This window comes from Ipomoea nil, unplaced genomic scaffold (assembly GCF_001879475.1).
Source record: "Ipomoea nil cultivar Tokyo-kokei standard unplaced genomic scaffold, Asagao_1.1 scaffold0465, whole genome shotgun sequence".
In the NCBI taxonomy this organism is placed as follows: domain Eukaryota; kingdom Viridiplantae; phylum Streptophyta; class Magnoliopsida; order Solanales; family Convolvulaceae; genus Ipomoea; species Ipomoea nil.
In genome coordinates this window covers 2795895-2919344 of record NW_017616893.1, presented here as the reverse complement: position 1 = coordinate 2919344, position 123450 = coordinate 2795895, and the positions used below count along the sequence as shown (strand labels likewise).

The 123450-nt window shown below is 37.6% G+C and overlaps 5 protein-coding genes and 2 long non-coding RNA genes across 8 annotated transcripts; 4 read left to right on the top strand and 3 right to left on the bottom strand.

Moving 5' to 3' along the window:
* The first annotated feature begins 13324 nt into the window (after positions 1 to 13324).
* Positions 13325 to 14840, top strand: LOC109173083. The gene is made up of 3 exons (XM_019322342.1): positions 13325 to 14431; positions 14489 to 14628; positions 14837 to 14840. Exons 1-3 carry the CDS (start codon positions 13325 to 13327, stop codon positions 14838 to 14840), a joined length of 1251 nt encoding a protein of 416 aa, XP_019177887.1.
* Positions 14841 to 27809: 12969 nt separating this feature from the next.
* Positions 27810 to 28738, bottom strand: LOC109173082 (zinc finger BED domain-containing protein RICESLEEPER 2-like). Its single transcript, XM_019322341.1, has 2 exons — positions 28213 to 28738; positions 27810 to 28165 (listed from the first exon to the last, which is right to left on the bottom strand). The coding sequence occupies exons 1-2, from the start codon at positions 28736 to 28738 to the stop codon at positions 27810 to 27812; spliced, it is 882 nt and encodes a 293-aa protein (XP_019177886.1).
* Positions 28739 to 28865: 127 nt separating this feature from the next.
* LOC109173104 lies at positions 28866 to 40445 on the bottom strand. Its single transcript, XR_002052844.1, has 3 exons — positions 40346 to 40445; positions 31749 to 31753; positions 28866 to 28877 (listed from the first exon to the last, which is right to left on the bottom strand). It is a non-coding gene; the product is annotated as an uncharacterized LOC109173104 (long non-coding RNA).
* Positions 40446 to 57723: 17278 nt separating this feature from the next.
* LOC109173092 (probable membrane-associated kinase regulator 6) lies at positions 57724 to 58633 on the top strand. Of its 2 annotated transcripts, XM_019322350.1 has the most exons (3): positions 57724 to 57879; positions 57958 to 58385; positions 58488 to 58633. In XM_019322350.1, the coding sequence occupies exons 1-3, from the start codon at positions 57773 to 57775 to the stop codon at positions 58496 to 58498; spliced, it is 546 nt and encodes a 181-aa protein (XP_019177895.1). In that variant the 5' UTR covers positions 57724 to 57772; the 3' UTR covers positions 58499 to 58633. The 2 variants fall into 2 exon arrangements, with proteins under 2 accessions (XP_019177895.1, XP_019177893.1); XM_019322348.1 differs by having other exon boundaries at positions 57724 to 58385.
* A 4831-nt stretch (positions 58634 to 63464) lies between these two features.
* Positions 63465 to 67629, bottom strand: LOC109173021 (S-type anion channel SLAH3-like). Its single transcript, XM_019322278.1, has 4 exons — positions 67487 to 67629; positions 66827 to 67141; positions 64631 to 65401; positions 63465 to 63992 (listed from the first exon to the last, which is right to left on the bottom strand). Exons 1-4 carry the CDS (start codon positions 67571 to 67573, stop codon positions 63606 to 63608), a joined length of 1560 nt encoding a protein of 519 aa, XP_019177823.1. The 5' UTR covers positions 67574 to 67629; the 3' UTR covers positions 63465 to 63605.
* A 24487-nt stretch (positions 67630 to 92116) lies between these two features.
* LOC109173022 lies at positions 92117 to 105411 on the top strand. Its single transcript, XR_002052836.1, has 3 exons — positions 92117 to 92128; positions 94178 to 94184; positions 105334 to 105411. It is a non-coding gene; the product is annotated as an uncharacterized LOC109173022 (long non-coding RNA).
* Positions 105412 to 117528: 12117 nt separating this feature from the next.
* Positions 117529 to 117975, top strand: LOC109173081 (uncharacterized mitochondrial protein AtMg00810-like). Its single transcript, XM_019322340.1, has one exon. It carries the CDS (start codon positions 117529 to 117531, stop codon positions 117973 to 117975), a length of 447 nt encoding a protein of 148 aa, XP_019177885.1.
* Positions 117976 to 123450: the final 5475 nt, after the last annotated feature.

Genomic DNA, 123450 nt, shown 5'->3' with positions numbered 1-123450 from the left:
ATTGGCACCGTCTGTGGGGAACGCTATGAAAAGCCTACGTTCTTAGTTTCTATCTATTCTATCCTTTCCCTTTAAACCATCAAACCCTGAGATACACCAGAATAATCGAGTCGCAAAGTCAACGTTCCCTGGATCTGCAAGAACGCCTTAGCATGAAAGCTAGGGCTCAGTCCGATTCGTGAAGGTCGGTTCCCCATTCGAAGCACACGAGAAGACTCTTTGCCGTCGGAAGTGGCTCTGCCATCGTTGTGACCAGTCAAGGTCCCTTGGCGGTCGGACCTAATGTCCAACCTTTAGCCTATGAGATCGCCAATGTCATTGGTAATTGGGTCACCCACCAATTGTTGGCCCAAACACTCAATCAAATCATCCCCTTACCCGACTCAGCACCACACGAGTTGGGATGAAGGCACCACCAAGGAGGGGGGTCCAGTGCAAGGGGCCTGAGGCCGCAACTTGGGCCGAAATGAGGGAACAAGGCATGGAGGGAGTTCGAACCCATTCATGATGAGGCCATCGATGAGAATATTGATCGTATCCCGACCGTTAAGGGCCCGCATGTCGAGTAGTAGTACTAGACCTGGTAGGGAATATCCCGACCGACATGCCTTCGTCTTTTTATTATTGTTTATGCAGGTTACAGGTCGGATTCTCTTAGAAGAACCCGGTCGGTTGTCGACCGAGAATCACCTGACCGATGTCCTTTAAATCCCGATCGATAGCCCTTAGGCGAGAAAGCCGCGGAGAGACACGTGGCGGCGTTACGCACTGACAGGCAAGGGCTCCCGGGAAGAGGACACGTGGTTGCTACATTGGGGACATGCCGAACGGCCGGGCTTGTGTTTCCGGCCCAGCGGCTTTAAATACCCGCGGTGACAACAGTGTGAGGGACTTTTGGATGATCGAAAGGCTATTACTAGAGCATCCCGACCGCAGTCAGTCGGCCCTCAGAGTAGCCAGTGTAGATTGTACTTAGGACCTTCACCTTGATCAATAAAAGAATTTTACTTGCTTTAATTGGTCTCATGTTATCTTATTTACCGCTTACGTGGGAATTAACACTATCATTTTGACGCCGTCTGTGGGGAACCATGCAAGTAAGCTAACGTTTGACGAGCACCCTCCTTTCTTTCATCATGTATCCACTTACATACAACCTCTTCGGCGACGATCAAGCGGATGCGGCGAGTTCATCCGATCATCAGCCGACCCAGTATCAAGGTCAGACCGTTGACCTCAATCTCAACCTCTCACCGCCCCATCAAGCAGCTCAGTACCCGGCCGCCCAACAGCCGGTCAATTATATCCAACCGGGATATCCGACACCCGGTCAGCAGCTCCAATACCCCGGGCAATATCCTTACCCGGTCCCGCCTCCACCATACGGATATTGGCCCGGTCAACCGATGTTCTATACACCACCGGCCGGTTATCCACCCTACACGTCTGCGTACACGGCTCCAGCCGCCGCCCCTCCGATTTACCCTACTGCTCAAGTAGAGCCGGAGCATCAGCCCACTTCCCGGGCTCGACGCTCGGCTCGTTCGCGGTTGGGGTCGCAAGGTGCCGAGGCCATGGAGGTACCACGGCAGGTGATGGTTTTAGGGTTTTCGGGCCCAAGGAGGTCCAACACAACCTTTGGTCGGAGGATACACCTCTCAATAATTTATATGTCTAACTCAGGGACAGTGTTAGTGCTTGGAAATTCTTTGTTATTCTCCCCTCTTCCGGGTGTCCGAAAATGTCTACCTTTTACAAGAATGGAGGAGCCTTTATATAGTGGCTCCTCCTCTGCCGACTTGAAGGCCCTTAATGGCCGACTTCAAGGCTAATCAAGATATGGAGCCGTTGGACGCTATTACTCGGTCGACCAACGGCTCTCCTAGGCTAGTAATAGCCCGACCGGGTCCTGTCTTTAATGCTTCAACGGCTCTCTTTTAAAGGAACCCCTTTAATGCCCTCAACGGCTCCTCGAGCCGGGTCCTTTCCTGGGCTTGGGCCTCGGCCGACTCCTGGACTCGACCTGACTGCTCTTTGGGCTCCTCTCGATGCTGGCCCACTTCTATTTTCTTTGGGCCCCCATCTCTTGGGCCGGGGTCCTTACCCCATCAACTAGTCCCTCACTTTTCCATACTCGGTCCTCCAACCTGGGTTTGGGAAAGTAGCAACCGCTCGTCTCCTTTAATTATCGTATCCGTGCCCTGAATAGCCCCTTGTAACGTCCGGATCATCAGCCATCCTCTCCGGATCTCGCGGAGCCGTTGGGATTCTTTCATCTAGGCTTGGCACCTATAAATGGCCTCCTTCCTTCTCTCTTGTCTTCACAAGTTCATCATGGGTCGCTCTCCCTTGAAAGGGAAGCGAATTGACTTCGGGTCTCCTCGGCGTCCGCTGCCTTCTAAGCGGACTCGACCTGAGAGGGAAAGCAAGAAAAAAGCTTCTCGTCCGGCTCCTCGGAGATCTCCTGCTGGTGCCACCTCCTCAACTTCTCAGCCACCGACCCCTCCTCAGCGAGAAGTCGTGCCGCCTTTGCTTCGTCCGCCGACTCCAGCAACCGCCAGGGTGACTTCTCAAGATGGATCCTTTGTGGAGGTGGCCGTCCCTGAACAATTGACTTTCAAAATGACTTTCTCCATCCCGCTGGACGACCTGGACGGGCCGGTCACGGGCCTTATGGACGACGAGGGTTACGCCCGCTACCTGGAGGCGTATCCGGATGATGAGGAACCCATTGCGCCGCCGCTCATGCCAGCTTTCTGGGACTCGTTCTGCCCCTCTCCCCCTGGACCATCGGGGGGATTCTTTGGGGGCGACTCTTCCTCGCCTGGCGAGTGACCTTATGTACCGGGGTCGGTCATAGCCCGGAGGAATCTTTTTTAGGAGCATTTTCATATTCCTTGTTTGTAATAAGCTCCTTGTTGCTTGTACCCTCTTTTCCATAATAATAATAAAAGCGTTATTTTCGTCTTGCCTTATGTTTTGTCGTGTTTTGTTGCGTACCCACCCGGACGACTGGTCAAGGAGTCGGTCACATCGTCAGGTTCTTTTCAGTCTGACACCTGCAAGATTCCCCATAGCTCGGGTAAATCCAATCTTTTCTATGTTGGCGTGCGAATCTTGCTCTTCCCGGGCGGATCTGATGGAACTAATCTCTGACAAAGATTCTCATCATCCGTCCAATCCGGCTTAGTTATGCCAGTCTCTTCCGTAATTATCGCCTAGATATTCGCCTTCCCTGGGCTATATAAAGACCCTTCACAATTGATGCAAATCGCAACTCTCTTCATTTTTCGAAAGCACGGCGCTATGAGTTACAGGGATGGTGATCGCCGCTGGTCCATTCGCAACAAGGAGCATGCTCGACTGGAGCAGTTGAGGCAGAAAAGGCTGGCTAACGGAGGTCGTCTGGTGGGCGACTCGGCTTCAGACCCCATCGTGGTGCCTCCGGACATGCTGGACCTGATGTGTAGGGAGTCTATCGACGTGGAGATGGAGCCTGTGGCGGAGGATCCCGGCGACTCTTCCTTCAGCGACACCTCCTGAGCTCGCCGAGTCCTCTCTTCAGGCCGAGGACCCTTCTTCTGTTCCCCTGACTGGACCAACGGCAGGGGCCCAAGTCGAAGGGATTGATGTCGACACCCCCTCCCCCGTAGTTTAGGGCTGTTCTGTTTGGGGATAGCCCCCTTTTGTAAAGGCTGGCCTCCTTTTCGGGCCTTTTTTAATGAAATTCCCCTTTTTTCTTCCTTTTCGTATTATCTTGAGCTCGGCGTTTTGTCCTTTAACCTAGTCTCTTTTAACTGCTCACCGAGTCCTTCTGTCGAGGCGACTCTTCAAGGCTTTTCCGCAGGCACGACTAAGGGTCCAGGCCCTTGTTTCCTAACTCTTTCTTGCCGAGTCCCTTGGTCGAGGCGACCCATTAGGCTTTTCTATCTCAGAAACAATTTGGGGTCAGTGCCCCGTCGTTTCTCTCAATACTCGCCGAGTCCCTCAGTCGAGGCGACTCCTGTAGGCTTTTTCTCGGAAACGTCTAAGGGTCTGGGCCCTTGTTTCCTATCTTTTCTCGCCGAGTCCCTCGGTCGAGGCGACCCATTAGGCTTTTTCTATCTCAGAAACAGTTTAGGGTCAGTGCCCCGTTGTTTCTATATATACTCGCCGAGTCCCTCAGTCGAGGCGACTCCTTTTGGCTTTTTCACGGAAACGACTAAGGGTCTGGGCCCTTGTTTCCTAACTCTTTCTCGCCGAGTCCCTTGGTCGAGGCGACCCATTAGGCTTTTCTATCTCAGAAACAATTTGGGGTCAGTGCCCCGTCGTTTCTCTCAATACTCGCCGAGTCCCTCAGTCGAGGCGACTCCTGTAGGCTTTTTCTCGGAAACGTCTAAGGGTCTGGGCCCTTGTTTCCTATCTTTTCTCGCCGAGTCCCTCGGTCGAGGCGACCCATTAGGCTTTTTCTATCTCAGAAACAGTTTAGGGTCAGTGCCCCGTTGTTTCTATATATACTCGCCGAGTCCCTCAGTCGAGGCGACTCCTTTTGGCTTTTTCACGGAAACGACTAAGGGTCTGGGCCCTTGTTTCCTAACTCTTTCTCGCCGAGTCCCTCGGTCGAGGTGACCCATTAGGCTTTTTCTATCTCAGAAATAGTTTAGGGTTAGTGCCCCGTTGTTTCTATATATACTCACCGAGTCCCTCAGTCGAGGCGACTCCTTTTGGCTTTTTCACGGAAACGACTAAGGGTCTGGGCCCTTGTTTCCTAACTCTTTCTCGCCGAGTCCCTCGGTCGAGGTGACCCATTAGGCTTTTTCTATCTCAGAAACAGTTTAGGGTCAGTGCCCCGTCGTTTCTCTATATACTCGCCGAGTCCCTCAGTTGAGGCGACTCCTATTGGCTTTTTCACGGAAACGACTAAGGGTCTGGGCCCTTGTTTCCTAACTCTTTCTCGCCGAGTCCCTCGGTCGAGGTGACCCATTAGGCTTTTTCTATCTCAGAAACAGTTTAGGGTCAGTGCCCCGTCGTTTCTCTCAATACTCGCCGAGTCCCTCAGTCGAGGCGACTCTTGTAGGCTTTTTCTCGGAAACGTCTAAGGGTCAGTGCCCTTGTTTCCTATCTTTTCTTGCCGAGTCCCTGGGACGATTAACTGTAACCCATGTGCTTTATTTAGATTTTTAGAATCCTTGAGCACGTACACGGCCTATCCTTTTCTACTGATAGAACCTTTTCAAATGGGTGACGATTCCATATGCGATCTATGAGCTTGCCTTCCATAGTCTCTAACTTATAGGTTCCAGCTTGGACCACTGCTGCGATACGGTATGGCCCCTCCCACTTAACCGCAAACTTGCCCCCTTCGTTGGGCTGACTGGCCTGTCGATCGCGTAACACGAGGTCGCCAACCTGGAAGGTTCGCGGGCGAGTCCTCCGGTCGCGATATCTTTTCACCGCCTGCTGGTACTCGACCATCCGTGCACTCGCGGCTTCCCTCCTTTCTTCTAGGAAATTTTTCTCGATCCGCAAATTCTCTTCGTTCTCTGCATCCCAGTAGGTGCGAACCCGGTGGGTGGGCTCGACTACTTCGACTGGAACCTTGGCCTCGAAGCCGTATGCGAGCGAGAACGGGCTCTCCCCCGTCGCTCGCCGCTGGGTAGTGCGATAAGCCCATAGGACTCGGTCAAGCTCGTCCGCCCAACTTCCTCGAACGTCTTCGAGCTTCTTCCGGATCCCATCGACCAACGTTCGATTCACATTCTCGACCTGCCCATTGGCTTGTGGGTACGCCACCGAGACCTTGGTATGCTTGATACCGTGTCGGCGGCAGAAATCAGCGAAGGCCTGGCAGTCAAACTGTCGCCCGTTGTCGCTGACGATGTGCTCGGGCAGGCCGAAGCGACATATCACCCTTTTCCACAGAAAACGTCGACATTGGTACTCAGTGATGGTAGCCAATGGTTCTGCCTCGACCCATTTGGTGAAATAGTCGATAGCCACGACACAAAACTTCAGACCTCCCGGGGCGACGGGCAATGGCCCCAACAAGTCTATTCCCCACTTGGCGAAGGGGATAGCAGTGGTGACCGGTGTATAAAAGGTGGCCGGCCGGGTGTTTTTCCTGGCGAATGCTTGACAGACGCCGCACCTGGACACCCATTCGATGCAGTCTCGCATCATGGTCGGCCAATAATACCCCTGGACGACTAACTTCCGGGCGAGCGTGTGGGCGCCCTGGTGCGCGGCACAAATGCCTCTATGAGCTTCGTCTATTATTTTCTCGGCCTCAGGTCTAAGCAGGCACTTTAGTAAGGGTCCTCCGAACGACCGTTTGTATAGCTGTCCGTCGATGATCCGGAAGGAAGGGGCTTTTCGCCGAACTCTCGCGGCGACTCCCGGGTCCTCCGGCAACTCGCCTTTTTCTACGAATCGCCGGATATCCTCTATCCAGAACATTTCGGGATTTTTTCCTCGATCCCATTCCTCGATATCTACTTGCTGGACTTCCGGTGGTGTCTCTCCAACACTCGGCCGATGTAGCTCCTCCTCCTGGCAAATTTGTATCAGGTGGTCCGGTACCCCTTCCAGGGCAATTTTGGACAATAAGTCAGCTTCCATGTTGTCCGCTCGGGGTATGTACTCTATCTCGTAAGCCCCGAACCCTTTTAACATTTCGACCGCATGCTCTTTGTATAGTACCATCCTCGCATTCTTAGTTTCACACGTACCCAAGATCTGTCCGACTACCAATCTGGAGTCAGTCTTGATTCGCAGCCGCTCGACTCCCAGGGCCTTGGCGAGTCGGAGGCCGTTTAATACCGCTTCGTACTCGGCCTCATTATTTGATGTCGAGAACCGGTATCTCAGAGCGTAATATAGCCGGAATCCTTCCGGAGTGATGAGCATGACACCGCCTCCACAGTGCTGTCGACTCGATGCGCCGTCCGCGTGCATTTCCCACCACTCGCCTGGGCAGCTCTCCGAGGCGTGTTCTTTTTATTCCTCACTTGCTGTGCATTCGACCAGGAAGTCGGCCAAAGCTTGACCCTTAATGGAAGGCCGGGGTTGGTACTCAATCCCATACTGAGTCAACTCTACGGCCCACTTTACAAGTCGGCCGGAGGACAAGGGGTTTCTTAGCACGCTTCCGAGCGGCTGGTCTGTCAAAACTCGAACGGTATGGGCTTGGAAATAGGGTGCCAGCTTGCGCACGGTGACTACCAATGCATACACAATCTTTTCCAGAACGGTGTACCGCGTCTCAGCGGCCTTCAGCGAGCGACTTACGTATAAACCGGGTGCTGGACTCGGTCCTCCTCTCGGACCAACACCGAACTCACTGCTTTGGCTGAGGCGGCGAGGTACAAGAATAAAGGCTCGCCCACCTGGGGGGTAGACAGCACTGGGGGCATTGAGAGGTACTGTTTCAACTCCTCGAACGATTGTTGGCATTCGGCAGTCCAAGCGAATCCCTCCTTCTTCTTCATGGCTTCGAAGAAAGGTACGGTCTTATCCGCCGCTTTGCTCAAGAAGCGGCTAAGGGCGGCCAATCGGCCAGTCAGCCGTTGTAGGTCCCTGACGGTTGTAGGAGGCTGCATGTCGATGATGGCCTGTACTTTTTCCGGATTAGGCTCGATGCCTCGTTTGGTGACCATGTAGCCCAAGAATTTGCCACCTTGGACGGCGAACGCGCACTTTTTGGGGTCAGCCGAAGGTTGTATTTCATCATTACCTTGAAGCAGTCGGCCAGTTCCTCCGCATGCTTATCCTCCTCCCGGCTCTTGACGAGCATATCGTCGACGTACGCAGCCATCGATTTCCCAAGCAGATGTTGGAACAACCGGGCGACCATTCGGGTGTACGTAGCCCCGGCATTTTTAAGTCCGAAGGACATGACTCGGTAACAGTAAACTCCGTCCGATGTCAGGAAGGCGGTCTTCTCCTCATCCGCCGGGTGCATAAATATTTGGTGGTACCCTCTGAAGGCGTCCATGAAACTCAGTAGCGCCGACCCGGCCGTTTCGTCGACTAACTGGTCGATCCGAGGTAGGGGAAGCGGGTCTTTCGGACAAGCCTTATTAAGGTCGGTGTAGTCCACGCACATTCGCCACGCCGGGGGCTTGGGTACGAGGACCACATTGGCCAACCACTCCGGGTACTTAACCTCGCCGATGTGCCCGGCCGCTAGTAGCGTGCCAACTTCCTTCTTCACAAATTCCCTCCGGTCGTTGGCTAGGTATCGTTTCTTCTGTACGACCGGTCGGTGCTCCGGATCTACGGCGAGTTTGTGCAATATGATTGATCGGTCGACGCCAGGCATGTCCTCTGGGCCCCAGGCGAAAACCGTCCGGTGCTCCTGGAGCACCTTTACAATTTCTTTTTTCAATGTCTCGGAGAGGCCGACTCCAATTCGGACCCGTCGGTCCGGCCATGCAGAGTCGATCTCGACTTCCTCCAACTCGACAGCAGGCTCTGGGCGAGGTAGTATCGTCTTCTTCGGGGGCCTCTCAGTGATCTTCTGGATCTGCATCTCGCGTTTGCCCATCCCTCTGCATGCCTGCAGATAGCAGTCGCGGGCGACCTTTCGGTCACAACGCACCGTGCCTACTCCATTCGGTGTGCGGAATTTCAGGCAGAGATGCTCAATTGAGATCAAGGCTCCTAAATCCTCAAGACCCGGTCGGCCAAGGATCGCGTTATGCGAGCAGGCCAGGTCTACCACAATAAATTTCATGCTGAGTTTCCCAGTGCCAGGTCGAGAGCTGAACAGCGTTATGCGAGCAGGCCAGGTCGAGAACAGCTGAACCCGATCGGCCAAGGATAGCCGTTGACGTCCATGGCTATAACCAACGCATCTCGATGCGGTATTTCTCTGGCTGGTAAGTCTCTGTCGGTGAACACGGTAGGCTCTCGACACACCTTTTTGGAGTTCTCCTCACGCCCGTACACTGTCCCGACGTACAACTGCCGAGCCCAAGCTTTTCTGGTGTTCGCTGAATCGCCACCTTCCGGCCCGTCGACTATCATGTTGATAACCGGTTTTTGGCGCCACTGAGCCTCCTCCTCTTCGGGAACCGGCTGTTTGCCTCGACTGCTTTCGGCAACGGCGACGGGTTCCTCATCCCCTCGACTGCCCGGCCTCCGCCTCCACTGGTTAGGAGGCGGGGTTCCTTGCTGGATGATGCCCTCCATGATCTTCTTCAGGTAGAAGCACTCCTCCGTACTGTGGGTATAAGATTTATGATAACGACAATACTTAGCGTTCTTACCCATCTCTTCGTTTGTCGCGCGATCGTCGGTCGGCGGAGGCGGAGGCGGGGCAACCGCTTGTACCTCGTGGACCGGACGCTCGGGAATCGGCCGATAGGCGTGGACCACTGGTCGGTCGTACGGCCGTCTAACTTCGGGTTGCCGAGCCACGTCCGGGCGCCTTTCTTTGGCTTTCGCTCGCGTTCTCTTTCCGCTGGCAGATCCGCCGACTTCGCGCTGTCGCTTGTACTTCATAGCCTGCTCCGTATTGGCCCTCTTGTTGGCCATATGAATGGCTTCTGCGTAGGTGGCCGGCCGATTGTCCCTCAGGTCTCGGTACAGCTGGCCGGACCGCAGCGACTCGATGAAGAAGGTGAGCGCCGTCTGGTCCTCGATCTCTTCTATGGACTGGATTTCTTTCTGCCAGCGGGCCAGATAGGTTTTCAAAGATTCGCCTTCGTCTTGACGGATGTCACCCAAGTGAGTTAGGTCCTTTTGTGGCTTAATATTAGCGGCGTAATGGCTCATGAAGCGGTCTGCCAGCTCTTCAAAGTTGTGAATCGACCCTGAGGGCTGCGCCACCAGCCACCTTTGTGCTGACCCCTTCAACGTGGGTAAGAAAGCACGACACATGACCGGGTCTCGTACCCCCAAAACCTGCATCTTGGCCTGATAGCTCAGCAAATGCTCGCGGGGATCGCCGGTTCTATCGAACGTGGCTTGTTCCGGGAACTTGAAGTCACTCGGTATCTTAAAAGCCATAACCTCGTCTGAGAAGGGTAAGGCGGTCAGCAACGTACGTCCTGGGGATTTGGCTTTTCCCTCCATCCGTTCTTTCAGATTTCGCACCTCCTGTACTAGGTTAGCCACTTCGACCCTCTCCCGGGTGCGATTTCCCGTGGATTCCGTGCTTTCGCCGACTTCAGACTCAGCCGGTTGGACGGGGTTGCGGGGAGGTTTCTCCACGCGACGAGTCTCAGTCCTGGCTCTTTTGGTTCGGCTCTTCTCTCGTGCAGCTTGTCGGTCGCGGGCGGCTAACGGGGTACGACTGGGCTCCTTCCGGCCTAATCGTTCCCTTGCCGACCGACGCTCAACGCTGGGACCTAGCCAGGAATGAACGGATTGTACCGGTTGGCTTTCAGCCCGTCGGCTCAATTGCCGGTTGTCGGGCCTCTGAGGCGGTTGCAACTCGCGTTGCGGCTGGCGAGTGATGGACTGTTCACTCACTCCTAGGCTCGCTTCGGCGCAGGCGCGCCCGATTGCGCGTAACTGCTCCGGGGTGAGCAGCACCTGAGGTAATTACGGGTTTATCTGCGGCGTCGGCGGCGGTGTCGTCTCGTTTTCTTGGCTCCGAGCATTTCTCCTATTCAGCTGGCTTCTCAGGTCGGCCTCCCGTCCGTTGTCGTGACGGCTCGACTGTTCCTCGCTTCCCGCCATGTCTGGAGTTTTCCTGATTCGACTGTTTTTCCTCGGACTCGCCTCACTCAAGAGGACACGTGACTCTTCGTTTCGATCCCCACAGACGGCGCCAGTGATGGTTTTAGGGTTTTCGGGCCCAAGGAGGTCCAACACAACCTTTGGTCGGAGGATACACCTCTCAATAATTTATATGTCTAACTCAGGGACAGTGTTAGTGCTTGGAAATTCTTTGTTATTCTCCCCTCTTCCGGGTGTCCGAAAATGTCTACCTTTTACAAGAATGGAGGAGCCTTTATATAGTGGCTCCTCCTCTGCCGACTTGAAGGCCCTTAATGGCCGACTTCAAGGCTAATCAAGATATGGAGCCGTTGGACGCTATTACTCGGTCGACCAACGGCTCTCCTAGGCTAGTAATAGCCCGACCGGGTCCTGTCTTTAATGCTTCAACGGCTCTCTTTTAAAGGAACCCCTTTAATGCCCTCAACGGCTCCTCGAGCCGGGTCCTTTCCTGGGCTTGGGCCTCGGCCGACTCCTGGACTCGACCTGACTGCTCTTTGGGCTCCTCTCGATGCTGGCCCACTTCTATTTTCTTCGGGCCCCCATCTCTTGGGCCGGGGTCCTTACCCCATCAGCAGGCTCAACAAGCACAACCGGAGGCTCAAGCCCAAGCGGGAGACCCCGAGGAAGTCAACCGGGCAGTAGCATTTGAGCGCCTCCGACCAGCAATGCGGCAACGATTGGGACCGCAGGACCCGAGCCGGCGCTCAGTAGATGTGCCGATGCAAGAGGCTAGTCAGGAGGCTTCATCCGGGCACAGTGGGTCGAGATCGCATCGTCGACGACGCGCCCGGGAGACGACCCAGGCCTAGACAACCGAGCTTAACAAGACCCGAGGACTGCTCCATAACCTCCAGGCAAAATTTGCTCGGTTTCGAAATGAGCACGCAGTGAGGCCCCCGGTCGACTGATGTTATCACATCTGTGCTTGTTTTTATGGTTATTTTGAATCATCATAGTAATTAAGTTCTTTAATTTTGCTTATTTAATACAGGTTTTCCTTGCTATTATCATTTAATTATGGTTCGTACTTGTTTTGAATGTTTTACGGTGTTTGTTAGTGTTTTTGAACCATTGTAGGTCAATTCTATGAGCAAGGGAAGTTCAAGGATGAGTTTGGAGCAATTTTGGATGAGTTCGGGGCCCAGTGGACTCGACGCGTCGAAATTTTCCAGTAGCTAACTAATTTGCGCACAGGAAGTCTCGACGCCTGGAGAAAATTCTCGACGCGTCGAGAGAATAGGCGTCTATTTCTGGGATAAAAACAGACGCCTAAAGTGGCGCAGCTGGGCAAAATTCAATACAAGCGAATAGGCGTCTATTTCTGGGATAAAAACAGACGCCTAAAGTGGCGCAGCTGGGCAAAATTCAATTCAAGCGCGAGATTTCTTTTCCTAATATCAATTGCACGGATTTCAAGGCTCATATCTCCATATTAAAAGTTAGCAATTCAAGGAATCTTCCAAATTCTAAATATCATTAAAGACGGCAATTTCTTTATTTAAATATAGGAATTAGAATTTGAGTCCAATTTGGTACAAGATTCCTATTTCATCTCAACTTTGTACCCACTATAAAATCCTCCTTCCTCAACCCTAAGAAGACACCGAGAGATTTTGAGAGTTCTTTGTAGACAAGAAAGAGAGAAATCGAGAGGCTCAAGTCGTCTTTGGAAGCAAGGAGGAAGCTAGGGAGATTTGGGAGAATCGCTTGGTTAATTCTTGTACTCTTCTGATGATTTGTAATCCTTTATTTATATTTGCTATGTATAATTTAGCCATGCTCGGCTAAATTCCTTAGGGATTTTTGGGTGAATTTGTTTATGAACCTATGTGCCTAGTTCGTTAATTTCTTAATATATTTATGTTTGGTTTTATGATTTGTGTTGCAATCTTGTTTTAATCTGTTGTTGTTGGTAGTTAAAGGCCTAAATTACTAGCTTCACAGTCATGTTTGTGTCACCAATGGGAGTTGGGGCATAAATTAGGGCACACACGATTGCACCTAATGGTTGGTCCTTGGGAAAGGGGAACTTATTAGGGGAAGTTTATTCTAGATTATTGCTCATCCGGAGATGGTAGTAATTAGGAATAATTGAATGCTGATCTTTGATCTTATTGGGTGTTTAAGCCATGGGAGTGGAAATTCACTAGGAATAGAGATTACGGGAGTAATTCGATTCCACTTTGCATTCCCATACAAATCTTAATTCCAAACCAAATATTACAAACGTTAATTGGCACTAGGTGATTAAACATTGTGATCCCAAGAATCCTATTTTGCTCTATTGTCTACAAAACCTTGCTACTTATTTTATTCTGCTTATTATTTTATATAATCAATCAACCTTCAAGTTTTGTTCGGATTAGTTTCATATGAGTAACCTAGTAGCTAGTGATTAGTACACCACCTCTCTGTGGTTCGACAACCCGAATACTCCGGGTATTATTTGTTTGCCCCAAATTACAGCAATCATCGACCAGTCAGCCTCCTTATTGAGGACACCCTACACGGCGGAGATTATGGCCCAGCCATACCCACTTGATCTACAAGCCCCGGGAACAAGGGTTACGATGGCCGTACGGACCCTGAGGTCCATGTCAACGATTACTACGGAAACATGATGATGATAGGCGTGTCAGACGCCGTGATGTGTAGGGCTTTCTACTCCACGCTCTCCGGTCGGGAGGCAGAGTGGTTCCGAATGTTGCAGCCGGGTTCTATAGCTGACTTTCCTACCCTGGCAATGAAGTTTGTGCGGAAGTTTATTACTTCCAAGATAGTGAGGAAGCCCTACATGTACTTGGAAAAGGCCAAGCAGCTTGAAGGGGAGAGCTTGTCCGATTTCCTTGTCAAGTGGAAAGCCGCGGTCGGGGAGGTTGAACCGATGGACGATGCAACCGCCACCCATATGCTCCATATTTCTCTCCAGGTGGGTTATCTTTACCAAGATTTCATCCTCCATCCCCCGGCCACTTATGAAGAAGCCCTTCGAAGGGTGACGGATTACGCTAATGCCGGAGAAGCGAATGCCGTCAAAAGATCGCAGGAGGTCAGGACTTCATCCCGTAAGCCAGCCGGCCGGGCGGAACATCGGTCGAGTGATGACCATCCCCGATCCAGCACCAAGCCTGGCGAGTTTACGGCCTTGAACCAATCAGCGGCGGAAGCTATGCAGTACGCCCAATCTTGCAATCTCATCCGACTCCCTCATCCCGGACAAGACGGACCGGACAAATCTAAGCATTGCGCTTACCACCGGTGTGCCGGGCATGACACAGAAGAGTGCACGCACTTACGCCAGCTCTTGGAGGATTTGTTGAGTATCAGAAAGCTAGATAAGTGTGTGGGGAAGAGAGAAGAAGCGAAGAAGAATACCGATAGGAGAGATCAACGACGTTCTCATCACCGCTCTGATCGCTCCGATCGTGCTGAACGTTCAGATTGGTCGGGTCATGACCATAGGGATGACCGCCGGGACCCCGACCCTCCATCTAGCAGTCGACCAGCAGGCAAGCCGACCATCCATGTCATTTTTGGTGGATTGGATGATGCTTCCCGACCGAGGGAGAATTGCCCGGTCGCGATTGTAGACTCCCGTGAAACCGGGAAAAGACAAAAGATGGAGCCCATAACCTTCACCTTGGAGGATCAGCCCAATAGTGGTGACCACGGGTTGGAAGCGCTCGTGGTCACGATCGATGTGAATGGGACCGATGTCCAGAGGGTTATGGTGGACACGGGGAGCAGTGTGAACGTCCTTTATTTGGACGTATTTGAAAAGCTTCATCTGGACAAAAGCGAGCTGATTCCGGTCGGTTTACCATTGTCTGGATTCACCGGGGCCCTCATTCGCCCCGAAGGAAAAATTGTTCTCCCGGTCGAGATAGGCACCCCGCCCAAGTCTGTCAAGACCGAGTTAGAGTTTGTTGTGGTCAATCTGCACTGCGTCCACAACATCATCTTAGGCCGACCAGCAATAATGAAGATCGGTGGGATAATTTCCATGCCCCACATATGCATGAAATTTCCTACCCCCAATGGGGTCGGCGTAGTTCGCGGAGATGTTCAATCCGCGCGAAAGTGTTATACCCGGGCTGTTAATAAGTGTGATGCTGGATCATCTTCCCAGGTGAACACGATCGTTAAGGAAGCAACCAATGACCGGAAGGAGCAACCCGAGCCTTCCGAAGAGGTTGAAGAAGTTCCCCTGTCCAAGGACCGACCGGACAGGAAAATTAAAATTGGTCGGGCCCTTACCCCCGAGCTACGATCAGAAGTGTTAGCAATTCTTCGCGAATTTGCTGATATTTTCGCGTGGGGGCCCGAGGACATGCCCGGGATCGACCGAACGGTTATTTGTCACAAGCTTGCCGTCGATTCCACAGCCAAGCTGGTCGTTCAGAAGACGCGGGATCTATCATCCGATCGCCGCGAGTTCGTCAGAGAAGAGGTCAAGAAAATGGCGGCGATCGAGCACATCTGACCGGTGATTTATCCCGAGTGGGTGGCAAATATTGTTCTTGATCCGAAGCCCCCAGCTTAGAGGATGTGCATAGACTTCACTGACCTCAACAAGGTTTGTCCGCTCGACCCATATCCGCTCCCAAGCATCCATCAAATGGTCAACGAGACGGCCGGGGCCGAGTTAATGAGCTTCATGAACACTTTTAAAGGGTATCACCAGATAATGATGCACCATGAAGACGAAAGCAAAACAGCCTTCGTGACCCCAGACGGGCTGTATTGCTACCGAGTGATGTCGTTCGGCCTCCGCAACGCGGGAGCGACCTATCAGAGGATGGTCAATATGCTTTTCGCTGATCTATTAGGCCGAACAATGGAAGCGTATATTGATGATATGCTGGTCAAGAGTCGGGACCGATCCGACCACACTCGGGACCTCCGGGAATGTTTTCAGATTATGAGGAGATATCAGCTGAGATTGAACCCGACCAAGTGCACATTTGCGGTTCAAACCGGGAAGTTCCTCGGCTATATGATGACCAGGAGGGGGATCGAGCCCAACCCGGCCAAGGTTAAAGCAATTCTGGACATGCAACCACCTACCACCGTTCGGGAGGTCCAGCAATTAACCGGTCGGTTGGCAGCGTTAAGCCGATTTCTCTCCAAGTTAGCCGAGTGTGCTCTACCATTCTTCAAGGTATTGCGCAAGGTGAACGGATTCGTTTGAGATGACGAGTGCCTAGCGGCTTTCGACGAGCTGAAAGAATATCTTATGTCACCAATTGTTTTGTCGAAGCCAGAGCTCGGGGAAGAGCTAGACATGTATCTCGCCGTATCCGATCAAGCAGTAAGCGCAGTATTGTGCCGAACTGATCCAGAAGGGGTCCAGCGACCGGTGTACTATATAAGCCACGCGCTACATGGTCCCGAGCTCCGGTACTCCCGGCTAGAAAAGGTCGTCTAGCCTTGTATATCGCCGCGAAGAAGCTAGCTCCCTACTTTCAAGGTAGAGTAATTCGTGTGCTGACCGATCAGCCGATCGGCCCGGTCCTCCGCACTGCCTCATCATCTGGTCGCCTAGTCAAGTGGGCGTTAATGCTGACCCAATATGCGATCGAATATCGACCAAGACCAGCCATCAAAGGTCAAGCCCTTGCAGATTTCTTGGTCAAGTGCACCGCTCGAGACACCCGACCCCCGGAGGTCAGGACCCCGAGGCGGAGTGGTGGTCGCTGGCAACAAATGGGTCAAGCAGTAAGAAAGGGGCAGGAGAAGGAGTGGTGGTTACGAGCCTGGAGGGATTCAAGGTTTATTTTGCTCTAATGTATCAGTTCCACCCGACCAACAACGAAGCCGAGTACGAAGCTTTTGTCAATGGCTTACAGTGTGCTCGATACTTGGGGGCTGAGTACAGCCGGGCTCAGACAGATTCCGCGCTCGTGGTCGGACAGGTCCTGGGTGACTATGAAGTGAACGGCGAGCGACTACAAGCTTACCGGGACCTCTCAATGGAGAAGCTCGCCTTGTTCCGGGGATACACAGTTCGACATGTACCCCGATTGGATAATGCCGACGCGGACATCTTGTCCAAGTTGGCTCAAGACACCCCGGAACATATGTCAAAGATCGCTCAGATTTTGGTGATCCCGAAGCACAGTATCCACCGATTGTCGGTCGCACCTATCCAACCGGCAGAAGACAACTGGATCACCGATCTGATGGAATTCCTTGAGCACGGTCGGCTCCTAGACGACCCCCAGCGTGCTCGGAAGGCCAAGCTCAGAGCTCCAAGGTTTCAGATCTAAGACGGTCGTCTGTATAGGCGGTTGTACGGAGGACCTCTTATGCGCTATTTGACCGCGTTCGAAGCTGATTTGGTGATGAAGGAATTGCATCCGGGCATCTGTTCATCGCATCAAGGAGGCCGATCATTGGCTCGTCGAATCATGTTGATCGGCTATTATTGGCCGTCTCTCCAGTTAGATTGTGAGAAGCTTGCTCGGGATTGTGAGACGTGTCAGTTGTTCGCTCGGATGCCCGGATGACCGGCTACGTTCTATCAGCCGGTCACGACTGCAATTCCTTTTGCAAGGTGGGGGGTAGATATTCTGGGACCACTCCCGCAATTGGCCGGTCGGAGAAAGTTTGTCATCGTCGCCATTGATTATTTCTCCAAGTGGATCGAGGCCGAGCCGTTAGCCACGATCACCTCTCAACAATGCGCCCGGTTCCTTTGGCGCAATGTCATCTCCCGATTTGGTGTGCACGTGCATCTCATCAGCGACAATGGCCGCCAATTTGTAAGCCAGTATTTTTAGAATTTTTTTGCCACGGTCGGGACAGCTCATTTCCGGTCGTCGGTGGCCTACCCTCAGGGAAATGGACAAGTCGAGAACGCCAATCGGACAATCTTAGAAGGCCTGAAAAAGAAGCTACATTCGGCTGGTCGAAGTTGGGCCGAGGAGTTACCAAATGTTCTATGGACTTATCGGATGACCCCGAGGGAAGCTACATTGGAGACACCGTTTGCCCTTGTCTATGGGGCCGAAGCCCGACTCCCGATCGAGGCATGGATCCCGACCGCGAGAGAACGGGCTTACAATGCAGAAGACAACGAACACTCGATGGTCGTGGATCTCGATGGGATCGAAGAAAAGAGAGAGCTAGCCGCTAGGCGCATGGCCGAGTATCAGAAGCGAGTGAAGAGTTCAAAGGATATCAGGGTCAACCCTCGGTACTTTCAGGTCGGAGACTACGTTCTACGCCGATGGGAAGCCAGTCAACCTTTGGAAGGAGGAAAGCTAGCTCAAAACTAGGAAGGGCCGTATGTCATCACCGCTATAATACGGCCAGGAACCTACCGACTGGAGACGACGACCGGTAGGCAGATCGAGGGCACTTGGAATTCCGAGCACCTCGTTTTATTTAGGCATTAGCCTGTTTGTTGTAATTATTGACGAAGTGGGGGCTCAACCTGCGAGTAGGCCCTGTTCGTCGTTCAAGTGTTTGTAAATTATTTGTTGTAAATATTTTCCAACCGTTTGTGAACGGGAATTCTCAATGTAAATACGATCGGTGATTGCTCGACTGTTTGCATACGGCGGCCCGATCGGTTTTTTAATTATTTTACCATGAAGTAGGTTACTTTGAATCTCCTTCCCCAACCCGTCGCGCTCGGAATCTACCCGACCGAGCCTCGACATCAACAATGAAGACGGGCTTTCGCCCAACACAACACCTCTCCCTCGGTTCCGACCGATAGGGGTGTGCAACAAAGTGGCTCTAATAGCCATATACTTCAATGGCTCTAATAGCCGTCTACCTACATGGCTCTAATAGCCACATATTACATGGCCGGTCGGAATTTTATGACTGTCTGTTGCGCTCATCTTGGGCGGACACTCGGGTCACGCCACCGATTGGGAAAGCCAGAGCTACAGCAAAATTTTCCCGATCCGTCCAACTTCTTTCTATTGTCGCACTCACTCGTGCCTCGTGCGCACAACAATATGGGGGCTAGGATGAAGGAAGTGCAAAAAGCCAAGTGCTCGGGAACACCCCGAGCGAGAGAGGCCAAAATATTTTGCGATAAGGCCGTATGGTCGGGACAATCCCGAACGGACAGGCCAAAGACTTCGACATTATGAACGGCCAAAAGGCCATTTGGTCGAGAAATACACGACCAGGCCATCAGAATCAAAAAACGTATAAAATATAAATAACGAGCGAGACAAGATGAATAAAAAAGGACTTCATTAAGATTGTTTAAAAGGTACCCAGTACAGCTCGGGACTGGGCTCCCGATCAGTTCTACTTGAAGCAAAACAAAAATGAAGATCTAAGCTACTTCTTCGTAGCAGCACCGCTGGGTTCGGCGACTTCATCTTCACGGCCAAAAGGAGCCAAGCCGGGTCGGGAATTTCTGCTGGGAGGGTCGTTAAGACCAATTGGAGATCGTCGCCTTCAAGCGCTTGCTCCATATTCTTTTGTGCCATCTCTCGCATCTTTTGTTGGCCGAATTTAAACGCCCACCGACCAAACCAGTTCCTCCCCGACCTTCGTCTTCCGGACCTCCCGGAGGAACTGGGTACCCGACTCTATATCCCGGAAGAGAAACTGGGCCAGTTCGCCCGTGTTGTTCAACCTGGATTTCAGCTCGGCCGCTTCCCCGACCGCCTGCTGGGCGACCTTCTCAGAAAGGTCCCGGTCTTCTTTGGCCTTCTTCAGCTCCTCCTTAGCTTTCTTGAGCTCCGCCTGGAGGTCTTTGGCTTTTTGTAGTCGCCGATCGGCGACCTTCTTCAAAGCATCAGCCTCATTGGCCAGCAGAGCTCGACGTTGAAGGAGCTTGGTCGCCCGGGAAATCTGCAGAAGACAATTGGGGTTAGCCCGAGCAAAGATACTTGTATGAAAATATGAAGAAAGAAGAAGGGTTTTTATCTCGGTCAGGTCGTGGCCAATCCTCTCGGCCACTTGGGTCGGGGTGAGCTGGCTTAGGTCCTCCTTAACTGGCCCAGAATTCCCGATCCGGGTGAGGATCGACGAGTCGCCCTTAGTAGCCCCGACCGGAGGGCTCGGGCTCCGTTGGTTTCTCCGGCGTTTCAGCGCGCCGGTCTCTTCCACCCCTTTCTCGGACGCCTTTTCTTTGCCCTTGGGGGCAGTCACCCGGGTGATGAGGACGTCTGAAGCGTCGACCACATAGCCTTCGGCTGTGGTGACGGTCGTTGAGGCGCCCATCGGCCGGGCGGTCAGGATTTGCTTCTCCCTGGCCGGTTTGGTTTTGGACTTCTTTTTCCCAAGCGAGATCTTAGCTATGGGGGCTTGGGGTGCTTCGTCTTCATCAAAGCCGCCCATTTCTGCAAACAAATAAGAAAAGGCAGTTAGATCGAGAATATGGGGTGATCGTGAAGTTAGGGTCGGGGATGATTGGTTAATGTTAGACCTTCATCTGCCGTCTCGACCCGAACGGCCTCCCTTGCGATTGTAACCCCCATTGGTTTGGGCAAGTACTTCTCGGGCAGGTCGTACTGCGGCGGGGGCAATCGGGCTTCCTCGTAACGCTCGGCCGTGCAGAAGATTCTATATTCGTAGATCTCACTCGAGATCTTGGCGACGGCGTCCCGGAGAACTTGAGTCTCGACCGGCATCACTTGTTTTTTATAATGGGTGCTCCACACCCTCTCAACCGGGAGGATCTAAGGGTCATACTTGACCGAGAAAATCCTATTCTTCCACCCCCGGTTGTTCCCGGGTAGGTTGTCGATCGAGCATAGATCTGCCCGGGACTGAATCATTAGGAATCCGCCTCCGTATTTGGCCGGGAGAACCTTCACTTGATAAATGAAGTTGAAAAGCTCCATTGTGCAGGCCACTTCATGCCGGGCGCAGATCTGAGGGAAGCAGGTGAGGATCCTGTATGCGTTCGGGCAGATCTGGGCCGGGACGACCTGGTAGTAGCCCAGGAATGCTGTCAGGAGGGCCGGGAAGGGGAAGGCGATCGGGGCCATCAGGGAGTCAAAATGCATCCCGATCCACTTTCCTCGATGGCGATCGATGATGTTCCCGAGCTGCCGGCTTGTGTCGAACTCTACCTGACCATTGAGCCTTGCAGCGATCTTGGCCGCTTCGCCTTTCGTTAGTTTGCTCATCTGCTGTTCCACGCTATCACTGTTCAGGAATGCGAATCCATCGGCAGCCGGTGCGGTCGGGTCCTCCTTGACCGGCTCCGGTGTGTTCTCCCAATCGTCCGCCCGAGGTGCGGCCTGGGGATAATCCCCAATAATCCTTGGGGGCGTTTCCCGAACGCCACCGGTCGGGGAGGCTTCCCCACTTGTGGAGGTCTCGCCGCTGCGGCTACTCGACCCGCTTGAGCTCGTTGACCCTTCCGTGCTTGTAGACCTTCATTGCTCGGGGGATTTTCGTGGTCGTTAAACGACCTCCGGCGAGGATGCTTCGATGTCTATTTCCTCGCTTATTTGCTCGACCGCATCATCGTAATCTGCGACCGAAGCGTTCTGGTTATCCGTATCCGATATGGTGACTACCTAAAGGGTGGTCGAAACGTTGTTAGGGTTGGGTACGACCCGGCTATGGTCGGTTAAAGCCTAGAGTTGGCTATGGAAAGAAAATATGAAAGGAGCAACTAAAAATCTAAAGAAGAAGGACTTACCGAGTGATGGTACTTGACGAAGAGTAGCTGAAAGTTGATTGCTCGATTGGCTTGCTGAGAGTATTCGCTCGAGACGCTCTGGTTGCTCCGATCGACTCAGAAGATTGATAAAAGTTCAAATGAGCTCTATGAAGGCCTATTTATAGGAAGGCATTTGGGCGGGAAACGGTCCACTTATGTGACGCGACCGCTCCAGACTCTGAGGTGACTGTTGGGGTCACAGAGGCTGGCAGAAGTCGACACGTGGCGCGAGGGAATGACAGCTGGCCGGTCGGTTTGGCAGCGGACGGTTGGACTTCCTCATCCCGTCCCATTTTTTCCCGGGAGGTCAAAAAGGCCCGGGCTGGGGGCTCTTGGTAGGGAATATCCCGACCGACATACATTCTTCTTTTATTCTTGTTTATGAAGGTTACATGTCGGATTTTCTTAGAAGAACCCGGTCGGTTGTCGACCGGGAATCACCCGACCGATGTCCTTTAAATCCCGATCGATAGCCCTTAGGCGAGAGAGCCGCGGAGAAACACGTGGCGGCGTTACGCACTCACAGGCAAGGGCTTCCGGGGAGAGGACACGTGGTTGCTACGTGGGAGACATGCCGAACGGCCGGGCTTGTGTCTCCGGCCCAGCGGCTATAAATACCCACGGTGGCAATAGTGTGAGGGACTTTTGGACGATCGAAAGGCTATTGCTAGAGTATCCCGACCGCAGTCAGTCAGCCCTCAGAGTAGCCAGTGTAGATTGTACTTAGGACCTTCACCTTGATCAATAAAAGAATTTTACTTGCTTTAATTGGTCCCGTGTTATCTTATTTACCGCTTATGTGGGAATTAACACTATCAAGACCAAATAGTAGCACCTTGATTGGCTTGCAAGCAACCTGGAACTGTAAGAAAAATATTTCTACATTTTAAAAATATTAACACATTTTTGTTGAGCTTGCAAACTAAGTAAGTTACCAAAATACAAAAATGGATGCAATAATGCTCCCACAAACAGGATAAACAGTCTCGAAATAAGTTGGAAGCTCCGCAGTCTAGACAAAAGATGCTAAAGTAAACAACATCACCCAAATGGGTTCGCAGGCTAGGTAGGTAGCCTAAGGAGGTAATAAAATAATTTTCAGCTTCATTATACCCTCGGCTCGGAAAGCACAACAGGCGGCCCAGTAAGGCATTGTGCCTCAACAAAAAAAAAAAAAAAAAAAAAAAAAAAAAAGAGAAAAAAAAACGAGTCATACGAGTCTGCATATAGGGAAGGCGGCCCAAGGAGCCTACATGTAGGAAAGGCGGCTCATCGATCCGCAAATAGGGAAGGCAGCTGAGCACCATCTCTTCTAGGCCCGCAAGTAGGGAAAGCGGCCCAACGAGGCATCATGCCTCAAAAAAAATATCTTTCCTTTTTGTACAGGAAATGTGCAAGAGCGAAATCTTCTTGACGAACTGCATGCAGAGGAGGTGGCAGGGTGGCAAGGCGTGCGTGAAAGCTTGAGAGTGTCTATACTTTCTTTGCTCGTCAAAGAAAACCAAAGAAAGTGGTCAAAGACAACCAAAGAAAGTGGGAGACTTATGATGATGACATGGAGCAAAATAATATAAGATATTATGCTTTTCTAAGGTTCGAATCCACAACCTCAAACATAACAACATAAGTTTTAAACCACCAAACCACTCAAGATCTTATACATTAATGTGCATGAAGCTTCACTTATGCATGGGAGTGCGCTAGAAGCAAAGTAGTGGGGGGACACGTGTGTGGCCAAGAATGAAGGTTGCTCGATATTGTCCATTTGTCAACTATACGTGAGTCTTTCAACAATATAAATAGGCACCATTCACTCCCATTAAAAACCATCCCTTGGCTCACCAAATCCCTTCTGGTCTATTGGTCTAAGTCTTCACCCTCCTGCTGGCATACCAAGGTTTGATTCCTAGAGGTAATATTGTTATTTCTATTTTAATTATTTTGGTTATAACTATTATTTATTTATTATTTGGACCATCGTTTTGGGCCGGTGTCTCGAGCTTGGTACGTATTCTTTTGGGCCTAGCGCTCTAGGTAATATTATTACTATTTTTCGGCAAATTATTGTATGGACCATGGTCCGCACAATGTTATGTGGACCATAACAAAAAAAGTACATTTTTAATATACTAAATGTACATTATTTTTGTATTGAATGTACATTATACAATATAAAGTACACTCAAAATAAAAATAATGTACATTTAGTATATTAAAAATGTGTAGATCATAAAAAAAGGTACATTTTTAATATACTAAAAATATATCTTTTGTATATTGAATGTATATTATACAAAATAATGTACTTTCCTTAATACAAAGTACATTTTTAATATATTAATATGGAGTTTGGTTGGAGGGAATTTAAATTCCTTTCCACTTAATTCCCACCTAATTCCAAAGGCCACTAAATTCCTTAGTTTAGTTGGAAGGAATTGCGATTCCCTCATTTTCATGGAATTAAAATCCCATGTCCCCCCCCCCCCTCCTTGGGATTTTAATTCCATGGATTTTAAGAAGAAAAAAAGGTAATGATGAGACAAAATTACCCTCTCATTTTTTAACCTAAAATTGATGCGTGACAACAACAATGGCCATTTTGGACTTTATACTACTTATTCTCTGTTAGACATTATATGGTAGGATTATATTTATCATAATCTTAGGGATTCAGGGGATTATATTCAGCGTAATCTTAGGGATTCAGGGTATATTCTTAGAGATGTATTTTCGATACTTACCTTAGTTAGTGTGTATACTCTTGTATAAATAGGTGTACCCTTTGATTGAAATATATACAAAACATGTGGAGTTTAACATGGTATCAAGAGCTCCAGGTGTACCCTCACGCGCCGCCTCCATCTTTCGCCGGAAGTCCACGTGCCGGCGCTTGTGCCCTACTCCGGCGCCGGAATCGAAACCAGTTTCTTCTCCAGAGGTCGCCCGATCTTCTACAACGTTGCTCTAGGCTCGGTTTTGGAATTGGAGGTCCCGGTAATATCCCTCTTGTATTTTGTTTTGCTCGACAGTGAAGTTGTGTGGCTGTTTGTGTGTTTGTTGTGGCATTGGAGTTCTGGTTTTGGCAGTTTGTTTGTGTGGTTTGGGATATCTTCTTGTTGGGTAGCCTAATGTCTGAGACTAAGTCTGTAGTTGTGTCTGATATTCTTCCAGTTAATGCAAGAATCACAGAAGTCAGAACACAAACTAAATGGCTCAAATCATTTGGAATGGAAACGAACCATTAAAATATATCTTCGTAGTATTGACAAAGATGACCATATGACTAAAGACCCACCTGAGGATGAAAAAACTAAACACACTTGGTTGCGTGATAATGCTAAGTTATTTCTTCAAATACGGAACTCAATTGAATCTGAGATCTTTGGCTTTATTAGTCACTATGAAACTGTAAAAGAGTTTTTAAACTATCTCAATTTTTTGTATTCGGGTAAGGGCAAAATTATTCGAATCTATGATGTTTGTAAAGTTTTTTATCGAGCCGATATGCTTGACAAACCTCTACAGACATATTTTATGGAGTTCAAGAAAACTTATGAGGCCCTTAATGAGTTAATGTCATTCATGGAGGATATAAAAGAACATCAGAAACAGCGAGAACAAATGGCCATCTTGAGTTTTTTGGCTGGTCTTCATCCTCGGCTAGAACCAGCAAAATCCCAAATTTTATCAAGTGAGGAGCTCAAATCCCTATCTGATGTGTTCTCTAGAGTACTACGTACAGAGACCTATCAACCTCCTCTGTCAAGTAGTGTCCTTGTCACCCAGAAATCAAAGGGGGAGCCTATGAAGTCATCATATCACAGTAGGTATCCTCATGGACATCAGTATAATCCAATCATTTGCCATTATTGTCAGAAATCGAGGCACATGAAGAAGGATTGCTGGAAGCTTTAGAATAGAAATCAGGGCAATCGGTTCGCTAATATGGTGTCTTCGGATGCTCATGGTGAGAAAATGGTTTTCTTCTCTGCAGATGAGTATGCTAAGTTCCTAAAGTACCAAGAATCCTCATCATCTACCTCAATTGTAGCTGATGCCACCTCAGGTAATCCCAACACTTGCCTCGTCTCTTCAGCTTCCAAATGAGTTATTGATTCGGGAACCACTGATCATATGACAGGTAACTCTAGCCTCCTATCTACCTTTCAATCCTCTCCTTCAACTTCCATGTCACTCTAGCTGATGAATCCACCTCTAGGGTGCTTGGGATTGGCACTGCTAATCCAACTCCTGATCTCCCGTTATCCTCGATCTTGAGTCTTCCTAACTTGTCTTTTAATTTGATCTCTGTTAGTCAAATCACTAATGCTCTAAATTGTTCTATAACTTTTTTTCCTACTCACTGCATGTTCCAGGATCTTATGACAAAGCGGATTATTGGTAAAGGGCATAAGTCTGGTGGCCTCTATATTCTTGATTCCAATATGCCAAGAACTGTTGCATGCTTCAGGATGGGTACTCCGTTTGAAGTCCATTATCGTTTAGGGCACCTCTTTACCATTGTTGAAAAAGATGTGTCCGCAATTTAGTAAGGTGTCCTCTTTAAATTGTGAGTCTTGTCAGTTTGCTAAACATCATCGAGTTAGTTTAAGTCCTAGAGTTAATAAATGAGCACATGCTCCATTTGAGTTAGTTCATTCTGATGTTTGGGGTCCATGTCGTGTTATGTAGGGCTGTGCAGTTGGACGGATCGGACGGTTCGGATGGCGGACTGAGCCCCCCGGTCGGATATCGGATTTCTAATTTGACCACCCTAACCGTTTTTTTTGGTTGACTTATCCGATCGGTTAATTTTGATTTCGGATTGGATCGGATCGGTCGGATATCCGTGTGGTAATTCGGTTTTATCAGAATGTAAAAATCAAATATTCAATTCATAGATGATGGAACACCTAACTAATGAACTACTTAACTAACTTAAGTACTAAAAGCCACTAACTAGTAAGTACTAACTACTTAACAGCAAAAATAACATAAGTAAACTTATAAAAGTGTAAACATATAATCAGCAAAATACAAATTAGTTACATATAATCAGCAGATTAGCTTACAAATTACAAGTTACAAATTAGCAAAAATATAACAATCTTCTCCAAACTCCCAAGGCAAGCAGGCAGTGAGGCAACTAGGCAAGCATGCAAGTGGCAACAGCATCAGTCTCCATTCTCCAATCAGCACATTAGCCTTCAGCTTTCATGTTTCATCCATTGAGCAAAAGAAAGCCAGATATCCAAAACTCCAAAAGTAATATATGAATATATGATTAATATAATATAGAGTACTCTATGTCTCTATTAGTCTATTCTTCTTCCTGATAAGTGAACACATAAAAACACAATAAGTTCAAAACATTTGAAGATAGGATTGACACAATCACACAAACTGAAACTGTAAAAGACTAAAAGAGTGCTCAGATAGCTTTTTTTCCATATCAAGTTAGGATTGGGGGCACACTACTCAATGAGTATGGCATAAACACCACACTTCATAGGCAACATACCAAACCCAATCTATATATTCAGAGAACATGGTGGAAGCATCATCATAGCACAATAATACTTATACTGGAACAACTAATGAATTATATTTAAATAGCAAAGACTTAAAGAGTGCTCAGATACTTTTTTTTCCATATCAATTTAGGATTGGGGGAACACTACTCAATGAGTATGGCATACACCACACTTCATAGGCAATAGACCAAACCCAATTCTATATATTCAAAGAACATGGTGGAAGCATCATCATAGCACAATAATGAACAGTTATACAGTTATAAGAGTAGTGAGTCAGAAGTCAGAAGTCACATTTAGACATTTAGTCAGTACTTATACTGATACCTGAGCTCAATGGCAGCAACATTTAAAATGTTACCTAGCCATGAGCACTTTCCAGTTCCAGTTCCAACTTCCCAGCCTCTGAGGGACATTGATTTGAATCATTGATACACATACATGAATACATGATACACTGATACAGAGGCATAAATTTATCATGAAATCAAATCAAATAAGTAATCACAAATTCAGATTTCAAAATAAATTAATGGAAACTGTAAACATACAACAATTGTAGGCATTCTAGTTCCAGTGCTGGATGTGCTGCACAACTCTGCAGTACAAAAACAAACTGGAAATTAGAACTTAAACAATTAAACATTTAAACAGATCATTGCTGGAAGTTAGAAGTATATACCTTTCTCAATCCTTTCAACATCTTCAATATTTTCTTCAATTGAGATTGGTTGATTGCTTAATCTTAGCCAATCCTGTGCACACACCAATGCCTCAACAATTCTAGGAGTTAGGGAACTCCTAAAGGCATCAAGTACCCTTCCACTTGTACTGAATGCTGATTCTGAAGCAACAGTTGATATTGGAACAGCTAGGATATCCCTTGCCATTTTAGATAAGACAGGGAACCTTTCAGATTATTGCTTCCACCATCTTAGAAGGTCAAATGAATCATCCTCATCCACAATAACCTCAGAGAGATACACTTCCAACTCAGTTTTTTTCCTAGACAAATCCCCACTCACCAATTTTTGCTTCTTAATCTGAGATTTCAGTAATGATTGAGGTCTCCCAACAGAAACAGAATCAGATATTGTTATTGATGGAGAAAATTTTTCAGATTGTTCAACAGACTGGACAGGGAAGCATGCAACATAATCTTCAAACAACTCCTTAAGGCCAACAATCACCTTATCAAACATTGTTTTACCCTTTTCCTCACCATATAACTGGTTAAACTGAATGGGCATATACTCAATTTTGTCCCTGGGGTCTAAGATATTTGCATAGAATATCAAAAATTCATTTTTTCAGGCTCACCCCAATACTTATCAAATTTTGCCCTCATATTTTTACCCATCAGTTTAACACTATCTTCTGTAGCTTCCTCCATATTTTTCAACAAGCAAGACAAATCGGAAATCTCAGAGAAGAAGGTATTAGAAGTCACATACAATGATCCAGAAATCCTAACAGTCATTTCATAAAAAGATTTCAGAATCATAACCAAAGATTGAATGGATTCCCAATCTAAGAAATCAGGTACACTTCCACCCAAATCAGATTTAAATGAACTGTCATGATCATCATAGGCTTCAAATACCTTCTGAAACAATAATGCAGTATTAAGCATCATATATGTGGAATTCCACCTTGTAGGGACATCTAGACACAGAGAATTCTTAGCTTCCATCCCAATTAGATCAGCTAGTGATTTAAACTTCTGCAACCTAGCAGGTGAGCTCCTCACATACCTAACAGCATCCCTGACTTTCTTAACAGAACTGTCACATTCTTTCAACCCATCCTGTACCACCAAGTTAAGAATGTGAGCAATGCACCTCATGTGCAAATACTTACACCTAACAGCAGTACAACCCCAAGAGCCCAACTTCTTCTTCAAGAATCCTAGGGCAGTATCATTGCTGGAAGCATTATCTACTGTCACACTAAACACTGATTTTAGACCCCAGTCCAAAAGGCAACTCTCTAAAGCCTTTGCAATACTTTCCCCCTTGTGGGAATATATAGGAACAAATGAAATAATCTTCTTTTGCAGCTTCCACTCACTATCAATGAAATGTGCAGTTATGCACATCTAGTTTATTCTCTGGACTGAGGTCCAAGTATCAGTTGTGATACTTACCCTCTGACTGCTAGTCCTAAAAAACTTCTTCAAGTTGACCCTCTCATCAGAAAATATCTTGAAAATGTCCCTACTGATAGTCCATCTTGAAGGGATTTTAAACCTAGGACAGCAAACTAAAACAAACTTTCTAAAACCCTGTCCCTCAACAATCCTAAAAGGAAGTTCATCTAAAATAATCATCTCAGCTAAGGCTCTCCTTATCAAGTCTTGATCAAACACCCAAGTACCCAACACCCCTTCAGTTCCTTCACTACTTTGAGTTCCAGCAGAAGAAGGTGCAGGTTGGAATGTGAGTAGGGACTGCCTTGTCTCCTTAGAGTGAGGATTTTTAAGGCAGTTTACCACATGAAGTCTGAGAGAAGAAGTCCCATGTTTCTTGCTCTCACAGCAATACACTTTTGCACAATATATACATTTTCCTTTGATGACAATGCCCTCACTGTCTTTGATCTTTTCAAAGTGATCCCAACATGGAGCCCTGGATTCAACCTCTTTCCTTTTCTTTGGAACAGGTGGAGGCAAAGGCTGCTGAGACTGAGGAGTAACAGTCTCTACAGCAGGTGCTTCCAACTCAGGTTGGGTTCCAGATACACCAGTAACACCACTAACACTTTCCATCTAAAAAGGGGAAAGTATCAGTGACACAGAATGGAAAATCACTCATTGAAAATCATCAACAGAGAATGGGCTTTGTCACATACACACATGTATCAATTAATTAAAGTGTTAAACACTTAATCAGGCAGAATTTAGTGAATTAAACATTTCATCATGTATGCAGAATTGCACATAAATTATTTAAGGGTCACATATCCATAAACTTACAATTTCACATTTTCACAGTTACAACTTACAACTAAGTAACTAACAACTTACAAATTACAATTTACAATGAAATCCATAATCAGGCATTCAAGCTAAGTAGATGTATGCTACTTTATATGCTCATCATTTATATGGATTTCAGTCACACATGAGTACAAGACACACTCCCACATTTATATGGCTTCCACAAGAATACCATCATGCTTAACATTTATAAGGATTTCAGTATTTCACACACAGTTCCTGAGTTCCACACTTCCACAGTGGCAAGGGGCTAGGGCAGTATGGCTTCCACCATAGATTAGGTTACAAATTAGAAACCCTAATCACACAATTCACAAATTCAAACTCAAAGGACTAGTGACATGTAATCCGGAACTTCTCAACGGATTTACAAGTATCATAGTCCAGTGAGTCCACAGATTAGGTTACAAATTAGAAACCCTAATCACACAATTCACAAATTCAAACTCAAAGGACTAGTGACATGCAATCCGGAACTTCTCAACGGATTTACAAGTATCATAGTCCAGTGAGTCCACAGATTAGGTTACAAATTAGAAACCCTAATCACACAATTCACAAATTCAAACTCAAAGGACTAGTGACATGCAATCCGGAACTTCTCAACGGATTTACAAGTATCATAGTCCAGTGAGTCCACAGATTAGGTTACAAATTAGAAACCCTAATCACACAATTCACACAATTCACAAATTCAAACTCAAAGGACTAGTGACATGCAATCTGGAACTTCTCAACGGATTTACAAGTATCACAGTCAACAACTCCACATAATCATAAAAATTAGAAACCCTAAACAAGAAGACAAATACACAATAATCTATAACGAAAATGAAAATAGGGTTTAGTAATTACTTCGTTTCTCAAATTTAATCCCTCGAGAACAAAGGGCTTCGGATCCACTATTCCACCGTTCCACAGTTCCACCGGAGTCCGGTGACCGGACTAGGGTCTAGGGCTTCCACCACTCCACCAGAGTCCAGACTAATCGCTACTCCGAGTCTCCGAATAGGGCTTCCACCAGACTACAACTGAGAGAATTAGACTGAGAGAACTGAGATTTGAGAAGTGAGAACTCAGAGTCTTAGAGAGTAAGACTCAAAGACCAGAGCGAAAGAGAGAACGAGAGATGAGAGATGAGAGATTGAGACTTGAGAGAAGACTGAAATGGGAGCTCGGCTGCGCTGACCGGAATGGATAGTATATATACATATAACACACGACGTCGTATTACATAAGGGTAAAAAAACCCTAGGCTTCATCGGTTTCTCGGACGGGTTCGGGTGGCGTTTAATGCCTCCCACCCGAACCCTCTTCATCCGGCTAAAAACGGCCACTCGGTTCGGGTTTTGTCTTCGGATACGGGCCGCTCAACGGGCTCACCCGTCGGTTGTCGGGTCGGGCGGGTGGGTCGGGTTTCTCGGATTCTGCACACCCCTAGTGTTATGTCTAAATCTGGGTTTCAATACTTTGTTACTTTTGTTGATGACTTCTCTCGCATGACTTGGTTATATTTCATGAGAAGTCATTCTGAATTATTTTCCCATTTTCGTGCTTTTTGTGCTGAGATACAAACACAATTTAATATACATATTCGTGTATTGAGAAGTGACAATGCTCTTATATGCTCGAACATGGTATTTTACATCAATCTTCTTGTGTTGACACTAAAGGCTCCTATTCCTGCGAAGCTATGGTGTGACAATCAAGCGGCTCTCCATATTGAAGCCAATCCTGTCTTCCATGAACGAACCAAACACATTGAAGTTGATTGTCATTTCATTCGGGAAAAGATACAACGAGGCTTAATCTCTACAGGGTTTGTGAAGACAGGAGAACAATTAGGGGATCTTTTTACAAAAGCTATGAATGGACCTCGAATAGATTACTTATGTAACAAGTTGGGCATGATCAACATCTATGCTCCAACTTGAGGGGAAGTGTTAGACATTATATAGTAGGATTATATTTATCATAATTTTAGGGATTCAGGGGATTATATTCAGCGTAATCTTAGGGATTCATGGTATATTCTTAGAGATGTATTTTCGATACTTACCTTAGTTAGCGTGTATACTCTTGTATAAATAGGTGTACCCTTTGATTGAAATATATACAAAACAGATGGAGTTTAACATTCTCTTTCAATTCTCATGTATACCAAACATTGGAATTGAAATTCCCAGTAATTTTATTCCTGTAAACCAGACACTGGAATTTAAATTCCCACTTTATTTCCAGTAATTCATCTCCTATGAAATTTCAATTCCTTTCCCACGTAATTTCCTCTCTCCTACCAAACACCCCGTAAAAGTACATTATTATTTGATAGTATACAAAATAATGTATTTTCGTACTCAAATAATATAATTTCAAATAATGTACTTTTTATTTGTGGTTCACACAGCTATGTAGACTGTGGTCTATGCAATAACATCACCTCTTCAGTCGCGTGTCGTTGGCTGGAAGGAGCGCAAATTATGTTGTGCAACCGTGTGCACCATGCACGCATGGTGCACACGGCTGCAAAACGATACCGTTTTACTATGATGGAGTAACGATGCCATTAGTGGCACCGTTTAACTCCACCGATCAAATATTTTTTTTAAATTTTTTTTAAAATTTTTTTTATTTTACAAAAACTCCAATCGACGTGTAATTATGAATATATAGTTATGCAAGTCTGAATATATAGTTATGAAGTTATGGATATATAGTTATGAAGTTATGGATATATAGTTTTGAAATTATGGATGTGTAGTTATGCAATTATGGATATAGTTCTCTGTGAACAAGCACTTTTAAGAATTCTGAATATGGAGTTATGTAATTATGAATGTCTAGTTGTGAAATTATGAATATATGGATATGAAATTATGAATGTGTAGTTATTATTTCTGAATGTACTATTGTCAAATTATGAATATATAGTTATGTAATTCTGGATATATAGTTATGAAATTATGGATATATCCTACTGTTTGAATACGAAAGAAACCGCCTAACACCGTTAACGATAATCCGAACGAGATTTTTTAAAAAAAATGAAACGGCGTCGTTTTGCAACCGTGTGCACCATGCATAGTGCACACGGTTGCACAGCATAACGATTGCTGGAAGTAGGGGTGGGAATAGGCCAGGCCCCTTGTAGGGGCCTATGTCATGGCCTAATTAAAGCCTAGTTAGGCCTAACTCGTTTAGTAAAAAGGCCAGGCTTGAGCCAATTTCAAAGCCTATTAAACTAAACAGGCCAGGCCTATATATACCAGGCTCGGCCTTCAGGCCTACAGGCCTGGCCTATATATATATATATATATATATATATATATATATATATATATATATATATATATATATATATATATATATATATATATATATAGGCCAGTATATATTATTTAGATATACTAAAGTTTTTAAAAAGTCTTAACATGTAGGCTTTAATAGGCTAGGGTAGGACATATACTTTGAAGCCTTTTTTAATGACCTAAATATTAAACAGGCTTTAAAAAGGCTTCAGGCCAGGCCAGACTAATTGCAGGCTCAGGCTTGAGCCTAACAAAAAGCCTACATACAGGCTCAGGCCCAGGCCTAGGCTTTAGATTTTCGTAACAGGCCCAGGCCTAATTTTCCAAAGCTCGGCTCGGCTCGGCCTATTTCCACCCCTAGCTGGAAGGAGGATGGAAGTGATTTTCTCAATTGGGCTTGGGTTTAAAACATGCGCTGACAAAATAAAAACAATGATAATAATGACCAATTGGGCTTAAGGTAGTGGATTGACACAATTTTAATAACAATACTAACAAAAATTACTAAAGCCCAGTATTAAATTACAAAAATTAATAATAAAAGTATAAACATAAATAATTAAAAATTGCAAATGAATTATTAAAAAAATTATTTAAAGTGATAATAAAAATAATGCTTATTAGATCCCCAAGAATTTGTGAGAGGAGTGAGTAGCATTTGAGAGGAGAGAATATTGAGAGTAAAGGAGATGTTGAGTGTTGATGAACTCCTCAAATCAAAAGGAATTACGTTGAGGATGCCCTAATAAACAATTAATAAATATATGGTATAGGGTACTAATGGTAAAATGTACAAGTTATAATGTAAATAATATGTTCTTCAATTTTTATTAACATTTTAAGATCTTGGCATTGATGATACGGCAAAAGGTGGCAATGACAATATATTTTCAACTATCCCTATTTGAGAAAGAATTGTACTTGGGCTTTGTTTATCATGCAATACTTTCTCAATTTTAAAAGTTACATCTATAATCATATCCGCAATTTATATCATGGACTAGGTTGCACATAACATTATGGACCCTGAATCGAAACCATGTTCGGTCCTGTCATTTCATAGACCCAGGACGTAGCAACAAAAATGGACCTACATGAAATTAATTTACATTTTTATAACTAAAATTTAAATTAAATAAAAAAAATACTAATGTCAAATAACTTAAAATAAGATTTCAAAAGATTTTTACAATTTTACACACATGAAAACAATTCTAGATGCTTTCCTAAATCTAAAATAATCAATAATCGCATCATTGCCTTCATAAATAAATAATTATAATTTATAAAAATGAATTAACAATTTTAAACTAAATAAGCTTATAGACAATCAAAAAAAAAAAAAAAAAAAAAAAAAAAAAAAAAAGCTTATAGACAATCACATTGTTATTATAATAAATAATAAAGTAATTATTAATAAAAATTTATAAAACAAAACTTACAAATAAGAACAGAGCATGAAATATTAATTATTGGGAGCAATAATAAAAAAAAAAAAAACACTTTAAGCCTGATAAAAGATACTCCTCCCGTCCCATTTTATCTGTCGGGTTCGGTTAATGAGGTTTGAGTGAAGTTATTTACAATTTAATTTTTCATAATATTAAGTTTAGAATTAATATGTAAAATTTATATATTTAGAAACTACATTAAAAGTATTATTAAACACAAAAATAAATAAATTTAAAAATTATAAGAAAATGATAATAGAAATAAACAAAGAAGAAAGAGTTTGTTTGACCAATGAATAGTAAGTATGACAGGTAAAATGGGCCGGGACAGAGAGAATATTCATAATAAAGTATGAAACATAATTAATTTGATAAAATAGTTCGAATACAAAACACATTTTAAATCACACATTTTCTATATTGATATCATATTTATAAATACTTTTTCTTTTTCGTTAGATCAAATTCAAATTTTTCTAGATTAATTTGAATACGATGATGCACAATTAAACATTTGAACTTCTTAACTACATTGAGTAGATAATTCATAAAAAATATCTTTTTAAATATTTTTCATAACTGAATCACAAAATATATTACATATACATAACTCATTATAAAGTTCATAAAATAACACATGTTCTAAATATAAGTAGTAAATTACTTGAAAAGAAATATATTCAAAATTTGGTATGAATCACAAATCAATCTATATTATAAATCTCACTATAATTATAGAAATGTTAAAAAAAAAAAAAAAAAACTACAAAGTTACAAATTAAATAAAAAATACAAATTAAAAATAAAAATAAATTTTATAAGTTACAATTTTAATATTACATAATAATATATCTAAATTCACCTTCTAAATAGTAAGGAGGGAGTAATAGAGTCAGTAGCATTAAAAAAAAAAAAAAAATAGTAAGGAGGGAAAAATTAATATAAAAGCACATATGAGGGTTTTACCCTTCAACCTTTAGCATAGTAGCATACAAACAAAAAGTTCTGCCAATTAAGATAACTATTATTTTAGTAATATAAATGTATGTTATATACTTATACAAAAACTCTGTAGTATATATAAAACATAGTACAGTGGGTTGGTGGGCCCTGGGCACTGGCACCAACGTTGCCTAGGGCGGGGTCTGATTGAAACGATGAGGTACGTAATTATATTTATATATGCTCGTAAGGTACATAATTTCATAACATAAGATATAAAAAATCACATTATATATTTACTTATTTTTCAAATATAATTTAGGTACATAATTTGTGTTCATAAGTATAAAATTTCATAACACAAGACACAAAATTCATAACATGACACAATTAATAATTTGTTTCATATATAAAATTTATACTCTTAACGTACAAAATTTCATAATACAAAATCAAAAACTCACCACTTACACATACACATACTCAAATTTGGGGACAAAAGAAAAACTTATTGTACACTGGGGAACTTTTTTACTGGAACAAATTTAAGCAAGTATGGAGTAGGTTTTAATATTTAATTTAGGTTTGTTAGGCTTCATCACTTTTGCAAGATTTGCTCCTTTCACTTATACTTCATTAGTTGTACGTACAAAATCCTTTACCCGAAGCAATTAACGACCCAATAAACTATGCCATTATTTGTTGGGCAGCTAGCTATGTAGCATGTAAATAAAAATGAAAACAAGAAACACAAAATTAGAAAACGGGAAACAAGAAAAATGTTTAATTTCAAAAAATATAGATAACGGAATGTGGACAATAGTCATGCAATGGACCTGACCCGAGTAAAAAATACCCTATTAAATGTTTACAATTTACATATTGAATGTTCACAATTTAATATATAAATTGTGAACATTTAATATATAAATTGTGTATTTTTAGACCTAGGTTCATCTTACAAGGTGGATTCAGGTCCACATAATAATTTGCAGAATACGGAAGAATTTATTTACAATTTTATTCTTAAATACATAAATATTAATTATTTCATAATTAAAAATATTACTCCAATAAATAAAAATTATAACAAGGTACGTAGACGCTGCATGGAATATTAACTTGACTTCAAAATAGTTAAGACTTAAGAGCTTATACAACAGACTAACAGTATGAATAGATATATATTTGAAGATCATAATACCAAAAAAAGAAAACATAAATTACTTAATTAAATTCCCAAACGATCGAACATTGATGTAATTGTGAATACGTGTTATCACAACCTTGTGCAGCCAAGCATGTGAATAATGTTGGCGCAAATTATGCCTTGGAAACGTGTTCACCATGAATGGTGAACACGGGTCCAAACGGGGCCGTTTTTACATAAAAAATAAAAAATAAATAAAATCACGGATGTGGTGTTAACGGCGCGCGTTTGGTCAAATTATGAATTTTATGCTATGAGATTATGAATGTACTGTAAATTCATAATCTCATAACAGAAAATTCATAATCGCATAAAAGAAAAACATTTATTAAATTATGAATTTTCTGTTATGAGATTATGAATTTATTGTAAATTCATAATCTCATAACAGAAAATTCATAATCTCAAAACAGAAAATTCATAATCTCATAACAGAAAATTCATAATTTCATAACAGAAAATTCATAATTTATGAATGTTGAAGAAGCTTGCGCTACAGAGGAGCAGTCATGGTTTCGGACGGGAATGTGTAGGCACGGGTCCAAAGTGAATGTGCAGGCATGGATTCATAATTTATGAATGTTCGAAATCATTGCTCACCTCAAATTAAAGTGAAACCACAAAATGTGAAAATGAAGAAGAAAAGTCACGAGATTAATTAAGAAAAAAAAAAAATAACGGTGCACTAACACCGTTGAGACCGTGTTCACCATGAATGGTGAACACGGTTCCGTGGCATAACGACTGTAATGTTGGTGGGCAGGCTTTATTAGACATAACATCAATGTGGAAAGCCTTTTCACTTTCCTCACAATTGGATTTGTGTGAGTAGTTAGGGCGATGGAGATGAAGTGCTGCTTTCTTCCATGTTATATATGGGTTGAGATTACTTCATCCCATCCCGCCTGGTCCACAGCTTTATAGATGCCATATTTCCCACCCACCATGACTTCTCTTAATACAAGGTTACAAGTTCGACTCTTTGTGAGGGCTACCTATTTATCTTCTTGATTTGAATCGGATAAGGTATGTACAATTTAGGTTAGTTTTTCTTGTGTGGTATGTTGTTAGCTAGAGTCACAAAGCGGGTTTCATCTAAAGCATACTTGCAGGTAAACTGCTATGATCTTTTAATGCCCCCGTTAGGCCGAGGCCGGTAAAGGGCGATGTCCAATAGTTGGTGGTTAGGAGGATTGTTCGGCGGAGGGCCGTGAAGGGCCAAATCCAGTACACTACCTCTCGAAAGTGTAACGTTATAAGAAAATAAAATTGCGCATTCGCTAAGAGCTATAATTTTTAGCGTAGTGATTAGCACTTGACCCTAACAAGTGATATCAGAGCCAAGTCACGTATTTGAGTCCCTGCAAGAGTAAAAAAATGTGTAATTAAGGTTGGCAAGTGCTGGGATGTGGGAATTGTTGGCTATCACTGAAACTATATATCTATTATTTTATTCATCATTTGGCTCTAAGCTTGAACCCTCGATTTTATATATATGTTACATATTCTACGTATTAGTTTTAGTATTCCTTATCTCCCTGGCCATTTCAAATCTATTATATATCTCACAGTAGAAGACATACTACAACTGGATGGTATGAACAAGTTGTACACTAAATTAGATAAAATATGAGAGGAGCGGGGTAGGGGACCATTTGGTTTGAAGCCAATTTGTAGAGTTGAATTGTGGTGTTTTTCTGCCCCGGCCTCTTGATGTCTTTTCTCCGACAGCTGCAGGGACCCTTGTCTGGTATTTTTGTTTCTCCATATATTTATTATATTATTATATTGCTTCAAGGATTTCAAATGAAAATGACCCAACTCTGAACTCCCTCCCTATAGCATAACTATACATTAAAACCTTAGCTTTATGCACATCAATGGAATTGATCCAATTTCCTCCACTCACCTTACTGGTGGATATGTACAATGTCGTAACCCTGAAATTTCCTTACCATCACAAACTCTTTGATATTATTTCCTCTACATTTCAAATGCATAGTCTCTCATTCATATATCTTATATCTAAAAAAAAATAAAAATGTGATTGGGTGAGATAAAATGATATTAAAAAATATTAGGAGTTAATTCCATTTTTTGTCCTAGATTTATAGGTGACAGTCCATTTTTGGTCATTTTTTATCAGAACATCCTCATTTGCTCCTAGTATTATTGTGTCATGACCATTTTTGATCCTCCGTCAACAAAAATCGTTGAAATATTGTTAAATATAATGCCATTTTGATCTTTTTTATACAAAGTAGATTGACCTGTTATATTTTTTATGTTTTTTTTTTTTTTTGAACAAATTTATAATTGAAGACCAAAATGGCATTGAATTTAACGAAATTTAAACTGTTTTGTTGATAGAGGACTAAAATGGTCATGTCATAATAATACTAGGACCAAAAGTGGATGTTCTGGAAAAAAAAATGACTAAATGTGAACTGTCACTTATAAATCTAGGACAAAAAATGGAATTAACTCAAAATATTAGAGATTCATTTAATTTTGTAACCTTTTTTTGACAATCAAGGTTATTTATTTATTTTAATTTTTCTACCACGTAGTCGTTACTCGTTAGAAATTGCCAGCAACCACAGATTGTACATCTTGATTAATAAAATCCAATCTACATCCAAATTTTCTAGCAACCTTTGTTGGTGGTTGAAAATATGAAAAATATATTTTTGAATCCTTCAAATGGTTTAGAAAGTTGGTTAGAAACCTTATATGATTTGTAATTATATTGCAAACCCTGATTTTTTACTAATTTTTTCCTGGCTAAAAATCTCAATTTTTGGGCAATGGTATGACTTGTTTAACCAAATAGTAAAAATAAATAAATCTTATGTTATGTAAGAATTTTTTTTTTTTTTTTGAAAATTTATGTTATGTAAGAATTTAATTCAACACTACAAGAAAATCTAACTATAGAATGCAATATCTAAATAAACTTATAAATGATGATAATGTTTTAACAAGAATAGAAATTACGTGGGTATAATCATTAGTATTGTTAGTTTGTATATTATGTTTATTTAATTTTTTGTTCACTTACAATTTTATTTTCAAATTTACCCATTTCCTATAGCCTAGGCTAGGTCTCTTGTGAGACCGTCTCACAGATCCTTATTCTTAAAGGGGTCGGGTCAATATGAAAATGTAATACTTATGCTAGAAAATGTAATACTTATGCTGGAAAATGTAATAATAATCATAAATAAATTATTTGTTACTTGTAAGGAAAAATGTAATACTTCTGCGAAAAATATAATACTTTTAAATAAAAATAAAAATTTAGAGATCGAACAACAGTTACTTATGAGAAAAAACTGTAATACTAAACAAGAATAAATTGATTGATTGTTACTTATGAGAGAAAGTGTAATACTTATGAGCAAAAATGCGATACTGTTGATTTAAAATGTACTCCATAATATAAAATTTTAAATCAAAATGTAATATTAGGAGTTGAAGAGGATGAGATTAATGATAAAATTGAAGCATGTGCTCCATCTCAACTAAAAGCCTAAGGGGTGACGTAGAGATTCAAACCCATTACCTTTGGTCTGGCTCTGATACCAAATTGAAGCATGTGCTCCATCTTAACTAAAAGCCTAAACTAATAATTGGATTGCACATTAATGATTATATGCTCAACAAAGAGTTACTTATAAAAAAAATTATAATACTTATGCAGAAAAATGTACTATAATACTTATAAAAAATCTGGCCATGGATTATTAGAGATTTTGACTTCCTCTAAGTATTTTTTTCTCCATGATGTTAATAATATCCTTAAATATAATTAATAACATGTAGTTTTGTTTTCTACCGGGGTTGGCCTCTCATTTTGATGTAATATATATATATATATATATATATATATATATATATATATATTCATCAGAAAGTTAGTAATATGTTATTGAAAAGAAGGTAAAAGATGTAATAAATATTGATCCATAATTATGCACTTGAAGACACAAAATTGTGCACTTGAAGGCCAAATTTTTGTACTCAAAGGCACAAAGATGTGCATTCAAAGGAGAAACTATGTACTGAAACAAAACAAATGCAATCGAAGAAGAGAAAAGATGCATTTGAAGAAGGAAACATGTGAAGAAGAAAAAATGTGCACTCGGATATATACAAAGACTATCTGACTTACTTAAAGTTACAATAATGTCACCGCTCGTTTTTTAATTCATCTTCAATCTGGGACGTTGATTTGGACTATATCTGATGGGGAATATACCCCGGGTTCAGGCTCCCCGTACGCTCCATGCTCCTATTTGGGTCGGGTCAAACGGTTCGGGTCGAGGTCAAACCTGACTTGGGTTGACCTATATAAGGGCTTCTAACCCTTCATTTTTAGGGGTCCTTCCCCTCTTTCCACTAGCTCGACTCTCTCTCTCTAGAAACTCATTCCTCTCCCTTCTCTCTAGAGGCATAGAAGAACAACATGAATAAAAGAACTCTTGAGCTATATTCTTCTTGTATATTCTACATTGTTCATACACTTATTACATCAAGAACTCTTTCCGAGCGTCACGATCTTTCCGGGCCCCGTTCGCGTCTATCGCCGAGTGAATAGGCCCCGTTCAACGCATGGGAAACTGCCGAAGTAATATTCCAAGCTTATAAATTATTCATGTAATTTCAAATTATAGAAATTATATATGCTATATTACAATTCGTAGAAGTTATAGCCTATACTTAGAAAACTGTATTAGATTATGATTTGTATAGGTTGCAATTTGTATTTAGGAAAATTTTAATAGTTAGAATTAAATTGTAATACGCCCGGTCAGGTTGGTATTCCACCACCGGCACCTCAAGCCCAGTCGGGTCGGCCACGCCACCACCGGCATAGTAAAGCCCGGGAAATTGTCCCGGCCCCAAGTCCTACTAAGTAGGCAATTCTGGTCTCCCGACCCACAAGGACAAGATCGACCGCAAAGTCGCTTAAACTTGTACCGACCGCAAAGTCGCTTAAACTTGTACCGACCGCAAAGTCGCTTAAACTTGTAACGACCACAATGTCGCTTAAACTTTCGGCCTTTGTTGCCCAAACGACCACAATGTCGCTTAAACTTCCGGCCTTTGTTGCCCAAACGACCACAATGTTGCTTAAACTTCCGGCCTTTGTTGCCCAAACGACCACAATGTCGCTTAAACTTCCGGCCTTTGTTGCCCAAACGACCATAATGTCGCTTAAACTTACGGCCTTGCTGCCCGAACGACCACAATATCGTCTTCTCCTTGTAGTCCGACCGGCAATTGATCGACCGTCATAGCCGCTCGGACTCGGGGGGCTATACGCGCGTCTTTTCGCGTTCCCCTCTTCTTCTTGTAGTCCGATCGGCAATTGACCGACCGTCATAGCCGCTCGGACTCGGGGGGCTATACACCCGTCTTTTCGCGTTCCCCTCTTCTTCTTGTAGTCCGACCGGCAATTGACCGACCTCATAGCCGCTCGGACTCGGGGGGCTATACACGCGTCTTTTCGCGTTTCACTCTTCTTCTTGTAGTCTGACCGGCAATTGACCGACCGTCATAGCCGCTCGGACTCGGGGGGCTATACACACGTCCTTTCGCGTTCCCCCCTTCTTCTTGTAGTCCGACCGGTAATTGACCGACCGTCATAGCCACTCGGACTCGGGGGGCTATACGCGCGTCTTTTCGCGTTCCCCTCTTTTTCTTGTAGTCCGACCGGCAATTGACCGACCGTCATAGCCGCTTGGACTCGGGGGGCTATACGCGCGTTTCTTTCGCGTCTCCTTCCATTTAGTCCGACCGGCAATTGACCGACCGTCATAGCCGCTCGGACTCGGGGGGCTAGACATAGCCACCACCGGCGCTCTACGCCTGGTCGGCATCATTGCCACCATCGGCGCTCTCCGCCCGTTTAGGTCGGCATAGCCACCACCGGCGCTTTAAGTCCGGTCTGGTCGGCATCATAGCCACCACCGGCGCTCTACGCCCGGTCGGCATCATTGCCACCGCCGGTGCTCTACGCCCGGTTAGGTTGGCATAGCCACCACCGGTGCTCCATGCCCGGTTAGGTTCGCATAGCCACCACCGGCGGCGCTCTACGCCCGGTCGGCATCATTGCCACCGCCGGCGCTCTACGTCCGGTTAGGTTGGCATAGCCACCACCGGTGCTCCACGCCCAGTTAGGTTGGCATAGCCACCACCAGCGGCGCTCTACGCCCGGTCGGCATCATTGCCACGACGGCGCTCTACGCCCGGTTAGGTTGGCAAAGCCACCACTGGCGCTTTAAGTCCAGTCCGGTCGGCATCATTGCCACTGTCGGCGCTCTACGCCCGGTTAGGTTGGCATAGCTACCACCGGTGCTCCATGCCCGGTTAGGTTGGCATAGCCACCACCGGCGCTCTACGCCCGGTTAGGTCGGCATGGCCGCCACCGGCACTTCAAGTCCGGTCTGGTCGGCACCATAGCCACCACCGGCGCTCTACGCCCGGTTGGCATCATTGCCACCGCCGGCGCTCTACGCCAGGTTAGGTTGGCATGGCCACCACCGGCGCTCTACGCCCGGTCGGCCGAAGTATAGTTTGATGCATCGGCATCGTGAGTTCAGTCGATTCATTTATAGATCGCAATTAAAGTTGCAAAGCAAACTCGGAAAGCTATCATATCTACTATCTTATGTTGACGATTCTCACAACTGAGGGAGTGAAGGGTTACATCAGTAGTAGCTCATTGCACTCCCGCGTAAATCGACCTTCCCGGTCTCCTAGTGTTAAGTCATAGAAAGTTTGATCCCCAAATCGTAAATAAATCCGACCTCCCGGTCGTACCTAGAAACCCGGTCGGCAGACCGGTAAAGTAGACATCTAGATCGCAGCTAACCCGATCTCCAGATCTTAGCTAGCTTCCCGGTCGTTCGTCCCGTAAAGGTTCGACCTCTCGAATCATGTTGCAAAACCCACCCCTAGGTCGGGTAACTCCCTTTTTTAGTCCACCAGATTGCGTTTAGCGTTGTGCTCTTTTTTCCTTAGCTAAAGTTTTTCCCATTGGGTTTTTTATTAGCTTGAGGTTTTTAACGAGGCAACCGGCGCAAGTCACGGACCGTGTGATCAGTTTTCCAGCCCGAATCCTTCCTCGCTAACTCATCGTCAGGGCACGGACTGGGGGGGCTTCATGATGGGGAATATACCCCGGGTTCAGGCTCCCCGTACGCTCCGTGCTCCTATTTGGGTCGGGTCAAACGGTTCAGGTCGAGGTCAAACCTGACTTGGGTTGACCTATATAAGGGCTTCTAACCCTTCATTTTTAGGGGTCCTTCCCCTCTTTCCACTAGCTCGACTCTCTCTCTAGACACTCATTCCTCTCCCTTCTCTCTAGAGGCATAGAAGAACAACATGAATAAAAGAACTCTTGAGCTATATTCTTCTTGTCTATTCTACATTGTTCATACACTTATTACATACATACATGCAACCTACGTACACGGGCATTAACCGTATCAATATCTATGATTGAGATTTATCCCTATTTTTTTACCTAAAGACTTCCTTCGCATGTGTTCCAAATTATATATATATATATATATATATATATATATATATATATATATATATGGGTTCCTGTGCGGTTGTGCGGTGAAAGGAAGAACCATTTATTTTGCTTAAATCAACGCTTAGATTACCAAAATTAAATAAAAAACGCTGTGGCATTTTGATAATTTTTTACATTTAGGTCAAATGTAAGGTGCATGATTTTTGTGAGTAAGGTGCGTGAGTTTTGTATATAAGGTGCGTGAGTTTGTGCTTAAGGTGCGTGGGTTGTGTACTTAATGGTAGTAGTTGTTGAAACTTAAGGTGCGTGAGTTTGTGCTTAAGGTGCATGAGTTTTGTGCTTAAGGTGCGTGAGTTTTGTGCTTAAGGTGCGTGAGTTTGTGCTTAAGGTACGTGTGTTTGTGCTTAATGTGAGTAGTTGCTGAAACGTAGGTGCGTAAGTTTCCTTATTAATGTGCGTTGTTTTCATCTTAAAGTGCGTGATTTGTATGCTTAAGGTGCGTCAGTTATGTGCAACTTAAAGTGAACCATTTTTAAAACTTTAGGTGCGTGATTTGTGTTCTTAAGGTGCTTTGTTATGTGCTTAAGGTACGTGGTTGGTGTTCTTAAGGTGTGTGATTTGTGTTCTTAAGGTGTTTTGTTTGTGTGCTTACTGTGCGTGTGTTGTGTACTTAAAGTGCATCAATTTAATGCTTAATGTGTGTCCAACCGCACGGGAGGCTATTCCCGCACCTGATCCCTTCCATATATATATATATATATATATATATATATATATATATATATATATATATATATATATATATATATATAAGTGTATTCAAATGAGGACAACTATATTATAGAGGACTGTGATGATAGATATAGTGGTGTGCCATTAGTCTGTATATCGTGTGCATAGGTTTGTTAATTAATAGAGCATGGGTTCGAAACCTGATGTTTACATGTATGCTAGTGTGCCATTGTGTATTAAATTGTGTGCATGATAGTAATTTGTCGTGTGCCCATTATTTGTCCGCACAATCCTCTATATATTACTCTCTTCATGTGAACGCAACCCTATGTATATATAATAATTTGCCTATATAATTAATAACATGTAGTTTTGTTGTAACAATCCTTTGGTAGTTTTGTTTAGGGGTGGGCTCAGGCTTCGGTTCAATATTTTTTTTTTGTTTTCGGTTTTTAAAAAATCAGACCATTCGGTTTAACATTAAAGTTCGGTTCGATTTCAGTTCGGATTTAATTCAATTCGGTAGAAATTTACTGTTTGAACATTTTTTTTTTGTCCGATCAATTCTTCAGGTTGCTCACTTGGAATGCCACTTGAAATGCTTTGTTGATGACAAGACATGCATCTGTATAGTTAATATTTGAAAAACAAAAATTTTTAAAAGAATAACTTTCAAATATTCATAAAAAATTTTCAACACATAACCGTTTAAAGAAACTGAAATGAAATCCCAGAAACCAAAATTTCAATTCCAGTTCGAACAACCCTCATTCGAGTTTATGGAATTTAATTCTAGTTTGTTCACTGGAATTTAGTTTAATAAGTACTGCATGTAAGTGTTGACACAAATGAACTTATAGCTTAGTGGTAAAGTTCTTGCTTTTTAAACTTAATAGGTAGGGGTTCGAATTGTTTTGCCCAGCCCTAGTTTTCTACCGGGATTGGCCTCTCATTTTGATGTAATATATATATATATATATATATATATATATATATATATATATATATATATATATATATATATGATTATATTCAAATACAAAAAATCCTTAAAATACAAACGTGTGGATTCATTAGGATTGTTGGATTTTGGGATTGGATGTCAAGGATTTGTTTAATTATTTATGGTATTTTTTAATGATATAATCAACTCTTGTATTTTAGTGGGGGTACTTTCGGGTTTTTCTTTTTGTTAAATCTGTTCTATTCCTACAGAAATTCAATCACAATTATCGTACGCGACTTTCCCGAGCCCTATCTCTCTCGTTTCCGTGCGCTGCCAAGGTTCTCCCTCTCCGTCGATTCGCATTCTTCATCAGCTGCCACACGATGGTCGTCGGTGGGGATTGCGGTGGAGCCAAGCGACGGGGACCACCATCTCAGGGTTTAGGTCGAGGTATTCTTTTTCCCCCTTTTTTCCTTTGCGATTTTTTGCTCGTTTTTAGCCTCGGAGCAATTCCGGAGGTGGTAGTGGAGATTTCCGTTCGGCGGCAACGATTCTGGTCTGCGGCGGAGGTCTGGGTAGTGGCGAATCGGTGGTGGTTGTTACTTTGATTGTCCGCAGCAATTAGTTTGTATTGGTTAGCAGCAGAGTTTATTTCACCTTTTGCAATTTCCTAAGCAACAAGTTCATACGGCAATTCTAAATTATTCTCCTTGATATTGTTTATTGTTAATTTATTGCTTCATTAGTTTTCGCAAAGGTGTGAGAGCTTTGTCAATTTCAATTTCATCTAACATTTTATTAATGCTCTGCTAATTTATCTGTCTGAGAACTTGAATGACTTTTCCATGAAACCTTTGCAGTAGATCGAGGATTAATAATATTGCCATTTAATTAAGTTTTATCATATGATTGAACACTTTGAAGTTTTATTGCATTGTTTCTCAGTTGCTCTTTTTATCATTTAATTTGAATTTAATTATTTGCACTTGAATTGATTCTTTATTATTGGTATTTGTTCATAGTTTAGTTGTATTCCTATTTTACCTATTAAATTCGGGTATAACTATCAAATAGAAGTGAAAGGGCATTGATAAATTGAGATGAAGGATTTGTTTGTGGGAATGTAAATAAAGTGGGGCAATTGCCGAGCATTACTGTGTTGCCGGGCATTTGGTTTGTGATTTTACTCAGGTCTGTGCACTGCCTGTTGCGGGGAGTGTGCATATTCCTTAGTTTTGTGTGCATTTTAACTTTTTTTGTTTGTTTGTTACAGTTGCGTGTAAATGTGTGAGAGGTTAACAAATATATAAATGAGAAAAATGATACTAATTCAATGTTATCTTAAATGCGTAGTTTTAAATACATGAATGCACATTTCCGTTAATTATGTGTGTGCTCTACTTCATAAATTTTTACCATGAGTTAAAAATAATTAATTTCACACAAGTGAGTGGTTCACTGTGAGTGAGTGTATAGGCTTAGTAATTACAAACGTGTGTGCGCAATGGTGTTAAACAGCGTGCCAAGCTCTACTGAATACCAACCATGGGTAAAGCTAAAAACATACTAATTTCATATAATCGTATATGCTCAGTTTGTAAATACGTGGGTGTTTCTTCTCGTTAAATACTGTGCGTGCACACTTAAACACATCTCAATCATCAGTAAAAACTAAATCAATTTCACAGCAGTGAATAGTTCATTATTAACTTTTAGGCTTTCTACTGAAAACCGTATGTGCACAATCGTGTTGAACAGTGTGCATAATTTATTCGAACTAAGTACCAACCATTGGTAAAATTCAACCGTTTGACAAGTATTTAATTCAACTTCAAATGAAGTTAGTATTCGTATTGTTATAAACCATGGGGGTCTATTCCTCTGATAGGTCTTTTCTGTCTGACTATTAAACTATATATTAGCTTTTAGGCTTAGTTAATAAACACGTGTGTGCACAAATGCGTGTAACTGTGTGCAAGGTTAAAAAATATATAAATGAGAAAAACGAGATTAATTCAATGCTATCTTAAACGCATAGTTTTAAATACATGGGTGCACGGGGACACAGATCTGTGTGCACGCACAATGGAGTTAAAATGTGTGCATCGTCAACTAATTAAATTTCACCAAACATTGCTACTATCTCAATGGATTTTATGTATTGGACTATTGAACTATATATTAGCTTTTAGGCTTAGTTAATAAACATGTGTGCACAAATGCGTTTAAATGTGTGCAAGGTTGGCAAATATATAATTAAATTAGAAAAATGAGACTAATTCAATGTTATGTTAAACGCGTAGTTTTAAATACATGAATGCACATTTCTGTTAGTTATGTGTGTGCAGTGTGCACTACTTCATAAATTTCAACCATGGGTTAAAAATAATTAAATTTCACACAAATGACTAAATGAGTAGTTCACTATTAGTTTATAGGCTTAGGTATTACGAACGTGTATTACAAAATGTCTGCATCGTCAGCAAATTAAATTTCACCAAACATGGTTACTATGTAAATGAATTTTACGTATCGAACTATTGAACTATATATTAGCTTTTAGGATTAGTTAAAAATGAGAAAAACGAAACTAATTCAATGTTAACTTAAACGCGTAGTTTTAAATACATGAATGCACATTTCCGTTAATTATGTGTGTGCTCTACTTCATAAATTTTTACCATGGATTAAAAATAAATAAATTTCACACAGGTGAGTGGTTCACTGTTAGCTTATAAGCTTAATAATTACAAACGTGTGTGCGCGATGGTGTTAAACAGTGTGCAAAGCTCTGCTGAATTAATACCAACCATTGATAAAGCTAAAAGCAGACTAGTTCCATATAATTAAGCAATTGCATTCTCTCGTGAAAGGGGTGTGTACGTTGGCAGTATGTGCTGTATTCAAATCCTTGCAGTATTAAAATTCCTTAATTATAGCATATTATTCAAATAGAATTCATTCCTTATTTATGTTGAGGGTGCATTCACTTTATTACCCTTGGCTTCACAAATTAACAATCTGTGTGTCCATCTTAAGATTCAATCTAATCCATTCGTCTTATCACATCCTATGACTAGATTTTGTCCACACGTTTGTATTTTAAGGGGGTTTGCATGTGAATGCAACCATATATATATATATATATATACACACACACACACACACACACACACACACACACACACACACACACACACACACACACACACACACATAAAGTGCTATTGAAGCCCCCTAAATAGGCCAAAAACGTCTAATCAAGTCCTAAATCTACATGTTCATCAGGTCATTGCTTATTCGGTACATACGTGACTTTTTGGGTGTTACTGCTTAAGTGGATTCATGGGTACACTTTTAAGACAAGGGTACAGTGGTTTCCTCCAAGACAAGGGTGGTACAAGCTGAACACAGACGGGGCCGTTAAAGGTAACTCGGGTCTTGCTTCGGCCGGCGGTCTTGTCCGGGATGACAGGGGGACCTTGGTTTGGGGTTTCACTGCGAAGATTGGGATAACGGACAGTTTCGCGGCAGAACTGTGGGGCTTAAGGGAGGGTCTACGACTTTGCCTCGAGAAGGGGGTTCGTTGGGTTATGGTCAAGATGGACTCTAAATCCATTATAGACCTGTTGCATAAGGATGCACAGTTGGAGGACATTGGGTGTACGTTACTTTTCGACTGCATGGCGATGATCCCAAAGTTTGAGGGGATTCATTTCAATCACATCTTCAGGGAAGGCAATGCTTGCGCGGATTTCTTGGCCAACCTGGCTCAAGGGAAAGACTAGGGAATGTGGATTTTCACAGAAGCAATGGATGGTTTGGTCCCCCTCCTGGTTCGCGACAAGAGAGGATTTCTCACTCGCAGAGTTAGATAGTTGAGGCTCAGCCTCTCTTTCCTCACCAAAAAAAAAAAATGGGTACACTTTTTAAAAGTTATTTTTATTATTGAATTCTTTAAAAATTTAATTTAATATGTTAAATTTTATTTTATTTTCTTTAATTTTCTGAACTTATATATTCTCTTAAAAAAAAAAAAAAAAAAAAAAAAAAAAAAAAAAAGGACCACTACTAACAAGCTTCTACTGGTGGCAACTCTTCCCCACTTATAGTATTTATAGACGGCCATGACTAAATTTCAACCAGGACGGTCTAAGACACTCTGCAACGAAGGCAGGTCCAAATCTGGACCTCTAACAGAGATTTGAATCTAGACCATCTCTTAGATAATCATGGTTGAGAGTCAGCCATGGTTGTATGTAATGTGATAGGAACATCCATCATTAGAAGTTCGTCAGTGACTATTTTAAAAAAATTAAAAGATAAAATTTTATTTTAAAAAATTCAAAAGAAAATAAAATAAAATTCAAAAATTTAAAAAGATTAAATTAAATTTAAAGATAATTAAATTAAAAATTTTATACGTGGATCCATGTAAGTAACTAGAAGTCACATGTGCGTACATTAAATAAGCAATGCCGTATAATTAAATAGGTAACTTTAGAGCTTAATTGCACTTTTTTGTACGTTTACAAAGTTTCTATAGAACTTTTTATTTTTTAGTTAGGTGGTTTAATTGCACTAATTGATTCATTTAAGAGACTTATTTAATCATTTTTTTTTAATTTAGTCGTATAATGTGTGATATTACAATGTCACTAGCACTCTTATATAAAAGCTTGCAAATTACAATTGTACATGTTGCCGCCAGGCTTGAATAACATTCAATAAAATTGTGGTAATATAGATACCTTGAGTAACAAATTAGGTGAGATATCTTAAATGAGTGTCACAAGATTAGACTTAACATTTAGTTCATATATGTGTCTATGGGAGAGGACATGGATGGTCTAGTGGCCATGAGCCCCTAGCTAGATAGGTTGTAGCAGCTTTCTCTGCAGGAGAAGGAGCTTGGAATGGGCAATGAGACTATACTAGTGAATTAGTGTCCAATTATAGCATGAGGCCAAACGAGTATTTGTTTGAAGTGGCTAAGTCCTATTTCAATAATTTAGTGTTAGTTTCAATAATAATATAAATTATCAATCATTAATGTTTAGACCATATTATCAAATACCGTACAATCAATACACAAATAATATATTTTTAGTATATTAAAAATGTATATTGTATTCAGAGAAAGTACATTATTTGAATACTAAAAGATTGAAAGTACATTATGTTGTATAATATACATTCAATACACGAATAGTGTACATTTAATATATTAAAATGTACTTTTTACTATGGTCTACACAGTACCGTGTGGACCACGATCTACTCTATAATTTGCCATAATTTTTTTTTTTTAAAGCTACTAACTCGATTACATTGTAGTATCTGTTCATCTATACTTTCTCAACCTGTTGAAGCACAAAAAAACTACCTCCACTCTCATGACCTCATATATAGAAGAGTCATTACATATCATCTGAACACAAGGTGTTTGGCTGCCATAAATTATTTAATATAACATCCATCAAGACCTAGTTAGAAGTAGAAGTATTAAATTAAAGCAGGCCAACTGGATGAGTGGACTTAGAAAATGTTAGCTTACTGCTTACCCCATCCCGCTAAGAATTGCAGGTTTGGCGGGCTGGTCTATAAAATTGTTTTAAAAAATTAAATTTAAATAAAAATCTAATAATTGGACAATCAAATTAAATAACATAGATACTTTAAAAAGATATTAATAAATAATTTTAAAAGTAATAATGTGTATAAATAATCTAAAATGAAATTAGGTTATGATGTCAAAGGTTCTATTCTCAATTCCCTCAATTGTATAAAAGGAAATCTAAAATGAAATTAATTAGTACACAAATTATAAACACCAAATGTTAAAATACAAATAGAATTTTAATTTTTTTGAAAAAATATATTAATATTAATGTTTGCAATGTCAGTCCATGTAGTCCACCTCCTAGGGGGCTCAAAATCCCTACCTCAATCGATCTCCCACCACCTTATTAGGTAGAGGTGACGAGACAAGTTAGTCTAACAGGTCGGTTAATCTTGTTTTGTAACTCTAGTTAGAAATTAAGATTATTACTGATACACATGATGCAAGTGTGTGTGTATATATATTTAAATATCAATTATTATTCTCTATCTTGCTCGCTTTGCTCCCCTTTTCCTTATTTCTGTGTATTGCCACGCGTTAGGCCAGTCTCCGTGCAGGTACTTGGGTCATGCAATATATATACACCAACAACAATATAATGTGGCACAACTCAATTTCATCCACAAAATACACAAAAGTAATTTCCTTAGCTTTTTGCTTTCCCCTATACTAACTTTAATCATTGATATATATATATATATATATATATATATATATATATATATATATATGTATGTATATATATATATATATATATGTATATATATATATATATATATATATATATATATATATATGGATGAGTTCTGGTACGGAAATGGCTTCCCGTGCCGTTGTGCGGTTGACGCACCTTAAACATTAAAATGACGCATCTTAAGTATACAAACCACGCACCTTAAGCACACAAACAAAGCACCTTAAGAACACAAATTAAACCACACGCACCTTAAGTACACAAATCACGCACCTTAAACACACAAACAAAGTACCTTAAGAACACAAACCACACACCTAAGGTTTTAAAATAGAGCACCTTAAGTTTGACACAACTGACGCACCTTAAGCATACAAATCACGCACTTTAAGAAGGTAAACAACGCACCTTAAGAAGGAAAACCACGCACCTTAAACACACAAACCACGCAACTTAAGAAGGAAAACCTCGCACCTTAGCAACTGCACAAGCGCACCTGAAAAGGTCAACCGCACGAGAACCCATATATATATATATATATATATATATATATATATATATATATATATATATATATATATATATATATATATATAGGGTCAGGTTTCCATGCGGTCACTCACCATTTGGTACGTATAAATACACCACAAAGTGTTCGAAAATGCTAACATTAGGTCTGGTCCTTTTTTTTTTTTTTTTTTTTTTGGGTGTGTGGTGCATTGATGCATTTCGTTGTGGTGCATTTTTGAACCCTGTGTCATGTATTTTTACATAATGATAAATCTGCATCGGTCGCAGGGGAAGCACTGTTCGCATATAGAGGTGGCCTTGGAAGCAAGGAAGGAGCCAAAGTGGGGGGGGGGGGGCAGGGGGGCGGCTACCCCCTCACCCCACCCCTACCCCGTATATAACTTTTGTATGTATATTGTATATATAGTACAAGTTTTAGTATTAGTATAAAAAAACAGATAAATGTTAATAAGAAATGAGCTAGATTAGTTGGTAAAGTGTGTGTTTGGTTATAGTGAAAGTCATGGGTTCAAATCTTGGTATTATCATATTTTCATAGTTTTTTTGACTTCAACACAATTAAGTATTTTTTTTTAATATTTAACACACACACACACACACACACACATATATATATATATATATAACATTCTTTATATTAATAATAAGATGTGTAATTTATAATGTGTTTTTTATTTAAATTATTTTATCAAATTAATTATGTTTCATATTTTTTTATGAATATTTTTATAAAGTTTCGATGGGTTTTATTTTTTTGCTCATATCGAATAATATTTATACCTATATTTCTTAGATATTTTTTTTTCAAATTATCTCTTTTGATTTAACGTTTTGTAAAAATTATCTATTTTCACAATTTTTTTGGCTTCAACACAATTAAGTATTTTTTTTTTTTAATATTTAACACACACACACACGCGCATATATAACATTCTTTATATTAATAATAAGATGTGTAATTTATAATGTGTTTTTTATTTAAATTATTTTATCAAATTAATTATGTTTCATATTTTGTTATGAATATTTTTATAAAGTTTTGATGGGTTTTATTTTTTTGCTCATATTGAATAATATTTATACCTATATTTCTTAGATATTTTTTTTTTCAAATTATCTCTTTTGATTTAACGTTTTGTAAAAATTATCTATTTTCACAGTTTTTTTGGCTTCAACACAATTAAGTATTTTTTTTTTAATATTTAACACACACACACACACACATATAACATTCTTTATATTAATAATAAGATGTGTAATTTATAATGTGTTTTTTATTTAAATTATTTTATCAAATTAATTATGTTTCATATTTTGTTATGAATATTTTTATAAAGTTTCGATAGGTTTTATTTTTTTGCTCATATCGAATAATATTTATACCTATATTTCTTAGATATTTTTTTTTCAAATTATCTCTTTTGATTTAACGTTTTGCCTTCACTGGACAAAATTTCTGGATCAGTCCCTGCTTCTTCGCCTCCCTCAACGGAATTCCTGGCTCCGTCCCTGGTTGGAAGGTGATGGGCAGGCAGCAGTTGTAGTATAATGTTGAACCATTGCCCACAATCTATCTGCCATATAATGTTGAACCAATATAATCCATCATATAATAATATCACTTCAAAAGATAAAAAAACACCCAAAAGTTGGATTCCAGGGAGGAACGAAAAGTAGTTTAGATATAGAAAAATGACAAAAGAAGCAAGCTAAGCAAAATTTATATTATTAAAGGAAAAAAAAGTTTTGTCTACAATGGCGAAGGTGCAGTCTCGTGATATGATGGTTGGAGTACGTACTATAGGAGTGTGAAAGCATATGGCTTAATTCTGATCATTCTAGCTTGCATTATTTTAAAGTGGCATGGAATATTTGTTAGCATGCATGAACTTGCCTTAGCTTCAATTCTTTAATTTTCATCAAACACACAATATATAAACATTGTTTTTTATTATTATCTTAATTTAATTATTTATTACTAAATAATTGTATTGTTGGGATACTATAGCCTAGTACCAACACACATAGATGATTCAAGTGAGAGATATGATTCTTGCATGAAATAAAAACAAAAACTTTATATTATAAGAGTAAATTCAAATTAATTCTCATCAATTATATATGTACATAGTTTTATCACTTTATGCATGTGAAGTAGTACATTGCATTGCAAATAATGCACATTCATTTATAAATCCCACGGGAACTTGGGGCCTGGGGGTCGTCATTGGGTGACTTTGACCGATTAGAGGAGATGAAGATCCATTGTACGTAGAGTTTACAGGTAGGGGTGGGAACTTGGAGTCTGGAGATTAATTTTGCGATTTACCTCTTTTAGTAGCTCTTGGCCAGGGGCTCTACGAGTTTAGAATTAATTTAGCCTATGATAGGATACCTAATGTGTATAAACAAAACAAAAAAAAAAAATGTTGGTTGCAGATTAAATATCAACCCATGATTTTTGCAAAGTAATTTATGGATAAAGTTACATGAATAATCAAAATTACTCACATAAAATTTTTACCATCTTCGTTGGTTTTCATAAATTAGTTGACCCATCTTACTTTCTTTAAAAAAAAAAAAAAACAATATGATTATATTGTCAAGCTAGTGAAATTTTTTAGTCCATGTAACCTGATTCGTAATTTATTATAGATATATAATTATGGCATGGTTAATTATTTTCATTTAATTGTCAATTACCATAATTTTTGGGGTCTAAATTATAAAATAAAATTCCTTAATGATTTATGTTTATCATTAAAAATAACAGTTATACTTACCATAAATAAGTAATTAATCCATAAATAGTTAATACCCATAAATGTCATATTATATCATGCATGCTATTAATTTTAGTAATAAACAGTATTTACTATATTAATGCGTACTAACCAAATTCATCATTAATTTACATATTTGATAAATTATATTTATCATCTATTTAACTATATTTAATTGCATTATTATTATTATTATTATTATTATTATTATTATTATTATTATTATTATTATTATTATTATTATTATTATTATGTACTAAAATTTGTAATTAATATTTTACATTTCAAAATGAGCGCAGAAAAATTACAGGAGTCTTGAGTATCATTTTAGCATTATATAGTATCATTGGGTGCAATGACACGTAGGTGTAGTGTAAGTAGCTTGTTAGAGAAGGTTAGGGTAATTAAACCATAGAAATAAAAGCGTTAGAGAGCAAGCAATTGATGCAACATAATGGAAGATGCATGAGTACTTCTCATTGTGGGGTTCTTTCATTTTCACTTATTTATTGCATTTGTCCATATCATCATGGATCTTCACCAAATATAATATATAATATATGTGTATGTTTTTCACATCCCTAAATAAATATAATAATTAGCTATAGAAAATGGGTTGAGAGATTTCTTTTCAGAGTATTTATCAATTACCAGGAACCGAACAAAGTCGTAAATACTTAGACTAAAAAAGTTAATCACGAAATGACCAAGTGGATCGAATGGGACATCCTCCAAGCGACATCACGATGAGAATAAAAAATGCATTATATTTTGTCTAGCTACTACATATTACAAATAGGAATGTGTGAGATTACCTAAAATTTTTATGCCTAATGTGTGAAAGTTTGAAACTAAAATTAAAATACATAAAAAATATTAAAGAAAGATTAAATTAGATATCAATAAAATATTTTTAAGATATTATTTTTACTCATTATAGTTATACACTACTTGTGAATACCCTATATTTTGAAAGAAAAAAAAAATACTATTTGCCTATTTGGTGAATATAAAATTGAATATTGTCATATTATTTATGTTTATAATGGAAAAAACAAAGTAATTCAAATACGTGACTTAATAATTTTGAGAAAAAAATATAATATAATTAATTAGATTGTCATAATAATAGTTTCAATAAATACTCTATAATTAATTTAAATAGAAATAAAACTAATGGAATGAATACAATTTTGTTCGGATCGGATAAAATAAAATGTACAACATTATTTAAGAATAATATTATTAAAATTATGTGATATAATTTTAATCAAACATTATCTAATAACACTTGCACGTATCACGTTTTATTACTTTTTTTAACCACAACTGAAATTTAGAAAGAAAAAAAGAAAAAGAAAAAGGTAAAATACATCCTTAAACATTATTTAAAAAGTCAATTAGACCCGCAAATTTTTAAAAGTTACAATTAGGTATACAAACATGTTGATTTAGTGAATTAAGACCCAAATACCTGTTATCAACCTGTAATAACAAGTCACTAGGTTGTTCGACAGTGTTCTGGTGGCGAAAATCGATGACGACAACCAACACGTCGCTGAAGAAGGTTTGGTTGCCTTCTCTGTTGTTGGAGAAGGCGACTAGGTTTGGTTGCCATCTCCAAGGGACTGAGAAGGCGACTAGGTTTGGTCGCCTCCTCCATCACGGAGATGGCGACTAGGTTTGCTGGCCTTCTCTGTCCCTCGGAGATGGCGACTAGTTTGGTCGCTATTTCAATTGTCAGAGAAGGCGACCAACACTTCTCCAGCGATGTACTAGTCTTCGTCATCGATTTTCGTCACCGAAACATGACCGGACAATTTAGTGACCAATTATTACAGGTTATTAAAAGGTATTTGGGTCTTGATACACTAAATCGACATGTTTATATATCTAATTATAACTTTTAAAAGTTTGAGGGTCTAATTGATTTTTAAAGTAAAGTCCGGTGGTCTATTTGACTCTTTTCCCAAAAAAAAAATATTCTACCAATTTCGCAGATCAAAACCGTGCAGTGTTATATCATCTTTAAATATTAAAAAGAAAGACAGTGATTATGTCCTCTGATCTATATTTCATAAAACAACTCATTCAAACTAAAAATCTCAAAGCCATGGAAACCTCCTCTCACTCTCTCTCCATTGAGAGCTTCTCTCACAGCTGGTCGGTGAATCCGGAAGGCTCTTTCCGGGGCTCCGATGAAGCTTCCTTCATTGAAATGGATCCTACACTCCCCCCTTCTCAGAGATTCTTCAGCGTTAGCCTCCCGGAGTTTAGCAGCTTCGACTTTCCGGTGTCGGAATCTCCATTGGCGCTCCTTCATGCCGATGAGCTCATCTCCAATGGCTTCCTCGTGCCTCTGTTCGCCCAACCTATCAAGTCCGACTCCTTCGATCGCGCTTTCGATTCGCCTCAACAACCTACCAAACAAGATCAGGTCCGTTCATCCGACGAAATCCGTTGCGCCCCGCTGAAAAGATGCCAGAGATTATCCAGGCGGATCTTCCGCCGGTATTTGGACGTAATTAGGCCGATTTGTGTGAAACTGCGGAGATTCGGATTCGCCTACGGACGGAGAAGCTCCAGAGCGGAGGAGAGGAAGAGATATGAATTTTCCGGCGCGGTTTCAACCGGCGCGGCCTACTCTGATGATAACTGGCGCCGGTCTTGCGACTCCGAGAGCTCGATCCACGAGGCGGTTCTGCATTGCAAGAGAACCATCGTTGGTAATATATCTCATCTTTGTCTTTGATTATCATATTTCAATGAAAATTAAATTATCTTTTCCTGGATAATAACATCTGAAATTATATATTGTGGATTTGCAGGGGATAAATGATGAGATGAGATGAGAGTGTGGGACATGTGAAGATGATAAGTAGGCCGTTTCCGTCAATTTTTTTTTTCTTCTCTTCTCTACTGTGCTGTACTGATTTGTTTTCTTGGGGAAGTAAAAAAAATGGCACTTTGGCAATTGGCATGCATTTTCTGGGGAAAAGAAATGATTTTGAAAATACTTTTTGCCTTTCCTACACTGTTGTGGATGAAGAATTGTTATGGGGTGTTTGGTTGACATGAATTTTAATTCGTTTGCAATGAAATTTATCATTCATGTCAATTACATTATCTGATTAGAAGAAATTGTAATTCATAACACATCTTCCAAAAAATTCCTAATTCAGCAGGGGATTACAATGAAAATATGAAGAAATTTATGTTATTATTATTATTATTATTATTATTATATAAAAGTATTTTAATCTTTATATCACTTCTTCCTTTCTTATTCTTCAAATTCTATTACTTCCTATCAAATAATGTATTTTGAATTCGTACTTTATTCCTAATTGCTATTGTAATCAAACTAACACTATATGATTCATGGGATGAAATTCATAATGATAATAATATTTATGCCTAATAGTTATGTTAATAATATTATAATATATTAATATTGATAGTTTTGTTAGACCAGAGTCATCATAAAAATAGGCATTAGGGATTTTAGTTTTTATTTTATTTTATTTTTTACTTTTTTTTTACTTCTTTTTTTTTTTATTATTATTTTTTTTTTTGCAACAAAGGAAAGTTAAAATATATATTGAGTTAATACCCAAAATCGTCATCGGTTATAGTGGTTTTTCTCGATTTCATCCTAAATGACTTTGGTGACCTAATATCGTCCTAGACTTTTGTGTTTCGCTCAATTTAGTCCTCCATTTGTTATTTCGTCAAATTGGTGTTAAATTAAGGGACAATTCAGTAATGTCAATATTGATTTCTCTTTACTTTCAACTTGTGAAGTGTGAAATTCCTCTTTCTTGTACGAATTACACGCAGAATTACTCCCGGACCTGAAAATCAAATTTTATATTCGCAGTTTTAGGAGTAATTCTGGGAGTAATTCGTAAAAAAAAAAAAAAAAAAGAGATTTCGCAGTTCATATGTCTATGAGTAAAGAGATGCCAATATTAAAATTATTGAATTATCTATTTATTTAACACCAAATGGACAGAATAACAAATGAGGGACTAAATTGAGCAAAAACACAAAAGTCTGGGACTAAATTGAGCGAAACACAAAAGTCTAAGACGATATTAGGTCACCAAAGTCGTTTAGGACGAAATTGAGAAAAACCACTATAGTCGAGGACGATTTTGGGTATTAACTCAATATATATTAGATAATAACAAAATGAGTTGCAAAAGACACTTTTCGAGCTACTGCTAAATAAATAAATAAATAACTCTGGACTACTTAGGGCATCCTCAATAGTTGGGGATTTTACTCCAGATTTTTGTGGGTCCCAACATCCAACTCATTATCCACTATCTCACTCAATCACAAAATCTCTTCTTCCCATTAGTTTTAAGTTCTTCAAAACTTTTTGTGGACCCACCATTTTATCTCAATATTTTATTTATTTATTTGATTTATAATTGTAAAATAAACATAAATAATTAACATACATAACATATATATATATATATATATATATATATATATATATATATACACACACACACACACACATAAAATTGCAAACTTTCATTTGTTGGAAACTTAATTAAAATAATATTATAAAAATTATTATTACAATTTTTAGCAAAATTAAAATAAATTTATAATTATAAACTTTTTAATTTTTTAAATTATAATTTTATCATATACAAATTTAATAATAGAATTTAACAAAACTAAAAAAAAAAAAAAAAATAGAACAAAGAAGCTGGCCTAGCCGTTGGTTGGCCAGCTTTAAAAACAAAGCAAAAAAAGTACAGGTTTTTCTGACATGAATTTGCAAATAGCAGGAGAAAATTTTTGTTAAAGTCTTGCCTTCTCATTTGTCAAAATCCAACCCATGGAGATTTTACTATTCTAAAATGTGGTGTTGAATCCCTTATTGGGGATGCCCTTATTAGGCCCAAAACAATAGCTTGATTGACTAGCCTATGATACTTGCCAAGGCAAATTATAGGAAAATGGTATGTTTACTACCATTTTTACTCTCATTTTTTATTTTTAACTTGGATTTTCACACACAAAATTTTGATATAAATACTTGTATTGGGACTCACATGAAAAAAAAAAAAACTTATCGGAACCTGTCACATTAGAAAGTAAAATTTAGAGAGTAAGATTTAGGAGTACATGTAGTAGAACTCCAAATTATATGATGAACCAAGATCCACGTTCTATAGTTGACTTTTGGTCCAAAATGACTTCATTTTATATTAAGTATTTTAGCGTTCCATGTTTAATAAAATTATCATGTATTATATTCATAATATTTGTTCTAGATCTATATATTCATAAACTTAAACTTTAATTTATAGAGGTTCGATCCTATGAAACCACCTTATAGATGAGATCATTAAATCACATCTCAACCATCCAAATAATTGTATTTAATGGAAATGATTGAATTAAAAAGCTCATTTATATAAGGATATATTATTAAATACATAAAGGGACATTGTAATTTCATTATGAATGGAATAGAATCTTTTCTTAATTTAAAGACATTCTATCCATAGTAGGCAAGAATTTTATAATTTCATTTTTTTTTTAAAAAAAATGGAGCAGTCGTATGAAAAACAAACATCCATTGTCGCGCTCCAGATTGCATCAATGGATGAAGAAATCAGCGGTAAGTGTTGCTCCGTTTATGTTGTTGATTTTGCTGCTTACAGCGTACGTGTGCATTTAATGCCTTGTTAGACGTGTGCCAAATGCTATGTCAATCTGTTACTACTGTGGTTCGGTAGTTTCTGTGTGGAGCGTGTGCTTTCAGACTGGGTGGTGTGTGCAAATGTGTGCAGCCGCACGGGATGGGGCATGTAGGGTGTGAGTTTTATTTTATTGCAGTGTGTGCGACTGTGTGCATTCATTGTTCAACAATTTTTAGGCACGCATATAGTGTAGCATGACGTTGTACACACCTGCATCACAGTAATATGAACGTGTGTGGCTACATGCATTTAGTCGAGTGTCAGAATACGTTACAGTAATATGAATGTGTGTGCTGCAATGTAATAAACTATGTGCTATTGTTTGAAGTATCTCCAGGTGAGCGTAAGGGTAACAATGTTGTACAAACCAGAGTGTAGAGACTAATAAGTGATTGGTGATGAGTAATTAGTAGGTGTGTGCTGGGGTGGGTTAACTCTGTGCGAGCCACTGACTGATTGGCGGTGTAGTAATTAGTATGTGTATCTTTGGATGGGGTTAACTTTGTGCAAGCCACTGCTGTAAAACGGGTGAAGTTAAATGTAACGAATTGTGTATAGATGAGTTTGTGGAATTATATGTGTTTTTCTTTCACAAATGCAGGACCCATGTAGAGATATGTGTCATGGATATATCTCCAGGATCTACAGAGTATTGGTTAACAGTATGTGACCCATCCCTCAAACCAGTAGTTGGGCAGCAAATTGATACATTAGAAGCCGGAATAGAATTCTATTTCAAGTATGCTTCAGTTGCCGGTTTTGATGTGCGACGCAACACTGATAAAAAGAACAAACATGGTGCCATTCTAAAAAAATACTTGGTTTGTTCACGCCAGGGGTATAAGGAGCCAACAGATACGGAATCAGTGTCAACTGAAACCCCAAAGCAATCCAAGCGCCGCCAACCTTCTAATAGAATTGGTTGCATCACTAAGATCAATGTTGCAAAAATCGCGCCTAGGCGCTAGGCGGTCAGCCTCCTAAGCGCCCTAGGTGTCCGTCTAGGCGCTCTAGGCAGTCTCTAGGCGCCTAGCGATTTTTGCAACATTGACTAAGATAATATTCAAACTAAAGAGTGGTTTGGGGTACGAAGTGGTGTCATTCGAAGAAAGACACACGCATTGTTTGTGCAAGAACAATTGCAAACTGTTCATGAAAGTTTAATCGAAAATTAGACATTGGGTATCAACATTTTATATCAACTTTTAGCAGTGAATCCAATAAGTTGTAATGCTTCAGCTTTGCACATACACGTACTCAGTCTTCACTCTAGAGTTACTATTTTGTAGAACATTTGAGAAAATTATTTTAAACGAATTGATGAATAATGATACATTCTTTCTTCCTTTTTTATCCAAATATTTCCGGTAAACGTATGCATATGAAGCAGATCGTGATAAAGGATGTATATCAAATTGGTAAAAATGACATTTTTAGTCTATATATGGTTGATTAAGTCCGTGAATTATTTGATTAAATTTAATTCTGGGTCTACTGTACTATTCGAGGGACAAAAAAATTGAAATTATTTGTATTTTTAAGAATAAACAAATATCTTACATCCTGCTTACTATTATGGACAGAAAAAGATTAAGAAAGTATAGTAGAACAAATACTACCTAGAAGAATGAGGGTGTGTTTAGTTAATGGGTTTAGCTATTTCTGGAATTAAAGTCATTGTTATTATTTGGTTGACAGGTTTCTAGAACATTACTATGAGATTTGATTACCCCTTAACTAGAAAAATCATCCCCTAACAAAATAAGGGTTCCATTCCCCCTCCTAATTGGTAATAATTTCACTAATTTGATTTTTAAGTTTGGATTAGTGCTTTTAGGTTTTTGTTTTTATTTTTGTTGTTATATTGGTGCTTTGGATGTTTTTATATTAGAATAAATTGTCTTGATTTTTTGTTATATTTTTAAAACCTTTATTTTCATTATAGGATCATACATAACCAAACAACAATATTGGTAATCATCCTAATTTCACCTTACTACCAAACATGCTAAATACTTTCATCAAAATTCATTAATATTATCAAGTATTTGATTTCAATTCCGATTCCCAAACACACCCTTAAGTGTTTATCTGATCTGCTGCTTAAATCAAGATCATTGGAACTGGATCACAGATTGAAGTCCCTCCCTTGACTAACACTCCTGAACAGTACAATCGAAAACTGAATCAAAGAATCCATGTTTGAGGTTGAGTTCATTGAGGGACTACTTTTCGAGTAGAGACAGGAGTCTCAACATCTTTTGTGTCTGCATATTTAAGGTACATATCCGAGCAGCTGCCTGATATTCTGTGGTTCTTCCATATGGGGTGAGATTTTGGTCGCCTTTCAGTGATGGCGATGGCAATGTCGTTGGGAAAGAGGTCCCGGAGAAGGAATGCGTGGACGATCGTGGTCACCAGCAGCAGGGCTACGGTGAGTGAAGCAACAGCGCTGAGGATCACAGCCAGAGACTTTGTCAGTGTGTTGGTCACGGCGGAGGAGTACCTGATGCTGGCAATGGCGGCTCCGGTCATGGGGAACGTGTAAGCCCACCATGCCAATGAGAACTTGAATCCTCGGAAGAAATTTATGCGAACACTCTGCAACCAAAACACAACAATTATTAGCCCAATCTATATCACTATTGTTAAGCCGAGGCCGGTAAAAGGACAAGTCTAGCAATGAATAATTAGGGGATTGTTGGGCGAATTAAGACAGGTGATAGGACCAAATTCAACACCATCTTCTCGAAAATGTGTTACGGAGTACTATATAAGGAAATAAAGTTGCAACAGTTAAGACAGTGGGTCTTGTGAAGGGAATTGTTGAAGGGTTAAGTTCAGGTGGCTGGGGAATTTTAGACCGAGACTGGTGAAGGACCAAATCTAGCACTGCTTCTCAAAAATGTGGCGGTATATAAGGAAATAAAGTTAGAATTACTAGGTGTTATGAAGGGAATTGTTAGGCTAAGACCGGTGTGGCTGGAGAATTTTAGACCGAGGCTGGTGAAGGGCTAAATCTAACACCATGCTTCTCGAAAATGTGACGGTATATATAATAAAATAAAATTAAAATTGTGCAGTTAACTTGGTAGGTGCTGTGAAGGTCGAATAAGAGTCAAGTCCAACAGTAAGCTTTCGTTGTGAGTTAGTTATAGTTTTTAGACTAGTGGCAAGTATCCTAACAATTGAGATTCATTCTATTATTAGCTAGGAATTGATCTCAATATAATACTAACCAGAGAGAAATAAAGGAACAAGGCAATGAAGTAAGCGATCTTTGATGCATCGTCAAAAGAGCCATGGATCTTAGCCAACGCCATGGAAGCAACGCTTGGTGCAGCAACGAACAAGAAGAACACGGGGTGAAGTTCCTTAGGAAGAGTCTCGTTTGTCGGAAGCCTCTGATATAGCGTCACAAATAGAACTATGTAGTGAGCCAATCCAATAGCAAAGAAGAAAATAGGACCCTCTTTGAGCCCCATTGTTGCGCCAAGCAAAGCCCCCACGAAATTCCCGACAATGGCGAGATGGTTGGAGGGATTGGCCACTTTCGACAGCCTACGTTGTCCTCCCGACATCCATTGCCCGTAGATTTTAAGGTCCAGGCAAAATATCGGCGCCATAAACACGTACCATAACGAGGAATGCAGGTTTTCAGTCACGGATGGGGGAACCCCGAGGGCTAAAAACAGTACCACGATCCATGGGGCGAAGAAGAAGTTGACGCGAACCGGGTGATAATACTCGCGCCTAACTGCTTCAAAGTAGAGAATGGTTTTGAGAGCGTAGATGAAAGCGACAATGGAGAAAAGCGCGACGGATATGATCCAGAGGACTAGATTTACATGCAGGCTGATATGGAGGAATTCGGTGGAAGGAGAAGTGGCAAGTGCTTTCCATAGAATGGCTTGGCTGCTGACGCCGAGACAGATACCGAAAGATCCGATGGTAAATCGGAGAAGGAACGGCCACGTCCTGTCTTCCGGCAGAACGCTTTTCTCGGAAGCCTGCCAGAAACAGAACAAATAAAATCAAACGCTTACCATTATGTCAAAAACTATAACTAGTAACGAAGGAGTCATCACATTTTCGAGAGACTAAGGTACTAGACTTATCCTTTATTAGCCTCCAACCAACAATTCCCAAGCTACTGATTCACTGATTGATGGACTTGGCCCTTTACAAGCCTCTGCCCAACAATAACAACAGAACATCATTGTATTGAAAATTCGTACTATGTACCTTTCTTTTTATTTTTATTTTTATTTTTTAACTACGTACCTTTAGGGTGTCCAATTATGGGCCTTTCAAGGTACCATCACATTTTTTAGAGGCAAAGTACTGGACTTGGTCCTTTACGGGCCTCCGCCCCCTAGCCACTAATTGATGGGTCATGGTCCACACAATTGTGTGGACCATAAATATCAGGTACATTTTTAATATACTAAGGGTACATTATTTTGTACTGAAGGTACATTATTTTTGTATTGAAGATACATTATATAAAATAATGTACCCTCAGTATATTAAAAATGTACTTTATGTACATAAATAATGTATCCTTAATATATTAAAAATGTACTTTTTATTTATGGTCCACACAATTGTGTGGATCATGATCTATGCAATAATGATTGCTGATTGATGGACATGACCCTTTAGAGGCCTCCGCCCAACAAATTGAAAACAGAACATCATCTATCCAAAATTTGTATTGCATATCTTAAAGGTGTCCAATTCTGGGCCTTCAAAGGCACTATCACATTTTAAAGAGGTAGGGTGCTAGATTTGACCCTTTATCAACCTTTGCTAACAATTCCCGGCAAATTATGCTGTGCATCCGTATGCACCATGCATGGTGCGTACGGATGCAAAAACGACGTCGTTTTAATAAAACGCGCATCTCCCCTTTAAAAAAAAAAATCAGGTTCGATTCCCAGCAACAACATATGAACTAAAATTCCATAATCGATGAACTATAATTTCATAATCGATGAACTATAATTCCATAATCGATGAACTATAGTTCCATAATCGATGAACTATAATTCCATAATCTATGAACTAAAAATTCCAGAATGAATGAATTAAAATTCCATAATCTATAAACTAATATTTCAGAATCGATGAACTACAATTCCATAATCGATGAACTATAATTCCATAATCAATGAACTATAATTCCATAATGAATGAACAATATAATGTTGTTGCTGGGAATCGAACCTGAATTTTTTTTAAAGGGGAGACGCGCGTTTTTTAATAAAACGACATCATTTTGGCATCCATATGCACCATGCATGGTGCATACGGATGCACAGCATAACGATTGACAATTCCCTAATCAGTGATTGATGGAGTTAGTCCTTTACAGGCCTCCGTCCAGCAAGAACTAACAGAACATCATTGTATCAAAAATTCGTACAAAGTACCTTAAGGGTGTCCAATTCTGGGCCTTCCAAGGCATCGAAGTATCTGTCCACAGGTATAGTTTCAATTTCAATGTTGTGTTCCGATCCATCTGATTCTTCTTGTTGTGATTGGCGCTGCTTCCCACGTAAATTGGAGAATTGTCTCTCGAACCTTCCAGAGCAAGTCTTGAAAGAATCAAACCTCTTATCCTTCATCTTGTTAGTCCTGGGAGTCTTGTTTAACGTTGTTCCAACAGGAGAAGGCGGCATGCTGATAGAAACAGAATGAAGAATTTTAGCTTCCCCACTCTCCGCTGCAGCAGCATCTCTAATTCTCTGGCAATGGCCACACAACATCACCACACCATTGTAATTAGGTTCCAACTAAATCAGCAACAAGCTAAGAGATAAAATTAAATGTTGGGCAGAGGCCAGTAAAGAGCCAAATTCATCAATTGACGATTAGGGATGATGTCTTTTGAAATTGTAATGGCGGTCTATAAGGAAATAATGTTGCGTCCTAAACTATTGCTTTTGGCGTAATGATAAGCCACTGATCCTAACAAGGGGTATCAGAACCCTGCCACAAGCTCGAGCTATAGTTTTTGACAAATATACAGTGATAAACACTTGATTCTACATAGATATAATTGATGGAGTGAGCAGAGAAAATTGACTTACTTTTGTGTCACCATGCTCTTCAATGCTATCAAAACCATCCACTTCATGTACACTAACGCGACGAATGAGTGAAGGAAGAGTTTCCATTGATAGATGTGATGAGAGAATAACCAGATAGAGTGCAGGAATTTAAGGCAATCGAGTATGGGTGGTTACAGGTTGGTGGTCAAAAAGAGAAAGCGGTGGCGGTGGCAGGCCAGCAGCCAAACCACCAGAGAGGCGGATGGCTAAAGCTACCTTCTACGAAGGTGACATCTGATCTCCATGGCAGACACATATATTATTAGGTGTATGTGATCGAGCAAACTGGAAACAGGCTCCCTCTCCACACTTTGATTAATATTATGTACGTTTCTGTCGCAGACAAGAAAAATAATAGATGGGAGAAGAAGAAAAATAATATATGTACGACAACTAAACACATGTACTGATCGATGTACTGAATCATTTTTAAATATTGAACATGAAAATGATATTAATTAACTTCATATATAAATTTATTTTTCAATGCCAAAGATGTTATGTAGCATAATTTAATGTCATCTAGTGTGGAAGGGTATATATTTGATCAAAATCATGTTAAGTAGCATAATTTAATGTCATCTAGAGTGGTAGGGTATATATTTGATCAAAATCAATTATAAGTTTTTACAACTACGTGTGGAAGGGTATATTTGATCAAAATTAATTATGAATTTTTATGTAAACTCTTGAGTTAAAAATCTCGCTTTATATCATACCACATCATTTTTCTTATTTGTTTTTAGTACAAACACTTATTTGTAACCTACAGGTTAATGAACATTTAATGGTGTACATGCTATAGAGATAATACATTTCTTTTTGAGAGCTGAGTTATGTGTTAATTGCTCCTTTATATATTAAATAGTAAAGACACTAATGATGCCTAACTCTAGATCTAGATTATTATATAACAAGATCAATTGTAAAGATAGTAGTACAATGTTGTCGATAACTATAATATTTTTTCCTGAATTTCTCCCATATTCATAAAAGTTCATGCATGGCAATTTTAAGTCAACAAGATTAGAGCCATTTCACAAAAATATTTAGATCTAGTCGTTTCACATCCCTAGTATTATAATTATTTGGTGCACCTATAAATTTACTAGGATTTTTCATCTTCTAGACGAACATCTTCAAAACCTAATTCTTCCAGAGATTTCAAGAGTGACGAAGTTTCTCTGTTAGGTTTAGCTTTCTCCAGATTCTTATCATTTACAGTGATAAGTCTCTCACCCTTCTGGGGTCAAGAAGCATCAGTAGATCAGATCAGATATATTTGGTCCAAGTTGGGAAGCTAAGGTATATGTATGTGGCCTAGTCACTCTTTTATGATCAATAAATATGTTTGACAGATTATTTGCTAAAAGTTGCAAATTGATTATCTTATGAATTTCTAGTTCAATCTAACTAGTACCTAGATTTAAATACTGAGATCTTTCTACTATATGAAATTTCTCGATATTCCATTAAATTTAGACTTATATCTTCACCTAATGCCATGAAATGATCTTCATAAAACATGCATCCAATGTATTTATTGATCCCCTATCATGGGCTTTAAGTATTTTGATAACAAATAATGGAGGTTTATAATTAACATGTATACCTAGTTTTATTTTATAGCCCCTAGACATACATTAGGGTGTTGATACATGGAAAATGACTGCACACTAATAATAAAATGCTGAGGGGGGAATGTTTTATTTGAAACCACGTGCTAGGTGTAAGGGTACGATGAATAAACATGATAAGCAGTAAGTCAGATTTGGATAAACTAATAGTATGTAAAATAGGACGGCTCCAACAAGAAATTAAAAGAGATAATTTAGAAATTTCCCTTCACTCGATGGTTTATAAAATACTTATGTGAAGGGAAGCTAATCTTTGACATATATATGATGTTTAACAAGATTAATAAAAATATGACTCATCATATTTTGTCCAAAGTGACCGAATCACTTAATGTCATAATTTAACAAAATTTGGGTCTTTAAATTTTAAAACGTATCGCAATATATGGAGGAGTACTTATAACTTTATAAGTATGTGCAATCATCTAATAGTAACAAATATGTTCAAATAGGGAAAACATACACATTAAATGAAAATATAAGGGTAATGAGCAATCTTAGAGATGTTAAATGTCAAATAGAAATATATATATATATATATATATATATATATATATATATATATATATATATATATATATATAGATGATGAGACCATTTAAGGTCTCTAAAATCTATTTTCTCAACTTATGAGAGTTCATCATCATCAAATATTCAAAACTTGTTTACTTCAGACAAACTAGCATGATATAATTCACTTCTACCTCCCATGCACATAACATTTAAAATAACTATATCATGCATCCCGTCATGACATGATCATAATTTTTTTTTTTTTTTGGTAGACTAGCTAATATAACACTAAAGATAGAAACTGAAGACGTCATTCACGAGTCATGAGTCATTAGTAACCTAAAGACTTCATTTGAGATCTTCTAGGCCTTATTGGAAAAACATTCCAATGACCAGACACATTATCAAGTAGGATAGGTTTAGAACTTAGAGAGTATATTCTTACAAAAGCAAAGAGAGTATAATTTTTCATGTACTACTACTGGCATACAATGTGACTAGCCTAGAAGACGTACAATTAGGCTCACACTACTTAATACTCCGTATGATTTTGTCATCTGCTAATATTGGAATACAAGATGACTAGTCTAGAAGGTTGATGAAGTCTTTTAATTATTAATTTTGTCTTTGTAATATTCTGCATATAGAGTTTCACTTGTGAAACAATATGATTTTGCATTAGTGCCCGCATGGGCAGCTCAACTGGTCATAGGGGTGAAGTTTTGGAAGAATGATTTTGCATTAGTCATATTTAAAGATAGACTCAACATCTTAAAATCGTAAATTTAATCAAAAGAGGATTCTAACAATATGGCCCTGTTTGGTAAAATATTAACCTATTAGCCAATTTTGACTTATTTAATCACTATTAATTGTTTAACTTGGTTAAAAATAAACTCCAAAATGCTAAAATTCAAAAAACTTCTCAAAACAGTCTTTTCAATTAACTTTTTGAGAGAAAGAAATTATACCAAACAACTATCAACTAACAACTAATTTACCAAATATCTTTCTACAATCACCTAATGTATCAACTAATAGCCATTTAATAAACAGGAACTTTGTTAATTTGACATATCAATGTTGCAAGGATTAACATATCATAGCAATCCTTTTGAGATTGGCATAGGATTTGTGAATTTTTTTTTGATCAAATATTTATTATAGAGGTCTTTATCTAAGTAGACATAGAAAAAAATAGTGCTCGTAATTGCTTTCTGGGCAAACTATATCCAAAATTGAAACCTATTATTTTTAAATCTCAAGATATGAGATAAATTTTACTGTCCAAGACTCATGCATGTGAAATAATTTTTATAATTTTATTTTAATGTCCAAAATTGACTAAAGATTTTTATTACACGTTTATTTTATATTTAAACTTATTTAATAATTAAAAAAAAAAAAAGAGTTCAAATTGAACTATTAGACATGATCTTTATTTATTATTCTCTGTGTCTCATTTTGTTAATTCTGTTTACTGGTCAAACTAACTCTTTCAGCATTGCTTATTTTCTTTAGTAATTTTTAATTATTTTTAAATTTAATTTTTTGTGTTTAATAGTATTTTTAATGTAATTTCTAAATATATAAATTAAATTTTATACACTACTATTAAATTTAATATTATAAAAAATTGAATTAAAAATAATTTCAGTCCATTATTTTTAATTAACTGAACCAAATAGATAAAATAGGAGGAAGGGAATATTATTTTTTTTTTCTTTTAAATAAATTGGTCCTACTAAAAACTAAGCAATCAATAAGGTGATAAGGTCGAGGAATAAAATACAAAATTTAAAGCATTAAGAAAAAATAACATGAACTTGCTGCACATGGCTGGGACCAAAAGTAGTCCTAATATCTGTCAGCTGGAAATAGGAAAATATTTGATCGATTTTATACTCTCAATTTTTATTCTTCTTTATAAGTTCTTAATGTAAATACTTTCTGTAAATTTACATTATAAAAACAATGAGTTAATATCTTCGATGGTCCTCCGAGTATTTAACGATTTACCAGCTGTGGTCATCCAAGTTTTGAATGACCTCCAATGGTCTTCCATATTTTAAAAAGTAACCACCCAGGGTCCTTTTAGGAATTCTCGTGGTCATTTTAAACTCAGATTTTTTTAAGAATTAGGACCATAGGTGGTTATTTTTTAAAATATGAAGTACCATTGGAGGTCATTCAAAACTCGGATAACCACAGCGGGTAAATCGCTAATACTCGAAAGACTATTGAAGGTATTAACTCTAAAAATAATTAATCCTTATTTGTTAAATCAGAAAGTAAAATTAAGGAAATAAAATTTAAGAGTATATATAATAGAACTTAACATGGACTATATAAAGACTGTAGAAGACAGATGAGATATTTGATTAATTAAAAATCACGGTACGTCTGATGTCTATGTATTATTAGTCAACATGCAATCGACAACTACATAAATAAATACTGTAGCAGATTTCAGGTGTACTCAAAACCAATGCATGAATTTTCTCCGAGAATCTAATTGACGACGATTGACAAATATTTGAAATCCCAACATGTTTATATCATGCAGAATTTAAAAATGGAGTAAAACTTATTGCAACACCTATTATATATGATTCTTAATTTAATTTTTGTTTTTGGGTATTGTCTACCATGTTTATCATAGTAGATAGTGATGGCCTAATGGCTTATGACGTAATTAACCTGCATATAGTATATGATTTTAACATTAAAGACACATTTAATGATGGGAAAAGATTGTAAAAACTAGGGATTCAATTTAAACATGCATGGATATATCTTCTCTTTTTTTTTTTTTTTTTTTTTTTTTTTTTTTTTTTTGTGTCAAGAAACTAATCAACGATTTGAAGATTTTTTTTTTTTTTTCTTCAAATCGTTGATTAGTTTCTTGAAAAGAATTTTATGTTTAGGAAAGAGAAGGCCAGAAGCAGACAAAAATTAAGGAGGAAGCGTCGGTGCCAAACAATTGTGGAGCATGATTAAGCTAAATGAGTTATTAAAAGCCATGACAATTCGTGGCTAAAGGATTGTTGGGCGAACCAGTGAATTATTGTTTTGAACCAAAAAGTCATTTTTCATATGGAACTGTCTTGAAATATTGTAATAACCTTTTCCCTTTCCTAATCCTAATGCCATGGCCCTTCCCTGGCCTAATTACACCTCCAACGGATTCAATCTTCTTCGAATTCCTTATCTACGTCTATTTCTTTTTCAATCAAACTTCTCCAAGCCTTTGTCGATCTATTTCCTTAAAAAATGGGAAGAGAGATACCAATAATGCTTTCGCCTTCGACAATCCAATCTATATGCAGAGGTATATAGAATAGAATTGAAATAGTGTCTTTGCCTTCTTGCGGCTTGCTGACTTATTGCATTTTTCTTTCTTTCTAAATTGAATATCCCAATAAGTCCAGCACCCTCCCTCTCGAAAATGTGCATGGTAGTGGTGTATAAAGAAAAAAAAGTTATGTTTTCATTGTGAGTTATAGCTTTTAGTGTAGTGATAAATGCTTATCCTAACAAATAATAATAATAATAATAAGTTAGTGAATATATATATATATATATATATATATATATATATATATATATATAGGGAATGGTTCAGGTGCGGTTGATGCTTCCCGTGCGGTTGTGTGGTTGGACACACCTTAAGCATTAACATGGCGCACCTTAAATACACAAATCACCACGCACCTTAAGTCCACAAACAAAGCACTTTAAGAACACAAAGCACTCACCTTAAGTATAAAAACCATGCACATTAAGCACAGAACAAAGCACATTGAGCACAAAACTCACACACTTAAGATTTTAAAATGTCTCACATTAAGCACAAACGCAAGCACATTATGTACAAAACTCACGCACATTAAGCACAAACCTCACACACATTAAACATTAAACTTACGCACTTTAAGTATTAACTCACAGACTTAAGTTTCAACAACTACTAACATTAATCACTAACCCCACGCACCTTAAGCACAAACCCCGCGCACATTAAGCACAAACTTCACTTACCTTAAGAATAAATCTCACGCACCTTAAGCACAAAAGCCCACACACTTAAGTTTTAACAACTATTCACATTAAGCACAAACTCACGCACATTAAGCACAAAACTCACGCACATTACGCACAAGACTCACGCACCTTATATACAAAACTCACGCACATTAATCACAAAACCACTCACCTTAATTTTGACCTAGATGCAAAAATTACAAAATTACCACAGCGTTTTTTTTTTTTTTTTTTTAATTTTGGTAATCTTGGACGTTGATTAAAGCGAGATGAATGGCTCAGATTAAACCGCACAACCGCACCTGAAACCCTCACGCGCACGAGAACCGATATATATATATATATATATATATATATATATATATATATATATATATATATAATTAGGTTCTGGTGCGGTTAAGGTGCCCAGGTGCGGTTGTGCGGTTTAATCTGGGCCATTCATCTCGTTTAAATCAACGTCCAGGATTACCAAATTTTTTAAAAAAAAAATGCGGTGGCAATTTTGTAATTTTTGCATCTAGGTCAAAATTAAGGTGAGCGGATCTGTGATTAATATGCGTGAGGTTTGTGCGTAAGGTGCGTGAGGTTTGTGTTTAATGTACGTGGGGTTGTGCTTGATGTGAGTAGTTGTTAAAACTTAAAGTCTGTGAGTTAATAATTAAAGTGCGTGAGTTTTGTGCTTAATGTGCGTGAGGTTGTGCTTAATGTGCGTGAGTTTTGTACTTAATGTGCGTGAGTTTGTGCTTAATGTCAATAGTTGTTGAAACTTAAAGTCTGTGAGTTAATATTTAAAGTGCGTGTGTTTTACGCTTAATGTGCGTGAGGTTGTGCTTAATGTGTGTGAGTTTTGTACTTAATGTGCGTGAGTTTGTGCTTAAGATCTAACACTTATGGCCCGTTTGGTTCACGGAATAGGCCGGGAATGGCATAGCATTCCCAGTAATAGGCCTATTCCTTTGTTTGGTAACCATTTCTATTACTAGGAATAATATTCCTGGTAATATCCTATTACCTCAACTAAGGCAATAGCTATTACTAGGGCCCCCCCTGGTATTAGCCTATTACTGAACGGTTATGAATAGATTTTAGAATCTATTTTCTTTTTTACCCCTTTCTTTAACCTAATTCTTTTATCTTATATATAAATTTATCCTATTTCACCACCGTCGTTGCCACTACCACCATCACCGCCGCCGCCGCCACCACCACCATCGCCGTCGCCGCCACCACCACCACCATCGCCGTCGCCGCCACCACCACCACCATCGCCACAACCATTGCCGCCCCCACCACTGTCACCGCCACTACCACCACTACCACCCCAGCACCACCATGGCCACCACCACCATCACCACCACCGCTACCACCATCACCGTCGTCACCGCCACCACCACCATCACCGTCGCCGCCGCCACCACCATCGCCACAACCACCACCGCCGCCCCCACCACTGTCACTGCCACCACCACCACTACCACCCCAGCACCACCACCGCCGCCACCGCTACCAGAACCACCACCCAGCAGCACCACCGCCACCACCACCACCGCCACAACCGTCGCCGCCCCCACCACAACTGCCACAACCGTCACCGTCACCACCGCCACCACCGCTGCCACCACCATCGCCACCACAGCACCACCACCACCGCCGCCACCACCATCACCACCACCGCCACCACCATCGCCACCACCACCACCACCACCATCGCCACCATCACATATTTTTATAAGGGTATTTATGTCTTTTAAAACATATTTCATTTCTATTCCTTAAATCAACCAAACACTGTAATATAATTCCTAAAGTTTATTCCTTCCGCGAACCAAACAATAGAATACAATTCGTATTCTATTCCTTGCCTATTCCATTCCTTATGGAATAAAATTCCTATTACCTCAAAATTCATTCTGTGAACCAAACGTGCTATTAAGGTGCATGTTTCTATCACTTAAGGTGTGTCATTTTTAGCTTATGCTTCTTTCTTCCAGACACGCGTTTTTTTTTTTTTTTAATTTTCATTGATATGAGCCGTTGATCTAAATTTGATCAACAGCTCAGATCTAACTGCACAACCGCACGGGAAGCTATACCTGCACCTGAACCCTTCCCTATATATATATATATATATATATATATATATATATATATATATATATTAGGCTCGGTCCATGAATTATTATGTCCATACACAAATTTCCCACTTTAATTATGTGTAAAATGACAATTTTAGTCCACAACTAATAAATAAGGTTAATATTAATAATGCATTTTAAATTATAAACTATTAAGGGACACCTTAGTTATTTTTTTAATATCATTTTGTATTAAATAATTAATTAATCATTGAATTTGACATACAGTTTATTTATTTATTTATTTTACAATTGGAGTGTAGCTAAAAATTAACATTGCACTTCAAATTCTCAAATTATTGAAAGACATATTAGTCAATTCATAGAGTTTTCTTAAATTACATCAACTAAATCTTCATATATACCAATTCTCTTAATTTGTAATGATGAATTGTTAGTTTTCTATGATTTATAAACATGTATCTACATACGAATTGTCGAATTGAAAGTGTTTATAGATTGAAAACACACTCCAACTTATTAACATGAAAATAACAACGTACTTAAATTCATAATATTTATTTTAACTAGTAATATTTAGTAAACTTAGAAACCAAATTCTTTTTTGAATTTTTTGCTATACTCCAATGGTAAAAAAAAATGTGTTGTCAAACTCGATGATTACTTAATTATTAATACAAAATGATATAAATAAAAAATGACTAAAGTATCCCTTAATAAATTGAAAATTTAAAATGCACTATTAATATTATCATAATTTGTTAATGGTGGACTAAAATTGTCACTTTACATATTATTAGAGAAAATTTGTGTACGCTAATAATTCCTTGAACCGAGTCTACAATATGAGTATAATTGATGAATTAAATACAAAGCAAGAATTAGGCAATCGGGAAGAATTGCTGAATGCAATGAGGAATATAAGAATGCCTAACGAAGTGATTAGACTTAGAATTTTCCGCCCTAACCACCTTGTGGGCTAGCACAACCACCTTGTGGGCTAGCACATTCGTTGATCTACGGATAAAACACAATAGGACACAGAACCAAAGTGTCTAGCCAGTCTTCGACAACAATCGAATATGCAACCTGCATAGGAGAAGTCTGGAGATGGAAAATTGAGGAGTTGACACATGCACATTGAGACAATCCATTTCTATCATAACCAGTTGCCAATCTTCATTTTGAGCTATGACGAAGCCTCCTTTACTGCCAAGTGAAGATCACCCATAGAATTTATTGAGCCAATTGCTGCACCTAAGAAAGCGGCAGAATCAGAGATCAACACAACTCCATACTCCAAAGTAACTAATTAAGTCCGCGTTCAACAAACACCGTGGCATCAACCCGGTACACTATATTAACTTGGATTCTTGTTGGGAGTGGAATTTGTATGGACTATTGTGTGGTTAGGGCCCAAGCATGCGAGAGGCCTGGAAAGCGTGTAGTTGTCAAGAGATTGGAACTACACTAGCCTTTTTCACTTTTATTGCCCACTTTACGTTGAGAGACGAAGCCTATAAGAAGATGTGAACACAAGGTACGTGTTTGATAAAATGCTTCGAGTAGTTTAAGTCAATGCAAGAGTAGTAGGACTTGAACTATTTGAGAGTCCATTACCATGCGAATAGCTTTGGTTCAAGGATCATATTTAATGCATTACACTAATTCCTACATAGGAACATTTAATTTCATTTCATCCAAACAAGGAAGACTTAGTCCAAGTCCCTCTTTACCAATTGTCTGACAACTTGTCTTTTAATTGCTTGTTTGCTAGGCTTTTGAATTGCTATTTGCATTGCTTTACTATTTCGCCATGTTCTCTCACAAATCATTGAAACTTAGCTTCCTAACCAATCATTGAAACTTAGCTTCTTAGCGCTTCTACACTCTTGTGCTTAACCGCACACTCTTGTGCTTTATTAATTTGACATACTTCATCAGCTTATATCTTTCCGTACAAAATCTTGTGAATGATCTACTATGTATAGAGTGTCTGACATATGATAGTTGATGTATACCAAGATAAGAAAGTAAAAAATGCATTGGCAGGAAAGGAAATTAAATTTCCAATTAGCTAAAGAGATTGTTCTTCATACTACTATGTATATATATAGTGCAGCAGAATTAATCTTCTTCTTCTGGCAAAAAGTAAGAACTACATGAGCAGTTAGATAGACAAGAATGCAATTTGAAAAGCCATAAAAAACATCAATATTACTTGCTTGAGAGCATGTTGTGACAATCAATATCTTTTGCTTTCACCAATGAAGAGATGCACATTAAAATTATATCAATAGCAACCACAATTTTTTATAAGTAACAGCAAAGCAAAGCAAAAACACACATATAATTTGGAAAAAAAAAAGTAAAGGAAAAACACTACAAAGAAATGAAAGCCTTGAACTTGGCTTGATTTTAAAATATTAATACACACACATGGATAACGAGAAGCAAACTGTATTTATATCTGGACTGGCAGTTACTATTTGCCTCTCAGCTGGCAAAAATGTATTTTGCTTGAAGTCCATATCTCATGCAAAGCTTAAAAAGATTGTTACTGATTGTTTATTAAATATTAATAAAATAATGTATAAAGCTGGAAATTACCCATTTTGTATTACAAACAAGTAAACAGTGCACATTTTGCATTTAGATAAAAATGAGATTTACAATAGCAACCTTTGAAAGTATAAGCTACAATGGACTTACTCTGCACCCATATTTTTTTGATAGTTGATTTAGAACTTCCTCACATGTATTGAAAACATCATTAACCCACTGTTGGATTATTCATGTATTTTATGTGATTGTATGAGCCTAAAATTTGGACAATTCTTCATAGATGATGATTTGATGATTCAAATCTGATTATTATGTAATTTATGGTGGAAGTCTAATATGCTTTAATCTGTATGTTCGTTTATGTTTTATGTAGACATTTGTTTACTGATGCCCATCTTTGTATAGATGGAAAGCATCAAAGCATCTAGACACCCTTCCACCTCAACAGAGGAGGAACATGGAGTAGAAACACAAGGTACTAAGACAAGTCCTCAACAACTTATGCATTCTCCTTCTGTTGTTCCTGCAAAGAAGAGGAAAGAGGTAGAGTCTAAATTCAAGGTTTGGGTTCACTTTGAAAAGATCTTTGATTCTAAAGGCAAATTGAATAAGGGGGAGTGTCTGTACTGTGCAAAAGTCTTTGCATGTGAGACTAAAAAGCATGGCACTTCCTCTTTGTGAAACCATATGTTGGGTGCCTAAAAAATCCTCATTCTAAAGATACAAGGCAATCCCTTCTCACATTTAATGATGTTTCAACCTCTGCAACATAGGATTCTAGGGGGGTTTTGGGTTTTCAATCAAGAGGTTATTATGAGTGCTTTGTGTGAGATGATCATTATAGATGAGCTTTCCTTTAGGATTGTTGAGGGGCATGAGTTTAGAAAATTTGTTAGAGATAATTGTCCTAAGTTTCAAATCCCTTCTAGGTAGACAGTTTAGAAATATTTACCAGATATACCAAGATGAGAGATTGAACCTCAAAAAACTTTTTAGAGTGAGCACCCAAAGGGTAAGCGCTTAACAACCGATACATGGACATATGTTCATCATAGGATGAATTACATGTGCATTAGTGCACATTTCATTAATGATTAGTGAAAGCTTAACAAAAAAATCACTTCCTTTGTTTTTGGTTCTTTTCATGGGGGGGGGGGGGTGGGGGGTGGGGTATGTAGCTAAAGCCTCCCTAGAGAGTTCGCTTGAGTTGGGAATAAAAAATGTGTTTATTGTTAATGTTCATAATGCCTCTTCTAATGATACAACGTTGGAGTGTTTCAAAAGCAAGCTGTTGTCTTGAGGTAGTTCATATGTTAAGGTTTAGTACATGCATATGAGATGCATAGCCCATGTTCTGAACTTAGTGGTGCAGGATGGATTGAGATTTGTTGATTCTTCTATTAAAAAGGCTAGGAATGCAGTTAGATGGGTGAGGAACTCACTTGCAGGACTCAAGAAGTTTAGAGATTGCACTTAAATGGGTGAGTAACTCACTTGTAAGACTCAAGAAGTTTAGAGATCTTGCTAATCTTATTGGGGTGGAAGCCAAATCTGCTTTACAGCTTGATATTCCAACAAAATAGAACAACACATACATTATGTTGAACACTGTCATTCAATATCAGAAGGTTTTTGAAGCTTATGCGGAGAATGATGCCTCATTTTACTTATCTGGTTATGTTCCTACTTATTATTGATAAATATTTTTAATTTTTAAAAATAATTTTAACATAATTATAGATTGTACATTTAACCAAAATTTAACGCATTGTGTGTAAAAATGACTATAAATAACTTATACCAGCGACTAAAATAACTCACACACACACACACACACACACACACACACACACACACATATATATATATATATATATATATATATATATATATTAATAGAAATCAAAGTCTTTAAAAAGTCTTTAATAAAGAACTAAAAGTTGCCTTTCAAAAAAAAAAAAGTTTCCTCTCCTTCATGGCAAATTTTACTGTGGATCGTAGTCCACAATGCATTGTAGTCCAGGCATCAAAACGGTGCCGTTTCTTTTAATAAAAAGAAACGACACTCATTACGCGTTGTTCTGCAAAAATGTAACTATGTTTCTATAATATATTTAGTTTCATTTTATATACACTACAATTTCATTTCAACACAAGTACAGTTTCATTTCAATTCAATTACAGTTTTATTTGATAATATAAAAACAATATGTGAGGCAGCTTTATTTTATATACACTGTAGTTTCATTTTGTAATTAATACATAAAAAATATGGACTCTATTAAACTATAACGATAACCGTTTCTTTACTTAAAGAAACGATACCGTTTTTGTACCATGGACCACGATATAATTGCTGCTCCTTCACTATTTAGATCGAAAGTTATTGGTCAAAATGACTTGAAATTCTTGAAAGTAAAAGTTATTGATAGAAAGTTCCTCTTAGTGCTTACTGATACTACATAACTATTGGTACCAAATGGACCAAGTTGGCCGACTTTTGAACAAGTTGGAAAAGGATTTGAAAATTACGCAATAATTTTTCAATTTTGGCCCAGAAAACAATGGTTCAATCATTATTGCATGGATCATGGTCTACATATTTGTGTGAATCATAAATAAAAAGTATATTTTTATACTAAAAATACATTATTTGAAAGTACATGATTTTTTATATATTATAAAATAATGTACATTCAATACACAAATAATGTATTTTTTTTTTTTTGAAAGCCAAATAGTATATAAAAAATGTATATTGCATTAATGGTCCACACAGTTATGTGGACCATGGTCCACGCAATAATTTGCCACAATTGGGTATTGTTGGCAGTCACAAATATCAATCATTATATCGTGGACTAGGGTCCACAGTGCACTGTAAACTCTGATCTAATACACAGAATTTATGTTCATAATGCACATAATTCATGTTCATAATGCTTTCTTGAACGGTCATCTCTCTGAAACTGTGTATATGAAGCAACCGCCTGGATATAGGGCTGTGCAGTCGGACGGATCGGACGGTTCGGATTGCGGAATGAGACCCCCGGCCGGATTTCGGATTTGTCTTTTGATCACCCTAACCGTTTTTTTTTTGTTGACCAATCCGATCGGTTATAGTTATTTTCGGATTGGTTCGGATCGGTCGGATATCCGAGTTGTAAATCGGTTTTATGAGAATGTAAAAAATTTAAAAATTCAATTATTCATGGATGATGGAACACCTAAGTACCTAACTAATGAACTACTTAAGTACTAAAAGCCACTAACTAGTAATTACTAACTACTTAACAACAAAATTAAGTAAATAACATAAGTAAACTTATAAAAGTGTAAACATATAATGAGCAAAATACAAATTAGCTTACATATAATCTACATTCAACAGATTAGTTATAACTTAGAAAGTTAGAAGTTACAAAATTAAAGAGAATTATAATTGTTCATAGCAAGCACTCCAAGCAGGCAAGTTGCAACAGCAGCACTGCATCAGTCTCCACTCTCAAATCAGCAGTCAGCACATCAGCAAAAGAAAGCCAGATATCCAAAACTCCAAAAGCAATATATGAATATATGATTAATATAATATAGAGTACTCTATGTCTATTCTTCTTCCTGATAAGTGAACACATAAAAACACAATAAGTTCAAAACATTTGTAGTTAGTTAGAATTGACACAATCACACAAACTGAAACTGTAAAAGACTAAGACTCTAAGAGTGCTCAGATAGCTTTTTTTCCATATCAAGTTAGGATTGGGGGCACACTACTCAATGAGTATGGCATAAACACCACACTTCAAAGGCAACATACCAAACCCAATTCTATATATTCAGAGAAATGGTGGAAGCATCATCATAGCAGAATAATACTTATGCTTAGACAACTAATGAATTATATTTAAATAGCAAAGACTCAATGAGTGCTCAGATATTTTTTTTTCCATATCAATTTAGGATTGGGGGAACACTACTCAATGAGTATGGCATACACCACACTTCATAGGCAACATACCAAACCCAATTCTATATATTCAGAGAACCTGGTGGAAGCATCATCATAGCACAATAAAGAACATTTATACAGGTATAAGTGTATAACTTATAAGTATAGTGAGTCAGAACTCAGAAGATTTAGCTATTTATACAGTATTTAACTATTTATACTGATACCTGAGCTCAATGGCAGCAACATTTAAAATGTTACCTAGCCATGAGCACTTTCCAGTTTCCAGTTCCAACTTCCCAGCCTCACTTGGGACATTGATTTGAATCATTGATACACATACATGATACACGGATACAGTCATATAGAGGCATAAATTTATCATGAAATCAAATAAGTAAATAAGTAATCACAAATCAAATAAGTAAATAAGTAAACATACAACAATTGTAGGCATTCCAGTTCCAGTGCTGGATGTGCAGCACAACTCTGCAGTACAAAAACAAAATGGAAATTCAATAAGTAAATTGTAAATAAGTAATCACAAATCAAATAAGTAAATAAGTAAACAGATCATTTGAGTAAACAGTTAGAAGTATATACCTTTCTCTATCCTTTCAACATCTTCAATATTTTCTTCAATTGAGATTGGTTGGTTGCTTAACCTTAGCCAATCCTGTGCACACACCAATGCCTCAACAATTCTAGGAGTTAGGGAACTCCTAAAGGCATCAAGTACCCTTCCACTTGTACTGAAAGCTGATTCTGAAGCAACAGTTGATATTGGAACAGCTAGAATATCCCTTGCCATTTTAGATAAGGCGGAACCTTTCAGATTGTTGCTTCCACCATCTTAGAAGGTCAAATGAATCATCCTCATCCACAATAACCTCAGAGAGATACACTTCCAACTCAGTTTTTTTCCTAGACAAATCCCCACTCACCAATTTTTGCTTCTTAATCTGAGATTTCAGTAATGATTGAGGTCTCCCAACAGAAACAGAATCAGATATTGTTATTGAGGGAGAAAATTTTTTAGATTGTTCAACAGACTGGACAGGGAAGCATGCAACATAATCTTCAAACAACTCCTTAAGGCCAACAATCACCTCAAACATTGTTTTACCCTTTTCCTCACCATATAACTGGTTAAACTGAATGGGCATATACTCAATTTTGTCCCTGGGGTCTAAGATATTTGCATAGAATATCAAAAAATTCATTTTTTCAGGCTCACCCCAATACTTATCAAATTTTGCCCTCATATTTTTACCCATCAGTTTAACACTATCTTCTGTAGCTTCCTCCATATTTTTCAACAAGCAAGACAAATTAGAAATCTCAGAGAAGAAGGTATTAGAAGTCACATACAATGATCCAGAAATCCTAACAGTCATTTCATAAAAAGATTTCAGAATCATAACCAAAGATTGAATGGATTCCTAATCTAAGAAATCAGGTACACTTCCACCCAAATCAGATTTAAATGAACTGTCATGATCATCATAGGCTTCAAATACCTTCTGAAACAGTAATGCAGTATTAAGCATCATATATGTGGAATTCCACCTTGTAGGGACATCTAGACACAGAGAATTTTTTGCTTCCACCCCAATTAGATCAGCTAGTGATTTAAACTTCTGCAACCTAGCAGGTGAGCTCCTCACATACCTAACAGCATCCCTGACTTTCTTAACTGAACTGTCACATTCTTTCAACCCATCCTGTACCACCAAGTTAAGAATGTGAGCAATGCACCTCATGTGCAAATACTTACACCTAACAGAAGTACAACCCCAAGAACCCAACTTCTTCTTCAAGAAACCTAGGGCAGTATCATTGCTGGAAGCATTATCAACTGTCACACTAAACACTGATTTTAGACCCCAGTCCAAAAGGCAACTCTCTAAAGCCTTTGCAATACTTTCCCCCTTGTGGGAATATATAGGAACAAATGAAATAATCTTCTTTTGCAGCTTCCACTCACTATCAATGAAATGTGCAGTTATGCACATGTAGTTTATTCTCTGGACTGAGGTCCAAGTATCAGTTGTGATACTTACCCTCTGACTGCTAGTCCTAAAAAACTTCTTCAAGTTGACCCTCTCATCAGAAAATATCTTGAAAATGTCCCTACTGATAGTCCATCTTGAAGGGATTTTAAACCTAGGACAGCAAACTAAAACAAACTTTCTAAAACCCTGTCCCTCAACAATTCTAAAAGGAAGTTCATCTAAAATAATCATCTCAGCTAAGGCTCTCCTTATCAAGTCCTGATCAAACACCCAAGTACCCAACACCCCTTCAGTTCCTTCACTACTTTGAGTTCCAGCAGAAGAAGGTGCAGGTTGGAATGTGAGTAGGGACTGCCTTGTCTCCTTAGAGTGAGGATTTTTAAGGCAGTTTACCACATGAAGTCTTAGAGATGAAGTCCCATGTTTCTTGCTCTCACAGCAATACACTTTTGCACAATATATACACTTTCCTTTGATGACAATGCCCTCACTGTCTTTGATCTTTTCAAAGTGATCCCAACATGGAGCCCTGGATTCAACCTCTTTCCTTTTCTTTGGAACAGGTGGAGGCAAAGGCTGCTGAGACTGAGGAGTAACAATCTCTACAGCAGGTGCTTCCAACTCAGGTTGGGTTCCAGATACACCAGTAACACCAGTCCCACCACTAACACTTTCCATCTAAAAAGGGGAAAGTATCAGTGACACAGAATGGGAAATCACTCATTCAAAATCATCAACAGAGAATGGGCTTTGTCAATTGGCACATACACACATGTATCAATTAAAGTGTTAAACACTTAAACAGGCAGAATTCAGTGAATTTTACATTTCATCATGTATGCAGAATTGCACATAAATGATTTAAGGGTCACATATCCATAAACTTACAATTTCACAGTTACAACTTACAACAGTTACAAGTATTTACAAGTAAGTAACTAACAACTTACAAATTACAATTTACAATTTACAATGAAATCCATAATCAGGCATTCAAGCTAAGTAGGTGTATGCTACTTTATATGCTCATCATTTATATGGATTTCAGTCACACACTCCCACATTTATATGGCTTCCACCAAAATACCATCATGCTTAACATTTATATGGATTTCAGTCACACACTCACACATGAGTACAAGACAGTGAGACACACTCCCACATTTATATGGCTTCCACAGAAATACCATCATGCTTAACATTTATATGGATTTCAGTCACACACTCACACATGAGTACAAGACAGTGAGACACACTCCCACATTTATATGGCTTCCACAGAAATACCATCATGCTTAACATTTATATGGATTTCAGTCACACACTCACACATGAGTACAAGACAGTGAGACACACTCCCACATTTATATGGCTTCCACAGAAATACCATCATGCTTAACATTTATATGGATTTCAGTCACACACTCACACATGAGTACAAGACAGTGAGACACACTCCCACATTTATATGGCTTCCACAGAATTGACAGAAATACCATAATGCTTAACATTTATATGGATTTCAGTATTTAACACACAATGGCAAGGGGCTAGGGTAGTATGGCTTCCACCACAGATTAGGTTACAAATTAGAAACCCTGATCAAACAATTAACAAATTCACACTCAAAGAACTACTGACATGCAATCCGGAACTTCTCAACGGATTTACAAGTACAGTGAGTCCACAGATTACTGAGATTAGGTTACAAATTAGAAACCCTAATCAAACAATTCACAAATTCAAACTCAAAGGACTAGTGACATGCAATCCGGAACTTCTCAACGAATTTACAAGTATCACAGTCCACATAATCATAAAAATTAGAAACCCTAATCAAGAAGACAAATACACAATAATCTATAACGGAAATGTAAATAGGGTTTAGTAATTACTTCGTTTCTCAGATTTAATCCCTCGAGAACAAAGGGCTTCGAATCAACTATTCCACCGTTCCACAGTTCCACCGTTCCACCAGACTCCGGTGACCGGACTAAGGTCTAGGGCTTCCACCGTTCCAACACTCCGCCACTCGCTACTCCGATGCTCCAAAGAGGGCTTCCACCAGACTAACAAACAGAGACTAAGACTCTCAGAGTCTTAGAGAGTAAGACACTAAGAGTCTAAGACTCAAAGTCTCAAACTCTCAAAGACCAGAGCGAAAGAGAGAACGAGAGTGGAGACTGGAGAGATGAGAGAAGTCTAGAAGAGTCAAGAGTGAGAGCACGGCTGCGCTTGCTGGAAATGAGTGATATATATACATACACCAAACGACATCGTCTTATGTAGCGTAAAAAACCCTAGGCTTTCATCGGGTAGTCGGACGGGTTCGGGTGGCGTTTAATGCCTCCCACCCGAACCCCTTCAGTCCGTCTTCTAGCGTTGCATCAGATCGGGTAAGGGTTTCGGATACGGTTCGCTCCACGGATTGGTCCGTCGGGTTTCGGGTCGGGCGGGTGGGTCGGATTCTTCGGTTTCTGCACAGCCCTACCTGGATATATTGATGCTTCCTATCCAAATCATGTATGCCTGCTAAAAAGGTCTCTTTAAGGATTAAAATAGGCTCCTCGAGCTTGGTCTAATCATTTGCATACCTTTTTACTATCTATTGGTTTTTAGACATTCAAGACGGATGTGTCTCTTTTTTACTAGTCACAGGGATCTGATTGTGTATATCTACTTGTTTATGTGGATGATATTCTTATGATGGGAAGCGATACGAATCTAGTTTTTCAACTAGTTTCGAAACTCTCTGCTGCATTTAAAATCATGGATCTTGGTGAACTAGGTTTTTTTTTCTTGGAATTGAGGCAATTAAATACAATGATGGGATTTTACTTTCCCAACAGAGATACATGCATGATATTTTAAAACGTGCTGGAATGACATACTGCAAGTCCTTGTCCACTCCCATTTCCACGTCAAAATCTATTCCCATTGACGCAACTCCACATGATGATCCTACTTAGTACAGGAGTTTGGCGGGTGCATTACAATATTTAACCATCACTCGTCCTGATCTGTCATTTGCAGTCAATCAGTTATGTCAACACATGCATGCGCCTACAGTTACTCATTGGGAACAACTAAAGAGAGTATTACAGTATGTTAAAGGAATTGTTAATTTTGGCCTACAAGTCAGGAAGTCATCTTCAAGAGAAATTCATGTCTTCTCTGATTCTGACTAGGCCGGTTGTCCAGAGGATAGAAAATCCACAAGTGGCTTTGCTGTTTTTCTTGGATCTAATCTTGTATCATGGGTCAGCGAGAAACAAAGAACTGTTGCTAGATCTTCTACTGAGGCTGAATATAAAGCTTTAGCATATGTTTGTGTTGAGGTAATTTGGATCATGCCTCTTCTACGTGAAATCCGTGTTATAGGGATTTCGGTTCCCAAATTATGGTGTGATAATCTTGGAGCTACATATATGTGTGCCAATCCCATCTTCCATGCCCGCACCAAACATGTAGAGATAGATTATCACTTTGTGCGAGATAAAGTTGCTACTGGAGAGATTCAAGTAAATTTCATCTCAACAAAAGATCAATTTGTAGATAATTCACCAAATCCTTGCCTGGTCCTAGATTTTCTTTTCTCCGAGACAAGCTACAAGTTACAAGTGTACCATGTGCTTGAGGGGGAGTATTAGGACTAGTATTAGGATTCTTGTATTTGAGTCATAGTATGACTCCCTATTTTAGTCTCCTAATTATTCCTCTTGTATATATTCCCCCCGTCTGTACAATTGTAATCTAAGTTCATTCAATACAGTTTTATATAGTTCTCATCTGTGCATCTCAGATGTTCATCTTGTGCATTTCAACTTCTTGCTTGAAGTCAATAAACCACATCTTGCTTGTTCCGCCTTCTTGCTTGGAACAATTTGATCACTTAGCTTCTTGCTTGACGTGAATTAGTCTCATCTTGCTTGTTTGGTCTCCTTGCTTCTTTGACCATGAATTTAAGCTAAGTATATTCCTTCAGTTTTGGCTTTAAAAAATAAGTCTTTAAGGGGATTCAATCATGTGTGTAACAACAAATGCAAAGTCTTCTACCATAACGCCATTAGCCCATTCAGTTAACCATTGTGAAAACAATGATTATCAACTGATCTCTAGGGCAAATACTTGTAGGACCAAAATTAATCTTCCAAATTAATTTTGTTCTTCTATAAATTCCAGCATGTAGTAGACTTTATCTCTTGGCTTTTTTTGGCTTAACTATTTGTACTATGATGCTTTATACAGAAGAGTAAAGTCAATGGGGATCTAAAATTACATTTGGCTCATCCAAACTTTATTACAAAAATATTCCTATCAGTTTATGACACCAAATTGCTGAACATGATTATTTTGATGACGTGGTCTATATTGAAGTGACTGTAGTACTTTAAAACTTTTTTTTACTAATGCTAATGTTTGTAAATGCCACGAACTATGTAAACTACAATCCGACTAATTAATACTTGAGGTCTAAGATGATTAAAATGTGTTACGTTTGAAATGAGAAATTTACTTAAAGTTTTAAGCTTAGTTTGAATACGAAATGGGTTTATTTATTTGTAATTGCAAGTAACGTGAAAAAATGAGAAGTACGTTCCCGAATGCAAATGATAGCAGTTGTGCATGCATATGGTTGACTAGTGTGCAAGTATGCAGAATCAAGTCTTGTAGACAGTCATGGATTAATCAAGTATTGTAGTAAGTTTTTTTTTTTTCCTATGACAAAAGGGTCAGCGGTTGTGCATCCGCGAGTTTCACCAGTGTAAAAAGATGCAAAATGTAGTTATGTGGATTACTGGATAGGTTCTTATTTTTAAGATTAAGCGTGTGGCAGACTGTGCATTCCTGAGGATTGCATATTAAAAGTACGAATTTAAGGGAAAACATTAATTTTTAGCATCACCTAACAAATAATAAATTTTTTTTTTTTTGAAAGGAACCTAACAAACATTAATTAATCATATAGTTCTGATTTTCTGGTTATTCACGAGTCAGTAGTTGTGCATCTGTAAAGTATTATAATGTGTAAGTATGTTGAACTGTCCATGTAAGGTTTGTACAATGCTGTGGTTTACCATTGTGATATTACCAAATTAAACTACAAAAATTTTTAGAACAACAATTCAAAGCCATTGTCTTAATAACAAACTAAATTGCAGAATAGTAAAAGTGCATGGAGAATTAAAACAAAAACAAATGTGCTTAAACCAAAATAAGATTATAATTTCATTGCTATATTAGGATTACAGTTTTTCCTTGCGCAACGGACAAGTATGACTGTTATGGCCATACTCGTCACATGAAGGATTCCAATACTTAGTCCCACCCGGAGACACGTCCATAACACAAGCTTGTAGAGATTCTGACTGCCCTGCACACGCAATAACAGAAAACAAACAGAAAATGAAAAAAAAAAAAAAAAAAGACTAAAATATGGGGGAAAAAAAAAACACACGCCACACGCCACACACCACACACCACACACCACTATTTTTTTTTAAAAAAAATTAAAATTAATTAACACAGAGTAAAAAGTGAGGCTATCCACTGCTACAAAAATATTTAAAAACCCATTAAAAAAATTAAAGTAAAAAAGAACCCCCCTAAACCATTCCATCCATCAGAACCGCAATGCTTACTATTAACATGCACATACAATAAATGCACAATTACAATCAGAAGCGGTACACAATAAAGACATTGAATACAAACATAAACAGATATACCCGCGCGAATCAATAGCACCAAACGTGTCAAAATCACTATGCTCGGAGAACTCCATGTGGCATTATCTCTATATTTTACATTATTATCCAATTTTGGATAAGCTAAATTGTAAGAGCACCATTATCACCGCATGACTGTCAGTCTGTCACACCTGCACCTAGCGAACGCGTGCAATGCACGCGCCTACTGGGCGAGTCAGGCACTCTGATATACTGTTTTTTTTTTTAATTAGTTTTGTTTTATTTATTTTTTCTTTTTTCTCTCGCCTCCCAAATTCTCTTTCCTAATCATACTTACAAAAACTCCTCAAAAATTACAAAATATTTTCACTATTATAGATACTCTAAGGAAATCCAACAATTGAGGGACCAAATCCTTGATTCCCCCTTAAAACAATCTTTTCAACTCAGTAGCTTTGGACAATTAGTAAAAGCATTAAATTTTTAATGCAATTGCATGCATTGTCGGAGATTTCTCAACTCTTGAAAATAGTACACCATGTCAACCTCTTGTGGCAAATTATGTTGTGCAACCGTGTGCACCATTCTATGTTCATAATTACTGAACTATATGTTCATAAGAGAAAATTACGCTTTTGGTCCTGTGACTATTGGAGTGTTGTTAATTTGAGTACTCGACTTTAAAAACTATCAATTTAGTTCCATAACTATGCAATTTTTAACACATTTGGTCCTCCCGGCCAAATCACCGGCAAAATGTTGCCGGAAAAACATAAATATTTTAAAATTGTTTATTTGGGAGGAGGGGGGGGGGGGTTGGGTGGGACGGTCAATTGACTGAGGCTCTCTCCCTTATCACGACAGAGGCTCCATTGACGATGTCGTTTCTAGTTTCGGCGGCGAGATTTTATCTCCAAGAAATCTAGATGATAAAATCAACGGCTTGATTTCAGCAGCAACAAAGTCGCCGAAAACCATTTGCGCCCCGACGGATTACAAGGAGACCTGTGAGAAGAGCCTTGCCGGCGTTAACAACATTCATGACCCATTTCCAACGGCGGTGGAGAACATCAGCAACGCCATTTCCAAGTCGGAGCTTTTCAAGGAGGAGGCCACGGCTAAGGATGCCAGAATCTCTAGCCGGTCGACACGTGCAAGGCGGTGCTACGCCACTCCATTGATGATCTCACGAGGTATTTTGATAAAGTCGAGGATTTTAAACTTACGAATATCAAAGAATACGCTAACGACCTCAGGGTTTGGCTCAGCGGCGCTATCACTCACCAGCAAACCTGCATAGATGCATTCCAGAACACCGCGGGGAACACCGGTGAGAGAATGAAACACCTTCTTAAAATGGTTGGAGAATTAACTAGCGATAGCCTGGCTATGATTACTCACTTCACTGACCTCCTCCATACTATGAGAATCCCCGGCCTCCATCATGGCCTCAATCATAGGTTGTTCGAATCTGAGTTTACGCCGTTTGTCGACGACGGCGCCATGCGCCGTCTCCTCACTGCTGATCCAACTTCAATTAAACCCAACATTGTGGTGGCCTTACATGGTGCACTAGGTAGCACAGCATAACGTTCCACCTCTTGAATGCCAGGCCATAAGTAAAAAAAAAAAATTAAAAAATTAAAATCTTTTGGCATATAACCTTTAACTAATGTGTCAAATTGCAACCAACCAAATGATGGTTCAAAAAAAAAAAAAATGTTTAGTTTTAATCACATAGACTCAAATTTTACAATGATGACGGTAATAAATATCATGTTTTTTTTTTTTATATTAATTACTCCATAATTAAAGTTAAACTAATCCTGTATAATCCACTTTAATACGATTTAATTAAATAAAATTATGTCAGTAAAAATAAAATTCGAATTCACATGACATTATCTCACCCTCACTAAAATGCATGACATTATGTAAAATTGTGAATTAAGAAAGAAATAGCGATTATAACTAAACCAAACATCGCTATCATCCAAATTTTGTGGCATTCACTTCCTTACACATATATCTTCCAACTTTTAGAAGTCGATTTGATGCCTTTCTTTTCAAAACACTCAAGTGTATGATTGCAGATTGCATAATAAATGTGTTTTAGATTAATTAATTAATGAATAATAGAGCTACATAAATTTTATATTGGCACAGTTTGGTAAAATAGTTAGTCTATCAGTCAATTTTGACATATTTGACCACTATTAGCTGTTTGACTTGATTAAACAATCAATATGAGGGGGTGTTTGGTTGGATGGAAAACATTTTCCCCTAAAAGTGAAGGAAAATGATGTTTTATGTTGTTTGGTTGGATGGAAAACATTTTCCATTGGAAAAAGTTTTCCTTGAGTATAAGGAAAACAAATTCTTAGCTTTTGTTAGGTATTTTGTTTTCCATGGAAAAGGTTTTCCATGGAAAACTAATATGCCAATTTTACCCTCACCATTCTTTATTAATTACTCTTATTATTATTATATTATTATTGTTGTGTAGGGTTATATTTGTCATTATACACATTATTCCTTACCATTCCAAACTCAACCAAACAATGGAATTCATATTCCCAGTAATTTCTTTTCCACCAACCAAACAATGGAATCTATTTTCTTGGAATTTATTTTCCATGGAATTTCAATTCCATTTCCCTTCAAATATTTTCCAGCGAACCAAACGAGCCCTGAGTGTTTGATTAATTAGTTTTTTGTAACAACTTATTGCTCCAAAATGCTAAAATTTAAAAAATTGCTCAAAGTATTATTTTTATTAGCTGTTTGAGAAAGTCATTTTGTATGTAATCAGCAATCAACAACCAATTTACCAAATATTTTTCTACAATCAGCTAATGCTATCAATTAGTCAAACTTACTACCCCTATCAGCTAACAACTATCAGCTAACAGTCATTTATCAGCTTTTCTACAAAAGTCTTGTGGTCGAGCAGCATAGCTATGGCCCCTCAAATGAGATGTCTCAGGTTTGAACCCCGTGTGGGGGCATTTACTACTATACTCTACTAGAGTCAGTAGCATTCAACAAAACAATCAGCTAATAGTCATTTGACAAACACCCCATAATACATATATGGCCCTTTTTGGTGCTTTGCTTTTGACCTAACCACCAACAAGTATCAAAAGCAATAAAACAAGAAAGTTGGTAGTAGGCAAATGCCATGCCGGGCCCTAACAAATGCAGAGCTAGGCCAGTTCAATTTCTAGCCAGATATATTGCTTGGCTAGCACATGGATGTCCCATGGCCCTCTTTCATTATAATTTTCTTGAGTCTATTGCCACCATGTTCTAACTTTAATACCATTCTCATGTCAACTACCTTTGCATGATATGAGTTTTGTTGTACATATATGAAAAGGGGCACTGCACATCCATTGTTTGATTTGACATCATCCGGAAGAAGTCATGTCGCGGTGTTTTGAATTAATTGTGACAGAAGAATATGCTGGATATAAAAATCGTTGTCCAAGCCACATTATACTCCTTCCTTTCTCAATTTTTGTCCCTCTCTATTTTAGATGTGTCAATTAACCCAGAGACATTTTAAAAGTTAATTGCTAAGCTTCTTTATTCTATTTCTTTTGATATTTTATCCTTGTAGCTATTTTTTAACAGGGAAACAGGGATAACATTATTACTGACTCACTTGTAATCACTTAAAAGATATCTATATTTAACCAGCAAGGGCCCCCCACACTGACAAAGCACAACACCCCGGCCGGGACCTTTGCTTACTACACATAAGGAGCCTCCCTCACTACCGCGGGTGAGACTCGATCCCTGGTCATTCTTCCAAACATTCACATCTATGACCAGTTAAACTACCCATGCGGGCATATACTAAAATTACATTATTTGTGTATTGAATGTACATTATATTATACGAAATAATATACTTTAAGTATTTAAATAATGTTATTTTTTTGAATGCAATGTACATTTTAATATACTCAAAATACATTATTTGTGTACTGAATATACATTATTCGATAATATGATCCATACAACTGTATGGACCATTATCCACACAATAATGATTGGTTATTTAATAGTCCGAGCTAGCTAGCTTAGCTCATATTGGCCCACACTACAAATGGGAACAAACTGGTTTGATTTGTACGTTGATATTATATAAAGTTCAAGGGTTAGGGTTAGACTTCACATGAGCTTGCATAGTTGCATTGGTCTCAAATTATTACAATCCATTGGTCTCAAATTATTACACCAGGACTATGTGGTCTAATGGTACTCGGGTTAGACTTTCATTTGGAAGATTATGAGTTCAAGCCTCAGTGAAAGTGTTATTGATTTTTTGTGTTTCAGTAAGTTGAGAAAATATATGAACAGATGTAACTTTCAAAAAAAAAAAAAAGGATGGCAGAACTGCAGAAGCACAACAAATATGCTAGGTTATATTATAACAAGTGTCCCTACAACGAAGAAATTAAAGATATAAGTTCATTTTCAAATATAATAAATAAGAAAATGCAGTTTTTATAGTATATCAAAAATCAGAACACTTAGGCATTTTCACCTAATAGTCGTTGAGTTATCGTGATTTATCTCCATAATTTTGTTTCGCTTAGGAGTGCGTGGGGACCCAGTGAGTGAGGGACTTCGCCTTTTGAAGGTGGGGTGAGAGAAAGAAAATGTTACGGAGTATTTGAGAGGAGAGAAAAAATGTTTAGTTTAAGGGGGGTGTATTCAATCATGACTTTTATAGAGTTTTAAAGACTTTTATGAACTTTAAAAGTTTGGAGGTATTCAATTCAAACTTTTAGAGAGTTTTTAAAAGTCAGGCGGTATTCAATCAAAATTTTTAAAGAGTCTTTAAAAGTCATGTGGTATTCGATTAAGACTTTTAAAGAGTTTTTAAAAGTCATGTGGTATTCAAAAAGTTATGAACTTTTGTAGACTTTTTAATTTTAAGACTTTTGTAGACTTTTCCTTCTCCAATATAAATAGTTGAAATCCGACCATCAACCCCAAGATTTCAAATTTTCTTTCTAACAACTTTGAATGTTTTCTCTCTCTATTTAACTCTATTTTTTCTCCCTATTTAAACTCTATAAACCTATCTAAATTCAATAAAATTATTTTTTTCTTCATTATCCTATATTTTTCTCATACCTAAACTCTACCAATTTTTTCTCTCTCTCATAAACTTTAGAATCTTCATCTAAAAATTTGAAATAATATTATTTTTACTTCATTATTGCTTGTTTATATTGGTTTTTATTTTTTTTTTCTATGAATTTTTTATCACTAACTTTCTCTAATTCTCCCTAAATACATGAACAAAGCAAATTTTTCATCGTCAAATTTTAGTATATGTTTCATACTATTCATATAAATACTTATATATTTTGATTTTTATTATTTTTATGTTTATATTCGTAATATATATATATATATATATATATATATATATATATATATATATATATTAACAACAGGTTACTACGAATAGCGAATTACTGTTCGTAACAACAATTTGGAGTTGCAAACAGTAGCACCTTGTTGTTGTTTGCAGTCTCAAATTGCTATTGCAAATAATAGTTCTTTGCATGATGCCTAGCAATATATCAAGGATAATTTTCTATATATTATTAATATTGGATTTTTATTTTTTTATTTTATGCAACTTGTAATTATATTTTTAAATATTTTATTTGATCAAGTCTTTTATTATAAATTTTATTATTCAATATTGTTATGAATTTCTAATGAAATAGTTTTTTTTGTTGATGTTTATTAATAATATATATAAGCTAAGTAATTAGCATATAAGTCTCAACATACTATGGATAAAAATAATAATGTTGAAAATGTTGATGTGGGTGAAGAACTATATAATAAGAAGAATTTTATGATATATTATAAATGTTTTTGTAAGAAAATTGTAAATGATAAGAATCAAAATCATTGAAAGTTTGTAATGATGTATTCAATTTAGAATTTCAATGACTTTTGTATACTTTTTAAAATAAAAAGTTGATAAAAGTCTATGAATGTTTTTTATATAGACTTTTATAGTCTTATAAAGTTTTAAAAAATTTTGAACGACTCTATGAAAGTCAATCAAAGTTTATTAAAATCTATCATTTTAAAAGTCTTTAAAACTCCACAAAAGTCATGATTGAATACACCCCGTAAGAGTAATTGAAGTGTGCTTTTAATTAATGTTGTCAATGGTTTCTTCAACGAGTCTCCATCATCTACTCATCTCCTTCCTTTATATACTTTAGCAAAAATTGTAATTTTAATCCTCAAGTTTTAAAGTATATGTTATTTTCCTCCCTAATTAATATGAAGTTTTAATAATACATTTAATTAGTGAGATATTTAATTAATCCTTTCTATGATGGATATAGTTACTTTATACAGAAACCGAAACAGCACCAACATACAAAGGGTAAAATTGTATTTCTAATCTAATTTACATAGATGAAAACTTAAATAATACCTCAAGTTCCTACTACAGATTAGAAATAATATAATCTTTTGTGGATGATTTAGTCGCGATTTGGATAGAGAAGAGAGCATTTGTTAAGGTTTAAGGTATTTGTAATGTGAGAATTAGAATTACTAATAACTAGTATTTTCACCCGTGCGATGCACGGAATGGAATTGTTGTAATATATTAAGAATATTTAAATCGATATATAATTATTTAAGAGTTAATTTCACCAGAGGTAGTTTATCTTTCCTGACAATTCCAAATTTAATCCTAGACTATAGTTATTAATTATTACAATTTATTCTATGTTACAACTCTTACGTTAATATTCTTACTATTGTTATTAACACTTAATTACTTTTAGATATTATTATTATTACCACTTATATTATCATTATTATTATTATTATTATTATTATTATTATTATTATTATTATTATTATTATTATTATTATTATTATTAGTTTCTTTTCAAGTACTATTAGTATATAATGGTCGTGGGGCACAATAATAATATAACCATAATTAAATATTTTTGTATTGTATTCCGGAGTTAATGTCATTTTTGGTCCTAGACTTATTGAGGCATTGACACTTTTCATCCTCCATAATAAAAATTGCCACTTAGTAGACACTGTTATTGGTCGTTGGACAGTTTTGATCTTCCGTCAATGAAGTCGTTTGTTGACCATGAATTAGAAGGGCTTTTCTGTCTTTTTATGTCTTATTTTTCTAATCTTGTTTAGACCAGCGCTGCTGCGACTCCTGTGAGGTGAGATGGCGAGACTTGGCGGCTAAGTAGTAACCGTCGGTAGTGAGTAGCAGCGAGGTTCTTCTTCGACGAGTTGTGGGTACGACGGCGAGCATACGAGGCAGTAACTCCTTCCGGCGACGGACCTGTAAGGCAGATCTGGCGGTGCAGCAACAGATCCGGCGAGGTTGGGGCCTTCACCGGTGGTTTTTGGTTCCGGCGTAGCAGAGAGGGCAGCAGGTCGGCGAACCCTCCTATGGTAAATAGCAGTTGTAGTTGTAGATGGCGTGATGTAGAATTTGCACCGTAAGTCCTCCCTTCCATATTGACCACAAACATCCTTCACATCTCTCTCTCTCTCTCTGACCACAACTACTTGGTGCACAACCTCAAAAACTCTGTTATTCTACCTGAAATTCATTGAAGTTTCAAGCTGAAAATGTGGAATCCGCCCGCTTCCCAAAAATCGCATTGTCTGAGGTGTTGGAATGGCCGGTGTTGACTTCCTGGCTGCTATAGCTTCATTCCCCAACCCGGATGATAAAATTCGGAGCACCAGCTTTGAGGTTCAAGGAGGTGGTAACACTGGCAATGCTTTGATAAAACCCGGATGATAAAATTTGTCTTGGTCTTAATCCAAGGATCATATCTAAGGTTGCTGATGACTCGCATGGCGAATGAATACTTGATGAGCTTGAAAGGGATGGTGTTGATACATCTTTTATGGCGGTGTCCAAAGGAGGAAACTCACCATTCACATATGTCATTGTTGATAACCAAAAAAAAAAAAAAAAAAAAAACTCGCATGTGCATTTTCACTCCAGGATATCCACCCATGATATCTGAGGGTCTACATACCCAAATCAAAACTGTCTTCAGCGCTTGGAGTAAATATTGTCTACTTAGATGGAAGGCTGCATGAGACTGCTTTGATTGTAGTGCAGGAGGCAAAGAGTAGGGGCATACCTATTATAGTTGATGCAGAAAGGTTAAGGGAGAGGTTGGGTGATATTCCTGACTTTGCTAGTTATGTTGTATGCTTGACAAAATTTCCACAGGCATGGACTAACGCCCTTTCTATTCCAACTGCACTTGTTTCCATTATCTTGAGATTGATGTCAAATGTAAAATTTGTGATTGTTAGTTGGGTGAAGATGGTTTCTTAATGTTAGAAAGGACTGAAGCGGATAACCCTCAGTTTAAAGAAATGGATGTAGCAGTGACCAATGGATGGAGAAATACAAGGATTAGAACATAAAAAGACAGAAAAACCCTTCTCATTCACGGTCAACAAACGGCGTCATTGACGGATGATCAAAACTGTCCAACGATCAATAACAGTGCCTACTAAGTGACAATTTTTATTATGGAGGATGAAAAGTGTCAATGCCCCAATAAGTCTAGGACCAAAAATGACATTAACTCTTGTATTCCGTGAGTCACAATAATAATATAACAATAATTAAATATTGTTCAATTCTATATTCTTCTAGGATTTCTATTACCATCATTAATTATTCCTAAATTTACCATAATTAAATAATTTGACCAATTATAAAGAAAGATTATTAAATAATGTACGGGACAATTGTTTAATTAAAAATTTTAAAAATTCATTAATAAAACATAAGGTTCTCATAGTTTTTTCTTAGAAACTCTTTAATAAAGTATTTTTTTTTTAGAAATTGGTGGGTCAAACCGCCTACGGCAGTTTGCGGTGGATAGATCTCGAAAAAATACGCGATTTCAAAAAAACATTTGTCCAAAACGGACAAGGGATTCAAAAGTTATGCCTTGCCGAACTTTTGACACTTTACAACTTAAAAAATAGATATAGTTCAGCCGACGAGGCGGCCGCTGAGGATGCCGATTCCGGCCTTCCTCGCCGCGGCCAGCGACACGATTTTTGCAACACTAATATATAAAATAGATATAGATTAGAATAGGAATAGTATTACACAATTTTATAATATTACAATAAAATTTTAACCCAGAATTATTGTAGAAATCAATATATTTTATTAGGAAGAGAGATTTATTAGGAATTGGGCGGGAAGTTAAAATTTCAGGATTTTGTTTTTATACATAGTATAGATATAGATAGTATAGATTGTATTACACTATTTTATAATATTAGAATAGAATTTTAACGCAGAATTATTGTACGAATGGGCAGAATTATTGTACGAATGGGAAAGTAGAAATCAATATATTTTATTAGGAAGAGAGATTTATTAGGAATTGGGCGGGAAGTTAAAATTTCAGGATTTTGTTTTTATATATAGTATAGATTGTATTACACTATTTTATAATATTAGAATAGAATTTTAACGCAGAATTATTGTACGAATGGGAAAGTAGAAATCAATATATTTTATTAGGAAGAGAGATTTATTAGGAATTGGGCGGGAAGTTAAAATTTAAGGATTTTGTTTTTATATATAGTATAGATTGTATTACACTATTTTATAATATTAGAATAGAATTTAAACGTAGAATTATTGAACGAATGGGAAAGTAGAAATCAATAGATTTTATTAGGATGAGAGATTTATTAGGAACTGGGCGGGAGGTTAAAATTTCAGGATTTTGTTTTTATACATAGTATAGATATAGATTGTATTACACTATTTTATAATATTAGAATAGAATTTTAACGCAGAATTATTGTACGAATGGGAAAGTAGAAATCAATATATTTTATTAGGAAGAGAGATTTATTAGGAATTGGGCGGGAAGTTAAAATTTCAGGATTTTGTTTTTATATATAGTATAGATTGTATTACACTATTTTATAATATTAGAATAGAATTTTAACGCAGAATTATTGTACGAATGGGAAAGTAGAAATCAATATATTTTATTAGGAAGAGAGATTTATTAGGAATTGGGCGGGAAGTTAAAATTTAAGGATTTTGTTTTTATATATAGTATAGATTGTATTACACTATTTTATAATATTAGAATAGAATTTAAACGTAGAATTATTGAACGAATGGGAAAGTAGAAATCAATAGATTTTATTAGGATGAGAGATTTATTAGGAACTGGGCGGGAGGTTAAAATTTCAGGATTTTGTTTTTATACATAGTATAGATATAGATTGTATTACACTATTTTATAATATTAGAATAGAATTTTAACGCAGAATTATTGTACGAATGGGAAAGTAGAAATCAATATATTTTATTAGGAAGAGAGATTTATTAGGAATTGGGCGGGAAGTTAAAATTTCAGGATTTTGTTTTTATATGTAGTATAGATATAGATTGTATTACACTATTTTATAATATTAGAATAGAATTTTAACGCAGAATTATTGAACGAATGGGAAAGTAGAAATCAGTAGATTTTATTAGGATGAGAGATTTATTAGGAACTGGGCGGGAGGTTAAAATTTCAGGATTTTGTTTTTATACATAGTATAGATATAGATTGTATTACACTATTTTATACTATTAGAATAGAATTTTAACGCAAAATTATTGTACGAATAGGAAAGTAGAAATCAATATATTTTATTACGAAGAGAGATTTATTAGGAATTGGGCGGAAAGTTAAAATTTCAGGATTTTGTTTTTATATATAGTATAGATTGTATTACACTATTTTATAATATGAGAATAGAATTTTAACGCAGAATTATTGTACGAATGGGAAAGTAGAAATCAATATATTTTATTAGGAAGAGAGATTTATTAGGAATTGGGCGGGAAGTTAAAATTTCAGGATTTTGTTTTTATATATAGTATAGAATGTATTACACTATTTTATAATATTAGAATACAATTTTAACGCAGAATTATTGTACGAATGGGAAAGTAGAAATCAATATATTTTATTAGGAAGAGAGATTTATTAGGAATTGGGCGGGAAGTTAAAATTGCAGGATTTTGTTTTTATATATAGTATAGATATGTAGTATAGATGTATAGATAGATAGATAGATTACAATAGGAATTGTATTACATTATTTTATGATATTAGAATAGAATTTAACCCAGAATTATAGTACGAATAGGAAAGTAGAAATCAATATATTTTATAGTACGAATAGGAAAGTAGAAATCATTGAAAGTTTGTAATGATGTATTCTATTTAGAATTTCAATGACTTTTGTATACTTTTTAAAATAAAAAGTTGATAAAAGTCTATGAATGTTTTTTATATAGACTTTTATAGAGTCTTATAAAGTTTTAAAAAATTTTGAACGACTCTATGAAAGTCAATCAAAGTTTATTAAAATTTATCATTTTAAAAGTCTTTAAAACTCCACAAAAGTCATGATTGAATACACCCACTAAGAGTAATTGAAGTGTGCTTTTAATTAATGTTGTCAATGGTTTCTTCAACGAGTCTCCATCATCTACTCATCTCCTTCCTTTATATACTTTAGCAAAAATTGTAATTTTAATCCTCAAGTTTTAAAGTATATGTTATTTTCCTCCCTAATTAATATGAAGTTTTAATAATACATTTAATTAGTGAGATATTTAATTAATCCTTTCTATGATGGATATAGTTACTTTATACAGAAACCGAAACAGCACCAACATACAAAGGGTAAAATTGTATTTCTAATCTAATTTACATAGATGAAAACTTAAATAATACCTCAAGTTCCTACTACAGATTAGAAATAATATAATCTTTTGTGGATGATTTAGTCGCGATTTGGATAGAGAAGAGAGCATTTGTTAAGGTTTAAGGTATTTGTAATGTGAGAATTAGAATTACTAATAATTGAAAGAATTACATGCAATATTCATAAGTTACTAAATTGCCATTGATCACAATTGAATTAACTCAAGCAAAAAATACATGTGAATTTTCTGTTCAAAATAATGACGTCTATCAAAAGGATAACTAAATATGCCACCTTAGTAATTAATTATGAGGTGCTATTACAATGTCATATTAATTACGAACAAAAATTACACTTATATTATAACTCAATCACTAAATCTACAATTTTCCTTTCTTTAATTGTGCATGCACATTTGCCACTAATAACCCTCGAGTTTTGAAACACTATTCAATTCATTGCTCTGACTTGTCATTCTCTATTTAGTGTAACCTCATATATACTTCTTGTGACAAGAGTACAAAGTAAGTTGATGACCGAATAAATCACGGTGACTCAACTAATTAATATATGTCTATTACATGTGCTTTTGTATCCCGGCCTGATAAGATTATGAAAAGGTAAATTATGATAACTCAATTAGTCAACAGAGACTAGATTTTTGCTCACTGCACACAAGGAATCCCGACTTAACCTCATATCTTTTATAATTATGTTGTAAAAATGCTAACAGTGCATTTAACTCACACCATACATGTAATGCTCTAAAAGAATTTAAAATTTAAGTTTGCATAGACAACTCAATCAGTTTCTAAGCAGTAGATTGGGGTAAGGACATGTGTTGGACTCCTTGTGGGCATCAAACATTGATACGGTCCTTCCACCTAATGACCCTTCCACTGAGGGGTGTGCAAACTTCGGTTAAAAATCGGTTAATCGACCGAACCGAAGAAATTTGGTTAATCAGATCAATTTTTAACTGATAAAGTTCAGTTCAGTTAGTGGTTAAGGAATTTACATAATTGTAGTTAAAGGTTAATTCGATTTGAAAAACCATGAACTGAACCACAGAGGGCTAAACCTTTGCATACTACACACAAGGAGGCCCCTCACTTTGAGAAGTTGCTCCCACAAAGCCGCCAGTGAGACTTGATCCCTAGTCATTCTTCTCAAACTTCACCCATATGACCAACTGAGCTGCCCATGTAGACAACTTGTGCTTTTATAATTGTAGTGCTTATAGATTTATTTTGCCCAAACTGCTTATAAATTTATTATTATAGGTATTGATGTGTAATAATGTGCAATGATAATCTTTTTTTTAAAAAAAAAAATTAAGGATTTCAAAATTTAATTAAATTTTCATTTAATCGGTTAACTGACTTACTAACCAAAAAATTTCAATTCGGTTAATTTAGTAATAGAAATTTTGGTCGGTTAACCGTTAAAGGTTTAAAAATTTCGATTAATTTGATTCGATTAAATGAACTGATTAACTGGGAGGTTGAGGATTTTTTCTTTTGTATGCGGGCAAGAATTTAAATTTTATAATTATAAATTTAAACAGTAAGGATTTATTAGTGAATCGGATTATGAATTATGAATTTAAAGCTGTTATTATAAATCTATAATCTTCCCTTCCGCCTCTCTTATTTGTTAGGTAGATAAAATAAAATAAAATTAAAAAAAAAAAAAAAAAAAGTAAAGATTTGAAACCATAATCTTTACAATGTCCCATCATACATAGAATAGCTAGGTGGGCTATATGCCTATATTACCCATCAACTTAGTTTCCTATGGAGTAAACCACTAACCAAAGAGACTACAGGGACAAAGAATATACACGTACGGGACCTAGTTAAGCTTTTACGATATGTTCTAGGAACTAGCTTCTATATATATGGAAGTGGATTGGAGCGACAGCGCTAAATTTATGTCTACCTGCTGTTTTATTTTATAAATTGTATTTGTTTTACTTCTAGGATATTTTATGTGTTTGAGCAACATTATTCACCAATCGTTATATTATGGATCAGGATTCACACTACATTATAGACCTTGATTCATGTATTTGTATTTTTTGTTATGACTTTTTATATCTTGTATTATGAAATTTCGTACCTTATGAATATAAAAATTCTGTACCTGAAACAAATATAATTAACCAAACAAAATAATAAACTATTGACTATTATATTATATTAACAAGTTATGAATAGCAATAGTACGTTAGTGGTTGGCTCACATTTCTACAATCACTCACATCTCGTATTTTGTAAATGGACAAGAGAGAATATAATCTTTTATCTAAAAGCACTCTTCTATATTCTTTCTCCTAACAAAAACACAATCCGTGAAATATTACCCACAACTTAACCATGTAACTCTAAGTAACGCCCAACATACAAACAAAGCCCCTAAGCAATTCATTTTCTTCATTACAAATAACACAAGTAATAATTTCGCAAAGTTGATCTAATAATCTAATACACTCTCATTGACGTTGTTTTATTTACATATTCTATAATTTAATTATTTAAATTAAAGAAAATTGCATACTTTTCCATAATTTCATGCTTTTGTATATATATGCTCAGTTTAATTCTTAATATATGAAAATGTCTTTAGAATGTATAAACTGCAATTTTGAAGCTATATTATAATTTAATTTTATGAATAAACTCTTTTAATTGAAAACGTTAGATAACTTCTAATCTAGGGGCAAGAGGGGGACAACCCATGATCTTAAAAGGTCATGGGTCCAAATCCCATTATCCCAACAAAAACAAAAGTTAAAAATGAAATGTATGTAGGTTATACAACATTTGTGATCACTTTATTATTTTGACTGATTTAAAGGTATAATTCGTTGCCATTAATCACTGAAAATAGTTATATATAATTATATTTGATATTTATAATTTTTAATTATACCTTTTTAATGGTCATTAACTAAAAAAAAATAACTTTTACAACAACTTACTATTTGAATTTCAATTTTCACGACACAATTTAGCAACATTTTTTTACGAAATTTTAGTTATGTGCATTAATGTTTCTCTAAAATAATATTGTAAAACTATTTGTCTACTGTCTTAATATATATATATATATATATATATATATATATATATATGTATATATATATATATACATATATATATATATATATATATATATATATATATATATATATTTTAAGGGTACTGTCTTAATATTTATTATAGTTAACACACAAAATATATTATTGTTTATGAATTATTTCAATAGACATTATTGTATTGTTTGAGAATGGAGGAAATTAGTGTGATCCACTAGAGAGAAAGTTCTAGAATACATAATATCTCTACGATGAATATTTGCCACGTTGTGGATGAATGTCGTCACATTGTTAGTGAATGTGCATAAAAGTATAAATTACAATCAAGTTGTGCCAATATTTAAACAAAATGTCCATGGATTATTGCCCCTATGGCTTAAAATAGAAAAGAAAGAAGGAAAATTGTAATTTATGTACCTCACAAATATGTCAATTATATTATCAATGTCATTTTTGTATTATTAGTGGTATAAATTTTGTCCCTTAATTTTTAAAATGTGACGTATATTGTCCTTTCCCTAAATTATTAGTGATGTAAATGTGGTTATCCGCTGTCTTATCTGATCGAAGACCATGTTTTTTTCCTCCATTTTTCTTTCTTCGTTTGTTCTCCTTCTGCCGACAACAATGTTTCTCTTTCTTCATATTAAGGGAGGAACGATATATGTCACGTTTTGAAAATTGAGGGACAAATTTTAACCAATAATAATTCAGGGGTGATATTGTTAATTGACATATTTGTAAGGAACATAAATTACAATTTTCTCAAAAGAAAATTCGCAGTCAATATTCAATAATAACCTATAACTTATTTTGATTAGTAAAATTATTAAGAATTGAAATAATTACACTAAGAATCTACGAAAGAGTCCCTCCTAGAATGTTATTATTGTTGTATTGAAAGAGTGGATTAAAATTTAATTTAACCAACTATGAGTCGTAATACAAAATTAAGAATTTAAATGCATTAAAATGTAAGTTGTCTAACGACAATTAATAATCAATTTTTGACTGAAACAATCCCGTAGTTTCGTCCATCAATTTTTTTTTTCCTTTTTTCTGATTCACATCTTCGTTGAAAAATTTATTTTGTATTATTCCACAAGGATTCAGAAAATATTCGATACGTGTTATGCCTAGTGATGTACTGATGTATTGCGCAATCCTTACCTCATAGGTTAGGTTCTACCATAAGCATTATAGACCCTACCTAGATACATTACATGCAGTTAACATATTATATATTTATTGTAATAACATATTATGTACCTTTCGTGTATATATATATATATATATATATATATATATATATATATATATTATCTGTTAACTAAAGTTACATAATATGTTAACTTTAATTTATGAGAAAGTTTGCAATCACTACTCAAAGGTGAACTATTGGCCGAGTGAAGTCTGCCTTGTGACCTTAGCTAGCATAAATAGCCACAAGAAGCTAAGTTAAACCATCCTAGGTCGCCTGTAGTTAATCACTTAATTGGCTCAAACCAAGAACGCCAATAGACAATTCTCATAAAGAGTCAAACTTAGAACTTTGTGGTTACCAAGCCAACAGTCCAACCAACTTGACTATAATTGCCCCCGCATAGTACGTTAACGGCAATTATGTAATCTAAATTAGGGTTCTCAATGTGCATGGTAGACCTTGATATACGATATAATTTATGGGTGTGTGTGGTTCATGCTGGGTTTACACATTAGGAATGAGAATCAAAATCATAGTTAGTGTTTGGTTGACAACTTTTTAAAACACAACTATGGGATTTGATTACCGGCCTCTTCAATTAGTAATCTCATTCTCTAATTAAAAAAGGAGTATCATTATATTAGTATCAATATAATGATACTCCTTTTGATGATGAAATTGGAATGATTAACAATAATATAATGATTAACAATATTAGGATTTTAATTTTTTTTAATAATGATTAACAATATGATGGTGATGGTGGTGATGGTGGTGGTGGTGATGGTGATGGTGGTGATGGTGGTGATGATGGTGATGGTGGTGATGGTGGTGATGATGGTGATGGTGATGATGGTGGTGATGGTGATGATGGTGATGATGGTGTTATAGTTTAACTTTCCAATTTAACAACGGATCATTTCCTATATTAATAATGGATGAACAATAAACTTGGAATGAGATGATTAAATAGCAAAAAATACTTAGGTTGTGTTTGATTCGCAAACAGAGTTAAATTTTAGGCTGTGCAAGCTGAGCTACTGCACAGGACCCTCAAATTTTAGAGGGCCCCAAATTTTAGACGGTCCAATATTTAATTTTTACCTAGCTAGTTTAGAAATAAAAACTAAAAGATTTCAATTGAACTTATAAAGCTCCATAGAGGAATGGTAGGAATATGTGCTTATTGTATTTCAACTTGAAGGTTAAATGTTTGAAACTTGAGTGCTACTCCAACTTTGTTGTTCCGCACTATTATTATTATTATTATTATTATTATTATTATTATTATTATTATTATTATTATTATTGTTGTTGTTGTTGTTGTTATTGTAATTTATTTTATAATATGTTTTTTTTTTCTTTGCGCACAACAACATTTTACCACCTTATTATTATTATTATTATTATTATTATTATTATTATTATTATTATTATTATTATTATTATTACTATTATTATTTATTTATTTATTTTTTAAGATTGTGATTTTGGTAGGGCCTAATTTATTTACCAGAATGGGGCCACCAAAATCTAATAACCGGTCATGTTCGCAAATGGGAATCAGAATCGGAATATATATTAAATATTTGGTAATGGTAATGGATTTTTGTGAAAGTATTTTGCATGTTTGGTAATATGGTGGAATGAGAATGATTATCAATAATGTTGTTGGTTATGTATGATCCTATAATAGGAATACAGATTTAAAAAATACAAAAACACAAAATCAAGACAAATGATTCTAATATAAAGACATTCAAAACACAAATATGAACAAAAAACAAAAAAAAAAAAAAACAAAAAAAAAAAATTTAAAAGCACTAATCAAAGGGGATAAGAAGGAATAAAGGAATGAAAAGGGATGATACACTTATTTTATTTGGGTATGAATTTATCAATGGAGTATTTGAAATCTATAATAGTGTTCTAAAAACCTATCAATCAAACAATACCAATCACTTTCAATTTTTCATACTCATTCCTCAAAGCTAAACATGTCAACCAAACACACCCTTAGAATGCTAGCTAGAAACTCAATTGATTGCTATAAGAATAATTAGATATTGTATTCCCTGGGAGCCTTGCAAAATTTCCATACACTAAGCGGCAAAAATCAGGTTTCACCTCGTATTATAGATTATTATGGTCTAAAATGATATTCATATTATGTGTATACAATTAACAAATTATGTGTCTATAAATAAAATTGAAGGTACATATATAATATGTTAATTATATGCATATAATATGTTAATTGCAAGTACATAATATACGAACTGTACATTATGTGTCTGTAATTAACATATTATGTTCTTTCAATTTATTTCTAGACACATATGATCCTGTTTGGTAAAAAATTGGCCTATAGACCGTCAGACTTATTTGACCACTATTAATTATTTGATTTAGTTAAAATATCAATATAAGTGTTTGGTTAATTGGCTTAGCTTTTTGCAACTCCAAAATACTAAAATTCAAAAAGCTACTCCAAGCAACTTTTTCAATTAGCTTTTTCAAAAAAGAAATTATACCAAACACCTATCGGCTAACAACTAATTTACCAAACACTTTTCTAGAACAGCTAATGTTATCAACTAGTTATACCTTCTAATTAACACAATCAGCTAACAGCTAACAGCTAACAGCCATTTATCAAACAGGGCCATAATATGTTAACTGCAAACACATAGGTGGTGTTTAGTAAATGGATGTTAGTTGATTAGATTAATGGGTTTGACTAGTTGATAGCATTAACTGATTGTATAGTAGAAAAGTATTTGGTAAATTAGCTGCTAGTTGCTAGCTGATTACACACATGACTTTCTCAAAAAGCTAATCGAAAAATCTACTTTGGGCAGCTTTTTGAATTTTAGCATTTTGAACAATAAGTTATTACGAAAAACTAATTAATCAAATATTCATATTGAATGTTTAACCAAGTCAAACAGCTAATAGTGGTCAAATAAACCAAAAATAATTGATAGACGAATTATTTTACCAAATATGATCATAATATATTAACTCTAAACATATACGGTAATTTTTTGTACAATTCAGGATCCACAATGGTGCAGTGAACCCTAGTTCTATGGTATAAGAATTGGCTAATATACTCAACCCCCAACCCATCTTCATGGGACTGACTTTACTTTGATCTAGTCTAGCCATCATCTTCAAACCTATTATGCCTCTTGAATTAGTCCATACACTTGGTACAATATTTCATAATACAATGCTTCTATCGTGGACAAGACTTTATGTAACAGAACTTCTAACACATATTTATTTTGAATATATTGCAAGTTCATTTTAACTAACAACATACTAAAAATTAGCATGCAGTACGCTAAAAATAAACTCGTATTAAAATAGAGTTAATACCCAAAATCGTCCTCGACTATAGTGGTTTTTCTCAATTTCGTCCTAAACGACTTTGGTGACCTAATATCGTCCCAGACTTTTGTGTTTCGCTCAATTTAGTCCCAGACTTTTGTGTTTTTGCTCAATTTAGTCCCTCATTTGTTATTATGTCCATTTGGTGTTAAATAAATAGACAATTCAATAATTTTAATATTGGCATCTCTTTACTCATAGACATGTGAACTGCGAAATCCTTTTTTTTTTTTTTTACGAATTACTCCCAGAATTACTCCTAAAATTGCGAATATAAAATTTGATTTGCAGGTCCGGGAGTAATTCTGGGTGTAATTTGTACAAGAAAGAGGAATTTCGCACTTCACAAGTTGAAAGTAAAGAGAGATCAATATTGACATTACTGAATTGTCCCTTAATTTAACACCAATTTGACGGAATAACAAATGGAGGACTAAATTGAGCGAAACACAAAAGTCTGGGACGATATTAGGTCACCAAAGTCGTTTAGGACGAAATTGAGAAAAACCACTATAGTCGAGGACGATTTTGGGTATTAACTCTATTAAAATATTATGAACTTACAATATATACTAAAAAAGAACTTGTGACATAGCCACCTTACAAGGTGAATCCTAAAGTACACACTATAATTGCCTTAGCTGATTGTAAAAAAAGTGTTTGGTAAATTAGCTGTTAGCTGATATCTGTTTGGTATAATTTCTTTTCTCAAAAAGCTAATTAAAAAAGTTGTTTGGACTAGCTTTTTGATTTTAGCCTTTTGGAGTTGCAAAAAACTAATTAACCAAACATTTATATTGATATTTTAACTAAATCAAACCATTAATAGTGGACAAATAAGCCAAAATTGGCCTATAGGCCAATTTTTTACCAAACAGGGCCATAATAAAATTAACATAATTTGTTGCTAACACAGCTTTTAAAAAAAAAAAAAAAAACTATAAGCAAGAAAATTCATATTCAATTTATCCAAATAAATTTATAATATAAATGTAAAAACTTGTGTGAGACGGGTCACGTCGGGTCGGGTCAAGCCGCACAAATGTCATACTTATATGCATGCTGAAATGCAATACTAATCAGGAATAAAATTGGTGTTACTTATAAAGGTAAATGTAATACTTTTAAGTAAAAATGTAATACTTTTACATATCGATTTAAATTTATTGCATTTTTCCTCAAAAATATTATATTTTCCTTTATAAGTAAGGGGCACTTGCCAACATTACTTATTATGAAATATTTAATACTTTTGATTGAAAATATAATATTTTTACCTCAAAATGCAAAAGTATTAGATTTTTCCGCAAAAGTATTACATTTTCCCTTATAAGTAACAAAAATTTTACTACGGACAAGGGCGGAGCCAGGATTGGATAGTGGGGGGGGGGGGGGGGGGAGGAACTACATATGGTTGAAATACTAAATCAAATACATTGATATCCATTTAACATATTTCAAAATAATAATTATATTACAAATTTACTAAAGTTTAGAATAAATCATTTATAATTGAATCTATATTAAATTGTTTTGCAATATGCTTTTTAATGTACATTGCTTTGTACGATTGAAAGAATAAAAACATTCACACATGTTTTAAAAGACTATTGATTATTTATCGAAAACATAATAGCAATTGCTTTCTCAAATATAAATACTACAAAATTTTTACATTATTATGCATGTAAATTTAAATACAAAACTTACCACATAACCACAAATCTGTATAATTAACCAAACAAATGCAATATCCATTATTTAGAATCAAACAAAATAACTATTTAAAATAAACAATAAAATATGAAACAAAAATTAATCACACTAGTTAAAAACAAAAAACAAAAAATAAAAATTAACTTGAAAAATATGCATAGATTTTAATAATGAAAAATTATCTTGTTATAGCGTATATGACGTATATATGTATGGTTCAAGAGAGAGAAACTAGTAAATAGGTTAAATGAGGTTTGAATGTGAGTCAACAATATGGAGAAAATATAATTTGAAATAGGAGATAACTAGAAAAGTTGAGAATATGAAGACTTTTATAACTTAGCTAATAAGATTAATTTAAATGGGAGGGGAACAAATATTTTAATTTGAAGAAAGAACAAAATTTTGATATTCTATATAATATTTTTTTAAAATTTAATATTGTATATAATATTTAAAAAAAATTGGGGTGGAGGCCAAGGCCCCCCATGACGTACACTTGCCTCCGCCGCTGATTCCTGATTAGTATTACATTTGTGCATTTAAAGTATGATATTTTTGTGTTGATTTGATCTGATCTGACTTGTCTCACGAATAATCGTCCTTGTAACCTTAATATAAGTTAAAGTAAGAACTAGAAAATTACAACCTCTACACGAAACCTAGAAATATGCATGATTGATATAGCATATAGGAAAATTCAATTCACAGGATAATCCGAGCTAGCTAGCTAGGTAGGTAGGCTGGCTAATCCACAAAGAACTTGCACTACAAGAAAGTGGCATCTATATAATATATGATTCACTTTTAGAATATACAAGACTGCTGCTATGACTTTGAATCAACTTTTTGCATGTATTGGATTTCACCTTTTCCATGTCATGATCAAATGAAGATGCTTTAATTTGCAAATGGGAATAAACTTGCATGGCTGGCCCGCCGGCCTGCTTGCATTCCCCCATTCGCTCTTGGTGGGAGATCTGCTTCGTGTCACTTCCTGTCTTCCTCTACCACAGCATACCCTAAAATTCTTACAAATTCATCACCTTTTGCTTTAATTTCTGCCATACCCATGCATCATGACTCACCACACATTCCAAACTCCATCTTTTTAATTTCCAAAACAATAAATTTTAGATTAATTCTCTTGTGAAAGGGTGGATCCTCTTACAAATTTTTATCTATAAAACAAGTCAATCAAGATTGAAATGTAATACTTATATTAAAAAATATAATATTAATAAGAAATAAAGTGTTTGTTACTTATAATATAAGTTATAATGAAAAGTTTAATACTTTTATAAAAAAATGTACTCTTTTAAATCAAAATATAAAAATATTACATTTTCTTTTATAATTAAGTAACAAATATTTTATTTCTGATTAGTATTATATTTTTCAGTATTACATTTTCGTTTTGACCAGACACAAACTTTTGCCTAAGTTTTATTTTCCTTTGCATATACATGATATTTAGTAGACATAAACTTAGTAAAATTCAGGAGAGAGAAACAATGGTAGAGTTTAGGTATGAGGAAAATATAGGATAATGAAGAGAAAAATAATTTTATTAAATTTAGATAGGTTTATAAAGTTTAAATAGGGAGAAAAAAATAGAGTTTAAATAGAGAGAGAAATCATTCAATGTTGTTAGAAAGAAAATTTTGAAATCTTGGGGTTGATGGTTGGATTTCAACTATTTATATTTGAGAAGGAAAAGTCTACCAAAGTCTTAAAATTAAAAGTCTACAATCGAATACCACACGATTTTGAAAGACTTTTTAAAAATCTTGATTGAATACCGCCTAACTTTTAAAGACTCTCTAAAAGTTCAAATTGAATACCTCCAAACTTTTAAAGTTAAGTCTTTAAAACTAAAGTCATGATTGAATACCCCCCTTAGAATTTATATGTGTCATGCAATCATTTTAAACGGTGGGAGTATTAGTAATTATAATTGAGGCTTTAACAATTATATTTGCTAAGCGTTTATAATTGTAACAATGACAATTGAGTTATATATTTCATATTATTATCTCCAAAGAGATAATTTTTTGGAGACTACAATCTAACTCTATCTATAATACCTTTTCAACATGCTTATGTTAACATTCTTAATTAGGATGAGACTTGAACCTGTGGCCTTCAATTTATAATAATAAAAGTGATGTTATCCAACTACTAGATACCTCGCTCTCAAAAGATTTCTTTAAAAAAAGTTTAATGGCAAATTGCAAGAACTGTATGTAGTCCTCTACCAGAGGTTTTGCTTCCTTGCTTGGGCAGCAAAGTTGTTGCAGCATTGTGCATGCATGTATCCTATCACAAAAGTGAATATACTTAAACTAAGTGCATGTAGATTCTAATACTGTTTGCTTTATTAATTCTTAATCTCATGCCACGGAGAGTATCAAGTTTTAGTATATATTTTATAAAAGTTGGCAGACATGCATGTTCACGTTTGATAATTAATTTATTCTAAAAAAAAAAAACCGATACATTTACGTAAATGATCTTGGGTAAAAATATCGTAACTTTAATATACAGCACAAGAAGTTTTACATTTAGTAACAATACACGTTATCATTGAAATTATCAATTTTGCTCACTAATAAAATTAGTGACCAAATTTTAACGTCATCACATGTTGTCATTATATCTTCCGTCACTATTGTAATAGTGACGACTTTTAAAAACTTGTCACAATTACTCAAGACTTTTGTGACAAGGTTTTTTTTTTTTGAAAGTTTGTGACAAGGTTTACTTACACTAAAAGTATTATTTGAGTGATAATAATAGAGGTCAAAATAAAGTAACATTCTGTGACTAAATATATTATTACAAAAAATGATCTAGTGACAATTAAAATCGTTGCAATTAATAATTTTATTGTGACAACACTTTAGTCAGAATAATTGTACTTGTAAATAGATGTTATTATTTGTTATTTTATCTTGTATATTATAAGTTATTATTTGTGTGGTGTAGAATTAGTAGACTTAGACTAGTCTATTAGTCAGGAGCTTTTAGTGTTATTATCTTTTAATCTATTGTAATCTCCATCAGTTAGAAATAGATTTGAATTACAATCTCTAATCTGGTATCAGCTAGGCTTCCGATCCTCTCTCTCTCCACCGTACACCACCGCAAAACCCCTCGCCTCCTCCTCCCTAAATGTCGGTTAATTCATCCGAGAGAACGGTTTCCGCCACCGGTTCTCCTCTCCGGCCACCCCAAATCCCCGTGCCTCCGCCCATCATTATGTCTCAATGAAGCTAACCTCCCGAAACTTCATCTTTTGGCGAACGCAACTAATCCCATTCCTACGAGGCCAGGACCTCCTGGGATTTGTCGACGGCAGCACGACCTGCCCGCCGCCGACCGTCGATGCCGCTCCTTCCGGTGAATCCGCGACTGCCGGCACTGCCTCGGGACCTCTCCCCAATTCGGCACACAAATTGTGGGTGCAACAGGATCAATCGATCCTCTCTCTGCTGATATCCTCCATGTCCAACGAGGTTCTTCATCTCGCCGTCGACCGGAATATCGCTGCAGAGGTATGGTGTTCCATCACCACGACGCTTGGATCATCGTCGCATGCCCGTTGTCTCAATCTGTTGGGGCAGTTCCAGCCCCTTCGTCAGGGCAATGCGTCGATCACCGAATACCTAGGACGGGCGGAGCTCCTTGTGGAGGCTTTAGCACAGGCCGGCCGCCTGCTTTCCATGGCGGAGCAGAACTTATACGTGTTCTGGGGCCTCCGCCCGGAGCTCAGGTCCATCGCCACCACGCTCACGGTCACCGGTTAACCCATCTCCTTACCCAGTTGGCAGATTTTCTCCAAGCTCAGGAGTTCATCGTGTCGGATGATTACCCCGCGATGGCCGACGTTGGGAGTGGTGGTGCTCACACCGCCATGTATGCAGGCCGGGCGTCGAACGGCGGGCGTACAACGAACGATGAAGGTAGTCGAGGTCGCGGTTCGAACCACTAGCGTGGAGGTCGTGGCGGCTGTTCCGGGCAGAGTCGCGGCGGCAGGCGCTACGGCCGTGGGGCACCGAGATGTCAAATATGCCGGTCGCAAAAACACACGGCGATCTACTGCTACAAACCTATACAACCCAACCTCCGACTCAGGCTCATATGGCTACTTTCGGCGACAGTCCAGCGGCGGCTTCGGCAGCTCAGGCAGACGATTGGTATCCGGACACCGGCGCAACGGCGCATGCGACCCCCGACGTCGGAATGCTGACTCACTCCGATGTGTACACTGGCCCCGATGTGCTGCAAGTCGGTAATGGCGCAAGTTTGGCTATTTCACGAGTCGGTCATGCGTCGATCCCATCTGTGTCAAAATCATTGTCTCTGTCCAATGTCTTACATGTCCCAAATTTATCTGTACCCCTGTTATCTATAAATAAATTCACTAACGAAAATGGTGTTTATTTCGAGTTTCATAACAATTGTTTTATTGTGAAGGATTCCAAAACCAGGGCAATTCTTCTTAAGGGGCCAACATTCGGGGGTTTGTACAAGCATCCGGTCACCCGAAGTCTCGTTGCGTATGTCAGTTCCCGCACCACTCTAGATGTGTGGCATCGCAGGCTAGGTCACCCGCACAGTGCTGTCCAACGTCATGTTCTTCAGAGTTGTCCTGTTCTACCAAATAAAGCCAACACCACAATGTCCTGCACGGCTTGTCACCTTGGCAAGTCGTCACGTTTTAAATTAGATAGTATAGAAAATTCTAGCAATAATGTTCTAGATTTGATATGTACTGATATCTGGGGTCCTGCACCTGTAATGTCGGCCAATGGCTACCATTATTTTCTGCTATATGTAGATGACTACTCGCGTTTCTGCTGGTTTTACCCATTACGGGTGAAATTAGACATATATAAAATATTCGAGTCGTTTCGTGTGTTGGTAGAGCGCCAATTTTAGCGTTTTATCAAGTCCATTCATTCATATTTAGGGGGTGAGTACCGAAAATTATGTACCATATTCCAAACACTGGGTATTAACCACCGTCAGTCATGTGCTTACACACCCGAGCAAAATGGCAGGGTTGAACGCCGGAACAGACATATCATTGAAACCGGCCTCGCTCTACTAGCCGAAGGCTTAGTACCCCTACAATATTGGGACTACGCCTTTGAAACCGCTACGTGCCTAATTAATTACCTACCAACTTCGGTACGAAACTTTGAGAGTCCTTACTCCGTCTATATAAACACCCCCCCCGGCATACACCTTTCTACGTGTCTTTGGGTGCCGGTGTTATCCCTATCTTCGGCCATACAATCGGCACAAGATAGAGTACCGCTTGGCCCAATGTGTCTTCCTAGGTTACCCTCCGTCCTTTAGGGGATACAGATGCATGGATCTGACAAGTGGGAAAACCTACATCTGTCGTCATGTCCGGTTCGACGAGACAGTGTTTCCGTTTTCCACAAGCCAGACGGAATCCACCACGACGCCCCAGCCCATGCTGTGGGCTTCCGGGCCCATCATACCACGGCCCACCCTGGCGGATACTTCGCCACGTCAAGGCCCAGTCAACACCAGGTCTGAGCCCACCCCGCTCGCGCATGACCCCGCCCCTCTAGCTATTGAAGGGCTCGCACCTGTTACAGTTCAACGTGTGACAACTCATGGTCAACCACAAGACCGAGGTCACGTAATGCGCCACCGTCACATGACTGGAGGCACAAACGAGCAATTTCATGCCCTAACTGCAGTCACTGATCCAACTTGTTACTCCCAGGCTGTAGGACACCCGCAATGGCGTGAGGCTATGGACCAGGAGTTTAATGCACTCATTCACAACAGCACTTGGCGGCTTGTTCCACCAGAGCCGCACATGAATATCATTGGGTGCAAATGGGTGTTTCGCACCAAGCGGACCGCTGAAGGTTCAGTTGAACGCTATAAAGCCCGCCTGTTTGCCAAAGGGCTCCAACCAGGTAGCAAGCGAGGATTTCTTTGATACCTTCAGTCCGGTTGTAAAACCGACTACTGTACGGTTGCTTTTTTCTCTTGCAGTCTCTCACAGTTGGACTCTACGCCAGTTAGACGTACACAATGCGTTTCTAAATGGCTATCTAGCTGAGACAGTCTATATCAAACAACCACTGGGATACGAAGATCCAACCCATCCTGATCACGTCTGTCATCTGCAACGCTCTCTCTATGGTCTCAAACAGGCACCACGGGCCTAGTTTAAGAGGCTTCATGAGTTTCTTCTCCTTGCATGTTTTACACCATCTAAGACGGATGTCTCCATGTTTCATTATACCACATGATCTTCCCCGAGTGTTTTTGCTTGTCTATGTCGACAATATTATTATGTTGGGAAACGATGCCGCTTTGATTACAACTTTTCTCAACCGCCTGTCTTCCACGTTCAAAATCTGCGACCTTGGCAAACCGGGATTCTTCTTGGGCATTAAGACCATTCCGACAGACGATGGCTACATACTCTCACAACGGCGCTATATGACGGACTTACTGAATCGGGCTGGCATGGTGGATTGCAAGCCACTCAGCACACCCGCGGCCGTCACGCAACCAGTCACTCCGACCGAGACTCCCTATGAGAATCCGACACAATACCGTCGTATTGTTGGGGCCCTACAGTATCTGACGATCACCCGGCCAGACCTCTCCTATGCTGTCAACCGCTTATGCCAGTTCATGCACTCTCCAACTACTGATCACTAGGGGTTGGTTAAACGGGTGCTGCGCTATATAAAGGGCACGCTCGACTACGACTTAAGCTTGAGGGCCTCCTCCACCACCGCTATTCATGCCTTCTCTGACTCCGACTGGGCAGGATGCCCGGTAGACAGAAAGAGCACCAGTGGATATGCCGTCTTTCTAGATATAGTAGCAATCTAGTTTCTTGGCTGTCCAGGAATCAACGGACGGTGGCCAGATCATCTACTGAAGCTGAGTACAAGGCCTTGGCGAATGTTTCCGCTGAGGTAACGTGGATTGTCTGAGTCATGCGTGAGCTCGGACTACACTCCGATCAGCCGCCTACCCTGTGGTGTGATAATCTGGGGGAAACCTATCTCTGCGCCAGTCCTGTCTTTCATGCACGGACGAAGCACGTGGAAATCGACTACCATTTTGTCCGAGACAAGGTCGCATCCGGGGAATTTGTCGTCAACTACGTGTCTACCAAGGATCAGTTAGCGGACATCCTTACTAAGCCGTTGCCAAGTCCGAGGTTTGCTGCTCTTCGCGATAAGCTCAATGTCGTGTCTCACCAACCTTGTGTTTGAGGGGATATGTAAATAGATGTTATTATTTGTTATTTTATCTTGTATATTATAAGTTATTATTTTTGTAGTGTAGAATTAGTAGACTTAGACTAGTCTATTAGTCAAGAGCTTTTAGCGTTATTATCTTTTAATCTATTGTAATCTCCATCAGTTAGAAATAGATTTGAATTACAATCTCTAATCGTACTTATTTTTGAGAATTGTTGTTGATTCAAAAATGGTTATCAATGACCAAAAAAGTGGTAACAGATAATTACTTTGTATGTTGTATTATAATACAACATTCATTTTACAATATTAGAATATTATGATACAATATTCATTTTATAGTATTATATTACAATATTCATTTTACAATATTATATTATAATTATATGTTGTACTAGTTTTTTACGCGCATTGCGCGATTGGGATAATGTCCAATGTTTTTTTTTTAAAATAAGTACTTTAAAGTATATTAAGGCAGAATTATATTGAAATTGTTCATGCATAGATAATTGAAGGTTGAATTTGCATATTTAAATAGGTAATTCTTCTCCCAAAGGTTGAGTCCCCAACCCCAAGGGCCCCCCACACTCCGACCCGGCAGAGCATTGTGGGAAGTTGTAAATCACGGTGACTGGTTCAGCAGACAGGGCCAAATGCTGATACGCACAAGGAATCTGTCCACTTTAGACATAATTCCCGCACTGCCGCCGCCGAGGTTCAAACCTTCGTCTCTTCTCCCAAATACTACCCACTAAACCATTGAGCTAAGCCCGTGCGGGTTAAATAGGTAATTCTAAGTTTACAAATGGAAGATAATATAGTCAAGATTGATTATAATTGTATAGGTATGGTTGAAACCAAATACGGGACATAAGGGAGAACAAATAAAAATTAGGACATAAAATATTAAATATATACTAATATTGTTTGAGGAGATTCCGACATTAGGATTTGTGGTTAAGTTCTATTAAGACTTTAATATTAGAATTAGATTAATGTTGTAGTTATAATTCTATATTAGACTTTAATATTAGAATTAGACTAACGGTGAATTAACGGAAAAGTTAAATGGATAATCATATAATTAATGATAAATTAGAAAATCTTAAAAGAAAAAATTAAAACCTGAACAATATGAACCATTCATTTGATTTAATAATTTGGCGGTCATTTTTTCTACCCAATATTAATAATTAAATAAATTCGGTGGTCAAATCCGCTAGTATAATCCGCTAACGCTAACCGCTAACTGCTGATTGTCAAACAATTAAGGACATTGCGAGGTAGTTCTCACTTCAATTTGTTGTGTGATTTGAATACTCTCGTTGTCACAAAATCTCTCAAGTAGTTAATATGGTTGGCTTTATTAATTCTATATTTTTAATTTTTTCATGTTATTAATAAAATACTTGGTAAATAAATATATAGCATTATTTTGTATTATAACTTTGATATTTAATTAGAAAAATAGTGCACAAAAAAGATAATAGATAATGTAGTGAATATAATCAATTGATGAATTTGAATGTAAAAATTTTTACATTTGAGAAAAATAAAGACAATATAACTAATGAAAATATTTCTTTTAATTAATTTATTGATAATTAATAAAAAAATTTTCACTGAATAAAGACATTGTAAGGATAATGTAGCGAATATAATCAATTAATAAATTCGAATATAAAGAATTTTTATATTGAAGAAAAATAAAGATAATATAACTAATAAAATTATTTCTCTTATTTAATTGATTGATAATGAATAATTTTTTTTTTTGAATAAAGGCATGGACACATAATTCTAAATTAAAGAAATGCATATTTATTATTTTTTGTTGTAACTACTAAATTATTATTTATATATAATTTAATAAGAGTAAAATAGAGTACTAATTATGCCAACTTTGATTGGGATGAGGTTCGAACCTAAGACCTTTTTTTTTTTTTTTTTATTGAAATCAATGAGTAAGTTAACGGTGAACTAACGGCAATTTTTAAAATTTTAACGGAATTAGTAACGGTGTGCGGGTATTTTAGGAAATTTTAGTGTAAAATTTAAATCTGATCAATCTTTTAATTAATCTGAGCCATTTATTTTATTAAAATCTGTGACCGCCATTTTTTCTACCCATTATAGGCCTAACTCTCTTGGGCTCTTATTAGTATAGTAGATAGTAGATAGAATAGTAGATGTCAATGACCTTGTGGTCTAGTGGCATAAAGTGACTCTCCTTTAATTCTCCTCAATTCTAAGGCATATGATCAACTATTCTAGCTAGATTTATTTCCTTCTGCTTATGGTACAGTTAATTCTTAAAGTCATTCCTTGTCGAGGGATAATAGATTTGACTTGAAAAGTTTTACTCACAACCATTCATTCACCACGTATCTCATTGAAAATCATCTGGATCTCTTCAACATGATTTACAACAATTTTGAAATATATCATCTTGTAATAATCATTGGTTGACGACAAAGTTCTTTGTCCCAACATCTTCACTTTTATACTTATGGTCTAAATTAAAGATCCACACAACTCCTTTAAGTGTCTGAAACTTGTAGTACACATTATACAATGAGCCGGATAAACCATTCGAAATGTAGTTTCGGTAGAGGAAGCTAAGCTATAATGTTTCCAAACCTCAATTATGACTCGTTCTCCTTCACAATAAAAACTTTCTCGATCAAAAATCTTTAAGACCGAAAATTGTTATGAAAAATGGTATCTTTTCTTATCACCTCTTGAACTTGTCTAACCTTTCAACCAATTCACTTGGCATATTAATACGTACCTACACCCCATAGGGATCACCTCTTGAACTTGTCTAAGTGTCTAACCTTTCAACCAATTCACTTGGCATATTAATACGTACCTACACCTTAGGGATAGACCACTGATTTTCAAGCCAACATTAGCGTAGGTTTCCGGGGAGAAATTAATAGCATTCAAATTGCTAGCTGAGATTGCCCTGCGCGAGAAAGAGAGCATCTATATTATACAATTTAATTAATCTTAGAAAGACTCTTGTATAAATAGTGGTGCAAACTCACTTCCTAAACCAATGTGGGACAAAGGCTATTTTAAAATCTTTCCCCTTCATTTTTCCAACTCAAATGGATCTACTTTGAGAATCAATTTCTCATTCACCCATTATACGTTTTGAGCGTACAATCAATCTCTTCATCTCACTACGAAGAACCTGAATCCACTTTGACCCGACCCAAATCAGAAGTGGACTCCACTAATATTTGTACCACAAAATAGCCACTTAAAATGTCATTTTATACTATTTTTTCAACAGTTACCAAGGTAACTGTCGTTTTCACCACTGTTGCCTTGGACATGTGAGAAAATCGTATCTGGTTGATCAATTAATTAATTAATTACTTTGATTGCAATTCCTATTTACTACAAAATGAAAGAGACTTCTTCTATTTAAACTCATTACAATTACCAAGTATTGTAATTAGGAATAGTCAATCTACGAGTGTGGGAGACCCCCAACAAGTCATTATGAAAAATCCGACATAATACATATATATACACATACGTATGTGCGTGTGTATTAAAGTTCCATATTAAATGCATGAGCAATGACCTTTTTACTTTTTTCTTTTTATTTTTTCCTCATGTTTGAACCCATTGTTCAAAAGTAAGGGATAATAACGGTAATGTGTTTTATGATTACTAAAGATTTTGAATCCAATAGTAGAATAGCAAACGTAAGCAAACAAACCCAGTAATGATATCAAATCTGATAATAAGATACAAAAGTCTCCAACCACCACGTTTCATTGTTTTAGTCTAAATAAAAATTTAATGATCATGAAGCCTAAACACAAATGATTTTGAGATAAATATGTATGCCTTTTTCATTCAAACTTCTACTTATTCAAATGCAACCACGTGTTTTTTCTAATTAAGCTTAGATTTCAATTCATTTATTTGTTGCAATAGACAATCAAAATTATTTATTTATTTATTTTTAATTACTTGTTTACGACCGAATAAAGAAACAATTTTTTTTATTAAAATTCATTCTAATCTTTAGTATGATGGATTTAATTAATCTGGAGATCCGAATTAATTAACTCGATTAATTTATAGAATATGATAAGCGTATGATTTGTTAGGTAATAAGGTGGAAAAATCTCAAAATAATAATCCTACAGAAAGATTATTATTCTATGGAAAAAACAGAAAAATTGGGAAGGAAAAGGTGGAACAATTTGAGTAGAGGTTAGCACGAGTTTGAACAGATTGTTCTTTTCCTTATTACCTTATTTGCTACCTCCCACAAGTGCTAGGAGCGTTGTAGCCTAGGTTTCCTAGGATAAAACGTGCTACGATTCTTTGTTTAAGCACCTGGCCTAAACAAAGAACCCGGCAAACAAAGCAAAGTATGAACACCGGTTGGCTAAAGAAGAGAGTAGAAGTAGAGTTTTGAGAAGCTAAAACTTTCTGGAATTTCTTTTGTTTATGTAGTTTTTAAAAGCTACTGCCCTAGCTACCTCTCTTTATACAGGGTTGTTGGAAGGGATAGCATTCAACATGGCCATTAAATTGGTATTAAAACCAATTGTGTAACACCTGTAACAGCCACCCACTAACTAGGATTAAACTCAGTTTTAAAATTGGAATTAAAACAGTATTAATTCCGTAACAGATGAGTTTAATCTTCACAACAGGCTGAACTTTCGGGTTTCGGACTGTTGGGGTGCAGGTTCAGAACACGAGAGCACAAGGACCAGCAACACGAGAGTGCATCTCTTAGCCGAAGTTTGGCATAACTTAGCCCGCAAGGCCAGCCAATTTCCGGACGACATTCGTGCCCGCAGGTGCCGGCGCACACGAACTCGGGCTTGAATCAAGCCTTTTCGATCTCGTTTCTAGTTGAAATTTGATTTGCACCCCCCTCCCC

Excerpts from the sequence above, each read along its gene's own strand:
- LOC109173092 (XM_019322348.1), top strand. The coding sequence starts at position 57,773 with ATGGAAACCTCCTCTCACTCTCTCTCCATTGAGAGCTTCTCTCACAGC.
- LOC109173082 (XM_019322341.1), bottom strand. The coding sequence starts at position 28,738 with ATGAGGTGCATTGCTCACATTCTTAACTTGGTGGTACAGGATGGGTTG. Across the intron at positions 28,166-28,212 it reads AAAATTTGATAAGTATTGGG|ACCCCAGGGACAAAATTGAG; the intron begins GTGAGCCTGAAA and ends CAAATATCTTAG.
- LOC109173021 (XM_019322278.1), bottom strand. The coding sequence starts at position 67,573 with ATGGAAACTCTTCCTTCACTCATTCGTCGCGTTAGTGTACATGAAGTG. Across the intron at positions 67,142-67,486 it reads AAGAGCATGGTGACACAAAA|AGAATTAGAGATGCTGCTGC; the intron begins GTAAGTCAATTT and ends GGCCATTGCCAG. Across the intron at positions 65,402-66,826 it reads CAGAATTGGACACCCTTAAG|GCTTCCGAGAAAAGCGTTCT; the intron begins GTACTTTGTACG and ends TGTTTCTGGCAG.
- LOC109173081 (XM_019322340.1), top strand. The coding sequence starts at position 117,529 with ATGTCTCCATGTTTCATTATACCACATGATCTTCCCCGAGTGTTTTTG.
- LOC109173083 (XM_019322342.1), top strand. The coding sequence starts at position 13,325 with ATGATGATGATAGGCGTGTCAGACGCCGTGATGTGTAGGGCTTTCTAC. Across the intron at positions 14,432-14,488 it reads ATGGGACCGATGTCCAGAGG|CTTCATCTGGACAAAAGCGA; the intron begins GTTATGGTGGAC and ends GTATTTGAAAAG.